Source organism: Coffea arabica, chromosome 8c, assembly GCF_036785885.1.
Source record: "Coffea arabica cultivar ET-39 chromosome 8c, Coffea Arabica ET-39 HiFi, whole genome shotgun sequence".
In the NCBI taxonomy this organism is placed as follows: domain Eukaryota; kingdom Viridiplantae; phylum Streptophyta; class Magnoliopsida; order Gentianales; family Rubiaceae; genus Coffea; species Coffea arabica.
The window spans coordinates 39,985,881-40,104,872 of record NC_092325.1 but is presented as its reverse complement, the minus strand read 5'-3'; the positions used below and the strand labels follow the sequence as shown (position 1 = coordinate 40,104,872).

The 118,992-nt window shown below is 36.1% G+C and overlaps 13 protein-coding genes across 16 annotated transcripts; 6 read left to right on the top strand and 7 right to left on the bottom strand.

Annotated features, from left to right (window-relative positions):
• Positions 1–10,231: 10,231 nt before the first annotated feature.
• Positions 10,232–14,368, top strand: LOC113705464 (uncharacterized). Of its 2 annotated transcripts, none has more exons than XM_072063728.1 (3): positions 10,232–10,401; positions 10,663–13,275; positions 13,780–14,368. In XM_072063728.1, the coding sequence occupies exons 2-3, from the start codon at positions 10,725–10,727 to the stop codon at positions 14,133–14,135; spliced, it is 2,907 nt and encodes a 968-aa protein (XP_071919829.1). In that variant the 5' UTR covers positions 10,232–10,401; positions 10,663–10,724; the 3' UTR covers positions 14,136–14,368. The 2 variants fall into 2 exon arrangements, with proteins under 2 accessions (XP_071919829.1, XP_071919828.1); XM_072063727.1 differs by having other exon boundaries at positions 10,653–13,275.
• Positions 14,369–21,232: 6,864 nt separating this feature from the next.
• Positions 21,233–29,993, bottom strand: LOC113706841 (homeobox-leucine zipper protein ATHB-15). The gene is made up of 19 exons (XM_027228867.2): positions 29,595–29,993; positions 28,653–28,885; positions 28,383–28,542; positions 27,986–28,086; positions 27,787–27,877; positions 27,122–27,217; positions 26,925–27,038; positions 26,751–26,834; positions 26,506–26,661; positions 26,356–26,430; positions 26,078–26,184; positions 25,801–25,993; positions 24,758–24,943; positions 24,562–24,642; positions 24,234–24,368; positions 23,823–24,148; positions 22,901–23,006; positions 21,933–22,082; positions 21,233–21,520 (listed from the first exon to the last, which is right to left on the bottom strand). Exons 2-19 carry the CDS (start codon positions 28,871–28,873, stop codon positions 21,374–21,376), a joined length of 2,529 nt encoding a protein of 842 aa, XP_027084668.1. The 5' UTR covers positions 28,874–28,885; positions 29,595–29,993; the 3' UTR covers positions 21,233–21,373.
• Positions 29,994–44,409: 14,416 nt separating this feature from the next.
• On the bottom strand, positions 44,410–50,722 carry LOC113705552 (uncharacterized). Of its 2 annotated transcripts, none has more exons than XM_027227445.2 (10): positions 50,467–50,722; positions 50,316–50,360; positions 49,465–49,521; positions 48,140–48,209; positions 47,742–47,783; positions 47,502–47,575; positions 46,636–46,706; positions 46,181–46,263; positions 45,966–46,075; positions 44,410–44,733 (listed from the first exon to the last, which is right to left on the bottom strand). In XM_027227445.2, the coding sequence occupies exons 1-10, from the start codon at positions 50,665–50,667 to the stop codon at positions 44,671–44,673; spliced, it is 816 nt and encodes a 271-aa protein (XP_027083246.1). In that variant the 5' UTR covers positions 50,668–50,722; the 3' UTR covers positions 44,410–44,670. The 2 variants fall into 2 exon arrangements, 1 of the variants encoding a protein (XP_027083246.1); XR_003451904.2 differs by having other exon boundaries at positions 44,674–44,733; positions 47,506–47,575.
• Positions 50,723–57,608: 6,886 nt separating this feature from the next.
• Positions 57,609–59,825, top strand: LOC113706527 (GATA transcription factor 9). Its single transcript, XM_027228450.2, has 2 exons — positions 57,609–58,154; positions 58,686–59,825. The coding sequence occupies exons 1-2, from the start codon at positions 57,840–57,842 to the stop codon at positions 59,451–59,453; spliced, it is 1,083 nt and encodes a 360-aa protein (XP_027084251.1). The 5' UTR covers positions 57,609–57,839; the 3' UTR covers positions 59,454–59,825.
• A 10,099-nt stretch (positions 59,826–69,924) lies between these two features.
• On the bottom strand, positions 69,925–73,294 carry LOC113705668 (uncharacterized). 2 transcript variants are annotated; one of them, XM_027227587.2, is made up of 8 exons: positions 73,141–73,294; positions 72,806–73,015; positions 71,909–71,969; positions 71,762–71,798; positions 71,309–71,386; positions 71,140–71,212; positions 70,294–70,333; positions 69,925–70,199 (listed from the first exon to the last, which is right to left on the bottom strand). In XM_027227587.2, exons 1-8 carry the CDS (start codon positions 73,180–73,182, stop codon positions 70,150–70,152), a joined length of 591 nt encoding a protein of 196 aa, XP_027083388.1. In that variant the 5' UTR covers positions 73,183–73,294; the 3' UTR covers positions 69,925–70,149. The 2 variants fall into 2 exon arrangements, with proteins under 2 accessions (XP_027083388.1, XP_027083387.1); XM_027227586.2 differs by having other exon boundaries at positions 72,806–73,018; positions 73,141–73,293.
• Positions 73,295–77,136: 3,842 nt separating this feature from the next.
• Positions 77,137–78,492, top strand: LOC113706671 (uncharacterized). Its single transcript, XM_027228611.2, has one exon. The coding sequence runs from the start codon at positions 77,347–77,349 to the stop codon at positions 78,085–78,087; it is 741 nt and encodes a 246-aa protein (XP_027084412.1). The 5' UTR covers positions 77,137–77,346; the 3' UTR covers positions 78,088–78,492.
• A 4,450-nt stretch (positions 78,493–82,942) lies between these two features.
• LOC113706998 (uncharacterized) lies at positions 82,943–85,582 on the top strand. The gene is made up of 5 exons (XM_027229140.2): positions 82,943–83,199; positions 83,304–83,465; positions 83,635–83,670; positions 83,823–83,947; positions 84,014–85,582. The coding sequence occupies exons 1-5, from the start codon at positions 83,094–83,096 to the stop codon at positions 85,313–85,315; spliced, it is 1,731 nt and encodes a 576-aa protein (XP_027084941.1). The 5' UTR covers positions 82,943–83,093; the 3' UTR covers positions 85,316–85,582.
• Positions 85,583–86,634: 1,052 nt separating this feature from the next.
• On the bottom strand, positions 86,635–88,854 carry LOC113706135 (uncharacterized). Its single transcript, XM_027228026.2, has 2 exons — positions 87,784–88,854; positions 86,635–87,567 (listed from the first exon to the last, which is right to left on the bottom strand). Exons 1-2 carry the CDS (start codon positions 88,415–88,417, stop codon positions 86,795–86,797), a joined length of 1,407 nt encoding a protein of 468 aa, XP_027083827.1. The 5' UTR covers positions 88,418–88,854; the 3' UTR covers positions 86,635–86,794.
• A 272-nt stretch (positions 88,855–89,126) lies between these two features.
• Positions 89,127–91,068, top strand: LOC140013270 (uncharacterized). Its single transcript, XM_072062475.1, has 2 exons — positions 89,127–90,319; positions 90,622–91,068. The coding sequence occupies exons 1-2, from the start codon at positions 89,281–89,283 to the stop codon at positions 90,657–90,659; spliced, it is 1,077 nt and encodes a 358-aa protein (XP_071918576.1). The 5' UTR covers positions 89,127–89,280; the 3' UTR covers positions 90,660–91,068.
• A 7,493-nt stretch (positions 91,069–98,561) lies between these two features.
• Positions 98,562–101,179, bottom strand: LOC113706132 (uncharacterized). The gene is made up of 2 exons (XM_027228022.2): positions 100,542–101,179; positions 98,562–99,449 (listed from the first exon to the last, which is right to left on the bottom strand). The coding sequence occupies exons 1-2, from the start codon at positions 101,134–101,136 to the stop codon at positions 98,674–98,676; spliced, it is 1,371 nt and encodes a 456-aa protein (XP_027083823.1). The 5' UTR covers positions 101,137–101,179; the 3' UTR covers positions 98,562–98,673.
• Positions 101,180–102,746: 1,567 nt separating this feature from the next.
• LOC140013574 (O-acetylstemmadenine oxidase-like) lies at positions 102,747–104,005 on the top strand. The gene is made up of 3 exons (XM_072062908.1): positions 102,747–102,825; positions 103,221–103,297; positions 103,508–104,005. Exons 1-3 carry the CDS (start codon positions 102,747–102,749, stop codon positions 104,003–104,005), a joined length of 654 nt encoding a protein of 217 aa, XP_071919009.1.
• A 1,471-nt stretch (positions 104,006–105,476) lies between these two features.
• On the bottom strand, positions 105,477–106,982 carry LOC113705466 (lignin-forming anionic peroxidase-like). The gene is made up of 4 exons (XM_072063932.1): positions 106,717–106,982; positions 106,418–106,609; positions 106,118–106,283; positions 105,477–106,017 (listed from the first exon to the last, which is right to left on the bottom strand). Exons 1-4 carry the CDS (start codon positions 106,933–106,935, stop codon positions 105,617–105,619), a joined length of 978 nt encoding a protein of 325 aa, XP_071920033.1. The 5' UTR covers positions 106,936–106,982; the 3' UTR covers positions 105,477–105,616.
• An 8,918-nt stretch (positions 106,983–115,900) lies between these two features.
• LOC140013573 (uncharacterized) lies at positions 115,901–118,691 on the bottom strand. The gene is made up of 4 exons (XM_072062907.1): positions 118,610–118,691; positions 118,423–118,494; positions 116,943–117,959; positions 115,901–116,655 (listed from the first exon to the last, which is right to left on the bottom strand). The coding sequence occupies exons 1-4, from the start codon at positions 118,689–118,691 to the stop codon at positions 115,901–115,903; spliced, it is 1,926 nt and encodes a 641-aa protein (XP_071919008.1).
• Positions 118,692–118,992: the final 301 nt, after the last annotated feature.

Here is a 118,992-nt window from a genome sequence, read left to right as displayed (position 1 = left end):
GTTGAAGGAAAAAAATGTAGTAATCTGGTAAAAAAAGAAGACAAGTCTGATTTGGTATGCAAAGAAAAAGAAATTATTATTGAAAAAATCATTGGTTTGGATTCTTCTCAACATTATCGAAAGATATTTGATTTTGATAGATACGGATTTCATTGGAATTCAAAAAAATTTTGTACCAAAAGAGTTGATTGACAGTATGAAATTTTTGGATAATTATGGTAGTAGATATTTTGAATTATTTGGTGATGATAATTTTGGTAAGAAAGCAATCTATGATTTTGTAGTTTTGGGCACTTACATTGGTGGTAAATATCTATATCTATATGTATTCAGGAAGAGATTTTTAGCAGAAACCCTCTCAATGGCTTTTAAACTTTTCATTCTTTTTTCTAGAATTTTGTATTTATTTTAATACATAAATAGTAGTGGGTAACCAACCCTATTACCAATCAAATTGAAATTTAAAATATTCCCACTATCTCTTAACTCATTCTACAACCACTCCTACAAATCCTCTCATCATCATCCCACGTTTATCAAATTGAAATTTAAAATATGCCTACTATCTCTTAACTCATCCTATAACCACTCCTACAAATCCTCTAATCATCATCCCACGTTTCCCTCCATATTTCCTCTTACATTTCCCACTCCAATTAAGAGTCTATTCCAATTTAAGAATTGCACCCCAATTAAAACTCCTTCATCCAAACATAGAATTCTCATTCAATTTTCTTGCATGTTCATTCGTATTTTTTGGTTATCCAAAACAAGAACCTATTATCTCTTTCATCTTTCTTATGGTGTTAATCTTAGTCTTTAACTTAGTTTCATCATGGAATATGCCCGCCTATAAGCATTTCAACAACAACTAAATTTCAAACTCGCAAGATTGCAAATGAGAAAACATTTGCTTAAAAAACGAAACGTACACCACAAGGATTCAACACACCAGTTAGAAAAGTTTCAACAATTTTGCGTTGACGAAAGAGAAATTTCAAATCAAATTCGAAGGACAAAATTCAGGCTACACCGATTAAAACGTCGTTCACATCAAATTAAAAATTTCGGTACTGTGTATTCTTTAAATATTGGCATTTTCATTGTAATTTTGGTATTTCAAATATTATTCCCAATACTGTAATATTTTTTATTATTTTTTATTATTTCCAATACTATAATATGTCTATAATTTTTTTCAACTTTTTTATTGATCGAGTGGATTCCCCCCACTCTCTCTCACTTTCTTCTTTGTTTTTGGTTCTCTATTGATTTTACTTTTTTTTTAGCAATTATGGAAGAGATTATGTGCAGAGATTTCAACGGAAATCAACCTTCTTGCAGAGAACTGGAAGTATATTCTTGCCAGCTTAATTTTTCGAGTTGGTCCCCTCTGCCCCTCCTTTTTGTCATGTTTTGCTTTTCTTTTAAGGTGATTTGATCTTTATTTTCTTTATTTTTTCTCCTTCATGTTTTACTTTCTTTTTGTCATGTTTTACTTTCTTTATTTTCTGGGTGGTGTTTGCTGCAGAAGTTTATTGAAAATTTTTCAAGATTTCTCAGCACAACGATTTCGAATATCTGCAAAAGTTATCATCATGATATTAAATATCTGAAATGTGCTCCACTGAGGTCAATATCATCTTAGTACATTCACGTGTTAAAGATCCATTCTTATACCACAACATAACCATGTAGCCACTTGCATCCACTGGATTAGGAAAAACGTGTCCTTCTAAGCTTGGATTATGTTCAGCATTGATGTCAAAGACCTAACGATAAATACATGAAAAAAAAAACCCAAGGGTCATAATTATATCGAATATCAGAGATCAGGAAACTAACTGCATAAAAGAAATAATCCTGACTCATATTTCGGCGCTTTACTGTTTGTTAGGCTATGTTTTGATTTTTGTCTCATTCTTTCTTTTCAGTGCACAATATTTCATGCCTTTTGGCTCTCTGAAAAGATGTCCTTAATGCAAACAAGATCTTCTCCCTTAATTCTGTAACAAAGGCAGAATTTTGATTTTAAGGCTTTACCAATAATTGTGGTTTAGAAAAAAATTGTTCACCATTTGCGCAGTAGAATTATTCGCCATCTGTTCCTGACTCAGGTTTTCCAAATTGAGAGGATTTTCTTTGTCTAGATACGATGAGTGCAGATAGGATAGAAAATGCTCCAATGTTAGTGAGTCTAAAATTGCTTTCGAGTATAACAGGAGATAATTCCAAAGTTTTCACAACATTAATCGCAACTACTCTTGATCATGTTGAAGTTCGGAATCAGAGTATGATTTAATAAGCAGATGAACACCGATAGGTTCATTAACTTAAATACTGTCAGAGGAAGATAGCTTTTTAACTAAATGAATGCATAACTTTTTTTTTGCCAAACAAGCGATATAAAGTAAAATTTTCTGGAAAAGCAACAGCAAGATCCGTAATAATTCCCACGCAAAACCTTAATTCCTTTCAAAACCTACTGAATGATTGACATCATGAAAATGCATTTTATAAAACCAAGCAACCTGAGAGGGAAGTAAAACTGAAGTTTTCCATGCCACTCATAGAAGAACATTTACGTATGAAACTGACCTGAAAGGCCATTAACAGTTTTTGATGTTACGATCAATAATTCACAAAAGTCCATCAAGTTTTGTAGCTGAATGATTTCAGCCAACAAGGATCTTCAATAGATTAGCATAACCAATTAATACCATTTGAAAAATGAATGAGCACAATATATTCAGCACCGCCATCTCAAGCTAAGTGGAATTAGATTTCAACCTGAAGCGGAAGTTCAAAGGACTTTGTGCTGCTTCTCAAAAAGTCTACGCATATAGATAACGAAAAAATGAACAAGGACTAAACAGTGGAAATTGAAATGAAATCATGTGCTGGAAGAGTGTGCATGCGGAAGCCCGGTAGGTAGGTCAAACACCCATCGACTACTTGCATGCTAAGGACCATTTAAGGTTGTTGTACTTTATTAAAAAGTATTTATTTAATTCAAATTTCATCACAGTATTTATTAATTATCTATCATATTGTTTGGGTGTACACTTATATGAGTATTTTCTATTTGATAAATTATAAATTTCAATTTTTATTTATTGCAACACAAAAGTTGCTCTAAAAACACCAATCTTGAGTTTATTCTATAAATTTTTCATTGGCTAAAAACTCTACTCCTAATAAATTCAATAAATTCTGTTCACCAAACACATTAGATTGGCTTTGTCCTCCTTTAGTAAAATCACTGTACGTAGGCCGAAAATAGGACCTAAAACATCTTACGGTACATTTGTTTTTGGTATGCATAATGCCCGTTCTAATCAACTTACTATATTATCTTTTCCTAATTAAACCGGAAGCCTAAAGCCTAATGTCATGTACTCTCAAACGAATAAGTACAAATATAGGGCTTACTACATTTTATTTATAGTGAAAGTGCCCCGAAATATAGGACAAATGTATTTGTTCATCATTTTATTTTTTTTTCAATAATGTCAGCACCATGCTGATAGGGTGTTAATTGTTGGTTATTTTATTGTTAATTTTCCCCTTTATCCTTGCCAAATATTGTTTTAATTATTAATATTTACTTATATTTGGTATTGGACTCAATTTCAGGAAGTGAAACAGAAAATTACCTAAAAGGAGGGACTTGTATGGAAAAATGCAGACTTCTAAGGGCTTCAACCTTTGGGTCCTTGAATTGGTGGGGACCACAAGCTAGTGCAAGGCATTTAGTCATTTGGGCTTTTCAAAGAAAGCAACGTAGAGAGACTTGGAACAACAAGTACTTTAGAGGCTTTGTCCACATGTGCGGGGACCACGGATAAGAAGCATGAGTCATTTGGACTCTAGGAAAAGAAACGTACAAGACTTTGAATTTGGTGTGGGGACCACTAGAGATAGCATTAGACTTCCTTTTGGCTTTAAAAAGGGAGACAAACGTACTGAGAACGGGAATCAATCTCTAGTTTTAGTTTAGTTTTAGTTTCTTTTCTTTCTTTCCTTAGACTGGCTTCTGACACACGCCAGGTGTTCGACAATATTCTCCAACGGGGAGATTTTCTCGTGAGGCGTGGTTAAGCTTTTCTAGTCAAGGGGACAACTGACGATTTGGTTCGACAATTACTGTGAGATCGAATCTGTTTTAATTATTTTCTTCATTTATTGGTATTTATATGTTCCTTGATTTTAATTGCTATGGCCTTGTGTATGATTGATTAGTGCGCAATAATTAATTATTCATATAGGCTATTTTTGCTAAATAGGGGTAATTGAATCCGTAATTGTTCGTTATCTCTACCTCAGTAGCAACTGGCGTAATTGGGTTTATGTCAGGGGAGCATATGATCTAATTTAAACAAACCCTCGTAGCGTGTTTGTTGGTTAGGATTGGGCCTTTCTAATTATTAATGCAATCTAGAAATTAAATCCTACGGTCGTACCTAGGGTTATTTTTGGGTTAGAGAAATAGCTAACGGTCGTACATTAGCTATCGAGAAATTAAGGAAGGGTTGGTTGTTTATCGCGTGCATGACAACTATAACTAATCTACTGCTAAATGTTGGAATTATTTCTGCATCAATGATCAGTGCATGAACCATTTCTGATGTGTACCCTTGGCTAGAGTTTCCCCAATCATTTCTTTTAATTAATTATTTTCTGCAGTTAATTTATTTAGTTAGCATTTAATCCAAAACCCCCCATACTTTGGACTCTAGAAGAAACGAATTATCCCCAGTCCCTGTGGATTCGACCCTACTCACCGCTATATACAAAATCTGTATTTTTCTCGAGTAGGTATTTATTATTGCACAGGTTCGGCACCTGTCACATGCGTAGCATGGGTATTCCCACTAGTGGTGATTCTAATGATGAATGGATTTGTATGAATGAGGACTTTGATCACAAAGAAATTGTTGAAATATTATTTACAAAATACAAAGTGCGTCCATTGCCACGTGTAAAGATAAAGTTAATAACCAGCAACAAGATGGAGTTGCATGTCACCTATACAGTGACAGAAATTTGCATAAAAATTGTTACTCGAAATGGTGTTGGGCTTATTTCAATGGAGAGTCTGATTTAAGAGAGGCAATGTTGGCAGATTAAATCAAGTTTAGAAGTATTTATTTATTTATTTATTAGTTTTATTGGAATCAAGTTTTTAGTACTTGTATGATTTGTTTTATTAGATAATTTCTTATGCAAATGATTTCTTTTCCAACAAATCTGGTAGTTTATAAATAGGATATTAGTTTAGACTATTTTCTTCAAAGAGTCTCGAAGAATTTGTGAAGTTTTCTATTGTGGTATGACTTTCTTCATTACTTGAGATTTCAATAATATTGTGAGTTCAATTTATTATTTTCTTCTCCCCCACATATATTTTAAGTGTTTGCTTTATCCCTTTAATTCTGTAATCCTACACGCATTGATTATTATTAGAACCCTAAAATTTGAGTTCGACATAGGCTTTGTGTATCGCAAGCGATGTAATTCTGCGCACATTGATTTTTATTAGAACCCTAAAAATTTGGGTTCGACATAAGCTTTGTGTATCGCAATTGATAGAATGAAGTATGCTGCACGAGAAAGGCAGTTGTTAAGTCAAAATGGACCAAACATGGAACAACCTGCAATAAGAATGGGCTAAGCAGGGCTAATGCCAAACAACAAGGCTGGCCCTGGCCAAGAGAATTTATTAGTGTTTTAATTGCTCGAAAAGGTAAAGTGAAAATTATATTGAGGTTGTCAACTATACTAGTCCTGAGATTTTTACTTTGTTTGAAATTTTATAAAACTCAAATATATGAACAACGATAATTTATTTACCTTCTTCGTATGACGGACGATAATTATGGTTGTTCACGTCCGTTGTGTATATGTATGGTTTTGCAGAACAATATTAGACCATTTCTCTAAACAATTTAACTCAATTATATCTGTGTTCTTCTTTTTTTTTTTTAATCCGCGTTAATGCATTTCAGTGGACATTTATAAAGTTAAAATATACCATGGAGGTATTAGATTCTTAAAAACCCCATGTAGATGCAAAAAGAAATAAGTGATTGACACTTTCAAATTTTAAGATAATCCCAAGGCAAGAAATTCAACTGTTAGTTTTAAAGGTAACGAGTAAAAATTTTAGATTTAAATAGTAATTTGTTAGCATGACTATAGAATTTGATTTATGACCAATTAATTAGATGGCCTTATTACACAATACAATAAATGAATTATTACCAAAATAGAAAAGGTTACAAATATTAAACAGATTCACATGGTGAAATCATATATATATATATATATATATATATATATATATATATATATATATATGAGTTTAAAACAAATTTGTTAGATTTAAACTCATATATATATAGCATATGTACAACTACAATTACTCTATTTAGATAAAATCAAATAGAGATATATTACATGATATTCGTACTGTTCAGGTAAAATCAAATATTTATATATACATGGATTTAAAACAAAACTATTCGTACACATGGTCAATGAGGAATGAAAAAATTTATTTTGTGAAAGAGGGACAAAACAATTCATTTTGTGAAATGTAAGAAACTATGGATGAATTATATAAATTTTGATTTGACAATTTTACCCCTAAAAATGATCACATACAAGGCATGTGATGAATTCCGGTAAAAAACTAGTTGGAAACTTATGTAGGAGCCAAATTTGACCAATGTAAAGGATATAAAATTACACTTTTAAAAGTGAGGGATGAAAAAAATTATTTTACAAAATTTGAGGGACGTTTTGAATGATTTTCTCCAATGAATAATCCCATATTGAATTAGCCATTCAAGTCTTTTAATTTGGTGTAATTGCGAATTAATTAGACATACATTGAACTCTTGAAACTGAAAAAGAACGATGCTGGCACAATTTGGTGGACCCTTAATCCCGACATTGACATATCAAAGTGGGTTGTTCTTCGTCACCTTTATAAACAGACAATTGCCACTCTATCGTCTATCTCTTTCTCTCCCACCTAAGACTATAATGTTTCTTGATTGAATAAAGTTAACGTTATTATTTTGTTAAGTGATGAGATTGGACCACAGCTAAGAAGAACATCAATGAAGGCCTAAGAATGATTTTAAAGAGATTGCGACCCTTATTCAGTGGAAATGGGTCGGCTTCACGTCATGTATACATCACTCTCAAAACTAATTAATTAATTAATTAATTAAGGTTGTACTGAATTATTCAAAAGGGATATTAAAAAACAACGTACAAAACTGATGATTAATAATTCTCTTTTACAGGGCATGGAACAAAAAGCTACAACTCAATTAGTTTTTTAAGTACAATTAAGACATTAATTTAGTTGCACCACCATGCTTCTCTTTTCAGAAAATGGCGCATATCCACTTTTTCCACTATTATCCACAAAGGGGATGAATTGAATCAGCAGCAATCATCATGCTACCTAATATTATATTGAAGGCTACCTTAATTTATTAAACACAGTTGAGATATATACACTATAGATTCATATTTGTGTCAGCAATGTCTGTATTGTAGGATGTAGCTTAATTAGAACAAACACCCTTAAGGTCAATTCTTCTTTTTTTTTTCGATCAATATTTCTACTGAAGTTTTATAGAAAAATATATTGTAACGATTTAATGCATATGAGGTAAAAAAGTGATTGAAAAATGTATTCATTAAAAACGTAAAATTTTTTAAAAAAAAACGGCAATACAGTAACAAAAAAGAGATTATCTGTCGGCAAAAGATATTCATCTAAACAATGCCAAAACAAATGCATGGGAATGGAAAAGTTCAAGAAGTTGTTAAATACTAACCTATTTTCAAGAAGCTACAACGGGATGGCTTCCCGACATTTAATTTTGTGAAGTTGACTTTCAATTCAAGAAGCCCTTCCTTCCAAGTCTCTCGCCCGGCTTCCAGACACGTCGAACTTTTTTCTCCAGCTTTATGTGTTTCTACAAGTGTTTAGCCGGTGGAGAGTAGGTAGAAATAAGCGGTAAGAGGAATGATAGATTGGAGACGGTAAAAGCTAAACCCTTTCGATCTTCAGTCATATAGTTGTACCCCCACAAAAAAAAAAAAATTCGAATAATTCGTATTGCAGAAAATATTTCAAATTGATGTCAAAAACCCTTGTTATTATTTTGAAATCTTAGTAGGAAATGATCTAGTATCTATCTAAAACTTGTCCAATTTCAAAATGAAGCCAAATTGATGACTTGCGCATTTCCAGCTAAACAATAAGCAACTAGCCGGCCTACTAAAGACCTGAAGTCAAGAACTCCCAAGTTTATAGCTGACCACAGTGGAGGAAAAATATTCCCACCAACACAAACAGCACATAGAAAGATTATCATATGAATGGATAAACAAAACGTACAGACGCATGCCTGAGGTCCACATTGATCCTCGCAGGCCTCTCAGCTTGGTTGGGGACAAAGTTTCTAGTTTATCCTATACGGCAATGCAAAAACATGTAAACCCAAAATTTGTACTGTGTGTAAGCATAAAAAAAGGGAAATTGAACATGCAAAAGGCTAAAGGAATTGGAGAGATTGGATGGCTGGGCGGGGCGTGGGGTGAAGGTAATGGAAAAAAGAAAGGCTAGCGAAAAACCCTAGAAAATGGAGATGAGAAAAAAGCATGCTGGGTTGACAACGACCACACACTGTATATTCCTTCGAGAAAGACATTCAGGGCCCCATTCAAGATAGAGAGAGGGGCGCACGAGCTAGCATTAGTGTAAATGTAAAGACATTCCACTTTTTCCATCCCCACAAAAAAAAAAAAAATGGGTTGAGGTAGAAGGGGTTTCCAAACAAACAGTCACAAAGCTGCTTGCCTAGCCTGCAACTCCCACTTCGCGTACGTAGTTGCGTAAGAGATGGAGATGGGGAGAAAACTCAGGGGGCAGAAGACAAAAGAGAAAAAGAGAATCCATAAATTGCGAAACGTCCAAACAAAAGGGGTTGAAGAACGTTGCTTTTTACATGCCTGAAGTTTCCTTCTTTTTTTCTCCTAAATAGTCCTCAATTCTGCATCCAAATTCTACTGCGTCTCAACAGTGGACTGGCTCTGTTTAATTATCATTGCATTATATGGAACGTTGAGAAAAAGTAGCATGCAGTTAGTATAATATTCATTCTGAATCAATAAGCTGCCATAATTTGGCCTGACAAATTTTATGCACAATTGAGAAGACAACTCATGGCAAGAATATTTAGATCCAGCTTGGACTGAGGATTCAATCATTTAGCACACTTCTTGCTTTTTCATCTTTCTTTCTTATAAAAGTTTAAAATATATAGCAGATGAGAAGAAATATATGTGTGCTTGTGAATTTTCAACTTTTTATTTGGCTTTTCTTTCGAGGTGATGATATGGTTGAGGACGTACGTACGATGCATGTGTTTTGTTGGCAATCAAAAACATTGCTCCTTCAATCTCTTTGATTATTGATCTTACAAGTCTTTTTAGATAATTGTATCCATTATGTGTGGTAGTTAATCGTGTATACCACATTATTTTGCCAAATATCTTTCACAAGCCCACTGGAGATTTGGTGGTAGAAATGCATAATGCTTTTCCACATCAAGGTTCAATTCCCAAATTTTTTCTCTAGGGTAAGCAGGATTGCAAATTTCTAGATTCAGCACAATATATACATACAAGGTTTTACCATAACACTACTTAACTAACTACAGCATTCTTTTGACTTAATTGCCAGTGTTTCAAGTATCCAGTTTGTTTGAATGCAAGATTATTGTAAAATCTCAATTGAAACAAATTTGCATTTTCTGAAATTCTGATTGATACATATTCTTTCTAGGATCTAGGTTAATACTGCATCTCTTATTTTTAGCTTTTCATCATTCTTGAAAACAAGGACAAGAGAGGAGAAGCAATGGCTATCCCACAAGACTCAAAAAGAAAAAAAGAACGTTCAAACTTTTCAACCGTTGCAGAAATCCTTGTCACCTTTCAAAGCCAGTCAAAAGAACATTTTGGTAAATATCCGACAAAATCAGAGGCTTTGCCAACATCTGTCCCTGCCTTCTTCCTTCCTTTCAGCCATTCGTGTTCAAACATCAGTCAAGGTGCAGCCTCGTAATTACTTCAAACCCCACGCCCCAATACATATCCTCTATTTTGTTCACCCTCTATTTATACACTCGGATTCTTACCCTCAAATCTATAGCCACTTGTACACTTCACTTCATCATTTGTTGTTACCAAACAAATAAATTCATGGCTCGATCTTCTCTTTCACTCTAAGCTATATCGATCATACCAATTACAACGTCGATCCATCCTTAGCAATTATATCCTCGAAAGGCCCGAATCATTGCATTTTTGGTACGTCAATTCAACTATGCATATGCTTTGAGCCATTGATTTTCTTCTTCAATGAGATGCTTTTGTCCATGTCAAAACATCAAATTTAATTGAAACTGGCAACATGAGAGATAGTAATTATGTATTCTAGGACTAATTGTATATATCCCTTTACTTTTTTGTACTTGTATAAATAATGTCTAAAGTTGTTTCTCGTCATGACTTTTACAAGCATCAGATCCAAGGTTTCATTCTTACTTTGATTTTCTTAGTTGATGACAGAAAAATGTTCGATCATGCAATTTAGCTGAAAGTTGCTGAGGCTATAGGGGTTGTGGCAAAACATGGCCAAGAAAGTTCTGAGAGCCCAAGAAGCATTTTTTGCCTTCATTTTCATGTTTATATTCTTGAACTCATGGAGGACATGCCAAAGTTCGGAGCTTCAGCTGCTTCAGACTATCAAAGCATCGTTCAAGGATCCGCTAAGGTCTCTCTCCAATTGGAATTCTTCTCTATCTTTTTGTCAATGGCACGGTGTTTCTTGCGATAGCTTGTCTCGCGTCAACAAAATAGAGCTCTCAGCGAAGAATTTGACTGGAAGGGTTCCAGAGACCATATTCCAGTTGCAACATGTTGAAACCATCAATCTTTCGAATAATCAGTTGTCTGGTTCAATTCCAGACAATTTGTCTTCTTGTTTGTCGCTTAAACATCTCAATTTAAGCAACAATAATATTACAGGTCCACTTCCCAAAGGCTCAATTCCGTTTCTCGAGACCTATGATCTATCAAACAATATGCTTTCAGGGGCAATCCCAGAAAATATTGGACTTCTGTCAGGCCTAAGAGTACTTGATTTTGGTGGGAATGTTTTGGAAGGAAGAATTCCAAAGTCCATCACAAATTTGACAAGCCTTCAAGTCTTGACCTTGGCCTCTAACCAATTGGTTGGGGAAATTCCACCAGAATTAGGCCTCATGAAGAATTTGACATGGATGTATTTGGGGTACAACAATTTCTCTGGTGGAATTCCAACAGAAATTGGTGAATTAACCTCTTTACATCATCTTGATCTTGTCAACAACAATCTCACAGGTGAAATTCCATCATCTTTGGGTAACCTCATCAATCTTCAACACCTCTTTCTCTACCTCAATAAACTCACTGGACCAATTCCGAAATCCATTTTCGGGCTAAAGAGTTTAATATCACTTGATCTAAGTGATAACTTTTTGTCAGGAGAAATCCCTGAAGATATATTTAAATTGCAGAACTTGGAAGTCCTACAATTGTTTTCGAACAATTTTTCGGGTTCAATTCCAAGGGCTTTATCATCTTTGCCTCATCTCAAAGTTCTTCAATTATGGTCCAACAAATTATCAGGTACTCTTCCAGAAGACCTTGGGAGGTATAACAATCTCACCATCTTGGACCTATCCACCAACAATCTCACTGGAAAAATTCCTGAAATGCTCTGCGAATCGGGCAGCCTGTTCAAGCTTATTCTCTTCTCAAATTTCATTGAAGGCGAAATCCCACAAAGCTTGTGTCGTTGCAAAAGCTTGCAACGAGTTCGCCTTCAGAACAACAAACTCTCCGGTGAATTACCACCTGAATTCACGAGACTTCCGCTTGTTTACTTCCTTGATATTTCAGGTAACAATCTCGGTGGCACAATCAAGGAGCCGAAATGGAATATGCCAGCAATCCAAATGCTGAACATGGCAAGAAACCAGTTTTCAGGCGAGATACCTGAGTCCTTTGGCAGCAATAAGCTCGAAAACTTGGACTTGTCTGATAATGATTTCTCCGGTAGCGTCCCTCAGAGCATTGGAACCTTTTCAGAGCTTGCAGAGCTCAAACTCGGCCAGAACAAACTCTCAGGTAAAATCCCTGATGAATTGTCTTCGTGTAAGAAGCTTGTTGCTCTTGATCTCAGCCATAACCAGCTAAGTGGAGAAATTCCCATTAGTCTTTCTGAAATGCCAGTTCTTGGCCTGCTTGATTTGTCGGTAAATCAGTTATCGGGCGAAATCCCCGGAAAACTGGGGACAGTTGGATCACTTGTCCAAATAAATATCTCTCATAACCATTTGCATGGGAGTTTGCCATCAACTGGCGCATTCCTTGCCATCAACTCTAGTTCAGTTGAAGGCAACGATCTATGCGGTGGCGATGAAACGACCGGTTTACCACCATGCAAACGGAGGAAGAATCCAGCCTGGTGGCTTTTTCCGACCTGCCTTCTCGCAGTATTGGTGGCCTTTGCTCTTGCTGCTTTTATTGTCACTATAGGAAAACGTAGAAAGAAGATGGAGTCAAAGAGAACGGACAGTGAAGATGGGACTTGGGAAGTTCAATTTTTTAGTTCCAAGGCCTTGAAGTCAATGACTACCAAGGATATTTTCTCATCTATGAAAGATGAAAATCTGATCGCCAGGGGAAGAAAAGGGACTATATACAAAGGAAACTGCAGCATTGGTGGCAGTCGATTCGTCACAACAGTATTTGGCGACGTGAACTCTGTTAGTCCAGCAAGTTACTGGACGGAAGCGGAAGAATTTGGTAGACTTCATCATCCCAATATTGTTAAACTCATTGCTGCATGCAGGTCTGGGAAGGGAGGGATTTTGATTCATGAATACATTGAAGGGAAAATCTTGAGTGAAGCTCTTGGAGGGCTGAGCTGGGATCGACGACAAAAAGTTGCTGTTGGGATTGCAAGAGCTCTTAAATATTTGCACTGTTATTGTTCACCAGGCATACAAGTCGGTGACCTTTCACCGGACAAAGTTATAGTTGATCTCAAAGATGAAGCTCGCCTGAGATTGAGTCTTCCGGGAATGACTTGGGCAGAAAACAAAAGTTCCATCTTTTCAGCCTACGTTGCTCCAGGTACCTTACCATCATTCTCCAATAATTAGGGTATCCTTCATTATCACTTTTCAACTTCTACATTTACTTGTCAACTTGCATTTTCATAAGTCAAAGACTTAAGATTACTTCATTCAATCCTTAGGTTTTGGAAAGTGTACAAAAGATGTGCATATTTTCATTGCTACTTAGGCTCATAGCCTCATACTTGTTTTGAAACAGTCGAGATATTTCGAATTAGTGTTTCCTGATGGACCCATAGCTCACCAAAAAATCCAAAATTACCTTTTATTATCCAGCCATGGACATGTAAGATTCCTGGTTCTTTTTTTTTTTTTTTAAATGAATATTAGGTGGTTCAATTATGAGATTTTAGTCTCCGGTTGAAAAGATACAATGGTTATCTACGTAGACCACACTTTCACGTTCCAATCAAACAAAAGTTTGATAATCATACCATGTAGGAAAATTTCCATCTTCCTTTCTCGTCCATGCACGTATTACTAACTGTATGCTTGATTGCAGAAACTTCAGAATCCAAACTAATCACTGAGAAGAGTGACATTTACGGATTTGGGCTCATAATGATTGAGCTCTTGACCGGAAAAAGTCCCACCGACGCTGAGTTTGCTGTGCATGAAAGCATTGTCGAATGGGCTCGTTATTGCTACTCAGATTGTCATCTTGAAATATGGGTCGATCCAATCATCAAGGCAAATGCATTGAATAATCAGAATCAGATAGTTGAGATTATGAATTTAGCTCTACAATGCACTGCTAGAGATCCGGCAGCAAGACCTTGTGCAAGTGACGTAGCTAAAGCTCTAGAACTGGTCGTCAGATTGAGCCCTTGTACTCTAGGCTTCAAGTGGTTTTCTTAATAATCTAGTTTTGGATGTCTAACTCCATGGTGATTTTCTTTTATCAGTATTTTTTTTGTTGGATCTTTTTAATTGATTTTGGTTTTTTTTTTTTTTTATTATGGAGTCTAATTGAGTGTGTTACTCAATGTTTTGTTTGATGTTAAGATGACAAACTACTCGGTGCAAAATGTAGATAATATTGAAAGCCAGTATAGAGGTTACAGCTATATATTCTAAATATCTTCAAGTAATTTCTTTGTATCAATCTTCCATGCAAGCTCTTAGTGACTACCCCAATTTGATGTTCTTTCAAATACCCTGCTTTTTCCCTTTAATATATTAGTTCTGGTAAAATCAATTATTTCAATCACAGTATGAATTAAAACATTAAGTTAAACGGAGGGTGAATGTGAATCCTTGTAATAGTCCAAGGGGCAATACGATTTTTTTTTTTTTTGGTAGTTTCATATTTCTTTGCATAGCCAAGATAACTGATTAATTAAGGTTGAATTGGGAAGAGAGCAATGAGCAACCTTTTTCCATCTTGGGTCTTAAAAGAAACTACATTTAGTTCAAACTCAATAGATATTTCCATTGGATCCATTGCTGATGATTCAAATCCTTCCATGGTTTCTCAATGGAACCATTTTAGGCCTTACATAACACTCACTAACTGTTTCTTCCATTTATCTCATCGTGTATAGATGAGACTGAGTCTCTAATTACATCTCTAATAATGAATTAGGAAATCCTTTTATGCATGGGCTCCAATATTTGTCCTAGAGCATCATATCTTCATCATGCGATAAGATCACTGACAAGCCATGATGCCGTATACCTATATGAACCATTGAACTGAATCTTTAACTGTGAGAATATGATAGGAAATGGTCCAGCAGATAGAAAAAATTTAACATTACCAACATTCCGCATTGTTCATTTCCTTTGTTTTATGATGAAAAACGCTTTCCAAGACAAATGTCCCCCGTCCATAAACTATCAAAGCAGGGCTAGAATGATCCAGTGACAGCTTTTGCTTTTCTATGCAGTAATGTTTAAGTAACAGCAAACCAAAGCAGCTTGAGTGGTCCTCATCACCAATGAGTAATTAGGTCAACAGCTAGGACAAAAATTCTCATTGTTGATGGGACCATTAATTTGCACTGATGGTTCGATGAAATCTTCTGTGACTCTGTCCGGTGGTCTCAAAGGTTCGCACAAAAGCTGCATGTAAAGCTTAGCTGCATGGTTAAAAATATACCTTTACAAGTTAAAATCAAATTTTCTACCACAAACGAAAAAGTAAATAACATTTTAGGTTTCTACTTTAACTGCAAGTACAGTCAAAGGGTATCTTCAAGCATTCAAATGTGTTCTAATGTGAATGGTCCAGAAACGAGAAATTAGCCTACTTTACGAAAAAAAAGTAAAGAGATGGGGTGAAAATGTAACATCAACCAAATTACTATATTGAATTGTTTAATGTAGATTAACTATGGTTCACATATTGCAAAGATGGTATATAGTAGAAAAGGCTGGAGAGAGAGGTCTACTTCAAGAAATTATTGTTAGGCATGCAAATTGTCCAATAACTGATGCTTTCATTTTCCCCATCTTAAATCATCTGACATACAGCCATAAGCAACATGATCCAACAGCGCAGCTGCAATTGGATAAACAATTCCTCTCTAGTTGTTATGATGGTGTGACTCTTTATTAACTCCCAATTATGTTCCTTAAACTTGAATACATGCTTTAGAACGATTGCATGTGTACAATGTTATAATGACTCAAAACGTCTTAGTTGTACTTGCAACAAACTGTTGAATGTTGCTTCTTGGTTGTGATTCCATGAATGGGCCATAGTGACATTAGCGTCAGATTAACTTCTCATAGAAAATTAGATGGTGTGGAAAAAGTTGTGCAGATTTACGTCTACTAGGCCTTGCAGGATGGTTCTAATGTGGGTTGAGGTGAGGAGAAGTTCCATACGCGCAACAAACCTTAAACAACCATAGCTTTTCACTCAGGGAGGAATTTTTGAGACTTGTAATATACTGTTAGAACTTTATAGCGCCACGATCAATTGAAGTTTATTGCGCCCAGTTTTATTGCCAAACTAACACCATGTTTCCACCACTTCTGCTTTTGTATCCGTAAAGAATTTTCTGTGGCAGTTCTTGTTTTGATCTGTGTCTCACTTTATTATATGATTATTTTCTTCACAAACATCCTATTTTAATGATGTTGCATCCCATTCTCCCAGTTTCCTCGTTGCATGCATTTTCTTACTAATGACGTTAGGGTTTGTTTTCGGCATTAATTAATGAAATTTCATTCTTCAGTGTGTTCAAGTTCTCTTAGTTTCTTTGAGACTCTGCCCAAAAAAAAAAAAAAATTTTGTTTGTCCTTTATCTTTTGGTTGCTTGTGAGTCATTAATTAGATCGAAGTCATCAAAAGACAGTAGGTGAAATTGCTTGCCTGAAATTACACAGAAAATCCGAGTAATAGACAAACATTTCTTATTCCAACTTTCATGTCTAGCAACTTTTGGAGGGCATGATGATGGTCAGCTACCGTTCGAGCATAGGTTTCGAACTAAATCTATTTTTTTTTTGACTCAGCTTGATGGACAAAATGAACAGAGATTGGATTGTTTTCTTCTTTTCTTTCGAATAAACATGATTCTAGCTGTTTGACATTTTTACGTTGTATTATTATTGTCTCGTAGCATTGCTGCTTATGACTCGTGAGTATCAAAACTAAATATTGATGGTGGGAAACATGTGGAGTCAAAATAAGTCTGTTTTGACTCTAATCCTAAGTATGAAATTGGGCATTTGATCAAGCACTAATTAAGTCAAGCGCACTCCACGTTTGGTCAAAAGAAGCAGAATTTGGAATAGGGACTCTCTTTCCAACCAGGCCTGCCCCCCATCAACTTTGAAGTGACAACTTTTATTCTTTGTTCTAATGATGATGCTTCACAAATTTTCTCCTTTTCTTTTTCTATCATCCCATTGTTTTCTTTTTTCTGCCATGAATCTATATTCCCCTGTGAACTCTTTTCCTTTTTGCTTCAATGAGAACTGAGATCAGTCATGGATTGATTGAGGGTTTACATTGTTAGAAGATTCCTACCCTAAACATAAAAAATGGTGCACAATTAAGTACCAGCTGACATCAATTGCAGTAAGAAGCAAGAAGCAAACAGCTAAGATTGGCTGGCAGGGATTTGATGATATCTTTACTTTCTTTTGTTATTTTTTTTTTCCCATCATAAAAGCTTCAAGATTTTAATCATGGTTTTTCTTGGAGACCATGCAAAAGGGGCTCTTTGCCTTCCCTTCTTTCCGTTGGTAAAGCTCCTTTCTTTTTTCTTTCCCCTTTCAATAGTTTGAACAACACAACAAGTTCTTCGGATCAAGGAGAGTACACTAAAGAAAAGTGAATGTCATGAGTGCATCTGTCAAATCTTCCTTCTAATTTTTCACCTTCTTTTTATGTTCACTTTGCAGATCATGCAACTAACAATTTTCATCACTGTTTCTGTAGTTTAGGACAGCCAGTTCGGTTTTTGAGATCCATAGCAATCATTATTCTTGATAACACGTGCAATAGATAGGAATGTGCAACACCAACCCACTTAATTAACTGGTGCACCTAAGTAGGCTTTTGTTTGATACATTAGCGAGAATTAAGGAAAGTCGTCTGTGAGAATGGAATTTTGACATTTGCTGCAAACTGCAAAAGGTTGGCATCCATTCAGAATTCAACCATTGAAGACATAATTAGCAATTATGCCTTAATAGCTGTACTTTTGTTTGTTTTTTTTTTTCAAAAAGAATCGATGGTGATTTCTTATACGACTGCATACGAGTTGAGCTGCTTGCGAATCAATCACAAGTAGTTCGCATCAAAGTTCAAAAATTCGAGTTAAAAAATATTCAACTCGTTATATTTATATATATAGTGAAATTATATATATATTCTTAATATTTTATTATTTATTAAAAAGTATTATTTATTCATTTTTTAAAATATAAATAATTATTTTTTTATTTTTTAAGCTCGAACTCAAGTTTTACATTGAGAGTTTGTTGAACTCGAGTTTGATAAAATCAAGTCAAAACTCAACTCAATTAAGTTAAAACTCGGTTGGATTCAATACGTTTGCAATCGTATAGTTTCTTACTTACCCCTTGATTACTCGAACTTGTGACCTATCTGTTACAGGTGAAACGTCTTGTCAACTAGATTGCTATCGATCACAGGTGAAACATCTTGTCAACTAGGTTGCTTGTTGTCAGCTAATCGCTATACTTAAACAACGAAAAAACAGAAAAAGAACTAACAATAATGGATCAGGAGCCAACTCCTTAGTGGTGGGAATAGACTCATTTTGCGAATTTGCTTTGTAGATGGGCGTACTACTTCATGTGTAATTAGTGAATCGTATCCATTTTTCTTTCCTTTCTTATGCAAGTTTTATGTTCCAAACGAATACATTGATGCAAGTTATTGAAGGAGTAAAATTTGCAGAAAAGAACGAAAATCGCCTGTTCATGATTCCGTTGCTAGAAGCGCTAAAATGGAGTACGAGGAAACCACGCCTTCAAGGCCCACTGGAAAACTTTTTGTGTACGTTTCATGTCATGCAATACGTGACCAAATATATGCATGAGAGGTAACGCTTAAGCCGGAAAATGAATGGTATGTCAGGTTAGAACCTCTTTTTGGTATATATAAAGAGCAAATATATTATTGTAATTATGTAGGTCAAAATTACACTATATATTGAGACCATATATATGTGTATATATATATATACACACACACACACACACACATCAAATAGGAAAAGTGCAAGATTAAGAGACAATAAATCCTTTTTTAATACACTTAAAATGTGCCTTAAATAAGCATATATAAACTTTTAGAATTTAGGACATAATTAATGAAGGGTGTCAACCTTTCAAATGGAGACCAAATCCAACTGCAAACCAATTCTATACAAAAAATATATATATTTTTTTTTATGGTCCAAGAACTCCAAACTGACATCTAAATTCGATCCAAAACCAACCATTCCTACACAATTGTTGCCACCTCAACATAAGAACAAGAGAAAGAAGAAAGAAAGAAATGACATAAGACTGTTGTGATGGTATAAGTCTAATCGATGCCACAAGGAACTTATAATTTGCGGCCGGGATTTGATCCAACAAAATTATGTGTGGATACATTAATTTCAACTGATAAAAGTAGATTCATGTAATTATCAGCAGAAGGTTGGCCAAGAGGGATGGATTACTCTATGATTGAAATCTAAGTGCACCAAATGAAAGAACAATTTGAATGGAAAGTGACATGCATTTTGATTCAGAACCAATGAGATCGAAGAAAGATCCAAGTAGTGCTTGGGATATTTCAATTGCAAGTCATTTTTGAGGACACAATAATTCACTATGATGACTTGTATGTATACAGACCAAAGTGCATCCTACCATGCACCCAATGAAGTTGGGTACAAAAGATTATTTCACATGCTCAAGATGATTCTTCATTTATTTTCTTCTTTTTCAATGCACAAATTCTCTAATTAATACTACTACTAATTGTGGTTAAAGGGTAATTAATTACTTATTGCAAAAGGATGCCAACACCAGGAAAAAGTGATTTGAGCTAATGAAGTGAAGCAATCAAAACTGGACAGATACACTGAACAAAGCTTAGTGCTGTACTCCTTATCTTGAAGAAGATCGATCCATCTGATAACGAACACTTGCCTGCCTATTTTACCCATTCGGGTACGTTTGAAAATCAACTTTCATGTTTGAAAAGATGGCAATAGGAACTCCACATCCTCGAAAGAAATGGGGGTTTCGCACAACAGGACGAAGTTAATCATAAGATTCCCAATCCTGAAGGGGGTTGTTGGTGAAAACCCTGTTATCAGGCTGAGGTAAAAACTTTAGTGTTTGTAATCTACCAAAATTTTTCTTAGTCCTGACAGGCTTTACTTTTTCTTCTTCGTTCAGGTTTCAAGCATAATACAGACAAATGCATGGAAACAAATGATTCCTGCAGCAAGAAAATCTAAAAGTAGATTGACAAAGATTCTGAGGAATATGATATTTGGTCCAACTCAGGTAAATACAAACACCATTTGTCCAGCGATGGTGGCTCGTCCTACTTGGCTCACTGGCTAAAATAAAAGTGCCCTTTTAAGGCACTGTAACGTACTGGCATCATATCAAATCTAAATTTCATTGATTTGTCTATGCTCTAACTTGAGTCCAAGCTCATCATTACATTCTACAATTTCTATGCTTGAGAATGAAATCCTTAAACTCCCCTCATTGGCCTTTTACTGTGGGGCTGTAATCTTAAAACTTCATTTGAGCTTTTATTGTCTCAAGGCATGAAATCGTCTCTCTAAACATCTAGCTCAGATTGATTTTTTTTTTCCCACTTTATTTTTATCAACACCTTCGATGTTTAGCAGACAAATTAGCTCCATCAGAGCTAAAAATTGCAATCCTTACTGGCTGATGTCTTGGTGGAATCGTTTCTCGCCCTCCTTTGGTTCCCCAACTTTCGGCAAAAAGTTATGGTATTTGATTACATTTAACATTCACAGTTCTAGGATATATGTTTCATTTTTCATGTAAATGTTCATTTCCTCAGATTGTTGTTAGGTCCAGGAGCACTCACACGCATGACTAAGATCCTAGCCATTTTCAACCCTCATCCCCATTTCCCCTAAAGAACCAAGTAATCTGCGGATGATCAACAGCAGCCCCAAAATACAAGGAACAAGCTTGCATATAAACATGTCCTGGCAGCTCTTAAGTTTTTCAAAGGTAGGCACGGAGCTCACCAGCAGATATTGAGACCGGTAACACAAGGAACGACCAATAACACAAAGTTCATATCGAGACCGATAATTTTTCTGCCAGAACGGTCATCATATCTTGTTACCAGATTAAAAATATGACATGCAGCAATTTTTTTCGCAATAATCACAATTCTATGCAGCTTACTGTGGACTATTAAAGCACACTATTCGGAAGAAAGGACTTGGAGAAGGAAATAGATCGACAATTAAGCATGGCACAGAAGAATCCATATATAGTATAACAAGACAAAATAACTTGATGGACTAGTTAAACAGTATACAGTTAAAAGGGTAACGACATAGATGGAAGCCAGAATGTGATGTTTTTTGCCTACTGTGACTGATTTTACAAAATCAAACGAAAGACCAGTTAACAAACATGAAGCATATGCAGTGAGCGTTCTCTTCTTCATTCAACACCTTCCAAGCAACGGCTCTCTCATAAGAGACCGGCCTACCCATACTTGACAAGCAGATGCCACCTTGAAGACAGGCAAAACCCTGCAAAGAAAGTAGAAATGATGAATTCCATTAGGAAAAGCTTCAGCTACGTAAGAAATTTAGGAATATTTGATGGCTTCCCAGTACCCAAGTATCATCCACAATTCGATGCGTCTAACAATTGGACTAAAAGACAAACATCACAATTACCAGGGACTCAAGCTTAGATTATTGTTACCCTTCTCATTGCGCACCATTATTCAACATTTCAGATGAGGAGTCTTCAAAATGTCCAAACGACATCAAAATTATTAACCGGGCTAAGCCATCCTCCTAAAGTTCATTGCGGCAGGAGAAGATGATTCTTCTGTTCTGTTCTTTGTTTGGTTGTTATAAATTCTACACCAGGGGACAGTAGGGAAAATACCTAGTCTTTTTTTTTTTTTTGATCCACAAATCAAATTAACTGTACCTGTTGCATAATCTGTGGAAGCTCGGAGAAGAGTGTCTTTCTTCCATTGTCATCAAAAATCTTCTCAAGAGTAATATCTTGGAGTGCAACTAAAGTGGTTTCAAGCATATCAAGTCCAGCCTGATTAGCAAAGGTGAAAACTGGCAATGGCTGCAGCAGTCAAAAAACAAAACAAAGAATCAAAAAATCATGGATTGTACATACAAGTAAGATGAATAGCTCAAGCATAAACTTTGTCTCAACTAGCGTTTGAGCCCTGTATTACAGAAAACATGTGGTGCCACCTCATTACTCCATACTTCCACTAGACATTTTTTTTACCTCAGACACAATTAAACTCGATGCCACATGTAAAAACGAAAACATTAATGATTTCTGTATCAACTTTCATTTGCAACATAAAAACTCATAAGACATGCTAATTTCCACTAAGACGACAAAAATAAAGGCCAATGGAATGATTTCAAGCCACATTCTTGTTAATCTTCCCTTGGACTATTTTTAAAAGCCATCATTGGTCTTACCAAGGACTACATCAACTTCCTCTCCAGAGATACCTAGTGCGTCCTATACGGACATATTATAGCATGTCTTCAGGAGCAAACACATTCATCATCTGGCTGATATCATAATCATTCTTATTTTTGTACCAATAGTCAATTCTCTATTTTGGATATTAACAATTCACTTTTTCTTCTGCCATTTTTCCTCTATTGGCTTTTATTTTACTGGTGCAAGTGAGATTTCCTAGATGACCCTCTTCATGATAACATATTACGCAATTTAAGAACCTAGCTTCCTCCTCCAGCAGGTAAAAAACTTCAAGAAATGTATTAACCCATGCAACAAGTCAAAAACGCCATGGTACATTGAATTTCCAAAAACAGACTGAAGCAAAAAAAAAAACAAGAAATGCTATTATTATATTAGTTAATTATAGGAATAAAAAATGATGAATGAAAAAGCACCTTCAAAGAGCAACACATGAGAGCATCTGAGTGATGCCAAAGAGTTTTGAGGATGGATTCACTTCCTTCACTAACAGGTTTAAGTAACTCCACACCTAGAAAGAACCTGCAATTAAACAGAAAAAAACCTTAAATACAAAGCCAAACAAATAATTTTGGGCAGCCCAAGATCAAAATACTACCCATCTCTGATTACTGATATCAGTCCCAAATGATTCCACTCTTTTATTTTCCCTTTTTCCCGTAGAAGGGAAAAAGATGTATGGAAGGATTTCATAAAATTTCACTCGCACACAGAATAGAAGAGTTGAATGTTTTAACCATATGCTTTCTCAGTACAAGTATTTATAAATGTAATTCTTCCCCATCGTGTAAAAGTAGAACCAATGATCGGAAGCACCATTTATGCAATTCACCACCTGGACAGGAGTGGCCTATGTAGTGCGTTTTTTGATAGTCGCATAGATAATATAATAAACAATAATTGTTAGTTCATCTGAGAATACATTTCATTTAAAACACTCAATGTTTTGTTGACTACAGAAAATCTCCTATTGTAAAGTTGAAAGAAATCTCAATGTGATCAATGGGGCACTATTTCCTGTCCTGTGCTATCCAATCTTCTTTGACATGTTATTTCAATGATGTTAAAGATCCTAATCTAAAACAGCCCTAAAGGGATATCCTGCATGATGCTTGAAATGTTATAAATGTCAGACTAAAAGTAGTTCTTTATTTGAAGAGGGTGGGGCTTCGAATAATATATTTTGTAGAAAAATAAAGCCAGTTATAACTATAAAAAATTTTGCATAGGAGACTTTCTTTAGAGTAGACAAATGTCAACTGTTAAACATGTAAGCAATTCCGTGATGATAAAAAAGGAAATTAAGTACTAATGAAGTAGAAAAATCAATCAAAGTACCTATAGCTTTGGCAGATCCAACGAGCTAGCGTCTGTGCTTCAGGTGTCCCTGGTGGTGGCCGTAAACCTGGATGAGAACCAAGATGAGAAGGTGAAAGAGCCAAGGCCACCCTCTGAACAGATGATATTATGCTGCGAACATATTGCCGAGCCATAGCTGCTACATTTTCTTGAAGATGCATCTCAAATGCAAATTGAAATGCTATTGTCATAACTGACTTGGCACTACCAGAGTGCCTGGAACATTCACCGGCTATCCTGTTTCCTGATGGTCCAACTTCAAGTGTCGATGCAAGGTCAAGTGTTCGATTAGGACTTGAGGAATCCTGCACAATCACAAGATTATACCAGTAAACAAATGAAAGAAGTGACAAGAACTCTGACAACACAGCATATAATATAGAAATCTACCACTTTGGAATCGAGGGGAATGATGCGAAAACCAGATGGAAGAAGAGGGGCATCATCAGAGAAAGAGGCATCTATTGGGGCAAAGATGAGTTCTGCACAAGTACCAATGGCATTCTCATCCACTCCACTACAAAGCTGCAAGATAAGAAAATCAAAACACAGGTAAAGATATCATATAATTGCTAAGTTTGTAATTAACTGAGAGAAATAATAATAGAGGGCAAGAAATCTGCTATCCAGAAAGAAAAAATGATAGAAAATAAGTGAAAGAAGGATAAGTTACTAGTATTAATTTGCCTCACATGAAACAGAGAACAAAAACACCTACTTGTAAGAGGAATATATCAGCAGGCATAATCATGTCTTCTCGATAATGGCCAATATTTTCCAGCCTGATGACTTCCATGAACTGTTTCAAAGAAGCAAATCAATGATTTACACGGTAAAGCATATGATAATAGCACAAGTTAACAGCTGAAAGGATATGTATTTTAACTTGAATATTAGAAAGTACAAGCATCAACCTCTTCATGTTCGATGGTGTGAGCAAGTGGAAGGATGACCTGCCCACCAAAGTTCCCCGCTCGAGACACAGGTACACTACAAGGGCTAGCTTTAATAGCTGCTGCTGAGTATGCATCAATACCGCTGTCAGCCCACTCTGATCGGTGTTCCCGGAGGAACCTGAGAAGTATAGCAGGAGGGACATTCTGCCAGAATAACAGGAAAATTGGGTAAACATGACCACCTATTGACATATGAAGAAGGAAGATGAAAGCTGATAGGCAAAAAAATAGGACAAGGAACATAATCAAGACTATGGAATTTAATAATTTCACAAATCCATGTCAACTTTTAAATTAACATTAACAACTTCACAAATGCATGTCAACTGTTAAATTAACTTGCTCTTGCTAAAATATGGTTGTTAGTGCAGTGAATTATTGACTGTCTTAAAAACGCATAAGCACTGCAAATTATAAATCATGGCTATCTCAGAAAAGAAAAAAGACAGAGATAGAAAAAATGATGGCTTTGCTAACATCATCACCAAACAAGCGTATGATGAAAATGACAAGAAATTTAAGTTTAGGCACTCCAAAAAAAAAACAAAAAAAGTGTTTAGGCACTTGACTACAAACAAGAGTTTAATACAACTTTTTTCTTAAGAGATTTGATGTAATTACCCATAGAACTACTATGCATGTATGGAACCCGAAGATTCAGTGGGAAAGGAAATTATGTTTTAACATTCGTATCATGTTTTTGGTTTTCAAGGATTGTGACCTACAGTATTAAACACAAAGGTAATGGTTACTTGGTCTTGCCATCAAACCTCTTGGGATCATCTTAAGTTTCAACTCCTGATCTTATTATCTTATTTTACAAAACAAAAAAAGCAAAAACACTTTTTTGCTATACTGTGGTATATACAGTTGTAGTTTGAGGCAATATGTACCACAACTTAACTTTCACCCATTTATCAATTCCTTTTGTTTTTCAGAGAAAATCTAAAGATCCAAGTGGAGCCTCATAATGTTTCTTACTATGCATCTAATCTCCTTACCTGTAAAAGCATGGAGGCCTTGGCACATAGCACTGCATTGCTGACGGATGAAAATCCATTAGTATAATGAAAATTTACTCCCGTCAATTTGCTGGGAGAAGAGTTCACAAGAACAGTAACATCATCAATGCCATCACTGTCAAGCATAGACCATCCCTCATCGGTGAAACCATTTACAGCCTCATTGAAACCCCTAGAGAAAAAATAAAGTAAATTTTAGTTTCACATGAAAAATTAGAAGCCATCAGAACATAATGACAATAGCTCAGAAACCTACTTGCTCAATCTTTGGCTAAGTGCTCGTAATGCTGCAGGTCTTCTTCCCCATCCTGTGACGGTAGGCTGAGAAACTTCATGTGAAATCTGTCTTAATTGGCGTAAAGCCTGCAAGATATTAGAGGCTCAAATTAGAGAACAAAATTGTACATTCATCTCTCTTTGGATACTTTAGTACATTCATAAAATACACTCCAGAAACTGAGATTACTATCTGAAACCAATACAATGGCATGACTGGTGCAAAGGAGAGAACTGCATAGAATCTAAATATCATACCGCCATTGTTGTCTTCTGAGCAAGCAATGTTGACGACTCATATAGCGGACGGATCACTTCAGGCACACTCCATGGCTGTTGGCAAGCAATATGGTTATTATAGCATGGGTAGCCTACTCTATGATGAAACTTGTATGTTAAGTAGAATACCTCTAAGTCTATGTGGTCAACTATATGGATTATTGAGCCACCTCCCTCACAAGGTCTGATCAAGTATCCGCTCGGCAGCATTTCAGCTCTTACAAAATGCTGAACAGGTGGCATACTGGGACCATTCTGAGTGTTGTTCAGCGATCTTTCACAGACCTAAAGTTTTTCAAGAATTTAATAAATCAACCTAAATTAGCTAAGATGAGATCATTTTGCATTCCACCAGTTTACTATGAGGTACATACCACGAGACTACCATCTTCCATCACAGACGTATAGCGTAATAGCCAGAAGTCACGAGCTGGTGCCAAAGTAGTAGGGGCATAGAGCTGAACAAGGAAGTCAGAACTACATTTGTCAAACGACTTTACTTAACAGTGGATGACAACCACAGAATTCAACATATGAAAAATTTTGACCTGCATATAAAGAAGTTCAATGGTTCCACCATTTCCAGTAGACATCGCATTGAGGATATCCACAGCTCGGCAATCACGAAACCATGAGGGCCGATCTTTTAAGATTTCAGCAACCTACATACACATTAATAATTGGTACAATCTGTTATTCATGAGCAGTGGCCCATATCTACCAAACATCATCCTTGAAGACTTACCCTTGTAGGTTCCAAACCCACAAGACCACATGCACGTGATGCTATACCAGTGCAACCATGAGAAATAGCAATGATTCCAATGGAATCCGGACCAGGCTGCAAATTCAGAAAGCAACTCTTTAATACAACAAATTAAAGTGATTGAACACGTCAAGGCAAAATTAATAGACTAAAAATAAAATAAAACCCAAAAGCAATTAACATGACAGTACATGATTTGGATTCAACTTTATCTAGATACTAGTTGAAAAGCTCAAATTAAGCCGGGGCAAGTATAAGAAACATCAGAATGACTTTACACTTATTGATTCCTGTCAAATTGGATTTGACCAAACTTAAGTTTAGGTTTTAGTACAAATAATAGAGCTGCTCTGAAGAGAGGAATGACAAATTGAAATCATAACATGATGCACAAGTGACAAGAAGAAAAGGGAATTTAAAAATAGACTCCCATAACCTGCCAACTGAACTAACAGAAGGAAAACTTGATGAAGGAAATGGAGAAGCAAAAATACCACTACTTGCACAAGTGCCAAAAATTGACAAAGGCGACGCATAAGGCAAGAAGCATTCAGGATAGAACATTTTCAACTTTCAATAACTTCTTAAAAGATCAATAAAGTGCAGATTAACACCATTAAATATTATAATAAGAAGTCAGTAACCTTCATCCCAGGCATTTGGACCCACTCAACAGCAGTTCCAGTGGCCTTTGATAGAAACTCTGTTAAAGTCTCCTCTGCAATGGACAAAAGTCTAGAAGAAATACAAGCATGACACACATCAGCCATGGCACAAAGCAACACAAAGAATAAATATCTCAAAATCAAGGGGCACAAAGAACAAGAAGCATTCCCCACTAACCCTGCAGGACTAGCATCTCTTGGTGGACGCTGAGGAGTCAAGTGGGGCTGACCACTTGTAACCACTGATTCACAACTATTATCAGTGGTCGCAAGAGTTGCCTGAAAACATTGAAAATCAGAATACATGAATGACTTTCCATTAATCAAAATAAAATATTCTATAGAAGATAGTTACAAAACGTCACTCATAGAAAGATTTATAGCCCAATCACTATCGTAATTTAAAAAGTACATATTTGAGATTCACTTTATTGCCCTTTCCCCCTCATTTTACAAGAAAAAGGATTGACAACAAGCATTTAGCCATTAAGTCAGAGCTACCAACGAAAGTGCAAAAAGGATCCAAGAATAGGTGAAAAACCACAAGAAATAAGATAAGCTGATAATAGATTTACATTTTGAGACTGTTGGCGGAAAAAACTATTCTCATACACCAACTGCGAAACCTGCTTCTGCAACCTATCATTTTCCTCCATCAACAGCTTGTTCATTGCTGTCAATTTTCTGTTCACAGCTTGAAGGCGGGATGCCTCTTTACGCTGCTTCTCCCTACATCTGCAAACAAAATTGAAAATTTTCAATATTGTTAACAACAAATTCATAAATCCAGAAACACATAAATCTACCTGAACTCAGCACAAATTACATTAAGCCTTAGTAAATACCTTCTGTTCTGAAACCAAACTTTGATCTGCTTAGGCTCAATGTTTGAAAGAATCGGGCATTCTCGAATCAGCTGTTGTCGACGAAGGGAGCTAGGCTTTGGACATTCATGATACAACCTCTCCAAAGCCTCGACCTGCTCAGGCGTATAACGGACATACTTCCCATTGTCCAATTGAACTTTACTGCCACCATCTTTGCAGGCCGAAGTCACCGCCATCATCACTACCAAAATCTGAACCAAGAAAGAAAGAAGAAGAAAAACTCAATTGCAAAACAAACAGATCAACAAACCCCTCTAGGTCGGGGAAGTCCATCAGTATTAATTATCTCCCAACCACAATAAAAGAAAGAAAGCAAAATCGCCACAATCATATCGTTCAATTTAGAAAAGGAAAAAAAATCATTTCCAAAATCCTAAAAAAAAGGGGGTCTCAAATCTATCATACTAAGCAAGAAATTTTATCCCTTTTCTCTTACCACCAAGATTAGCCAAAGAAATGATCTTTCCTCTTCAAGAATTCAAGATAAGTTCAAAGTACAGTGAACAGACAAATAAAAGCAAACACTCTTTCAAGACGGTAAAGTTAGCAACTTTAACTCTGAGATCACTATATCAGTTGTGTATATGTGATTATTTGTACTCTCTCATACAAACAACCACATGGATTATGGTACCATATTAAAAAATTAAGCCATCACCAAAGCTGCTATTTTTATTATGCATAGAAATTTGGACAAGAGTTTGCATGAGTAATGAAAGTTTGTGTCTGAAGCTTTGGATCTTCCAGAATTCTTCAAAATCAAGAAATCTAAACAAAACCCACATGGAAAAATGCGACACAAACAAAAACGCCATATCTTAAACAAGAAAACTCACACATGCAGTCAGAAAACACAGAGTAGACCGTGTGTTAGTGTGAAAGCAGGAGACACGATTTTACCTAGTGCTTTACAGTTAAACTCCAGAAATAAAAGCAGCCGTTACACCTCCTCCTCCCCCCCTATGATCTTAATACTTGATAATCACGCAGCATCAAGCACAAAACCCAGATCTTCCATCATCGGATCCCTCACCTTCTTTTTTCTTTTTTTTTTTGCCTTACCTTCCTCCCAAAATCCCAAAACCCTGTCAATTAGAGACGCTCACTCAGCCCACCACCACCCACCACCCACCTAATACTAACATGCAACCAAATATACTCTCTCAGTATTCAGTACAACACAAATATGTGTCTTTTGCGCGTGTTTTGAGTGAAAGACTATAACGGGGTAGGCTTCGTATTATTAGTGGAGACCGAGAGGAATGGAGGAAAAGGAGAGGAGAGGAGAAGAAGGGTAGTGGAGGAGAGTGGAGACCATTTTCAAGGTTTATTATTGTGAGTCGTTGCTGTCTATTATGCTGTTGCTTCTGCTGCTATTCTTTTTTCTTTTTCTTTTTTTGTTTGTCTTTTTTTTTTCCTGTCTTTTGGTTTTCTTGTTGGCTTTTGCTTTCTCACTCTGCTTCTGTAGTCTGTAGTCTGTAGTCTGTACTGTTACAGTGTGTGTGTGCGTGTGCGCGTGTCTGAGCGCGTGTTGTGTTGGTTGGGGGCAGAGAAGCTTTTGGGACTTTTTAGAGTGATGAAAACTGGAAGCAAGAAAAGTGACATTGCCTGGGATTGGGTTGGGTTTGTCCCACATCGGGGTTGGGGTTGGATTTGGGTTGGGATATAAGTCCCTGGGATTGCCTCAAGAGTTGCCGGCTTTTGAGGTTAATTCTGGGATTAGGTTTATAAAACAACAAAAGTCTGATTCAGGCTGTTGAAAAAAAAAGAAAAGTGACATTGCAGCAGCAGCTGCAGGGAGATTAGTGATACCTCTGCAGAGCTGTAATGAGTAGTGTAGTATCCTACTGTCTTCACATTCTGTCTGCTTCTCACAGAAACTCACGCCTACTTTTCTTCTACTGTCCTTCGGGTTTGCTAAATTACTATCATTCAATCACAATTCTTGAAAATTTGGCATTTTGACCCTTTTCTTGAAAATTTGGCATTTTGACAATACTCCATTTTTTAGCTAAAGAAGTTTATGTTACTAATCTACATCAATATTAGTCATGCCATTGTGCACTATAAACATCTCATTCATGCAGCATATATAACGAAGTTTACGACGTGTTAATTTGATAATATTTCATGATGCGTGATCGTATTATTTAATTATTTATTTTAGGCATTTAAGGACTATCTTAAGTACTTTACATAATATTTTATGTTATATATGCATTAGGATGGTGGCAGAATTAACTTAACGTTGGCTTTTTTAAGCTTTTGGAACAACAAAATGATACTAAAGTTTATTCAGGAAAGTAACTGCATTGAAAATAACTTGGTTGGGAAGTTTGTAGGGCATCTTGCAAGTTTTGTTGCTCATGTCTTTAGCCTTTTAGGTCGAGAAATATCAATAGAGCTCTATTGTTTTCACCTCCTTCTTTTTTTTTGGTTTTTGTTCTTTATAGCATATTGTCATAAGAAAACAAAAGGTTTATCCACTTTCCTACACATTCCAGGCTAATGGAGACAAATCTGAAAGCGAACACCAATTTGTGATTCTTGCATGTCACTCTTCTCATGGAATGATGATAATTTGATCTTCTCGAATGGACCTATCCATGACATTGAAATAAGATAAAGGGCCAAAAGTGAAAACATTGAAATGTGGGGGCAATGGGACAGGGCAGAGGAGACAATTGTCATGCGTATGTTGAAGTTGGGAAAAAATCCGAAACAACCAAAAGGCCCATAGTTATAAAAAAAGGTAAGAGATTGCTTGGGGTGAAATATAACGTACGAGGACAGGATAATGAAGATGTTCTGCATGCGCTTTCCCCCTCCATACCATATGCTTTATCATGCTGTATTCCTTTCGCTATGCCATCTTTCTTCTCTCTTCATCATCATCAACAACAATATGAAATCCTTTGAATGTTATGCATGCAAGCCATGACTATATAAATATATATATATATATATATTAATGTATCGCATCTGTTAGTGTAAAAAAGATCAAGGTTATGTTTGGACTGCATTTTCCGTCATTTTTCATGAAAAAATTACTGTAGCGATTTGATATATGTGAGGGAAAAGGTGATAGGGAAATGTGATCACGGAAAACGATAATATTTTCCGACGGAAACAAGCAATCTAAGCATGGCCCAATATTTTCGCGAATGAATGATGTATGTAATAAGTAATTCAAATATGTACATAGCCATGATAGCAAGATTTCTTTTGCTAATCTTATATATTGTAGAGGTTATATATATATATATATATTCCCACAACCCAATATGACTATTGGTTTAGCTTATGAGATGTGAAAATGGCTCGAAGAATTCTTATTTGGTTCAAGGCAACGAGATGCATGGCTAGGAATTCAAATAATTAAAGTTCAAGTTGGATACGAAATCCTTCAATTTTCAATCCTTGTCACGTTCATGAAGGAAAATGGCATGGATATATTTGACACTAGATTTTCGTCCGTCCAATTTTTGGCCTCCTATACTATAGCATGAGATGAAATGTTACCCAAGTTGGGAAAGGAGACTTTCATTGTCTTTGAAGTACCGAGATTCCAAGAAACCCTCCGCCACTTCTCCTCGATTCAATCAAAAGAATTTGTAGATAATTTTTATAAGAAAATACTAAAGATGTGCAAAATAGTCCCAAGTAATGAAATATGAACTTTTTTATGACAACGAAATACAAACTTAAAATGCAACCAATTTGAATGATTATAAGATATAGATTATAATTACGCCAATATGAGCAGCAATTTGACGTGGTGGACCTAATTTAAGTAGGTCAATAACTTTTTTTACCTCCTTTCTTGTGTTTGTAGAAAGATAAACTTCAATTCTAGTGCCGACATATTCCCGACATTTTCCAAGAGATAGAAGTAGTAGCTAGGGAACTCCATCAACCCTCTCTTGACAAGGGCATTATCTGGATCCAAGATTAGGAAATGCATGTAATACATGTTTAGTACACTGATGAAAACAAAAATGGAAATCAACAATTTAGTAGGAAACTTCTTCACGAGAACTGTAAATTGATCATTAGGATTGCAATTTTTCATCAAAAAAGTTTTACGTTTTCTGTGAATATATTTTTCAATCACCTTTTTTTACCACACATGTATCAAATCATAACAATATATTTTTTGACAAAAACTCCTAAAAATAACAATCCAAGCAGGTTACAGTATATATATATATATATATATATATATATATATATATATATATATATATTACCATAACTTGACTGATCGAACTGAAAATGCAAGTTTTTAATTTTGCAAACGTTAGTCTAAAGAAAGAGTAAACTTTTCCTTGTGATAAGATTTATCTAAAACTTTTTCTTGGCAAGTGAGTTTTTTGGGTGTAACTTTACTGTAACTTACTGTAGAAGTTTTTTAAAAAATTTTTGAAGTGTGTTTTTTTATGCATATTTTGAAGTGTATAGTTTAAAACCTTTGAAAAGTTTTTTTAGGTTACTATAGGTAAAGTTTTTAAAAAACTTGTAGCAAACAAACTTGACAAAAACCTTGTTTGCCAAACAAGGCCTTAGCACTACAACAAACTTGAAAAGCAAAACTGCAAAAGTATCCGTTGACATTTCAGGGAAGAGTGGGAATTAAGGATTCAAAGGTAGAGGGTTCGTGGGTATACAAAATATTTAATTAAGCTTGCTTTTATCAGAGATAAGGTTTGCATTACCACTTAATCAAGCAAAAGAGGTCGGCTAATGGAATTTACAGCTGCACAACATAATAGAACGAAGAGCATATCATCAAATTTGTAAAGTAGATTAATCTGAAAATGAAAGTTAACCTCACTTTGACCAAAGAATCTGGCAGGATTATTTCATGTATTTAGGGGTAGACCTTGCTAATCTTTCAACAGATTGGTTCCAGAATAAATCTGTTCATCTGTAACTAAAGTTTTGCATGGCCATCATGAACTTATAGTTATTGCTTTATTTTTTTTCCATTGGAGTATTAGAATTCAGATTAATCGAATAAATATACAATAGAAATCTAGTCCGTTGAAATCAAAATGTTATTAACAGGCAATGACGAAAGCATAATTTTGAATTGGGATAATTTCATAAATCTCCCCTGAGGTCCGTCATAATATCATTCAACTCCTTTGAAAATTTTAAAATCTCACTTACCGCCCTTGTTAACTTGGCAAGACTAAATATTCCTATTAAAAGTCACAAATTGATAATATTGCCCTTGCTCTTAATAAATATTTAACCACAAAACCAAAACAAAATAAAATTTAAAACCAAAAAATGTAAATTAAAAAAAATAAATTGCTAGTTAATAATGGTCCATATTATTTATATTGAGGTTGTGGTGGAATAGCAAAGGACGTAGATGAATTAAATTTAATCAAGGTCAACCACTTAGGAGGATTTTTGTGAGTAATTGATACCTTAAAATTTTCGTGCATAGTTAAGTTACAATTAAGGAAGTCCAGATATATTCTGGGGAAATATGTTTTAATTCATGGTGTAGTTGAAGTTGTATTGAAAACTAAAATAATCCCTTAATATGTGTGAATTTTGCTTTTGTTCCAATATAACTAAAATAAATAGTTTCCGTTAAGAAATTTACACCTTATTTTATTTTTTATTATTGTTATAAATTTCATAAGTAAGATAACAGAAGAGTAGTATTAGAACAAAAGTGTTATCTTTTTTGCATTTTCTCCAAAGGGGGTTAAAATGGTATAAGAAATGTCAACTCAAAGGAGGTAAGTGAGACGTTAAAAATCTCAGGGGAGATCATTGATATTATGAGAAACCTCAGGAAAGATTTCTGAAATTATCCCTTTTGAATTTGGGGAGGAAACATGGAATGTCTGACATCAATAATGTTTTTGACAAAACATATAATTCGAAGGTTTGGAGGGTAAAAACTTAAGGATTAATTTTTTTTCTACATTCATAACGTATACACTGTCAGTTTTCAATGAATGACAATTATACAAAATTTAAATTTGAAATTAAACTTTTACAAATATGTCATGGATCTAACGGTGATAGTGTATATATATATACTATTAGTGTATTTCTTGAGTTAAAAATTTATACTTGTAAATAAAATTTTGAAATTTGTGGAGGCAAAAATAAAATGTATGACAATAACGTCTAATATTGTTCTCTAATATTTTGGGTGGGCGGCAAATGTTCGATTAAAATAAATTTTTAAGGTAAAATTCTTAGCCCAAATAAGAATTATAAAAATCTAAGCGGGGGCACAATGAAATTTTGGAACTATTGTGGTTCTGTCCCCGTTAACAGGAGAACTGACAGATAGACCAATAATATAAACTTGAGGAGATCAATACATAATACTTATAAAAAAATTTATTAGTTTATGTTGAAAATTTTGCTATAGCCAATAAATTAGTTGAAACTTTTTAAATCAAGTTTTAAAAACTTTTTAAATTTCGTAGTTTGGTAGGTGTACAAATTGACTAGGGCTTGTATATCTCTTAGACCACAATAGCATTCCATTACTGAGTCAATGCCTGGTTGTACAAGTGATTGCCTGATAATTCCAAATTATGCACTAACTCTTTTTTTTTTTTTTTTTTTTCTCCGGTCTTCCTTCAGAAGTTTTGACGTTAGAAATTGATTCTTGCTTGGAATTGATTGGTGAAAACTCAATGGTGGCAGACCATTTTAAGTGGGTTTTGATTTTATCACTTTCTTTCAACTTCCAAGGCCTCAATTATGGACTTCCTTTCAACTTCCAAAGCCTTAACAGGTTTTGAATCCACAATTTTTCAATTCTAAAGATCCAAATTTCTTTGAATTGTAAAACAAGGCAAAAGTGCAAATACATGTGTCATCTTGTGGCCTCCCCTATACATGGAAGTCAATTCAAGGTAAGGATGAGTCTTCCAATCTGTAGACTTCGCAATGGAGGACTTCCTCGCTGTCAACCAAATCCAGAATGTGTTATTTGAGGACTCCGAGGAATGTGATTCTGCTCTTTGTGATAGGTTCAGTAGTACAAAGTCATTTGTCAGAACTCAGAACAGAACGTGCATTACATTAGCCGACACAAGAAATTGGAACAAGTGAGGAATTACTATTGGTTACAATGAAAGCCTTTGATCAGTACATAAGAAGCTCGCTTAGATACATGCATAATCTCTTGTTGCATCACATTTTATTAGTAAAAAAAAGAATGGGGCGAATTGCACCGGTGATCATGCATTGAACTTTTATAGATGTCTCATTTTCTTCATTGAACCTTTTTTTGTCCGCACAAGTTGGCTCACTTGATAAAAATTAGTGATTTTTTTTTTTTTTATAAAAAATTGTGTGTTTGAATTTCACTGTTGATGTGAGAGTTATATTGGTGAACGATCTATAAAAATCCTGATAAGCGACATATGTTTCTAGGATTATACCCTGACCTATAATGTTGCCGATGCCAAATCTATCAAACCTTTTTCTAACCAGCAAAAGAAACAAAATAAACTTTTCTCATCTCGAATTGATTATTCAACAATCACAATTGTCACATTTTGCTCGCTCTTTCCAAATTCATCTGTTAATACCACCAATTGAGGGCTCCATATATGATTTAATTGTTGCGTTTGATGTTAATTTTTGTTTATTTGCTTCACTGGGTACCTATTTGTGAAGAAAAATATTGCATGGTGATGGGAGGTGTGCAATTCAGCAACGCAAAAGGGCAAAAATTGCCCTAAAATTGGACTCAATGGACAAAATACGGTCTCTAAGATAGTTTGTTCATCAATTTCAAGCGAAAATTGTTCATTGGCTAAAATGAATTATTTTACAAAAGTTCAATGACCTAATTATAAAGTATCTCATGGGTATCAAAAATGTTGAGTTTTCTTAATCACTTATTTATATCAAAAACAATATCATGCTTCAAGACTAACCTTAGAAGATAATTAGTGAAAAAATAATTAATACCATATGCTTTAAAAAGTTAGGCCAGCTGCCACTAATAAGTCTCCTTTAACAAAAGACTACCCCATTATCCTGAAAACACACTTCCAAGTTTTATAAGACTATTTCAGAGTATAGAAAAAGCAAAAAGGAAGCTTCTTCAACTTTTAACGGGGTCCAAAGGAATTAACTCAAACTTTAAGGTTTACGTCCATTAATAAAAAAAAAAAAATCATGGTCAAATATTAAATTCTTCAAACCTTTACTTCCTGGCACGTGTCCCATGAGCTTGTCTGGCGTGTGACTGACGCCAGCAGGGCCGTATCCGTGTTTCGGTGGTCCAATATAATAATGGGCCCGATTTGTTGGATGTGGGCCGCACGCGTGAAGACTGGCGCAACTTTATAACGTGCTTTGCTAACTGGTGCACCAATTTTTTATGTTACCTCCTACCTTTTTCTCAGGAGAAATAGGTATCTTTTGCCACGTGCCCTCTTCTAATGGGTCTGATTTGAAGCCCTGGGTCAACCGCCTGTTGATTTAAACTAAACTGTAGCTTCGAGCTCCCCAACTTATCATTCCTAGCTCCTTAAAATACTGGTAACTCACAATTCTTAATACCGAAAGGTGGTTTTTGAACCAACTCTTTCTCTCAACATAATCTATAAGTTAACGAAAGAGGTTGCTTGTTTTTCCCTTCCTTTTTGTTTTAATGCGATAGTAAAAATAAAGAAAAGGATTTCGTTTAACGAGTGAAAATTTATTAAGATGAATTTTAAGTGTTAATTCTTTGCAAAAATTAGGCTAAATTGTGCATGTAAGATGAATACATTAGAGGGTAAGTGGTAGAAGTGAGTGTGATTGACAAGTTAGGTGTGAATTAAATGTACTAACGAGTGATTAGCGATCACGTGTTAGACAACTGAAAAGAAAACATATTATGTGTATAATATAAGCATACAACTAGCTAATGTAATTACTAAATTGCATGGCTCAAAGTCAATTCTATAAGCCTTAACCAATTATTATTACCTCAAGAATTAGTAATTAGCAATCCTACGAAGATACTAACTCTAAAAATTGCATAATATACTCCTCGTTATAATTTGTCCCCCTCTCCATTTTCCTCCTTGTTTTTTTTTTTTTAATTGGTCAAGGAAAACTAGGCAGTTTATGGAATCTAATATTTTAGCTTTGCATGGTAAGATTGGACAGAAAAACTTTTGGGCCAAGGAAGTATATCTTTTCGAGCTTCCATTTAAAAGCTGATATGAAGACTTAAAATTTCACAAACTTCAGTTGACAACCAAGAAAAATATATTGGTAATTTCAAAGCTCGGATGCATAACCTAGCTCAGCTCAAATATTTTCCCCAAGTTCCTATCAGCACAATAATGATCCATCCTGATCATGATGCAGATTAGAAGATAACATACAACATACATCATCCATTCCGAGATATTAAAGATTGAGATTATAACATATTGAGCACCTCATACATTATTTTTTGTTGGATTTTTCTAACGGGGTACTTACTTCCATTAACACGCCTAAATCACATCGAATCTATCATGTGAATATATACACTAATAATTATTATTCTTCCTTACATTTATACACTTGACTTGATTAACTGTATTTTTCCAAAAATTTAATACTTGAACTACATTACTGGGCACTAAGGGTGGATACCGAGTCGAGTTGAATTCGAGTATCGTCGTACTCGAACTCGAGATCGATGCCTAGTAGCAGTTATTGAACTCAAACTCGAGCGAGTTGCTTGAACAAAACTCGACTTGACATAATATTCAGAAGGCTCAAACTTGACTCATTAGAGCTTGAGAAGTTAGCGAACTCAATATTGAGTTCGAGAGCTCGACAAACGGTTAGGGTCGTAAAATATTGCAAATAATCAATCTAACAGAGTAATTTACTTATTTATAATATATTAATTAAATATTACATCGAGTACTTGATAGAATTTGACAAACTCTCGAATATATGATATACATACTTGAGCTTGACTCAAAAACTCAATATGAGTAGCTCAACCTTGGCATTGGTCAAGCTCGATTCGAGAAGTTGATTGAATTACTCGCAAGTTTGAATCAAACTGCTCGATTGAGTAGCACTCCTATTGGGCATTCATTAAACAAATCATTTTCTATTTATTCCAATTATACGATTGTTATATCATTAGGTGGAAAAAATTACCATAATGAAAGTTGTGTGGAAAACAAGTATGGGAAAGTAAAACAAAAGTTATTCTTTTTCCCCTTATGTATGTTTTGTTCACAAGAAAGTTGAAAATTTTTCTTATATATTTCGTATCGAGCAAAATTTACCTAATTGCAAATGAAAATAGCTAGTTAAATGCAAAACTCACAATAACTATCACTAATGATCATTAATTTTTTCATCTTTTCTCAAAATTTTTTTTGGTAATTGATTGAAAATAGAACAATATTTTTTTATTTCTTCTACTTCATTTTCCACACAATTTTCTTTCTACTCAAATAGAGTTATATGTATTGAAAAATTTTTGGGATTTATAATATACGAGTCTTCAATACATCAAAATTCAAAGGAAATTTGCACCAATTGCTCCTCACATGTTATTGATGTAAAATTTTAATTCCTCATATTCAAAATGAATGATTTTAGTCCGTAACAAATAAAAGAAAAAACATTCATTTATGTCTTGATCACCTTTCCAGTTGAATTTTGGTTGGAATATATTACGAACACATCACATGGTCAAAATTTTAATGGCAAATATGACAATTTCCTTAATATTGACCCAATTTTTCACTTAATCTACCAATATTTCTAATTCTTTCCATTTAAACCCTAATTTCCTAAATCCAAAAAGACATACACCCATTTTGCTCTTCCACTACTGCCATATTGCTCTACCATTCCCACGTCACCACCATCCTCGACCTTTTTTTTTACTTCTCCGCTGTCACCTTTTCTCCTTTGTACTTTCTCCTCTACTTCTTTCCCTACATTCTTTTTCTCCTTCCCATTTTTTTGCTCGCCACCACTCTTTTCCTTCCCTCTCATTCTTTCTCATTTACCCACCCACCACTTGTTCCCTTCTTCTTTCTTGTTTTCCATTTCCTCAACTTTTCTCCATCCCTTTCTTTATCACCCAAGTTTTTTATCCTCTCTGTTCCTTTCACTCATCAATTTGGTCATGAGACCAGATCTAATCTAGTTTTATGACTAGATCAATAGGTGAGAGGAGACCGGGGGTAGGGAAGAAGAGAAAATGTAGGGAGAAAAGTTGGGAGAAATGGTGAAGGTGAAGACATAGGGAAGGGAAAGAGGAAAAGAGGGTGATCAAATGAGCAATGATAGGAGAAAGAGAAGGAAGAAGGAGGAGGAGAAAGCGTTGGGAGAGGGAGGGAGAAAGAAAAGAGGTCGTGGAAGTGATAATGGAAGTCAAAATGGTGGAATAGAGTGATAACATAAGAGTCAAGAATGATAATGGAAATCAGAATAGTGGAATAGAGTGACAATAGAAGAGAGAAAAACATATGTTTTTGGATTTTAGAAAAAAGAAGAATCAAGTGAAATGGTGAATGGTGAAATTTTTTTTTTTTTTTTTGTCAATTGTAAGGGAGGTGATCTAACAGAATCACGGAACCAACGGAGATTGAAACACTATCGAATCATATGAGTGCATTACGTGGTTTGAACCCTTCATCTCCTACCGTATAGAACATGTGGTGCCAACTAGGGGTGGGCACGGGTCGGGTACCCGCCCCTAACATGATTTGGCTGACCCGACCCTAATATATCGGATCAGCCATTTTGCGACCCTAACTCGCTCCTAATATTTTCGGGTACCCGAATAGCGGGTACCCGAAAAAAAGGGGCGGGTCATAGGGTACCCGCCCCTAAAAAAAACTATTTTTCAATAAAAAAAATTTATTTTCTACTTAATATCAACATGTTTTTCAATAAAAAAAACATGCTTTTCCAATTAATATTGGTAGAGATATTGTAATTAAAGTCCATACATCACCATTTTCACACATTTCATCCAATAATCAAATCGATCTCATAAATTTAGTACATATTAGAATATCTAATGGACAAAACGAAGTTTCATAATAATTTTGAGTACATCACCATTTTCACACATTTCATACCTCTACAACACAACAAACACAAGGATAATAAGTATTTGGTAACTTCCCCAAGGATATTATGGTACAAGACCGCATCTCAAATAAGTCAATTGTGAAATCAAGTTCGGAAAAGAATTGAATAGAACTAATTATTTTTGAAAAAAATATAACCAAAATAATGTTAAAAATCTTCCCCAACTTTTTTACATCTTTGGAATAGACCTTATGGTATTAAGGTGATGAAAAAGAAAAATAAATTTCTTACACTAAATAAAAGAGACAAATTTAAGAGATATAATTGCAAATGAATGACACAAATATTTTAATTATCTAGCTAACAGAAAATTGAGACTCCAAACAAAAATCTTTGATTGAATTGATGCAAGATTTGCAGGAAAGATCGATGGAGATAGAATAAAAATAAAAAAGATGAAAGGGATGAACAATTTTTATAACAGAGTTTCACAAATTTTTTTTTTCATTTTGTTCATGTTTCACCGAGAATATTCACTTTCTTCAAAAAAAATGAGAAGAGTAGATCATATAGGATTAGAATATGAGGCTGCGAGCCACTTCACTTGCACTTAGGATTAAAAATTACAAAATTATAAAATGATCCCTACTTTTTAAATATTTATAAAATATACCCTGCGGGTCGGGTACCCGCGGGTTTTTATTTTTCTGATCCGTATCCGTACCCGATTTTTCGGGTACCCGACCCTCATCTGCCCCGCTAAGAAAAATCGGATCGGATATCCTATTTTTCGGATCGGATCGGATCGGGTTCATCGGGTTTTCGGATCGGCGGGTTTTTTTGCCCACCCCTAGTGCCAACACTATTCTAGAGGTAATTGATTAACAAATGAATTAAATATGGAATTGAGTTAACAAACGAAGTAAGTTGCAAGAACTGTTTTTTAAATCTGATCAAGTGATGTGTATGTGACTTACTCCGATCAAAATTTGATCCAAAAGGTGATCAAGTGCCAAAAATTATGAAAAAAAAGTAGAAAAAATGAGAGTTTTTTATTTGTTATAGTAGTAGAAACCAATTCTTCATACACAATTTTCTAAAATTCAGAAATAGAAATTTGAAATTAATTTGGTACGAACTACGAAGTAGAAACCAACCCTAGCCGAAGTAGAAACTGTTCATCGATACTATGCTGTACCACATACGAGACCATAGCGTTGGATGGTGTGACGCGTAGGGATGAAAATGGGAAGTGGGAACAAGAAAAGAACGTTGTCAGTGGGCCGGTTAGGGCGTGAGGCGACAGGGATTGGCATGGGGCCGTGATAGCGGCGCAAAAGCAGAGGATGAAAGAGAGAGATTAGGGCTTTTGGGGCCAGAAATAGTACCAGGTGGCAAATCGTTGTGTTAAAATATAGCAGGAGGAATATTCGGCGGCGGCTCCTTACCTGAAGGGTAGTAATCTCACAATTAATTTTTGGAACGCAAATCTCGGTTTCTTTGTGGGAATGTTTACGATGTTGATCTTGGTTGGTCCCATTTCTGGATCTCACAGTTCATTTCGTTGAGATGCTTTCCCTTTTTTTTCAATCCTTTATTCTTCTTTATTACTCGAAAAAAAAAGAGAGGATAAAACCTTCCTTTCATTTTTTTTTTAATAAAGCAAGAACCGAGACCGTCGAGTCTTGAATATTGTAGGTGCAAGTAAAAATGATTACTGATTCCATATGAGACTAATAGCTCAGATTAATTATATAGAATGTGTCTAATTAAAATTTTTTTTTTTGTAAGTGTGAGATTTTAAATTTAGAACATTCTATTTACCAGTCGTCTCATCGTATCACTTAATTCAACCCACCTACTAATTATTTAAAATTTGAGTATTAGAGTTAGAGTGAATGGTTATTTTGTCATAAACATACGGTGTGACTATAATCGATGGTCGTAAACACCCCTAACCCTATACCAAAATTTCCCATCTTCATTGTGATACATTCTTTCTTTTTAACCTTTTCTTCGTTTCTATTGTATGAGTTTAATTGAAATAACTTTCTTTTTTATTTTTTTTGGGGGGTTCAATTGATGTAGATTTAATCTTACAGATGGTACGTGAATTGTTGGAATAGCTAATGGTTAAACAAATTACTACAATCCTATCTTTGAATGGAGCGATTTGGTTTTTAGCCTAAACAAAAATCAGGAAATAAACTGATACCAATCGTTTTCAGATCTAATTACAATAATGAACTCCACTTTGGATTTAATCCAGGGCAAAATTATTAATGGTGGTCTTGTTTCAAAAGCGAATGAAGAAATGAAGTCAATGAAATTGTTAGGCAGTATTATCAGTGGTTGATTTCAGAAAGCCTATGAATTGATTGTTTCCAAGTCCACCGAACACCAAATTCACCTCTCTTCCAATACTACTACTGTTAGTCCATACATGAGGTGAGCAGGACAGCTATATATGTTAAATAAAATGAAAGAAGGTACAGAAAACAGACTGTGGGATATATGATTCTGAGAGCTGATGATCCAATTGGCTCATTATGGGATAAGAGTGAGCTTTTCTGGTAAAGTTTAAGGATGGTGTTTGGCGGAACAAATATCTTTCTTTTGTGCTAAAAGCCTACAATCATTCTTTGGAATAATTACTATTGTCCTTCCTTATATCCAATCTAACTTTAATTGATTATATCTATTCGACTTGACAATGGTTACTCCATCCATCCATCTAACAATAGAAATTGGTAATTTCAACAACGTGATGAAATATGCACGTTAGTGAGTTTCACAGTGTGACAAAAACCAGACAAGTTGCCAGGTTTTATCACTTTACCATTTCCTTACACAAAAGTGCCAAAACATCATAATATTGAATAGTACCAGCTATAAAGTTATATCACTTTACCACAGTTGAAGACAAAGAGCCGAGCAAAACAGGCAAATCTTGCGTAATATGACCTGAATCATGAGAGAGTTTTTTTTTTTTCTTTTGAATACAGTCTGCCTTCTGGACACGGGCAGAGTTTGTAGTGTAGCCAGTTGAGGAACATTTTATGTGTAAATATTCTCTAAGATAAAACCCCTGTCAAAGCCCATTTTGACAATAAGAATTCCTCATTTCAGATTTCCACGTTAAGAGCAAGATTTCTATGTATTCAGTCAAATGTACAAAGACCACTTGAAAGAGGGGCAAGTGTTCAATTTCACGCCATACCAGACTTTCTTTGGTCAGAATTAGATGTAAGAAAAGAAAAGTGCCGGGCTTTGGTGGTTGGTACATGAGGAGATCACATACCGAGAAGACTTTCAGGGCGGCGAATTAACGCAGTTGTTGAAAAGCGAGCAAAAGAAAGAAATTAAGTTTTTCTTTCTTTCTTTCTTTTTTTTCGCTTTCTACTTGATTTACGCAGGAATCCTGCGTATCCTACCTAACTTCCTACATGTGCAACAGTGCAAGTTTAGTACAAAATGGCAGTGCTCAAGTTAGTAATTTGACCAAATCACCGTTCAAATCAAAGACCTCCTTTTGCCGACTAAAATCCATATAGTAACTGGCTTGAGAGCCTTTTATTTAATACCGGCCAACCAAGCAGTGATTTAAGTGTTACTTCCTGCTTGATCAATTTGTCAAGAAAGCATGTTATACATACCACGATTGAAAAGCACCTGTACCATATAAAAGTTTGACGTTTTTGTCCCAGAGAGGACAGCTCATGCGGATGAAGTCCCGCATTATTAACAATAACAATGAGGTTTCATACCTCAAGCTTAACAAGGTACGTTTGAAGAACTGGAAGTTACTGTTTAAAGTAATCAAGGGGCTTACAGTATGAACTCAACAATTTAATTACTAGTAAATATGAGCACATCACTGTTAAAACCCTTTTACAATGTGAGTAGTGTTCCAAGTTTTTACCTATTTGCCGTTCACGTAATCCAGGAGAAGCTTGTCAAGCTCAAAATGCCGGCAAAGATGTTTCTGCATTTTATTAACAACAAAATTATCACAATCACAAGTTAAAGAATTAAAAAGTCCAAAAAACATCTACATTTGTGTTGCACAAAATCATGTTGTAGCAAAAAGGAGGTAGAGACCAGGTTAATCGTATGTTTGAATAGCACAAAGTAGCCAATTCAAGCAGTGATTCTGTTTTCTAACCAATATATATTATGACAGGACAAAAACAAATTTAAAACTGGCGGTTTTCGAGGATTTTAGCAGTTCACCAATTCCACAAAGTGGTGCAATGTTAGGAGACTTGGGAAGCTCAGAGTCCAAATAGGCCTTGGCAGCTTTTGACAGCTGTTTGCCGGAGTTCAAAGTTATAAGTAATTTAGCGATGGGAATCATTCTATAATGCCACAGTTTCCTCTCGACGGAGAGAGATAAGGATCGTTATACTGTTGATGAGGTAATATAAATCTTTTCAGACATACATCTCACTCCAGCGACTAGTATCAACCTAAACACTAAGACGGGGTCTTAAATGTTTGCTATCAACAGCTTCATCTCCCAGTTAATTTATTGTAGTTATCTAGCAACTGAGTGTCCCTTTGTATGGTTCATCAGAAACAAAATCCAGACTAACCATGAAACCACACACAAGTTCAAAATCTGTTATGAAACACGGAAAAACTGCAGGCAGCAGAACATCATTACAGATTACGCAGTCCAGTACTTCTTATGATGTTCTTCAGCTGTCTCCAGCACACATATTGATAAGAAAGATTTGGAGAAGCATCCATGCACAGCAAAAGAATAGAGGCTAATTAAGAGACCTTATACCCCGTCTACTTATTATGGTAAACAAAGACAACCACACAGGCTAATCCTACATTGATTGTTTAAAGAACTAAAATAATATCTACACTCTCTTGTCTCTACATCTTTATTTTTTGTAATTGCTGTTCCTTTGTTTCTCCCTTTTTGTGCTGCTTGATTCAGAGAAAATGGGGAAATATCAAAAGAGGCTGCTGGGGCAAGATTAATTCCTATAATTGGTGCTACTGCAACAATGAACTTCCACTTGTTTTCATTTTTTTTCATCTGAGCAATGACTCATAAAGCAAAAAACCTTAGAATGATTTACACATATGCTTGATTATTACCTAAATAATCATCTAGATGCATGCTGCAAATAAAAAAGCTATTGTCAAATATCCTAAGTTTGTACAGTCAACAACAAATTACAGGCAACCAAGAAAGATTACCTTAGTCAGAGAAGGACTTAAAATATACGTCTCAAAATCCACCTCTGAAAGGCTTGAGACCTCTGTCCCATTGTCAAATAATTTGTAGATTGGAAGTTGGTTTAGGCTATCTGTTTCAATTATCCAATAACTCTTTTAATCAACAGGAAAACATCAATTTTAGGAAAACTATTTACGCCAGAAGTTCTTTAGAAGAAGAAATGAAAAGTTCCTACCAAGAGAAATTCCAAACTTTTCAGCAGCATTTGGAAAAAGCCCCAGATCAACTGTCCCAAATGACAGCCTTTTATTTGAATATCTGTTCAGGAAAACATAGACATTATTTGCAAAACGAGATGAATTTCAAACAGACGAGGCTTGAAATCCAATGTCTAGAGAGCATAAAAATGGACATTTCATACAAACATGAAATCAGCAACCTTTATCGATGGTGCAAGACTTAATATCACTACTCCATGAGCCAAAAACCGGAGACTGGTCTACAGTTTTATTGTTTTAAAGTCTGTATGTTTTCTTAAAAGAGATCCACAAGGCAGGTCGAAATAGCGGACATAATTGTGAGAGCACGTACTAGTGTCTAAGGCACTCCATAACACAAATTAACATTCCACTGTCTTAGCCCAAACAGCCCTGTTTTTGCTCCCATCTTATCAAAAGGAATAGCACTCACATAATTGAGAGTTCTGGGAAGAATGAACTGGTTCGTATACACGAAGATACGGATGAAGCACGGAATTCGACCTGCCAAAGTGGATGCCAGAGGTAAACAAGAGCAAAGCAATGAGAATTGGGTTAGGTACATGCAAAACATATAAGCCGAACCAATCATTTTGCATGATGTCTAGTTTGGTAGCCATTCATGTTCATAGTTACAAACAAAAACCTAAAAGGTAAATCTGTCCCTACTCATACTACTAAACTTGCTTGAGCTACGTATATCATAAAACAGAACCAGAGAATTTGCACTACCCCTCAGCATCCCAAATGATTGAACAGATTTGGGATGAACAAAAGAAAAGAACAAATAAAGCAACCAGTTTGGGTGAAATATCAACAGTCTGATTTTGACAGCATTGGCCATGCATCATCAGGCAGCAGTACCATGCAATTGGGAATACATAGCAAAAGGACCTACAGATTTTCAAAATCACGAAAAGCATGTAAAAAGAAATGAATAGACAATAACTGGCACCAAAACGAAAAGTTTTTTTTTTCCAAAATATGTTGACAAAAGGTTCATTTCAAGCTAAAATCAAATATCATGTTCTGTTGGAAACAGATTTTCAAATTTGAAATAGCAAAATGTCCAAATGTTAGCATTTCTTACAGATCAAAGAATGCATAAATTTCTCATAGACATGCAGATACCATATACGGATGACACATTGATACGGACACACCTCTCCTAGACTGATCTTTATATGTAAATTTTCTATAAGGTTCAGCCAGTAGAATAGTTATGTGGGCAAACCATAGCACAAAGCAATTTATCAAAAAATCCAAAATTTAGATGGAATAAGGAGAATGGTCACCAACCAACCAGAATCTTGATGTGTTTCCTTCAGTGAGTAAAGTTTCCAACTGCAATGGTGTTAAATGGTTTAAATCACCTAGACAAGTCAGGCATAAAAATCAACCAAAGAAGGAGCACAAAGAAAAGTTATGTTCATCAGAAAAATATGACCTATCACTCCAAAAAGAAAGCTTGCCAAATGCTTGTGGATAAAATGTAAAGAAACACATGTATGAGAACACCAGAAATATGGATCATCATACCTAATCCTTCATGAGGAGGCTGTTGTGCTGAGAGGTAAATAACTGTGATAAAAAGAAGACAGATTCAGTTAACATCAGTTTATAAGCCTCCTGAGATACATTATCATGTAAGTTGGCAACTTCGCTGTCACAATATTTGTAATATGGGACTGACAATTAAAAAATAAGATTGCTACAATATGAATACCAAATGAGCAACTTAACAAATGCACTGATTTTCTTACAATACAGTCACAATAAAGACACCTAAAGGCAGGTTCAGAAAAGGCTATAAAGCCCTAACACTAGACAAAAGAACAATTAAAATGTATACAACTATCCCACTATATTGCAGATAGACATGGAAATTCTTCAGCTTAAATTTTTACCATCTTTACAAACATATAAAGAAGTCCTACCTAAGAAAGCCAATGTATACCAGAGTGCCACGTGATAATCCATGACAAAAGCAATGGCAGCAAGGAAAATCTGAAAACAGGAAATACGGACTCATATTAGAGGTTTCCCTTTTTGTTTCCCAAAAGGGTACTGAGAGGACATATTTATTTGTCTCATCTTAAATTTAGAGAAGTGACACTTGAGCTATCATGAAGCTTTGAAACCACATGGTTATGAAAGCATCGTGGGATGCTCCTTAAAAGGTTAGTACATCAACTTTTTACATGTCATCCTTAAAAGGTTTCATTCACCTCTCTCGCAAAGTCTTAGTCAAGATTACAATTATGCAGATCGATTCCAATATTAATTAATTTGGCAAAAATTTCCCATTAGGTACCTGCCAACTGGATAAGAAATTCATGTAAAAGGAACACATAATGACAAAAGGTTTTCTGAATTACAAAATTCAAAAAGCTACTTATTACTGTACATCGCATGTTATGAACTTATCATGTGAATATAATACCCAAATTCAATATGTATGAGTAATAAGACTCCATTGATACAGAACCAAGAAAGAATAGATGCATATTCACCACTGTATAAATACATAGGCAACCATTTTCCATCGGGTAGATTATCAAATTGGCTTGAAATTCATGGAAAAGAAACATGACATGAGTTTTAAGAAACGAATTTTAGGTTTATTATCAATCATGTTCTTTGGTTTTTTTTTTTAATTAACTAACTTTAAAGTAAATGAGAACAGATGCTGTCAAGTATAGCTATTTTAATTGTCGTTATAAAGATGGTAAGTGGATTTGAAAGGCAAGCTTTTAGCATCCTGCTTGGCAGTTGCCTTATTCAATTGAGATAACATTTAACAGTCCTAATGTGGCAAGCAGAGATATTCAGCAAAAGATTTACAATCTACAGAGTTAAACAAAACAACAACTTCTCAGGGATGAGAGATGACAATGATTTAGATAATCATAGTAAATTTACTTGGTCCATCCAAGAAGTTACTTTTTCTGGGAAATGGGGTAGAAGCCAATAATTTTAGCATATCTACCAAGCTCCCCTGAGCTTTGTTGGGAATATAAGGATCTTCCCGCAATTCACTGAACTTACAGAGAAACCTCTCTTTACTTTCATTTAAATTTAGATAGAATTCCTCTACTTTTAACATCAAGTTTCCAGAATCCTTCAGGTCATTTGGAAAATACTCAGAAGGGTAAAATAATTATTAAAAAAAAAAAGGAAAGGAGCCGGCATTGTTCCATGTACAGTCAGACTGCATCATACCAAATATGATAAACAAAAAAAAAAGCCAGAATGGAGCCACCTTAGCAAAGAAGAACGTGTTGGCAATGAAGGTCTCCCATGTTTCTTCTCTCACCAACTGCCAAATTTGAATAAAAGACAAGAAAGCTGAATTAACAACATATAGTAATTCAATCCAACGATCTTTCATCACTCAAATCACCCACCAAATCTCTAATCATGAATGAAAAAACTTCAGTTATTACACTTCTATCAATTTCACTTTCAACCACATGGCAAGCATGACTCAGAAAATTAACAGAGAAGAAATAATAAATTCTACAATACATTTTACCATCAGCAATGTGGTTCCATCACGTACTTTCAGCAAAGTTATTGATAGCAAAAAATAAAAATTAGTCAAAATTTGAACCAAGTTGCTACAGTTTTTGGCCTTTTGTCCACTTGGAAGCTCTGATCAGGTCTCAAGCGAGTCCTAAATTCCAGAATCAAATAAATATGCTTTCCAGAATGGCCGTGTTCTACATGTAAGAATCAACTCCATGTCCATCTTTGAAATCGTCAACACCATATAAGCCTAATTATCTCTTTGACTACAATAATATAATTGAATCATGAAAATGTTCTGAGTTTTAGTACTGATATTTATACAGTAAATAGAAACTAACACACTTTTAGGTAACTCAAGTCCACCAATGGTAACAATAATAATTCTTCACAAATCTATTAAACAATGAAAAAAAAATACTAAAGTCAGAATTTCATCCACATTCCCCTGTCTCTCTCTCTTGCAACTAGAACATTCAACTAATTACAAATGCACAAAGTAAATGATCAATAAAAGTACACAATTAAATAATTACACTACAATTCAAGAAAAAACACACAAAAATTATATGATAAAGAATTTACCTTTATAACAGTCAATATACAAAACGCAACCACGGCCTGAATTTCCTGTTCCAAAAAAAAAAAAAAATCACGATTACTAAGCAGATTACAATTTCATTACTTAATGATCAATAAAGAAAGAGAACGAAAAATGAATAAAAGGAATTAATACACGGATGAGAAGAGTGCCGGAGCGAGAAGGAGAGAGGACACCGGCGGCGGAGAAGCGTATGGGGATATAAGAGAAGAGAACTAAGAAATGTAACAAATAGTACGGCTCCGACGCCGTTTTGTTCCAAATTCGCGTTACAAAGTCGATCAAATCTCCATCTCTCTCGACGCTACTGCTGCTTCTACTACTCTTCCTCGACATTTCTACTTAGCTTATTCTTCGTTTTAGGCGATCCCAGATTACGGAGCTTCGAATGCTAGTATATACTCTCTCGTCCCATTTTGGTAATTTTAATTTTTTTTTCACATAGTTTTAAAAAATATAATTAATTTTGTTGATTAAATTATTATTTTCCTAAAATATTCTTACATTAAATAAAATATAATTTTATATTAATTATTCATGAAAACTTGAATTGATAATTTATAAAAATTTAAATTGATGAAAAAAAAGAATCAATTTTTATTTTACATTATTTCGCATTTTAGCTTGAAAAAATAATAAAGCTAACTTTTCATATATATAAATATGTTTTAAAAAATCTAAATGTATTAAATAAGGAAGATTAATAATTTATATTAAATAAGATAATTTATACTAATAACAATTTATATTGAATAAGAATATTTTTAAAAAAATTATATTTTTTAATTCGGAAGTGAATTATAATTTAAAACAGACGAAAAAAAAAATATGACTATTAAAATAAGACATGACCATATAACAAAGATGACATGGGCCAGTAATAGGCCCACTGTGTAAAGCGCTGATTTTGTATTGGGCCAAGAAAGGTGGTTTTTGAGTGACATTGGGCCAACATAGTTGGTTTGGGTCCAATGTCTGGAAGTAACCAAATTCCGAACAAATTTGTAATTAGCACAAGCTTAGGTAACACCAACGTAGATACAAATATGAGAATCCCGATAATTGAGAAGATGGGGCATTTTTTATTTTATTTTTGCCATCTAAATTGTACATCGTTTAATACAGGTCCTCCACCCTAAAATAGTAACCACATGAAAATAATGGAGGACATTGTTCACTCATTGTTGTACAACAAGATATGTTAAATTTTGTTTTATAAGTTCAAAAATGTGATCCATAGAAACCATGGGTCTAGGGCTAATTTTGACGATACATAGGGTTGTCTGACAAGTTTTCTGCTAGATTTGGGGCTTTAAGGAATATGAGGATAATATAAATCCACATTGTAGTGAAATCTTCGAGACTTTTCTTTGGAATACAAAGGACTAAATTCACTCCATTAAGACTAGTGCTTTTAATGATTTGAGCATGTAATGTTTTAAGTCTATATTTCTGATAATTGAAATTTGTTGGTATATAAATAGTGTTGGATTTTGGCAACTTGTCCACATGAATATAGACTTAAAAACAAGTTGGTATATAAATAGTGTTGGATTTTGACATAGAGCTCGGCTCATTAAATTGCTCGAGTTTGAAATTTGAAAATGAAGAGTACACACGGACATATTGACCTCAAAAATTTCTAAAAATCACAGGGTGAAAATTTCTAAAGCAGACAAGGGATAATATACTATAGATGTGAAAGAAGTAGTGATTAATCGTGGCAAAAGTTACAGCATTTATGAACATTTAAGTCTTGATATTTCAATTTCTCCTCCAAAGTAATTTATTGTGAATTTGGTCCACTCAATAGAAATGGACCTAAGACCAATCAATAATCCAAAATTGTAAAGTAAAGAAATTCTAGTTTTATTTAAGGAAGACATGAAACATAATCTGGAGGGGAGAAATAACTATAGCAAACTCATTGCTAGTACGCTACTTAATCCTAATCTACGGAGAAATATTCTAACATCACCGTTAGAATAAAAGTAAATCTTATATACATTGACAGTGTACGTACTATCACCATCAAATAAGTAATATATGTACGAAAGTTGAATTTTAAATTCAAATTTTATATGCTTGTCATTCATCCAATAAAGATTTTTTAGGACGACAAATTCGCCATGACGTGCATTTACTTTTTCTCTCTCTCTTTTCTTTCTTTTGAATTCTATCATCTATATTTGCTTTTGGTAAATTCACGAATTCAAAGCCTGTACGATTCTAGCTTGTAGAAAACTTTAAACTCGTATATTTTTAAAAAAGTCATGATGTGGAGCGAAATTTGTGGGCAAGCGATTGGAATTGGATCGAGGAGCAAAAGGAAGAAATAATATGCTCAAATCCACATTTTCAAAGGATCTCCGCGCGAATCCTTTCCCTAGCGGATCCGACTCAATAGTCGAGTAAACTTCTGGGCTCTGTTTTAAAACTCGGACCGGACCGGCCGGTCGAACCGGGAACCGGTCAGGTAACCGGTCCGAGTCATATTAAAAAATCGAAAATTTAAAATCCGGTCAAAGCCGGTCAAAAATCGGGTTTGATCGGAAAAAAATCGGTTTTTCCGGTTCAACAGTAATTTTTTTAAAAAAAAATTCAAACTTTTTAATATTATGTTTTGACCCCCTAAATTGTTAAAACTTATTGATATACCTCAAATATTTGATACTTTATAAATATTGTCCTAAAATTTGATGTTATTTTTCAATTAAATTCATAAATTTAATTCTAAACTTGTTAATATTTATTAAATAATATAAATTGCTACTTGATTGTTCTAATTTCTTTGTATTTTCTTGTTAAATATATTTGAAACATCAAATATATATGAATATACCTTTATTAATATCAATATATTATTAGATATTATATATATAATATTTTAATTTTTAAATAATTTTTATTTATGACGTCATCCGGTTCGACCCCTATTGACCCCCGGTCGAACCCATTGACCCCTGACCCCTGACCTCGGCCGAGTCACTATCCGGTCCGGTTCTGAAAACATAGCTTCTGGGCACAAATCACAATCCGATTCACGAATTCGCTTTACCTTTTCTATTTCTCCTTCCCTATGTTCCTTCAAATTTGGTTACAAGGACCTTGGTTGGGATGGAACTCGAAGGGTCATGAAATGGCACGGAAGCGTGTTCGCAGTTGATTCATCACAACTATATAATTCCTGATAAAAACAAATGTTCAAAGAAATTGGCAAAGTAAAATAACGACATAGGTTTTTTTTGATAACTCAATTCAACACTTAAATTTAAATAGATTTACATCTTAACATATTCAAATCGTTTGATAATCAAAAATTAAATATTTTAATTAATTAAGTGACACTGAATTTTTTAGACAAAACTTGTTTCGAAAATTAAGTGATAAACTATTCACTTATAACTGAATGTAATATGTACTCAAATGCAGTACATTTAATACTTAACAATTTAATGGATTCAGACTTAAAATTTCACATTTTAGATTTTAATTTTATCAAATACACTCATAATGAGGTTGAAGACATTGTGATCATTAAAAGCTTTACATTATCATTATTATTATTATTATTATTTAATTGACGTGATGGGGCTGCATTTCTTAATCCAAGTCTAATAAGGTGTTGATGACAAAGCAAAACATGAGCAAAAGTAAAATAGGGCATCCATGGCACGTGACAGGTCACAAGAAGAACCACATCAGGTGCGTTGCATTATTGCGCGTACAAACTATACAGAGTACCCAGCATTAGACTCACGTGGATTGACGGCACGTGCACTCACGTTATTAGTCGACCAATGATTCCGCGACGGACGGAGGGGCAAAATCTAAAATGAAGAAAAACAGCCCACTCAGATGCCTGCCACGTGGTATTTGACCACCGTCACTGGTGGCCTTTGACGCCAGCCGAGCACTCGCACATGCTCAGCTGACACAGCATCAACCTCCATCACGTGCAATTTGGATTTTGGACCCCAACTATTCGTATTTTTAAGAATAAGAATTCTTTTGAGATAAAAAGTGAAATATATATATATGTATTAGGAAGAAAAAGCAACAAAAAAAAAAAAAGGCCAAACTCTGCGAGTTCTTGTACTGGTAAAACCTCCCATCCAAGCAACGACTTGGGTTCCTTTTCTTTTTCAGTGTTTCCTTTATTTCAAATTCAGGCATAAAAGTGTGCTGCAAGAAAAAGAAGAACGAGTTGATATAAATCGTTCATAACTAAAGCTGTAAAATTACCTTTACCCCCAATTTTCGATACCAAATACAAAATTGTGAAAACCCTTAAAAAAATGGCACTAGTGGATAACATGTGGTTTTAGATTTAGAATGATGCGTTTGTTAAATATTAATCTGATACATTTGAGCGCGTATCACATTTGAGTTATCATTTATTTTTTTTTTGGAGTAAGTTTTATTTAAAAAATTCAGCGCCACTTAATTAATTCAAATATTATATTTTTTTACTATCAAACTCGTTCAAACATATTTAAGATATAGGTCTAATAAATTTAAGTGTTGAATTGGATTATTAAACAGGGTCTTAGAATTACTAATAAATTTGTGCGATCCATGACTCATCTGCCATATAAGGATATAATTATGGCATAATTCTGATGATTCGATCGAGTTGAAAAGATTTTATGGAACAATATCTTTACGGAAAATAATAAAAGCTACAGAAAATGGTGCTACATATTCAACATCGATTGTGGCTTTGAAATGTCGCAGTCTATATATGATTGCAAATTGCAAATAATAATAATAATGTCAAGGCTGAAATGTAAGGTAAAAATAAAAGCAAATGTTAAATATTCACAGAATCAAGTTTACAAGAAGAGTACATCCAGTAGTAAGCCATTGACCAATGGGGACAAAGATCACATGTAAATGCGTAGGGTTCAATCATATTCATCTATATGGACTTCTACGCCGAAATTAGATGGACTTACAGAATTCGAATATTAATTAACCAATGTTGAAAATTGAGCAAGATATTTGGTGTTTTCAAAAATCAGTCTTGCATGTTAGATGGGGTTTGGTATTTTCTTTCATACTTTCTTTGTCAGCAAAAATGGGATAGATTTTTGGCTAAAAGAATTGGATAAATTTTGATTTTATAAATTACAACAAAAAAAAAAAAAGTGGAAAATGAATGTGAGATCACACATACAAAACAAAAGACTCCGAAGAGCAAAAAAAAAAAATCAAAAAAATCTCGGGCTTAGCCCGACTCGCTCCACATTTCTAGATTAGTTATTTTGTTGGTCTTAACGGATAGAATAAATATCTAAAAATTTTACTGCTACTTTTTCTGCAGTTGAATTGATCACGTCAATAAATGACAGCAGTGGACACCTTATCTGGTCTCTCTTACATAGGGATTGCTAACGTGGGACCCACTTCAACTAAATCATACCTAGACAACATGACACGTGTTCGCCTCCCAGGTATTTACCATGGGATTGCTCAGCATCCTATGTGGCAATGACGGCTGTAAAAAAGAAAAGTGAAATAAAAAACTTGAGAACCCATTTCGATTGCTATTTTTTGAAATTCTTATAAAAAAATGTACTGCAATAATTTGATACTACGCGTGAAATAAAAAGATAATTACAAAATTTAATTACAAAAAAAATTTTGAAAAAAAAATACAAAGCCAAACAAGGTCTAAATTCGTGAATTAAGTTCCTCTCCGGTGAAGTCTCACGGGGTAATTCGAGAAATCCGTTCCCCCTCTTTAGGGTATGGCGATCTTCCTGACAATCAGGATTCGAATCCCGCTGTTAATGCGTTCCGGGGATGGGGCCTCTCCACCCGAATCGAAGTAGGATTAGTCGGGCACCGTAAGAATTGACTTGGATACCCACTCCGTCAGAAAAAAAAAATTCCTCTCCGGTGGATTCTCTCTCTATTTTCTGCAGTGCACGTCTTAGTTAAATTTAAAATGATCAGATCTCTTCTTAATAAATGAAAGCACATATCATGCATTTATGCGTGTTGCAAACAAATGGAGAGAAAATTCATTGGGAAGAAACTAAATCCTTAACCGGTGGCAAGCTTAGGGTCCGTTGCCGGTAGACACGTTGAGAGAATCACGACCGTCCGATCATGGCAAGCCTAGCTGTATCTGTCGTGCTTACTGGTGGGAAGGTCAGAATTTAATAATTAGAGCAGGAGTGGGAAAAAAAAATTGTTAAATAAGATAAAATAAAGATGAAAAATCAGAGTTTATTATATTTTCTATGGCAGAAAAGTAAAATAAATTAAGCGCGAGTCCCGATGATAAAATATAAAAGCTGAGGAATCGGGCTGTTAACTTGGACACTAATGCACGAGTCGCAGCGACAAACCTGCTAGATCGGTTCCAAAGGGGGTTGAATAATCAACGCTTAATTTTGCTTAATCTACTAATTAATCACTTTTTTTTTTCTTTCTCCTAGATCGATTTACTTCTTTAACCCCCTAAGACAAGGGTTAAGTTGTCTTGCCAATTTACCAACATGTCCTCAAGAAAAGCATTGGATTTCAAGCAATCTCTGCATGACTTGCAATTTCAGTACATGAGCTGCATTATTGTCCCACAACTAGTCATGAATCATCCATCATTGGGATGATTAGCCAATTTCTTCTTGATTCTCAACCTAATTAGCTAAGAAGAAAGTGTTTCTTTCAATCCTAGGAGCTTAATTTAAAGACCAAGAATTGCAAATTAATACATCTAATTGTGAAATGATTCAAAACCTTTAGCCCTACTCTATCATGGTCCCATGAGCACTTTTTGCAGAGAATTCTCTCTTATCTTATAAAGCTTGGGAGTTTTTGTGGGGGGGGGGGGGGGGGGGGGGGGGAGGGGGGAAGGGGAGGTGGGATGACCTAGTTCTCAAGTAAAGGCCATTCCTACACATTGATTTTCATTCATTCTAGCAACAAACACTCACGTGTGGTCCATCATCCAATTGAAGGTCTTGATCATAACACCCCATGACCATTTACCTCATTTTTTTTGTCTCCAAATTCAATGAGCTAGAAAAATGGAAAGCCACACACACATGCAATATTAAGGTCTTGAAAACCAAGGACACTATGGTAAATTCATAATGCTAATAAGGCCATTTTTGTATGTAATTAGCAATTTAAAGACGCTTTATCGGTTGTTTTAAAAAAAAAAAAATCTTTTTCCGTTTCAAAGTGACCAAATATCGACCTTTTTTTTAAAGCCATAATTTCTCCTCGTCAAAATCCAATTTTTTAGCTGTCTGCCTGTCCCCTTCAAGCGCAAATAAACCCTCTCCCACCTCTCTCCTCCAAGAAAACTTCACTTCCCTCAAACACATTCACACGCACAACACACACTTTCTCCATCTCTTTCACCTCCCACCCCACCAAGAACACACACAAATTACACACACTCGAACACTCTTTTCATCTCTTCACCAGCTACTGGTATACACACTCGCTTGTAACATTGGCCTTGTCTTTAAAATTTTTTTTGGTTTTGAATGGAGACCCCGGAATTCTTTCAAGGAGGCTACTACAATACACATATGGCACCAGAAAAACGTCTCTCCGACGCTAAAAATAGCGACCATTTTATCATCGATGACCTCCTGGACTACCCTAATGATGATGGCATGGTGGCTGACGGCACTTTTGACACTACCATCACGGCGGGCACCTCCACTGATTCTTCCACGGTCGTTGACACTTCATGCAACTCTTCGTTCTCCGGTAGCACCGAACCCCATTTGCCCGGCGGCGATATGGGGTGCCGGAATTTCACTGATGGCCAATTCTCCAGTGAACTTTGCGTGCCGGTAAATATAAAGCATACTTGCAATTTCAAGAAATTATGCACTAATTTATTGAAAGTGCGTCATGCGACTAAAGCCTATGGAGACTACTAGACGTGTGACTTTTACACTTTTGTACGTTAATATGCTCAGAGAATTTTGTTTTCATGGCTTTTGTTTTCTTCTAAAAAGAGCAACTCGTACCTTTTTCTTTTTTTTTTTTAGGCGGAATAATTACTATTTGGTTGCTTGAAATATAAAAGAAAGAAAAAGATAGTAACATTAATTATAATTATTCAAATTCTTGAACCTTATGTATGGTCGAGCTTGCATACTTGATTTTTTCTTTCTTTTTCCAAATCAAAGTTGCTTAAAATTGAGTTTTTCTGGCTAGTTGTTATGTCTAAGGGGATGCACTGATCATCCAATTTCAAATACAAATTTTGCACGTACAATTTGGTAGTTGGAACATTTATATGAGCAAATGAAATTAGATTGTCTTCCTAAAAATTTCACTCTTCTTTTCTTTTTCTTTTCTTCCCTTGGACTTGACAGTATGATGATTTGGCTGAGCTGGAATGGCTATCGAATTTTGTGGAAGAATCCTTTTCCAGTGAGGACCTGCAGAAGCTGCAGATAATATCGGGTATGAAGGCCCGTACCAATGAGGTATCAGAAACTCATGACGACCAGCCCGAACCCAATCGAGAAACTGCCACGCCCATGCTTCGGCCCGAAATGTCGGTCCCTGCGAAGGCACGTAGCAAGCGCTCACGCGCCGCTCCGTGCAATTGGACGTCTCGCCTACTCATGGTCTCACCCTCCACTACTACCTTGACCGCGGCCACGACCACCACCATTATGGCGGCGGCAATGTCATCATCCTCGGACTCGGAAATTACCCCGAGCACTGGCAAGAAGGCGGTGAAGGCGCCGTCGAAGAAGAAGGAAGTTTATGATCAAAACGCTAGCATGGCCAATGGTGAAGGTAGGAAATGCCTTCATTGTGCTACAGATAAGACACCACAGTGGAGGACTGGTCCTATGGGCCCCAAAACGCTTTGTAACGCTTGTGGGGTTCGGTACAAGTCGGGCAGGCTGGTGCCAGAGTACAGGCCCGCTGCAAGCCCGACTTTTGTCCTCACCAAGCATTCCAATTCACATAGAAAAGTGCTAGAGCTGAGGAGGCAAAAAGAGATGTTGAGGGCTCAACAGCAGCAGCACCAATTTCTTCATCAAAATATGATGTTTGATGTATCATCCAACGGTGATGATTACTTGATTCATCAACATATTGGGCCCGATTTTCGGCAGCTGATTTAGCTATCATTCGAGTCCTAATCATAGTTTAGTGAAGTATGGGAGGAAGAAGGAATGAAGCTTAACCAGAGAAACTTCTCTATAATTTTAATTTTTATCTAATTGATGATTTCTCCAGCTAGACTTGAGGTTTCCTGACTTAAATGAATTTTGTAGTACTCCTTTTTTGTTGCACATGAATTTTGGATCATTGGATTGGAGAAAGAGGGCAACAGAGAGAAAGAGTAGATGATATAGGCTCTAGTCTAGTGCCCCTTTTCAGTTTCATCTGCCTCAACTTCTGGCAAAATATTGGACCAAAATTTCATTCCATCTCCTTTTGTTTAATTTTCGTTACAATTTCTGGCTTACTGGAGTTTCATTCAACCAGTTAAACTACTTCCAACTTACAACATCATGTTTATTTACTCAACAGCTAAGCTCTTGTTATCAATTTTAACATTCAAAGCCAGGGCTCTAGCTCTACTCACATTTTAATGGAAATCATATATATATATATATATTGATGATATATAAATGTACAATTATGTAGATTATTTGATCCAAAACTAATATCCATAAATGTACGTGAATCGTTTCAGACAAATAAATACAGTACTAGGCCATCTGAAGAACTGAAGAGTTTATTTATTGCCATATGTGCTAGAACTAGACGCTTAAAACCATACATCAAAATGTCCAAGAATTGAAAGTTTACTCATAATTGCAAGTGTATGCAATGTGTCCCAAAAATTTGTCCAGATACCTACAATAAATATGGAAATGCGGCAGGGACGGTCATCAATATGACCGTCTCTGAACGGTTAATGGCCATGATTTGATTTAAAAAATTTGTGTGGCTGAGATTACAAGTTGTAACTCGATTTCCACGCCATGTGTGGATCCCACAAAAATTTGCTCTAAAGTTACGCGATGTGCAAAAAAAGTTACGTGATATACAAAGAAAGTTACGCGCAGTTGAAAATGGCCAACCGTCTGGACGGTTGCAGGTCGTGCCCCTTGTCCAATAAATATACATTGGCCTGCACCATTTAACTACTGGTTTAGACAGGGAACTCACAGTGTCTGTGCATGTTTGGGTGATTGATTGATAAATTGGTTCATGTCAGTGTAAAGAAGCATGGATGTTGATGGGGTTTTTTTTTTCTCCCAACAAGAAGAAAACCAATCTGGCTCTTGCTGTATTTCCAGCTTGCAGTCCTGTAGATACGTGCAATTTTGCAAGAATATGTCCTGCTGTTATTTTCAGTAGCCAGTCAAGTACGAGCTGCATATATTACTTACAAAAAAATATATTGACCCTGGCTTGTACTTTGTACTGATTAAGATAGCAATCATAACATGTCTAGACATCACGATAGAACCTTTTTTTTTTTTTTGTGTGTGTGTGTGTTTCCTATGGTAGGATATTCTAAGAAAAAGAAGAGATAAAATTCCTTGGACTAGTTTGCAGAATTCCTAGTACATTTAACCAGTCATAAAAAATACATGCATAGCACTACCAACGCACTGGGATTAGATTAAAAGAAGAAGAGACTAAGTTGATGACACTTTCCATTTGTAACTCTTTCACAATAAAGGGATCAATATCTACAACGCCAGCTACAAATGTTTGACCGATCTAAGTCAAACCCTTGTAGTATATCTCTCTCCTTGTCCAAATTAACAGACAATGAAAAGAAATGGACAAAAATGAAAATGAAAGCCAAAAAAAGGTTCCAATTTCTTGAATTTCGGTTGTCTAAAAGGCATGAATTTCAGTGAAGATGGAACAGATGAATCTGGCGGTGGTGAAATTCATCCATTAACGTAATACAGAGAATGTTAGAAGCAGCACCATGGGATTTTACATCGTTTTCTGCGACGTATATCTTCGCACAGAACTCAATTCCACCACCACCACCCACCCCTTGGTCCTCGAGAAAGAGGCTCACATATTATATGTAAGACTTAAGGTCAGTCCTTGGACGTGCCTACTTTTATGCACACCATGTGATAATCCACAATTCAAACTCTATTCACTTTCCCCCAAAATTCTTAAAGAAAAATCATGCCTCAACTTAACCAACACACTAGACTTGGATTGTACTCGCAATATTTTATTTAATTCGTTTCCCCCAATTTGGCATTTAAACTCTTACTTCAATGATAAATATATGAATTGACGACGGTAATGATTGTAAACATTTTGTTATTTGTGTTTGATTTTGCCCTAATACGTTTCCAAACACATGAAGAGCAAAGATATAAATAGAGATGACGTATAAATACAACTGGGTAATTATGTAAGATCGCTTCTTTTTTTTCATAATCAAAACAAGTTTGAACACTGAACTCTATTTAATATGTAAATCGTCTTCTATTCTTTCCTCAAATGCACAAAAGGTATTCGTTAACTGATCAGCTAGTTAGCTACTTGCAATGGCTCCATCATTTTTCTCGATATATTATATGTTTTGTGAAAATTTATGGCCCCTATATGATCACAAAATTAGATCTATATTGTAATTTAATATGCATAGATGGTTGGATAGACACAGATTATACGCATTATGCATATGTATATATACCAATTCACTACAATACAAGAATTAGAAATGTGTAGGAAGAGAAAGAGGGATAATTAAGACTTCAATTTGTACTATTTTTTACATATGTGCGATCCTAGGCGTTGGTGATCCATAGACTGCACGTAGAATCTTAATAGATGGATGCCAATATGTGATCTGATTCTCTTAACTCTGATCACTAGATGAAATTTGAGAATCTTTAAACTAAAAAAAATAAAATTATATACCATACCAGCGTGTCTACTGCAGCTACAAGGTGCCCTCGATGCATCTTTAATTAATCTTCTGTACTTCTTTGTCATGCAAAGTAAAAAATATTTCGTTAAACAAATTTAGGTACTCAGTAGAAGCTGCAAAAAACTGTGGCGGGCAGGTGAATGAAGTATTAATCTGTGTGTTTCCAGCAGCTATTTTAGCAGTGTTCACATGCGTCCTTTTTTACCTTTTTTTTTTTTTTTTTTGGTCCCCCCTCATGTAAGCAAGTTTTAGTGCTTGTTTTTAGCTAAATTTCCATCTTTATTCTTCTCTTTCATATACGTAGGCACATGCATGAATCTTTGATAGCAAACTGCAAGAAAAGGACCAAAGTTTGCAAGGGCTAGAAATTGGTGTAATTTTTATAAGAGTAAATCTTATGTATGCTGATAGTGTATACACTATATCACCGTTTGATATATTCATGATACGTGTGCAAAAGTTGAATTTCAAATTCAAATTTTGCATAATTGCCATTCATCACCTGTTCGCCAAACTTTCTTAATATCACCGTTTTAATATCTGTGACCTTTCTTAACAAGTACAGATTAAACACCTGCTCGCCAAACCCTTATTTATTTTATGAATAAGGATAATAAGTTGATAACTATCTAAGCTTTTTGTTCTTCCTTTTCCTTTTTTTTTTTTTTTTTTTGGGTGCTAACTGCTAAGTGTTTGGCTTTGTTTTTGAGGCAAAAGGCCTTCCGCCGGCCAAAATGCAAGATCACAACGATGCCATTGCATGCATGTGTGTAGCGCAATCCATGGGAGACATTATTGTGAGCACTCTTCTCTCACAAAATTGTAGCAAATGTTGCTTATTCAAGAATCATTACAATTGATTACTTAGAAACATATGTGAATTCAAGAGTCCTTTATGCCTTGTAGAGGTATATGGCTCTATCTTCAACGCTACTCATTCCAATGAAATAGATAAAAAGTACAACCCTCAAGAACCACTTAGTGCACTGAAAGTGCCTAAGAAATTATAAAAATTATGTAACAAGAAGATGGTTGTATTCATCCCAAAAATATTTTATTGTGAAATGGTTACATGGGCTCCCATGCATGAGGATGTTTCCACGTTCACTTGTATGGTGTCTGTCCCCCTTTTGCCTTTCACTACCACCTCTTCTGACTACAAACAATTACATTTTTTTGCTTTCCTCTTTTACGTTTGATTCTGCTAATTACAGTAATCTACATGGTGACTATGGCTCCAAGCATGTATTCTCAAGTGATAATTAAAGGTTTATTTAATGTTTTTGAGGATTTTTTTTTTTCCCTCTTAGAATCTTATCACCTGGCAATGTCTCTTGTGACTTAGATCTAAAACAGCTTATTAGTAGTTTAATATTCTACAGTAAGAAAAACACAAAGATAATTCCTAATTTTGAACTCTCAAATTCAAGCCCTTAATAAACTGCTGCAAGAACAAAGAATCTACTGTGAAAAACAAGAACTTTAATGATGAGACTTGAAACCCTTCAAGACTTCAATTTGATTACCGTTTATTGACTATCATATCCAAAATCGTACTTCATCTTCACATAAGAAGATTTACCCTTTTTTTTTTTTCTTTCTTTTAAAGCAAAATTTTTTCAGCTTGATAAGAAGACTGGAAGGAGGATGGGTTCATTAATAATAGCTGGGACAAGTGATAAGAAATGTACCATGAATGATTGATGGAAGCTAGGACAAGTTATAATCAAGAAATTAAGAAGATAATGAAAGATGTGAAGCTTTTTATTATTTTCTGAGGAGCAAAAATGTTAAAAAGTGGTATCCTTGGAAAATTGGCCATTTGGGGCAATCAATTTGAACTAAGAACAAAGCTCGTATTGAGCCAACTCAGGGTCAGCTTGAAAGTGAGACTACACCATGCTTTGACCTCATTTATTTCAAGCTGTTCAGTGGATTAATGAACAAAACTGCAGTCTGATCCAATCAGATAAATTCTCTGAATCCAAGCCCTAATTGCCTTCTTAACAATCTAAACTCCCAAGCATTTGAACTTGACTGAGGGTTCATTTGTATCCAAACTCAACCAAAAAGTTGTGTCAAACTTCAACTTGTAATCCAAACTTATTTGATGATTGACGGACCATTGAAACTCAAATGAAAGAGCAAACATGAATGATGCGATGCATAAACTTGTCTGTCGAGCAGGAAATTTAGTACACAATATCCCAATGGTAACAGGAAGAGGTACATCTTTATGCCTTATGCCAGTCCATCCAGCCCATCATCATTTAGATACCCTGAGCAAAAGAATTGGTAAAATACTAAAATTGAACTCTTTCAAGAAGTTCCCTCTAGACCCTAAGAATTCTTCACTGCAGCAAACAAGACTGTAGCTGCGCATGGCTGATTGTACAAGCTAGAAAGGAACTATAAAATACGGACTGTAACATGACATGAGTGGGAGAAAGAGGGAGAGGCCGACATGGAAATGTATTGATATATCAAGGGAGACAAGGCTGCAGGGGCCAAGGATCCCTTTTGAAGGGGCAGGAGACACATTAATGATATGCATCATCAACCTTCACACTTCCTCACGTGACATGCACGTTCCCCACACAATCCTACTTAAATATAGGCAAAAGCCAGAATCAATGGTCTGTAAGTAACAAGCAGCAAGAACATTAACATGTGCTAACCTAATTTGTGCATTTTTCAATTCTGCCAAATGTAATCTGATCATCACTACATTGTTTCCAAAATAAATTTCAAGTTAAAAAAGGCAAATCGCTTGAGAATGTTCAGAAATAATCTGCCATAATCTATACCAACGTATTTATTATACAAAATTGTTTCAAAGAAACTGATGATAGAGATGAATGAGCATTCTTCCCAAGAAGTCATCACTTTGATGGTGCAAATCAGTCCTCCACCTTCAAAATTTGTCTCTTATCGGGGAACGCAGAGACCCAATTCTGGAGATAAGGCGAAAATATGTAAGCAGACAACGAGCCAATAAAATGAGGAACAACTTCTATTTCTCAAAGAAAAATCCAGCAATACTTGCCTCCGCAAACTTTTGCAAAATCAGTTGACTTGAAAACAAATGTAGATAAGAAGAACGGCAATTTAACACGTTTAATCATGAAAATAGCATTCCTGCTGGTAGACACCATAATAAAAACTAGGCAGTATGGATGCTACTATCCCATAGCACATAAACGGAACACGCAGCTACGGATGCAATTGCCCATCAGTGAATTGATTGCAACCCCAAACATCTATTGACATGGCAATGGAGCATGACAGAACTCCATCGAGGTCGACATGCCCATGAATATAAGTTTCTTGAATGTTGGATCACACAAATATCTATTTTGGTCTACCTTTAACGGTCAACACTTTAATCACTTGTTCTGCTGCCTCATCATATTACTGCCAGGCCCCAATTCCTAGCTTGCAGAAAGAAAATGGAAACAACCCAAAAATTGTAGTAAGATCCAATCATGTCACATCTCACAACTTAATTCATAGGTAGTAAGCGCCTTTGCAAATAATACTAGTCTTGAGCGAAACACCATAATTTCCCTCATACATCTTCTGTTCCAATATGAAGTAGATAAAGAAAAGTTTCTGCACTTCCTTACCATGCAGAAAAGTAGCAGCAGACGTCCACTACATTTAACATGTGCTTGAAGTAACAAGCAAGAATGAATACTTAACAAAGGAGAACATCAACATTGGCAGACCAGAGCAAGATTCCATTCCTGACAATCACCTAATGAAGAGCCTCCCTTGCTTTTCCATCTTTTGTTCTTAATGGTGCATAGCAATCCTAGTGACAATTTTCTCTTCTGTTGGATTACTTTCCCTTGCTTTTCAGGGGTAAAACGTAGATATTACACTTCAAAATAAACTGTAACTTTCCCAATTTTAATCTGTAAGGGAACTCTCGTTGACTGAAAGCTTTATCCATGAGGAAGCAAATGAAAACCATTAGATCATAGTGCAAAAACACTCAACTCCTTAAGAATATACATAACCATGTGGTCATAGCCCTACATGCCCCATGTGAAACGAGGTGTTGGAGCAAAACATTATGTATTCTCTTTATCCATAGGCAGGCCTTATCACTAAACAGGAAGTAACCCTCAATTAAAATGATATGAGATGCCCAAATATTATGAAGAAGTGCAAGACAAGCAACGAACTTCTCTGTCTGCATATTCCCGCAAAAAAACTTTTAAAGCAGCCAAAAATCCTTGATGTGTGCGGTGAAGAGAAAGTAATTAGAAAATGCTGGATCTCCAGTAAAATGACAGCAAAACTTATCACACCCTCAACAACATTGATGATACACAGCTCATTGTTGATATAAACCAAAAAAGGAGTTTGTTAGCCCCATTACCTTATTTTTCAGGCAAATCTTGAGTTTTCTCTATGGGTTAATAACATATTCGTCTATGAGAGAATGTAGTGGTAACAATGACCACTACATTCTCTCAGTAATAAACATAACCTAGTTCAGTTCTTCAACGAACATGCTATGAACAGTTCTCCAATTGTAGCCAAGTTTCCAGAATTGAAATTTTAACTGATGCAGGAGCATCTTAGTCATATAATTGTATGTTGTTCTAAAGTAATCATTGAGTAGGGTTTTGCTTGAGTGCTGCCAAGTACTGTAAATACAATTGTTTTAGTAAATACTCGTATGCTACGCATGCACTTCGTTGAGGGTCCTGCATCATTTGCCATTATTAAGGAAAAAATTTTGTTTTGCAGTCCTAACATGATTCATCAACTCGTACAACTTAGTCATCAATGTGGTTATTCTAAAACCTTACATTAGTCATCAATTCCTACTACCTTTGTATTCTCATAGGTAGATTAGCCATTGCCTCTTTCAACATCAAGTTCCATGCCTATAAATACCTGCTCATATGCTCTATAAGCTTTTAATCTCAGGATGGCTGCAATTTGTTCAAAGGCATAACGAAAAGAACTTCAAACAGCACTCAATACTTGAAGTTTACAGCATGTATGTGCGCTATTTAAGAACTAGTAAAATAATAAACTTAATGACTAAGTTGTAGGAGTTCATGAGTCATCCTCCAGTGCTATAAGTATTCCTGTTGTCCACTGCAAAAATAACTTTCCTCATTTTATCACCCAGTTCTGTAGGTAGTAGAAGTTGATAAGTAAGAACTAGTAAAACTTAATGACTAAGTTGTATGACTAAGTTGTAGGAGTTGATGAGTTGTCCTCCAGTTCTATAGGTATTCGTATTGTGCACCGCAAAGAAAATTTTCCTCATTTTATCACTTAAAAATCCAATTCAGCTCTCTTGGGCAGTAATTATTCCCAGAAGCTATTCTTCTACAAAACTATTATGCCTTCTCTTCACCAATCTAATATCTCATGTGCACTGTACTTTTACGTAAACTCTTGTATGGATTGCTGCACTTTATTCAAATCTAAGTCTCAATACCATAGACTGGAGGACAACTCAAACTATATAACTATGCAAAATTTCTTCCTCCTACCTTCACATATGTCCCAGGGAGTGTGGTTGCCTTGGGAAATTTCATACAGGCAGCAGCAGAGCAGCTTCTTATTACCAGATTATGGACTGTCCTTGAATAAATGTCTAATAACAAAATTGGTTAAAAAAAGGACGTCATCTTGCATTGTTTCCATTTCTATTCCTCCTGGGATAACATAATCCAACCACTCCCCAGGCTTTTTGTGCTTTTTTTTTGTTTGCTGTGTTTTTGTGGGGGGGGGGGGGGGCACCACCGGTGGTGAAAGAAAGTAGGAAATTCAGCAGACAAGGCAATCGTGCGATTGGAACTTGTAAAATAACAAACATAACTGGCTGCAAATTCTCACTTATCTCCACTGTGTCCTTTTGCGGGCCCAAAGTCTTTTACTTGTAAAACAAATATGCCTCGAAACAGAACCACTTGTCTTGACCAGATACATTCTTGTAATCAAATTCTTCAATTGTTGTTTTCAGCACTTAATCAAAAACCATAAATCACCCAACATAGTGTAGCTTAGGTGGAACAAATATGGTACATTTTGTGTAACACTATATACAAAATGCCACTAACGTTTTACCATTAATAGACTGAAAGCTGCCAGAACACGCATAGAAAGAACATGTATTAAAAATATTAAAAAAAAATGAAAAAAAAATTTGCAGAAAATGCGGAGGAAGATGAAAAGCTAACTAGAAGCGCACTGAGATATGATCAATCCAGTTGATGGAGTTTGCTTACAGATACATTAGAAAATAGTATCAAACTCCTGGATTGGCACTGCAGAGCATACCCTGAGACAACGACCTGGAGCCCTTCGAGTCCAAACCAAGGCACGATGTCAGCCGAGCGGAAGATACTGCTGTGTGGAGTGGCAAGAGAGATTGGAGACAGCCCATTTGAGCTAACGGCCTGAAAATTCCCGAAAACTAAAGATTTAAAAAATTGAATCTTGATAGAGACAATCTTGAACCAAATAGCAAGTTTTATCCAGAGTAACAATTCAAAATCAAATCTTTGAAAGTAAATAAGAACAACCACAGAAGAAAAATGGCTCAAATTCACATTAGACGGTCAAAAATCAAATCTTTATGGAACATTTGGAAAACCCCCATTTGAGAAAAATCATATTTTGAGGAAAGAAATGAATAGAAATAAGAGGGCTTTGTCTGTTTAGGGTTGAAGGGGATTGCCTTGAGAGTGTTGTTGTGGTGGGAGAAGAGCGGATAGGGATGCCAAGTACTGAAGATGAAGGTGAAGTGGGTCTCCTGATTGATGAGGGCTGTGACATGGTGGATTTGAAAAGGGAAAATGCTGGTCTTGAAAGGGTGCGACAGCGAGTTGCCATTGGAGAGGAAGCGATCAGTTTTTTAGCTGGGCACTAACGGGTTTAGGGTTTAGGGGTATTTGAAGCAGTAGAGTGAAACTGTGAGAGATTAGAATTAGGACTTGGGATTTTCACTGTTTTTTTCCAGTAAAACCCAGAAAAAAGTGTGGTTAAAAAAGAAAAGCAAAGAAAAGAAAAAAGTTGATTTCTCAAGAATCATTTGTCAGGAATCAGACTTTACTTTGGTTAAATAACCTTTTCTCCTCAAATTTATTTCATCCTATTGACAACTTGATGAATCTATTTTAAATGCGAGACTATAATGACAGTATAGATCCCAGTAAATGTTACAAATGTTCTAATCTTTCTTTTATCTGAAATGTACGTAGTCATACATTAGTAGTAAATTTTTTTTTGGTTTTGGTCCTCAGGTAGAAAAGTGCTAAAAGCAACGTGACCCTTTGCTTGTTTCTTCTTCAACTAGCTGCATATCTAGAAGACGTGAAGCTACTGCTGCCTTGCTCCTTTCCTGGTGGCAATTCAGTCGATTAAATGAGATTCTTACAGCCAATTTTTATCAACTCCATATCTTCCCTGAGACGTTGCAGAAGCAAAAGAGTCTCCCTCCAAGAAATTGATGGTTCAGCACAGATGTACAGCTGAGCTAATCAAGTATTTGGTTTTAGCTGAGATCATTATCAAAAAGGGATATGTACTCTCCAATTACACAAAGATTAGCAGGACGAAGGAAACAGAGGCAAAAGAGCCTTGTGCGGATTTGGCATATTGGTATCAATAACAAGGGCAAATAAAACAGCATATCAAGAATAAGAATCTGTATCTAATTTTGCTTAATAAAACATAGATACAATGTTAAGAAGAATGCTATGTTGGAGTTCTATCTTGTAAACAATGCACACATCCAAAAACTTGAAAGCAAGGACACTTGTGCAAAGGCCGTCCTTTCCCAAGATCTGCAATAAAGAACTCTAACGTTCAAGAACTCCAGCTGTTGTAGTAAGCTCTCACTCGAAAAGTTATCATCATCATAGGAGGCGTAGTTTCCCAGTAACTGAATCTACAGTTGATCTACTTCCTGCATAACAATAACAAGTAATTGACCAGACTAGACGAGAATTTTCACAAATAAAGCTAGCGGGAATTCAAGGTATAATTGAACAGAAGCAAACCAGGCCCAATGGCAAGTACAGTCTTCGACCCAGAAGAGACCTGCATAAAGAAATAGGTCTGAGCATTGTATATGTTTCCAAAGAGTCTATTACTTGTAAGGAGAGCAAATAGTATGGTCCTGAAGAACATATGACCCCCCTGAATGTGAGCATTACTTTGAGTCCTAATTCAACGCTAGACTAGTTCTGCACTCTATTAATCGGACTCTTTGTTTTGCCCTACCATACCCATGCTTAACTCTTCATTTTGCAATATAGTAGCCATGTCGGGTGGGACTCCATAACTCCAAAATTACTTTGACTCTTCGTTTACGCAGAACTGAAGCTATCTGTTGCAGCTTATGACCAAATCTTGTACCGTGTTGCTTTATTCTTTACATAGTGATTAATTCTTAGCAAATAGAGTTCATAATATGAGGTTTCATTCTCTGCTTTTTTAGCTAGAATGACCCACATCGAACAATATGCTTGTGTTCTATGCGGGCCTATAACTTCCCTCATCCCCACATAATATCTGAAAATACAAAATAAAAAAAGCAGCTTTTATAATTCAGAACCCTAAATAAAATTCACGGTGGAATTTGTATACTCATTAGTTTCTACGTTGTTACTTCTTGTACATTGTGAGTTTCAAGAGATGAGTAAAGGATATGCAAGACAGCAAGCATTGCCAGAATGATAGCAATAAAGAACAACTGTTAATCACGGTATTGAAAAGCATATATCAATTCATCCTAATCATCATCTCCTTAGTTGGTTAGTTCAACAGTTTGCACTTTAGGTTGTCCGTTGCACTATATTTCCAGCTGGATACAAACAAATATTTCAATAAGTCGAAGTGGACACCTGGGTCCGTCCTGCATCAGCCACAACAAAAGTTGGAAGACCAATGGACTCAGCTGCTTCCTTCAGCTTATTCCTGATAAAAACCCAAAAATTACCTATTGTGCCAGCAAAGATGTTCCTTGAATACATCTAAGTGAAGAAAAAGAACAAGTTAAGATCACCTGCTTACATTTCTTGCAGATTCTTGCAGGTAACAACTATTTTGGCTTGACCACAGAGTTCCCATTGTCTCAACAGAGACCGGTGGCTGCATTCAATACTCATGTAGTCAACAGAAACGCAGTATATGTAAATTTCATGGGATAATCTGATGAATAATTTAACATCTTGCCATAATCCAAAACTCTTCTGGCAAAGTGACAACATTCTCTAATACCTATTCAATGCATTAAATCTGGATTGGATGTTCCTTTATGCCAGCACAGATAAGAAACATAATAACACTTTTGTGTACAAACGTAGGTGAGCATGTTAATATGCATGTACAAAGAGATTGTCTAGGTGCTATATAAATAAGTTTTTTCAGGAAATATCTGTAATAAAACGAAAACCTTTTAATCTTTGATAAAACATACAAAATTGCAGCAAATTGGACACTTTAAAACGGTGATTATAAACATACCTTTGAATGAGTTCTGAGTAAATGCCGGTTGCAGCATCTGCAGGTACATCAATCAAAGAAACAAGCAATGCAGCAATAGCAATAAAATAGCAAAATGGAAAGAGGAAACCCTGAAAACGTATCAAACCAAGAATACTAAAATCTTACGAGCACATTGAGATGCAATTTTTCCTTGCCCCATCTTCAGGTCTTGTCTAACTACCAAAACCTGCAAATCAACATGCCCATTTTCAAAATAAGATGGCCTACAAAAAATATTCAGATTGCCTCTGCAACAAAGATGAAGCAATACCTCACCATCTCTATTTTATGAGATTATGTAGTTTGCAGCAACCCACAACCAAGACAAACCTTTCCTAAATAACTAAACCCCATTTGCACAATAACTCAAAAAGGGCAGCTGAAAAGGTATCCATCAAACAGGAAGACTCTATTGAATAGCCATCCCATAAAAGAATGGTGCACTTCTATATTGTAGAAAGTTCCAATCCAATAAAGGAGACGTAATCCCTCGAAGTACTGATTGTCAGCAAATAACAATCGAATTTAGCAGAGTAATAGAGACTCAGATATAGACAAAATCCAGCATAAGCTTATATCCAAAAGCATTCAAATGAAGCATATTTCTACATGGTATAACAGTCAATAGCAACTCAATATATGACAAAATAGTGATTACAACCAATGGTCTATTTGCATGTTCCAGAACCAAAAATTTTCTCAATGGAATACTGCACAATTCTCTCAAACCAAGGTTCTACACTACTGCCTCTCCTTCCAATTTTTTTATATGACCTGCATGTATTAGTATCCACTGCTATTCAGCTTCAAGATTACATGAGGGATTAAAGCAACCAACAAGAACTGCATCACAGTCTCCATAGGATACCTTCATCCTAAAGCCAAAAGAAGCTAAAAATTTACTAGTAACTCGGTATTTCAAATGAAACAATAAAAATCAGAAGGTACCAAAATACTATCAGCTTTTTAAAATAGGACAAAGTATGCAATAAAAAGGAATTAAAAAATGCAGTGAAAAGTCACCATTTTTAGCTCCTCATCAGCAGCATCAGCTACTGATGTCAATCTTTGATTTTTGCTGGATAACAAATTGCTCCTTTTAGTAGCACTAGTAGAAGCTTTATTGGGCTTGGACAAATCCAAGAACAACCCAAAAATAAAGCCAATTATCAACCCTGGAATGAAGTTTTCTGGCTTGAAACTTACTCCCAACCATTCTTTCTTCTCTTCTTTCTGCTGAATTATCATTAAAACATCAGAAAAGCTTAGTAATTAAATGAATAAAAAAACAACCAAGAAACAAAATAATGACATGCGTTTTTTGCTTTTTCTGTTTTCTTTCTTGAATGTAATATCACCTTTTTTGATGGCTGGGAAGTGTTCCTATAAGAACCCAGCATTGGGTTTTTAGCTGTTGCAAACTTTCTGTTCTGAACTTCTGATACGGTGGGCGAGAGAATAGAGATGGTTGGCCGCAGTTAAATTTGCAGAGCGAAGCAAGGTACGACGTCGTTATAATTGGAGCATTGACTGCATTTGATCTTTCACCCTCACGGGCCTTAAAACGTTTTAGGTGGGCATGTCAAGACAAGAACAAAGCCAATGGAATTAAGATGGGCAGCCCAATCCAGCAGCTCAACAGCCCCCCGAGCAAGGTCCAAAAGACTATTTCACAAACCTCCCTAGAGATTTTTGACAATTTCAAACAGTACCCCCTCAAGTTTTAATAATTACACATACCTCGCATATATAAAAGAAGATACTGACCATCCTCACATCATCACATTTAAAGTCTAAACTGAAAATTTTTTCCAAAAAAAAAATATAGAAAAAAAAAAGAACTCAAAGTTAGATTTTAATTCGTCTTTAATTCCTACAAACCAACGACCCCCCAAAAATGGACATTCTAAATGTCAATTTCATTTTTATTTGCTAGATGTCAAATTTATTGGAACAACTATTTTGGTAGCTGGTCTCAATAATACTTAGCCACTAAATACAACTATGTATATGTGGATTGAATCCTTATTGGGAGAGGGTTTGGATTTGAACTTCAGAGTTTGACCAGTGAATGAGTTTTGGGCATTAAGTGGTGCCCTCTTCTTGCTTGTAGATTGAAAAAATAAATAAATTTTGAGAGGGTTGGGAAACTTGACCAGATAACAACATTTGGCCAATGCTGCGAGATTGGACATTTTTTGTATACTAGTAGACTTATATATATATATATATATATATATATATATATATATATATATATATATTTTGTTTTTAAACAATATATAATGATCAATTTGTGTACAGTATATTTGAGATAAATTTCATGAGGGCAATGACTTGAAACTTTGTTCTGCACACTACAGATTCACAGTGTTCTTCTTGATAATTGTAGTAACAAAATTCCAATTGTGTAATGATTGTGAGTGTGACTAGAATTTTCAATTTTGACCAATTAAAAAGTTTGAGGCGATAAATTGAAAATCGCCAAAAAGTTTAGAGTGGTAAGATAATATAAATTTCAAGAGATTCCAAATTTAAGGCGTTTGCAGATCCAAGATATTACAATAGACCTTACAAAAAATTTCCTCATGCGCCAGAAAATGTATCCACTTTTTCTCTTTTTTTTTTTTTTAAAAAAAAAAAATTTCAAGCAAAAACTCTTCGGATTTTGTCCCTCCATTTATTTGATTGATGATAGCAACTCATGGCACATAGAAATCAATTATTAGCCTTCAACTAAATTATGGGAATACGAACCAGTCATATGACTCTTCATGGAACCTCTTAGATTTCTGCTCTTTTGAGGTCCCAACCAATTGTTCTCTTTATTGGAACTCTAAAGGTATAGTTCATTATTTATAGCTCTAAGATAACACTGTCCCAGAATTCAAATAGGCAGATGTAACGATACATGAACTTTTCTCCACCATAAATATGATCTTTTGCAGCTTCAATTGATGTCATAAACTCAAAACTTTTCACAATGCCAAAAGGTTCAAAGAAGAGGAGAGCTGCCAAGAGAAAGAAGGAGGAAGAGCTCCAAAAAATCTTGGATTCAAGGGTTGCAACGATATCTGAAGGTAATATCATGTAATTATTCTTTTTCTTTTCTTTTCTTCTTAAATGAACCATTTCACCTACATTACCCTTTTGAATATTGTGCAGTATTCAGACTATAAGGTTATGTAAACATGACATTCTTATTGACTGTATTTTTTATAGATGCGATTGATAACAGCAACTTCTCAAAAGATGCTAATCTAGGAGATCATCCAGTCGTAGCAGCAAGCACTATTGTTGATTCGACGGAACCAGAAGATAAATCTGTAAATGATGATGGCGAAGCTATTTCAGACGAACTAAATGTGCTGCCCTCAGTCGGTACAAAGACTTCTTCTTCAGTTTTTCTAGATTTGAAGAAGGAAGAAACCCAAGGCTACCTGGTTGCTAATGACGATGATCCCATGATCTATCATGCAGCCGAAGGTGAAAATTGTGCGAAGGAATCCGAAGTTGGCTTGACATCCAACCAGGATTCTGCAAACGTTTTCTCTAAGAATTCATCTGAAGATGCAGTTCATGATGTTGATGCTCCAGTTGACATTTTGCATGAATCAGTTGAAAAAGGAAATGGAGACACTTATGTCGAAATGAATGATGATGCACCTTTCGATTCACAGACAACAGCGATATCAAGGTCTGATAAAGGAAGCCCAGTTCAGGAGAAAGGTGATGCAACTTTGACTGATCATATGGCTTCTGAAGCCAGGGAGGACAGTCTTTGGCAAGATGATGGGGCATTACAGGCTTCTCACAATCGCCTGGTAAGTGATCATAATTCATAAATAATCCGACTTTCTTGATCTTAATACAGAATTTATTAGACATAGAAGGTGATGTGATTAACGAAACATATGAGATTCAGTCAAGCATTGTGATTTTTTTTCTGTTTGTTTTCCATGAACAGGTTGGGATTCTTTCTCACAAAGAAATTGGTGTTGAGGATAAAAATATTGGGCATGACAGGAAGACTTTGGCTGTTTCGGAACAGGATGACATTTTAAAGACTGCTATTGAAGAAGTATTGGATACAACAAATAAATTAAGGGAACTTCTGATAAAATTACTTCATGGCCTTGATACTATTCAGCCTATGGAAGTTGCATAATGGAGTCAGTTGTGTCTCATTTAATATTGTTTGGTTCAGTAAAGCTGAGTGGAAATTTTTTTTTTGTCATGGTTAAATAGTAGTAAGAAGATTGGAATCATTTCTTTGATAGATTTGATTACGGAATTATCAAGAAGGCTATGGATTTTCTTTTCCATTTTATCATGTCTTCAGTAACTAGTTGTTCATTTTTGTTCCTTTTCTTTTTTTTCTGTTTGATTCTTTTCTGAAGCCATTGCAAGTATGCCAGACAAGAAAATACATTTTGCAGAATCGAATTTCAGGTGGACGAGTCTTGCTGCAAAAAAAAAAAAAAAAAAAAAATTAGAGGACGTAGAATGCAATTATAAGAAACGGGTGCCGTAATTTTGAAGTAATCGGAATCTTTCACTTTTCGTCTGTATTCTTTTGGATTACTGAAGAAGTGTAACACTAATTAGTGGTTAAAGATAATTTGTAGGCCTAAATGGCTTTAAAAGAAAAATTATCCACAGCCATTTTGCGTATGGTGCAATGCAAATATGCAATCCATCTGATATATTATGATTGCTAAATAATAATTGACGATATTTTTTGGGAATGTAATTGAGTTTTAATTGAAGATTAGGGGACTCAAATTCCTAATTCGCATCCATTATTTATATTTGCTGTCATTAGAGTGGAATTATCTTATTGCTTATCAAAAAAAACCCTCAATTTGCATCCTTTTTACCAAACCTAACCTCTCAATTTGCATCCTTTTTTAAGTTTGGGAAGTCATATTGTACAGGCATATCCATACATGTTATGTGTTGCACATCTCCTCCTACCCTTTCATACTCCAAGTATGAGTAATCTAAGGAATAAAATCTACACATCCCATAATTTGTAGTATTTGATATACACTTTTTTGTTAACAGAAACTATTATTAACGGTTAACTCAATAACAAGACTGATGATCACCTCTCATCGTTTGGATTATTATTTTTAAAATATTTTGTAAAAAAAAAATTACTCTGTCAATTTGATGTTATATATATAAAGGAAAAAAAAATAATTAAAAAATATGTTCACAAAAATTTTTTAGTAAAATAAATTACAGTACAAATAACTTGGCAAAGTATTAAGTAGCATGGAGAAGTTGGATAACATATGACGTGCCTTGAGGGCAACCATTGGAGGGGTGACCAAGTCAAGTCAAGACTTTCCATTTCTTCACCTCACACAATCACCTCACGTGTCCCTCAAAACTGTCCAAAGAATCCCATCCACAATATTCCTCCCTCTACAAAACAACGCCACTTCCTTTCACATTTCTAGCAGCATATGATCCTTTTATCCTGTCCTATCCTATGACAAAATAAAAAACATCTTCCCCTCCAAACTGCAAATAACTACCTTTCTATTTCCCCGCATATGGAATCCATCGCATCCAGTTCATCCCCTCCTCACGACCAGCAGCACCACCGTTTCGAGCCGACGCAACCTCTCGCCGAGCGCATTTTCCGAGCCCTTCGCCACCGCCTCCGCCTCCTCCACAGGTTTGATTCCTCCTTCTTTGTGTTAGGCGCCACAGGAAATGTTTACACTGTCAACTTATCCGCCACCCCATCATGCACCTGCCCTGATCGCACCGCCCCTTGCAAGCACATTCTCTTCGTGTTTATACGCGTTCTAGGCGTCCCCCTCGATGATTCCTGCCTCTGGAGGAGGAGTCTGAGGCCGTGCCAGCTCAACCGCCTTCTCGCTTCGCCTACGTCGACGGATGCCTTAGCCGGGGCTACCGTTCGAGAGATGTTCCACCAGCTGTTTTTTCAGGCTGGGCCGAGTACTTCAGGCGGCCCTCGTGTTGACGTGGAAGATGGCACGGCTTGCCCGATATGTCTCGAGGAAATGGGGAAAGGAGAGAAAATCGTAGCTTGTGGGACCTGTAGAAATCCAATTCATGAAGAATGTTTAATGGCGTGGAAGAAAAGCAGCAGAAGAAGATCAACCAGCTGTGTACTTTGTCGCGCTAGGTGGAGAAATACGGCTGATCAAGACAAGTACTTGAACTTATCAGCTTATATTAGCGAGGATGACATGGTTGAAGATGAAGGCCATTGCAGCTATCAACTCTTCAGGCCTCCAAGAATCCTCTGTGGGGATGATAGATAGGGCTGAAGGAGTGGAAATTAGGGAAAGAAGACTATAACTGTATATACATGCTAAACAAAACAAGTTGGTTGTTTTGGAAAAGAAAAGAAAAGAAAAGAAAGAAAAGAAAAAGTTGGAAAAGAAAAGAAAGAAGAAAGAAAGAAAAGAAAAAGTTGGAAAAGAAAAGAAAGAAAAAGTTGATTGTTTAAGAGTCAATTTTGTTGGAAACGGAATTAATATTCCAACCCTCGTGCTCTTCGAATTATGTTTTTCTTGCAATCACAAAATTAAAAGTTTTAGGGCCTTGTATGTGTGTATGTGTATATATATATATATATCACATTGCTTAGGGCTTTCAATAATATATAGTTTGCATCTTGTATTTATGAATTTTAATTAATTAACATGTAGACCGCCTTTTATCTATATATTTCCATCAAAGTAGTACTTATTATAAGTCTTCTCTTCTTGAAAAGAATTTCGTGCTAGAAAGGAAGGGAGGGATCATTCGATCGATTGCATTTTGGTCTAGATTGGAAGCGCTATAAAATTGAAATCAATTCTTCTAACAAATTTGACTTGGAGCTTGGATAAAATCAATTGGTGCCAAAGGCTCCCAAAAGGACAAAAGCACTTCGTAATTCGATATGAATTACAATTCCAAACGCAAGCCATTCAGCACCGGAGCGGAAATGTATGAAATTTCTTGAAAGCAGCGGCATCTATAGTAATATGTCAAAATCAACAATAACTTATCGTGTCATTTCCGCTAGAAAACTTTCTTCACTTTCATAAATTAATTTGGTTTCATGTTCCCTCTCTAGCCAATAACCTGAAACATCCTTAGTTTGATTTATCATATCATCTAAATTTAAAGGGAAAAAAATCTTTTTTTTTTGGGCAAATTCCACTTTACCCCCTTGTGATTTAGCGTTTTTTCACATAACCCCCTATGATTTCAAAATCTATACATAACCCCCTTATGGTTTAGATTAAAGTGTCAAAGTAACGGAAATAGTCACTCGTAACGGCGTCACCTAAAATGTCAAAAATACCCTTATGTAAGGTTGAAATTTATGTATTAACCAAGGGGGATTATGTGTATATTTTGAAAATCATAAGGGGGTTATATGGTAAATTATTAAACCATAAGGGGGTTATATGGTAAAATATAAAAATCATAGGGGGTTAATGTGTCATGTATTTATAAGGGTAATTTCGACATTTTTAGAAGTTCCGTTACGAGTGACTATTTCCGTTACTTTGACACTTTAATACAAACCATGAGAGAGTTATGTATAGCTTTTGAAACCATAGGGGGTTATGTAAAAAAAAAAGGGTAAACCACAGGGGGGTAAAATGTAATTTACCCTTTTCTTTTAAGCCTCTTACATATTCAATTTGTACTTTTTTTTAAGTCCCCCATGCTTAAAATTCAACTTTATCATAATAAATAATGCATGCCAGGTGCCCTACGATAATGCGACAAAACATGAAGAGTTATCACCATCCACCGGATAGCAACAAGCAAGCATGCGCCACATAATATGTGTCAAAATCTAATGGACTAAGCAAATCAAATCTTAACACATCGACCCGACAAACGGCAATTTGATTTGTGCCTGATCAATTAAAAGTCTCATGAGGATATATAAGAAGAAATTGATTAGTCATCATGTTTTTGGAGTTTCTTACCAGGATAATAAGAACAAATGATGGGCCTGATCAATTGAATTCTCCAATAATATAGCAGCTGTCTTTGGATTCTTCAAACTTCATCGTTGCTTCTCTTCCTTTTTAATTGATTTCAGTTCATACCAGCGCAATACGATCTCACGGTTAAGTGTTTCTGGCAGAAAAAAAAAAAAGAGTTTCTGGCTCAATTTGAAGGATAAAAGGCAACGTATGGGAAATTTTTAATGCTCTAAGTCTTTTTGATGTATAAATTTTGTTATTCTTTTGCTGATAACGAATGCAGTATTCATTTCTGTTGTTGTTGTTGTTGAACTTCAAGGAGGTCTTAACTTGTGCTCATATTTTGGTCTCCAATCAATTGATGGATTTTGAGCAGGAAGCTGTACAAGTTACACTTTCATATATGAAGCATTTTTGGTACTCTACGTATGGGTTTTAGATGTCAATTTTCAAAAATTTACATGATATGAAATTCAACAAAGGTGGATATGTATTCAAAGATAGAGGGGTAAGAACCATAGGGCAATTGAAAAAAAAAAAAAAGGAGAGACAAGTGATCATCTAAATTAATTTTCACAAACATCATCGATAATGAATTTCTATAATATTCATGTGATATTGTCAATCTTTTTATTTTTTTTTGCTTCTATAAGTACGTAGAAATTCAATCCTTTGACTAAACGAACATTTTTTTTATGCCACCTGAGTTCGAAACCTTTCACTTACACTATTTACTTATATTTATTGTCTCGTCATGTATATAAAATTTAACTTTGCACGTACATATTTTTAGTCTTCTAGACATATTTGTTCGACTTTTGATCCTTAGTTTTTTCCATTTACCAAAGATTCAGAGTGTCTCTTAAACCACAAAAATGGGTTTCATACCAAAAAATAGGTTTCAAAGTTAATCATGGTGATACTTTAACACGGACTTATAGTAGCATTTATTCATTGCTATCTGCACAAGTTGGAGCAACGGTAACAACGATTACTTTCTCATAAAAGATCATGTGACTCGTAACAGTGATGATTCATGATGGTGATTGGAGTCAAATCCATCCAAATATATATATATATATATATATATATATATATATATATATATATATTTTACAAAATGAAAAAAATTTATTCATTGCCTACTAGCAGATGGTTTGCAAGATTCCAACTTCAAATGTTACATCCACCATATCCGCCAGGAGGTTTTACTTGGATTAGATATCACACGCGGCACCGCCCTGAGACTGCTTTCTTCTAAATCAACCAGTCCAAGTGCAGAAGTTTTCTATTGGAATGTTTGTTTGAGAGATCAAATTATGTGGCTTACTACAATTATAGGTTGAGCAGGGGATGAAATCTCAGTAGTATCTGACGCCAGCGCCGCCCTTCACCTGTCACTGGCAAACGCTGGCCAACAGCAAGGTGGAACGCTGGAACAGCCATTCTTCTCCAAGTTTAAACTTAGCTTCTGCCTTTTGATTTCCACATTTGTGTGCCTCCCTTTGAAGAAATCAGATTTTGAATCCATTATTGAATTTGTTTGGCTTGTGTGAAGTTGGAGTAGTTATGTTTGGACAAATAATAATAATGTATTACATTATTTTCTACTTTTACAGTGTCTTAATTTACCGCAGATTTGGATTTGAATTGTTTTACGAGAGACTTGATCATTTGATTGCATAATTGGTCTTGAACGAAGTTGGAGCATATAATTGGAGCTAAGTTTCCTGTTATGTCTGGATTTCAACCCGATTCACTAATTCATTAGTGACCTAATTGCCACTCCTAGTTCAAGGTGGCTTAGTCCTCCTTGATTCCTCTAGATCTACTCCGCCTTTGATAGTGTAAAAGTTGGAATAGGTTAATCTTATTATGAGTGTGTTTGGATTGTAAGTTATTTGCTCAAATATATTTGCTTACATCATCATTACAATTTCCAATACATATTTTTATCTTCTCAATTACCTTTTTATCTCGCATACATCATATCACAAAAAGTACTATAGTAAAAATATCTCAAATAACTTACAATCCAAACACACTCGTCAACCAAAAAAGAAAAGAAAAAAAACAACTTAATCTTTACTAAAAAAAAATGTAATTATCTGTAAAAGTTGCTTGTCCATATATTGATTTGTAAATAAAAACACACAATTATATGACACTCCTAATCCATTTATTCAACAGGGGGTTAAAAAAAAAAAAAAAAAAACAGGGGGTTGTTTAGAACTGAGAAATTTTCTACTAATAGACCAATGGCAAATGTAAAGGTTTATTAAAGGATATGGCAAATTGTCAAGTGCCACATCCCATCACTGTTCTAGCAACTTTTCAAAGAACTTTGCCCAACTCAAAATACAAACCGAGAAGTCTTGTCGGTCCAACGATAGATAAAATAAAGGGAAAATGATGGATTTCATCCTTCACATTTTACAAAAAATATTCTTTTCGTCCCTCACTTTTAAAACGAAATAATTTCATTTTTGACATTTAAAAACTAAAATTCTTACATCCCTGAACCCAAATTTCAATCTAAATCAAACCACCAATCAACCTGATTACAAATTTTGGGGGTGTAATTGGTAGATTACTTGATTACCTCAACTTGATATTCATGTAAAATTTAATGAACCCAAAAATAAAAAATAAAAAATTATAACATAAAAAAGAAAGATTAATATTTCCTACATTATCATTGTATACACTGACGGTTTTATGTACCGCCATATCATTTCAATTTAAATTTAAACACCAAAATTTATATTTATGATACACATATAGATTCGCAAGCGGATATACTAACGGTGCATGAAAAAATTTACTCAAAAAAAAAAAAACTCTACTATTCCAAGACAAAGAATGGCCTTTATGCTATAATTTTTATTTTTTGGTTTAATAAATGTCATGTGAATATGATGAAATTGACCGAGTGATCTATCAATTTTATTTCCGAAATTTATTACTGAGTTATTGAAGGATTTGATTCAGATTAAAAATTAAGTTCAGGGATGTAATAGTTTTAATTTTTAAATGCCAGGGATAAATTTACTTCATTATAAAAATGAGGGATGAAAAGAATATTTTTGTGAAATGTGAAGGATGAAACAGGTCATTTTCCCTAAAATAAAAATAGATGAACAGTTGACCACGTTGCACCTGCAGGCTTATATAGAAATCGAATTTGGTAGAATAGATAAATGTAACACCTGCAGTCTTTGCAACGGCAAGTCCACCTCTGTTTTTTACTACTACTATTTTATCTTCTCTCAGAAGCAACCGGACGACTACTATTGACTTTGAATCCTGAATTCGTATCTTCTGAGCTGAACATGGATAAACCCACAACCTCCAACTTCCTAGACTCGGGCAGCAACAACATGGCTCTCAAAGTCATTGCAATTGCCACCGGTGAATCTCACACTCTGGCTCTCACCGGTAATTCGAAATTAATTGACATGTGTTTCTGTAATCTTGTTGAATTTTTGGATATAACTCAGTAGTGCAGTTTTTGTAATGCATCTTTTTTCTTGGTGAAACAGGGGATGGAAATGTGTATTCTTGGGGCAGAGGAACCTTCGGTCGTCTGGGCTCAGGTTCAGAATCTGACCTACTTTTGCCGACCAGAATCAGATTCTTTGAAGAAAACAAGCTTAAAATTGTTGGGATTGCCGCTGGGGCTTATCATAGTCTTGCGCTTGCAGGTTCTTTTATTTTCAAGATTGATTATACAAGCTTTATTATTTATCTTCGGTTGCTTTGCTTTATTTCCTATTAGATGATTTGTTCATAAAGAAATTTTGGGTATGCCAATTATTTTACTACTATATTTTAACTTGAATTATGATTGAATTTATGATATGGCGGTGGCAGATGATGGATCAGTCTGGGGCTGGGGACATAATGTATGTATCCTTTTGCAGTTATTTTTGCCTGTAACCTGTTTGATTTAGTGATCAAGATTGAATATTGAAAATTCAGTTTATTTCTTTTTGTGGGTTTGCCATTTTTTTTTTCTTTTTTGGTGGTGGAAATCTTGTCTATCCTTGACTCTTACATGGATGGCCAAATTGGTAGCCATGAAGAGAATTCTTCATTGCCTTGCTTGTTAGAAGGGTTTCTCGGATTGGGATCACCGAATTTGGTAACTGATGATTTGGAGACTGTGACGAAGACACCCTTTAAGGTATTGAATAGCTTGCATTTCTGGGTCATCTTGAGGTTTTTCTGGGTTTTGACATTGAATTTTTAGGTCTCTTCTGTCAAAGCTGGAGGAATGATGTCTCTAGCAATTGATGATCTTGGTGGTCTCTGGATATGGGGCAACTGCCCTCATCCTCAGCAAAGCATGTCACCCCAGGGGGAATTCTCTCTTGTTAGCTGTTCTGCCCCAATTCCCCTCTGGAGTCTTCATGGTCAGACTGTGGTTAAAGTGGCATGTGGGAATGAGCATGTTGTAGCGTTAGTGAGTGCTGAAGAAACTTATAATGGCAATGACCTTTTATGCTATTCCTGGGGTTCTAATAGCCATGGCCAGTTAGGCTTGGGAGATAAAGAGAGCAGGTTATACCCTGAAGTTATTCAAACATTTAATTTGGAATCTCCATGGGCAGTGTATGAGGTAGCATGCGGTGCTTTCCATACAGCAGTTCTGACTAACAAAAAGGAACCGAGTGACACATTAGAGAGCTTTTGCTGGACTTTTGGCCTTGGGGACAATGGGCAGCTTGGTCATGGAACAACAAAAAGTGTCCTATCCCCTGAACCTGTGTTGGAGTTGCCACAAAACACATTCCTTATATCTGTTGATTGTGGGTTATTTCACACCAGTGTTGTTTCATCAGCTGGAGACGTTTGGTCATGGGGAATGGAAAAGGGGCTTGGTCTGTGCCCTGATGCTAGTTTCACTGGAACTGATTCCGGAGATGCTATTTCTCCCCTGTTGATTACATCCAGTAGCCTCTATGGGCCTAGAAATCCTGAACCTGTTCAAGTTGCTTGTGGTGCAGCCCACACTGTTCTTGTTGGAGATAAAGGGTATAAGCTCTGGTCTTGGGGAAGGGGACGAAGTGGAGTCCTTGGAAATGGTAAATCAGATGATTATTTTGCTCCTACCCTTGTATTGTGGCCACCGCTGGTAGAGGACTTCAGGAAAGAGGTATCAGGAAATGGTGGTGGTGGTGGTATGAAAAATGAAGCAAAGAATCCAGAAGCAATTGCAGAGACGGAGAAGATGTTGTCTGCCGCAATGGAGGAGATGAAGCTCCTTGCTTCCAAACTTTCCGTAATGGAAAGGTATGCAAGCATCCTTCATGGTTCAGTCTTTGGGAAGGCTTTTGAAGAGCAAGATATCCCAATGTCGCTGCAGAGATCAGGTACATTTGACATTGCTAAAGAGTGGGAGAACATGTTGGAGTCATTGAATCATGGCAACCTTGTCCGACTGGAGAAGTTTTATCGTAACATGCTTGCAGGCGTTAAAGACAAGCTGATGAAGAGGAGGATACAGGAATTAATTAAAGAATGCCTCAATTCAACAAGTAATGGAAACTAAAGGATAGGAAGTAATAGCATGGTCATGAAGATTTGAACTTTGTTACGAATTTGTGCAGGATGGAGTGCTAAATTAAAGTTTTTCTTTGATCAGGAAGCTTGTATACCTATGATATATTTTTTTTGGTTGTGAAATTTAGTTTGGAATAATTTTGTATTTATGGTTAATAATACGAATATCAATGGTCCTGGGATAGTTACTTATGAACAATTGATTACTGGTCCTATGTTGGATCTTGTCAAAGGATGGGAATCAGTTTCTTTTGAATATGTTAGAACACATGATCTGGAGATGCTTGGCATATTCAGTTTTATATATCAGTTCCTGCATATAAGATAGCGCTTTGGAAGACATTTTTCATTCATCAGGCCATTCCCTGCTTAAAAATGTACATGCTATACCGTGTCCAAACACATGACGAAGTGGCAGACAGAAGACATCACGGAGTGACTGCAACCTATCTTTGCCATCTTGTAGAGAAGGAGTGTGATATAATTACAGCCAAGGTAGATAGTCGCTAAATAGAACAAGGCCGTAGATAGCTGCAACCTCAAATTTTGAAACCATTGAATGATCCAAGGTACACTGTACAAAGAGAAAGTTGTAATCCTCGAAAGTTTTGTTGTTTTTTGGAATTAAAGGTCAAAGGACTTTTAACTGATCCTTACTCGAAGTTGCTTTTCAAATTATCTCTAGGATTTAGATTGAGAATAATTCCAGCAACGGGTTGACTAAAACCCTGTAGAGTGATTTGAACAATTCATTGGTCATTGTAGATTCACCCTTCCATCATATTTCCTCATGACCAACAATGATGAATAATGTAACAGAAGTAAATTACACTAAGAAGATAGATGTGCAGGATTCTGCCCCAGAAAGCAGTTACCTCCCTGTGAAATAGAAACGGAGAGCTCCTTGAGTTGCTAGTTTAAGAAATTTCCTGCCTTCGTTTGGATTGCATTTTTTGGATTTTTTTGTAGAAAAATTATTGTAACGATTTGATATATATGAGATAAAAAAGTGATTGGAGAATGTGTTTATGGAAAACGTAGCAATTTTTCAAAAAATTGCTTTCCAAACAAAGCCATTCATGGCTGCTGGTAGTATCAATCCTTACTTTTTTCTTTCTATAATCTGCTGTTTAATCAACTGTATAAGAACATTGCTTCCTTTTAGGCACCCGGTAACTAACCTGGACACTCATGGTATTAAAGCTTAACATGGATAACAGACGTCAATAGTTTGCTAAAAGTAATTTAGCATCTCAATTATGCTTGTTTATAAACCTTTATTAGTAAAAACCGGATATTTTGATATTCATCTCGGAGAAACAAAGATGTTATTGGAATAATTATTATGATAAATCAAGATTTACTATATAAGAATCTTATTATGAGATCTGGCCTTATTTTCTTATAGTACATAACATGAAACCAATGTCTTCACCATATGCTTAGTCAAAGAGTGAAGAGAGATTGATCATCTCTTGCATACCACACCACGGCCATCAAATCCACTTGCACAATTCATGTTAGAGTATTCCACATTATTTGTAGTGCTGATTGGAGGAGTTCCGCTGAATTGAGCAACAGAACAGTCTGTGGAGAAGAGGCTTGAAGAAGCAAACTCCTTCTGTCCTCCCAAAACTGGCATGTCCACCCCCATCTTGGCCCTACTGACATAATTGCTGCTATATGTCTGACCCAAGACTCCATTTACTGCACCGCTCAATGAGTAGAACTTAAAGCTCAAATCAAGATGGGCAAAGCAGTCTTCATCAGTTACGCCATACTTGTGTATCCTTGATTCCTTCTCTGTGATTGGAACCACAGTTGCTTTTATCTGGAAGTTCCCTTCCACTTCTATAACTGCAGCATTGACGTCAAAAGACCTGGTGATGGAAACGCCAGGTGCTGTAGCTGGTAGCCATTTGGAACCTGCACCTTCGGATAGGAGTATTTGTTGTCCATCAAAATCTAGGTCTAGGCGATCAACTGCATTGTCCCATGTTGCTGTCCTCTTAGCACCAACAAATATTTGATGGTTGTCAAATAGAATACCAAGGGACTGGACCCAAGTAAAGTCCCTTGTCATGTTCTCGCTTTTCTTTCCAATGAAGTGAGCATTGATGTGTAAATTAGAATCGGAAACTATACAGAAGTCTTGATCCTTTTTGCCATGGAAGTAGAAGGTAATTCCATCAGCCCCAATAAATCGTGGATCCTGGCAGACAGCCCCTGGCTTGTTGCAGTCTGGACATGAAGAATAGGATGTTTTGATTAGCCTATAATGTTTTTTGTTACAGTAGAATTTGGAAAGAAACAAAGACATCAATACATGAAATCACCCTAGTTTCAGACAACCATTTTAAGTTCTACGAATCCTAACAAAACGAAGTGTGATTTTTCTTTTTCTTTCCTTGATTGACCAGAAAAGTAGATAATAAAACTAGAAGAAACGGGACTTACTACAAACAGGACTGCAGGTGACGCAGTCAACCTCACATTGGTCTGGACAAGAACTTGGGCAACGTTGTTCCATGCGGTAGCACTTGGTGTAATTTTTGTTCTTGCAGTGGACTCTTTTTCCAGATACTTCTGGTGGTGGACTAGGTGTAGATGACGCTGGAGGGGGGCTCAAAGGTGGTGGAGTCGCTAGTGGAGGAGGACTCGAAGTTGGTGGTGTCAGTGGAGGTGGGGTGGAATTCGAAGTAGGGGGTGATGGTGGAGCATTGAAAGGAGGAGGTGGGGAATGATGGTAATGAGGTGGTGGTGGTGGAGAACGAGGTGGAGGCGGTGACCGTCTTCGTCTTGGTGGTGGTGGAGGACGAGGTGGATGCGGTGACCGTCTTTGTCTTGGTGGTGGTGGTGGACCTGGAGGTGGCTTTGGAACACAAACAGGTAGGCATCTAAAACAGTCAACTGCACAGTAATTTGGGCATTCAGCGGGGCAGTACTGTGCCGGCTGACTGTAACATGCACTGAATTTCCTGTCAGCACATCTAGCCGTCCGATGTTTGGAGCCCGTGGGTTGCCCGTTTGCCATGACCGCCATAAGGAGAACAACGCTTGCAAGAAGATGGCGAATCATGGCTGGAGCCATTGATTCTCGTTCTTGATTCTTAATGCAGTTTTCAGCTATATATGTTGGAGAGTTGTGCTTCGATAACGTTTATTAGCTTAGCTCCTTGTATATAGGTTGCAAAAGGTGAACGCACAATTGCTTATTAAGCCATGTACCCTTGAAATGGCACCAATGACCGACTGGCCAAACTATGCCTGATGGAGTTGAAAATGGGAGTGTTCCTTACTCCATGCCTGTTAGATTTAGGTTCATTTACGTTCCACATGGCCTTAGCTTCAAAAATGATCAAAAAACCACCGAAATCTATCAGAAAGCTTCAACTTCTAGTGTACCTTTTCTTGGCTCTTGCAAGTTGTCAAACTCAAGGAATTAAGGGTATGTATTAGAGACAAATCTATCTTCCATTCAGGTTTTCTTTCTACCACTTAGATTGCAGCTTTATCTGGCAGCGACTGACTGGCATTCACTTTGAGTTGAGTAGAATCTATATATTTATATATATATTTTTCACTTTCATCATCCACTATTAGATGTGAAGGACAAATCTGTTGGATTGAATTGTAATTGGTATCAGATAAGATTCGTGAATATTCTTAATGTTTGAATGTATATCAATTAGAGATATGATAGGAATGATTGTTATCTATTAGTGGTTGATAGATATCTGTTAGTGGTTGATAGGTGAGAGGATAATCAATGACCTTCTTGTGTAAAGCCTATAAATAGGCATCGGTACCATCATTAGTCTGCATCAGAGAAATAAAGAAAATCTTCCCAAAACTCTCTCTCTAAATTTCGTTCCTTCAAACATGGTATCAGAGCAGGGATTCTAGGATCTCTGCTCCAAAGTGTTACTCTGATAATTTCTTCAACAACCAGCCATGGCCGAATCGTCTACGCTCACGGACGGTGGGAAAGGACAAGCTGACGTAGTTCTAGAGGATTTTGCCACTTGGATGATGGAAGTCCTGAATAGCTGCCAGAAGTCTACACCGAGCATGGATTCGTCTTCGGCTCAGATCGGCATCAAGTTGGATGATACCAACTATGCCTTATGGTCCCAAATTGTCGAGATGTATATCTCAGGGAAGGACAAATTGGGGTATATTAATGGTGAACTCCCTCAGCCGTCACCAACAGATCCAGCGTATCGACGGTGGCGAACTGAAGACTCTATCGTGAAAGGGTGGTTGATAAATAATATGGCTCCATCCTTGATCGGTACCTTTGTTCGTTTTCCCACAGCAAAAGCGGTATGGGATGCTATTGCTACCACATACTTTGATGGAACCGATACATCCCAACTGTATGATCTGAGGCGGAAGGTGACTAGACTGAGACAAGCTGGTGGGCTGATCGAAAAGTACTACAACGATTTGCAAGGTTTGTGGAGGGAGATCGATTTTCGTCGGCCGAACCCGATGGAATGTGCTGCCGATATCAGCAGGTATAATTCTCTCATACAGGAAGAGAGAGTCTACACTTTCCTCGATGGGTTAGATGACCGACTGGACCAGATTCGCAGTGATGTTCTGCGGATGAAACCATTTCCAACAGTAGAAGAGGCATATGCCTATGTCCGACGAGAAGACAGCAGACAATCGGTGATGATAACAGGGGGAGACCACTCAATCGGCTCTGTCATGGCTTCCAAGGGAAGGAAGAATGAGCCGATTTTAGTACCCCGAGCCGAGATGCCAACTGAGGAAGTTAATTGTGCCCACTGCAATAAGAAAGGGCACACACAAGATACGTGCTTCAAGTTGCACGGATATCCAACCTGGTGGAAAGAGCGCAAAGGGCGAAATTGGCCCGCTGATCGACTGAATGTTGCTGGTCAGAATGGAAAGGTGGCCGTTGCAGTTGCTGATATCAATATTGCCCAGGTGCACTCTACGTCTTCTACCAATCAGCATCAAGGTATGAACTCCTCACATCGACGCGATAGTAATTGGATTGTCGATTCAGGAGCCACTGATCATATGACCTATGATCCAACTGACTTCTCATCCGTAACTCAACCACGACGGTCGAAAATTTCCAATGCTAATGGTGTGCAGTATCCAGTTACAGGAGCTGGAACTGTTACTTTATCTCCGTCTTTATCTCTACCGAATACTTTATTGATTCCCTCACTGTCAAATAAGTTACTATCAGTAAGTCAAATAACTACTGATCTTAACTGTATGGTACTGATGTATCCAACCTTCTGTCTTCTTCAGGAAATTCTCACAAAGGAGATAATCGGTCGTGGTACTAGGAGGGGGGATCTATATTACATTGATGATTTCAGTATCGGTAGAGCCAATCAGACAAGGAGTACCGATAACACCAAAGAACGAGAGATTCGATTGTGGCATCAGCGACTAGGACATCCTTCTTTTGGGTATATGAAGCACCTTTTTCCAGCACTTTTTTCGAGTATCAAAACTGCCGATTTAAAATGTGAGACCTGTGTATTAGCCAAAAGTCATAGGGCCTCATATCCTGTCAGTTTGAATAAGTCGAATACACCTTTTGCTTTAGTACATTCTGATGTTTGGGGACCATCCCCGATCACTTCATCTACTGGAGTCCGTTGGTTTGTAACTTTCGTAGATGACTGTACTCGAATGACTTGGTTGTATTTGTTAAAACATAAGAATGAAGTTCTTGATATTTTCAAGTCATTTTGTTCCATGATTCATACACAGTTTTCAGCAACAGTCAAGATTCTTCGATCTGATAATGGTGGTGAGTATGTTAATCGGCCACTACAAGAGTTCTTTAATATCAATGGTCTTATACATGAAACATCATGCACCCAAACTCCACAGCAAAATGGAGTAGCTGAAAGAAAGAATCGACATATCCTTGAAATAGCAAGAGCATTACTGATTGGTGCCCATGTTCCTCGCCGATATTGGAATGATGCAGTCACAACAGCAGTCTATTTATTGAATAGACTGCCTTCAAAAGTTATCAACTTCCAGACACCGCTGCAAGCACTGTCTCAACATTTCACTCTACCATCGGTTCTAATGCTTCCGGCACGGGCGTTTGGTTGTGTAGCATTTGTTCATCGGCACAAGAATCAACGAAGTAAGCTTGATCCCTGTGCTGTTCGTTGTGTCTTCGTGGGGTATGCAGTGCACAAGAAGGGCTATCGGTGCTATGATCCAACCACTAGCAAGATGTATGAAACCATGGATGTTACATTCTTGGAGTCGGACACATTTTTCTCCTCGGCATCCAATTCTTCCCTTCAGGGGGAGACAAGGGATACAGAAGAAAAGAATTGGCCAGGATTAGCGTGGCCGTGCTGTCCCACTGATTCTGTCGGTGAAGCTACTGTTTCTCCCATTGCCGAGCCCACGGAGCCCCCTGTCGATGGAACCGATAAAGCTGCTGATGAAAGTATGGTTGCTAGCTGTCCTATTGATTTTGTCCATGGAGCCGTCGATGGAGGAGCTGCCGATGGAAATGCTGATGCTACTGATGAAATTGTTGATATAATCCCTCCCTCTTCAGTACCTAACTGCATGTCTCCTGAGAATGTTCCTGAGGTAAGTACTCCTGCTGATTCTAATGTTATGTTAGATACTACTGCAAGATATGTATTACCTGACAGATCCAATCGGGGTAAGCCACCGACTCGGTACTCTCCAGAAAGTCATGCAAAGCGATCAAAGTATTCCATTGCCAATTATATGTCCACTCACAGGCTATCTGAACCTCTTGAAGCCTTTGTGAATAATGTGTCGTCAACTGACATTCCAAAAGATGTGCATGCTGCTTTCAAAGATCCAAACTGGACTCAAGCAATTAAGGATGAGATGTTGGCATTGCAAAAAAATGACACGTGGACTTTGGTCCCATTACCAGATGGGAAGAGGACGGTGGGATGCAAATGGGTTTTCACAATCAAGTATAAGGCTGATGGATCAATCGATAGATATAAAGCTCGTCTCGTGGCTAAAGGATACACTCAGACCTATGGCATCGATTACCAGGAAACTTTTTCACCAGTGGCTAAATTGGATACGGTTAGAGTACTGATATCTCTTGCGGCAAATTTGGATTGGCCATTGCATCAGTTTGATGTGAAGAACACTTTCCTGCATGGGAATCTGGAGGAGGAAGTCTACATGGATATCCCACCAGGGTGTTCTACAGTATCGAAAACAACTACTGTGTGCCGATTACAGAAAGCATTGTATGGACTCAAACAGTCACCACGTGCTTGGTTCGGCCGTTTTACGCTAGCTATGAAGAAGTATGGTTTTCAGCAGAGTAATGCTGACCATACTCTTTTCCTAAAACATCAGCATGGAAAGGTAACTACCTTAATAATTTATGTCGATGATATGATTATCACAGGCAATGATGAAAAGGAAATCTCCAAACTACAAAATCAGCTGGCGGCTGAATTTGAAATGAAGAGTTTGGGGAATCTCAAGTATTTCCTGGGAATTGAAGTGGCGAGATCGGCACAAGGCATCGTCCTATCCCAGAGGAAGTATGTACTTGATCTGTTGGCAGAGGTTGGGCTCCTGTGTGACAGCCCCACTTTCCCCTAAGGCGAACCAAAGGGGTTGGCGGACTGCCTGCCCAGCTCTCGCCAGGACTACGGATCAGATTAGCGCGATCTAATACTTTTCGGGTCATACAACCGCGTGAAAACCAGTCGAATCCACAAAATAAGGAAAAAACAAAGTCGGAGTCGGCCATGAAGAGGAACCGACACGTCAAAACCCAACCAAACGTCAAGCAAATATTTACATCTCACAAGTTAGCATATACTTCCCAAAAGGGGCATACCAAAGTGATTCAAAAGTGGATACATGTACGGTTTGCCAAATCCAAAAGAGAAACGGACCAATAGTACATTTAGGGTTTTAATACATGAGCTATACAAAAGATATGTCCAACTAGCTCAAGTCGGCAACCGATTATCAAATCCAGTCCAAAAGTATTTATTTTTCCTGTAAGGAAAACAAAAGGAACAGAACGGGGTGAGCTTGCGCTCAATGAGGTACCAAACAGATAGCAATAAAGTCATGGCATTTCACATTTTACAAATCAGATACACATGTCAGATGTAAAGCAAAGGAACTAATGAGTCAAATCAGAAGGATACGGGTGGCTCTCAGGAGCCAAATTTCCAGTGCAGTACTTGATCCAAACCGGTTGACTCTCCGTCAACGCATATAGAACCAACGCGTCCGTAGACCCCTCTTTACACCGAATTCCGTCCACCAAACACCCCTTTACCGGGCCCGCTCACCGTAACCGAACAGAAATGGTAATACTCGAGTATACCGGAATCAAGGGTCTCAATACCCAAAAATCCCCGAACAGACTACCGTGGTTCGTTATCTAATCGTCCAGGCCCTTGCCGGCCCGACTCGAATAACTTAGCCACAGGATTGAGCTCATAAGTCATAGAAATCCGAACAGATGCAGATACAGATAACAGATTCAGATACAGATACAGAATAGCAGATTCAGATAGCAGATTCAGACGGCAGATTCAGATAGGCACTCAAAATTGGCATATGAACAGATAAAAGAACGAGTGTGATAAAGTACACCCTCGTCTCAAACAAATTTAACAAATTACAGAGCAGAAATCAAGTTAAACAGCAATGAAGGGGAGTGGTACATTCACCAATTCAACTTCAAAAAGTTTCACTTCAGATTGGCCTTAATCGCCAAGAAACCCTAAAATAATCAAAATAAACCAATTGAAGGTTTCATATCTAAAATCGAATAAACGGAATGCACAAGTGAGACATACTAATGCAAGGGTACAAAAACATGATTTTCTTGAAAACGAAAAGTTAGTATGAAGACTTAGGCACAAACAACCCAAAAGCCTTTCATTTCCACAAAAAGGCCAATCCAACTTAAAGAAACCAAACGGCCTAGAAAATTGGGCAGCACTTCCCCTAAATTTCTTACTTTTCCAGCCATTAAGGCTTCATTATATCCTCAAATCAGTCCCAACATTTCACACAAAAGTCATCTCATTTCCCAAAAGCCGTTCACTAGGCTCAAAGTAGTACAAGTACAAAACTTAGCTAGGAAACAACCGAAATGAAAGCAAGCCCCAAAAGAGACTCGATAACGAGTCATATAGCCATGCCAACCACAACCCCAGTAAGGTTTCATATGCATAAATAAGCATTAAAGCAAACCAGAAAATCAGGAAATGTAACTCATTTGTTCCAACAATAAAAACAGTTTTGACCTCCTAATGCGGTAATGGCGTCAATTTCACTACGATTATCGGATGGGGGTGTAAGACCCACCGTTTCGAAGCTATGAAACAGGGCCACAACAATGTAGAAGGTCACTCAATCCAGTTCCTGGCCCAACTAGGTCAAAAATACGAAATACTATACCAGAATTCCCAAAACAGGTTTGCAAAACACAGAAAACTGTAATCGGTATATCTCAGTCCATACTAGTCCAAATGCCGAAATTCCAAAGGCATATGTTAGCTAAGACATTCAGCTACATTTCATCAGAAGACACCAACTTCAAAATCCAAACCAATTCCAGTCAAAATGGCCAACTACAAACGCAGTTTTCGCATTCTGTCCAAAGCAGAATAGCTACAGTAATTTCGTCATAACTCACTCTACACTAATCCAAATGCCCTGAAATTTTACAGGCACCTCAAACACATCAATACCTACAACTTTCATGTTTTGAGCAAAGTCTAATTCGGCCTTTAACCCAGTGATCTAAAACCGGACAGAATTGGGAATAATAAGAACCCTAACTTTCCATTTTCCATCCAAATCCAAAATTGATTGCAAATACTTATCAAACATACCTACTAGAGCCATTATAGTCCATTGCCAATCATCAAAGATGGCCACAACATTCATTTCATATTACACCAGAAAATTCATCACAAAATGGAAAACTTCACCAAAACTCTTCAAATCAAGAAATAAATCATATATTCCAACACTTATGCCACCCTTAAGCACAAAATAACCATCATTAAGTATAAGGAAGTAGTAAAACATCACTTACCTAAGAACAAGAGGTGTAGAGAGGTTGGCCACCTTAGAGCTTCAAACAAATTTCACTACAACCCTTACTAGCACTAGAAGATAGGATTTTATGGAGTGAAATCTAGTCTAAGCTTTTGTTTATGGAAGATTGAACCAAATGGAAGCTTGCAAAATGATGAAGTTCTCTTCCTTCTTGAGGTAAGAGGGCCGGCCATCCAAGGTGAGAAAATGGGGATTTTTTGTGAAATTTTTAGATATTTAACCAATTTTGGTCAAAAGTCAAAAAAAAATGAATAGTGTTCCATAAGCTTCAACCCATAAGATGGTGACACTTGTCACACCATTAATGCAATCCTATCCTTTCTTTTCTCTCTCACCTCAACCATTTCACACACTCTACTTATCTCTTAACACCCGATAAATTTTACACAGTATCCGGAATTTAACCTAATTGGCCGAATTTTTCCGAACTTTTCGCACTAGTGGGTCCCACGCCTGATATACGTTCTTAATTTCTCAAAATCTATTCGTTACAAGAAAAATCATCTAAAAACTATATTTACTCGTAAAATCCACTAAGAAAATATTTCTAAGCCAGAAAATGCAGAAATCATGCCATTAAAGGAAATAAACCCTAAGAAAATTATTAGGGATTTACGGGTTCTCACATCCTGGATTGCAAACCTGCTGACACGCCAATTATGCTAAACCACAAGTTAGGAGAATATCCATATCAGAAACCAACTGACAAAGAGAGATATCAAAGATTGGTCGGTAAGCTGATCTACTTGTCACATACTCGGCCCGATATTGCCTATTCTGTTAGTGTGGTCAGCCGATTTATGCATTCACCCAGTAATCGGCACATGGAAGCTGTGATGAGAATTCTTCGGTACTTAAAGGGTTCTCCTGGGAAGGGTCTCTTATTTTCCAAAAATGGTCATCTTAATATTGATGGTTACACTGATGCCGATTGGGCAGGAGATGCTACCAATCGAAAGTCAACCTCAGGTTACTTTACATTCGTCGGTGGTAATCTAGTTACTTGGAGAAGCAAGAGACAAAAGGTGGTAGCATTATCGAGTGCAGAAGCTGAATTTAGAGGCATGGCTAAAGGTATGTGTGAGCTTCTGTGGCTCAAACGGTTGATGGCCGATATCGGTTTTTCTCCTAGATTTGAGATGAACTTATTTTGTGACAACAAAGCTGCTATCGATATCAGCCATAACCCAGTTCAACATGATCGTACTAAGCATGTTGAGGTCGATCGGCACTTTATCAAGCAGAATCTTGAAGAAAAAATAATACGGCTTCCGTTTGTGAGATCTGAAGATCAACTAGCTGATATACTCACAAAAGCCGTGCCGACTAAGGACTTTTACAACTCACTCGGCAAGTTGGGCATGCATGACATCTATGCACCAACTTGAGGGGGAGTGTTGGATTGAATTGTAATTGGTATCAGATAAGATTCGTGAATATTCTTAATGTTTGAATGTATATCAATTAGAGATATGATAGGAATGATTGTTATCTATTAGTGGTTGATAGATATCTGTTAGTGGTTGATAGGTGAGAGGATAATCAATGACCTTCTTGTGTAAAGCCTATAAATAGGCATCGGTACCATCATTAGTCTGCATCAGAGAAATAAAGAAAATCTTCCCAAAACTCTCTCTCTAAATTTCGTTCCTTCAAACAAAATCTATATATAACTTGCTCGTGCTCAAGCCCTGGATGAAAGAACAATAGACCACTTTCGAGGAAAAAGGGTTCATTGTGTATCCTCTTGCCATGAAATATTCTTATAGATATAGAACTCCTATTGTAAGATTTTTTTTTTATTTTTTTATATATAAAGTTAAAAGTCTTTTGGATCTAGTTTCTATCCCCACAAGCAAAACGATACTCAATTTTGAGTTTCATACGAAAAGATATGCCTTCGGATTTACTAAAAGTGCGATGGTACTGCAATCGGGATCCCACCCGAAGTATTTTCAGCCTCAACTTTAGGTCTTAGCCCAATGCATTCTACAGGGAGGTGCCATTTTGAGCCCTTTCTCAGCAGTTCACGTTCAAACTAGGGTGTTCACGAATCTGACTCGCCAGCGGCTTGTGTACGAGCTCGATCAATATCGAGTTCGAGTCGAGTTCGAGCTAATTAAGTCGAACTCGGGTTCAAAAACATTAAACTCGTCGCTCGCAAGCTCAATTATATATATTTTTTATTTTTTTTATTTTTTATTTTAATAGTAAAATTACACATATATTCTTAATATTTTATTATTTATTAAAAAATTATTATTTTATTCATTTTTAAAAATATTTATTTATTTTTTATTTTTAAAAAATAAATTTATTACTATTATTTTTTATTTTTTAAGCTCGAGCATGACATTTTGACTATGTCGAGCTGAGCTCGAGTTTCACAAAATTAACTGGAGACTCTGCTCGATTAGGCCAAAGGTCGGCTCGACTCGGCTCGTTTGCACCCCTAACGAACCAAATCAATCACTTTCCTTCTCAAACCCATTTTAACTCCAATATCATCATTTTTGCAGCCTAAATCAAGCCGAAACGACAACAATTACTCGATAATAAAGTTCTAAAGAGCAAATGGACAAAATGGTCACTAAACTTTTTTTATGTCCAAAACGAATATTCATCCAAGTGAGAGGCCCACTCAACTAGTTGATTTATCGGTAGAAGGCGATTAAATTAACCATCCGATGTGAATATGTAAGGGACATAAAATTACACTTTTAAAAGTGAGGGACAAAAAAAGTTATTTTACAAAATATGATGATAAATATGAATAGTTAATTTTACTACAAAGATAAGTGTACAGCTTATGTTTGGTCAAGACTAGAGAATCTATCTCTAAATCAGACCGGTGCACCATTTTAGATACCTTTGGCCTGCTCTAAACCTGTGAAAAATTGTAAACTTGATAAGTGGGCTACTTGACCGACTCAGATTGGATTTGAATGTAGATAGCTGTTTTACCTTTTAACGGTGAGTAAAGATTGACAGACTAACAGCATGTTCACCCAAAGAAGTAAAAGCTTGTTATTTGCTTGAAGTAAACCAAAAAGATGCCAGTCAAATGCATTTTATTTATAATTTAAATTTATATAAACTTCGAACACGTTACAATCTTATGGTCTGGACTTATTTCTCTCATCTATCAAGAGAAGAATTAATGTTAACTTATTTCTTGACCACTTACAAGTTAACTCGAACGAACAATCAAAAGAGAGATAATTATTTCTTGCACACCACACCACGGCCATCAAGCCCACTTGCACATTTCAAATCAGAATACCGATCAACACTCTTTGAAGAGGTAATTGAAGGACTTCCGTGGAATCTTGCACCTGCACAATCCGTTGAAAAGAGATTTGAAGAAGCAAATTCCTTTTCTCCACCCAAAACTGGCATGTCAACTCCCATCTTCACCCTGCTAACATAGTTACTAGCATAAGTTTGACCCAAAACTCCAGTGACTGCACCACTCAGCGAGTAAAACTTGAAGCCCAGATCAAGATGTGCGAAGCAATCTTCATCAGTGATCCCATACTTGTGAATCCATGAATCCTTCTTGGTGATATGCACGACAGTTGCCGTGATCTGGAAGTTCCCTTCAACTTCAATGATCACAGAATTCGTGTCGTGAGACCTTGTGATGGAAACGCCAGGTGTTGTAATTGGTTGCCATTTAGCACCTTCACCGTCGGTTAAGTATATTGGTTGTCCATCAAAGGCCAAGCCTAGATGATCGACTGCATTATCCCAAGTTGCTGTCTTTTTGGCACCGACATAGATTTGATGATTGTCAAAAAGAATACCAAGAGATTGTACCCATGTGAAGTCCCTCTTCATATTTTGATTCCTCCTTCCAATGAAGTGAGCATTGACGTGCAGATTAGAATCGGTAACTATGCAGAAATCATGGTCCTTCTTGCCATGGAAGTAGAAGGTAAGCCCATCAGCACCAATAAATCGCGGATCTTGGCATACAGCTCCTGGCCTATTGCAGTCTGCTCATGTATTTTAGCAAATGCGGTATGTTATAAATCTATCAAGAACTTAATATGCAGTTTTTCTGGAGGCATCAATATCAAATTACCCTGAATATAAGATTAACCAAAAAGTTGTACTAGTTGCCAGTAATTATATTACTTGACTCAATTTTCAGTGAATACCAAGTCTTTTAGGTCTCAAATAAAAGGTTGTAATTGTTATGCATGAACTTTCTCCTCCCTCTTATTCTTTTTGGTAAATTACCAATGTATTGATTTAATATTATTATTTTCACTTCGGTGATTAGTAGCTCCATTGTGACAGAGAAAAATTAGTATTTTCAGTTGTTTTTGTCACTCTTACATTGTCAGAATTTGCTCTTCTTGCTTAATCGGAAATTCTCATAAATATTAACCCCTCTTGGCACACTCTGCTCAAAGACTTGGCTACTAAAAAGAATAAAAGTAACATGAAATATCTGTACCTCTACTCTTCTTATTTAGTGATGTAAAGTGTAAACTTTTACTATGTATGATTAACTGTTGTGGTAATAGCTCCATAGGCCAAAGCTTCTGGTTCTGCATGTCAACATGTGCAATCTACGACTTTTTTTCTTTCTTTTTTTTTTTTTTACGTAATCCAGATATTGTTATAGCCGAGATCAACGTTTCTTCTTGTAAATCCACCATTTACATGAGAAGAAAAACATGTAAATGCAATAAAATTCTGTGCAGAATAAGCCAAACACATACAATTGCATGAACTCAACTCCCTTTTTGAGGGTTGTAGGCTCTGAAGTGAAAAATTACTCACATGATTTATCCTCCTCTTCCTCCTATACTTTCTAGGGAAACTAATATTTGGATGGCAAACAATCTTTTTTTTTTATTTTATTCACTAATAATTCATGTGTACAATGGGGAAACTCAATAGTTATAATAAGTCAAATGGCTTCGAGTTCAACTAATTAATATGGCAAATGGCTGACAGGTCAATTATAAGTAAGTTGGTAAGAATGTAAGAAATTAAATGTTTTGGCAGAGTATAAAATAAGGAAAAGGAACAGAAAGGGAGGGAAGAGAGGGGGGGGGGGGTGGGGGAAGACTTACTGCAAACAGGGCTGCAGGTGACACAGTCAACCTCACATTGGTCTGGGCAAGAGCTAGGACAGCGTTGCTCCATGCGGTAGCATCGGGTGTAGTTTCTGTTCTTGCAGTATACTCTTTTTCCAGATACTTCTGGTGGAGGAGTAGGTGTAGATGGAGGAGGGCTCCCAGTTGGAGTTGGTGGAGGAGAAGAGCTCGGAGTTGGTGTTGGTGGAGGAGGTGGGATGGAAGTTGGAGGAGGAGGTGGTGCAGAAGAGCTCGGAGTTGGTGTTGGTGGAGGAGGTGGGATGGAAGTTGGAGGAGGAGGTGGTGCAGAAGTTGGAGTGGGAGGAGGAGGTGGAGTGGGAGGATGTATTATCTCCGGCGGTGGAGGAGGCAGCAGAGACGGAACATCACAAACAGGTTGACATGAAGCACAGTCAACATGACAGTCTCGAGGGCAAACATCAGGGCAATGCATATGGTCATGGAAACAAGGGGAAGCTCTATCTTGACATTGCACCATCTTATTCTTGGGACCATTAGGTTGAGCCTCGGCCACAACCACCACAAGGACGAGGACAACACATGCAAGAAGGCGAATCATGGCCTGAGCCATTCTGGTTTTGATCGAATTACTAGCTAATTATTACAACGTAGGATCAATGTAATAGGATTTTGGTATATGCAAGTTCGAACCTGGTTTCTTTTATAGGCTTCAATAAGGGAACTACAAAATTGAGTATGAAGTTGTGTGACCTTTAATCTTGCATGCATGGCTAAATAATAATACCTTCTTGCCTTGAGAAGTAAAGTGCTCCTCACTTCAAGCTGCTTCTATGGTTCCACATGGGCTCATAGTCATGTATGTCAACCAAATGATCACGAATTTCCGGAGTGAAAACTTGAGATATTACTTCTTTTTATTGTGGTACAAAGTGCAAACCTCTGCATAAAAAGGTGACAGCTTAGCACTAATTAGAAGTCAATTCGGAATCAAAGCAATCAATTAATTCATTGTACAGGACAGAGTCTTTCGTCGCAGGTTTCGGACCTTTAAGCTGTTGATTCTTCAAGTAGCATCAACATTTCCGAGAACCCTTTTGACCCTTCTAAAATAGTGGTTTGTAAAATACTAAGCCGACACTATAGCTGGGCTAAGTAGTTTTGTGGGAAAATATCCATGCAGAATTGGCATTGCAGACCAAAAGCTTAAGAAACTACAACTAGTAAATAGTAATGCGCATGGCCTAAAGATTGGATCTATTAGATGTAATAAATTTGTAGGTTTTCTATATAAAAAAATTTCTCTTTTTTTTTATACGATACACCTATACTTATCTATACTAGGGGAGAGGGACCTAAATAGGTCTAAGGAAAAATCGGGGGTTGAACCATCACCAAACCAAATAGATGCATAGCACCCATCTAAAAAGACACTTAAAGTAGTAGACCATATATAGTGACAATCGATAGGAAATAAGATTTGAATTTTTAATTTTCCATCCCACCAAACCTTACAGGCTATGGTGGTGAAAAAACTTCTCATCTCCTTACTTTAAGAACTTTGACTCAGTCCTGCACTTCCTCACTACGGCTGCCAAGCACGTACGCACATACACCCAAGACAGGAAGAAAGAACAAATGATATACGTATGAATCAGTTAGCAAAATATCTATTCATCAACATCGCAATTAATCTCTAGCTTGACACTGTTAACTCGGATTCTAAGAAGTAAAACTTCTGATTTCAATTTAATTAAGCTTAGCAAAAATTTTGATCCTTCAAGGGATGGAGGATTTTCGAAAATTGGTTCTTGCTTTCAAAGCTTTCGAAGACAAAGCCCTTTTAGTTTTAAGTTTTTGAACCTGCAGTAATTAAAACAAATTTGCACATTTTTTAAATTCAAATCATGAACACGTGACATATATCCAAAATTATTAATAGAAAGAAACCATTATATTGTCACAGTATAAAAGGTTAATTTTTTCAAATAACTATATAAAGTGTCTAATTATCCGCCCTCCACCCCCAAAAAATAATAAAAAAGAAAAAAGAAAATATCCGGTGCAATATAAGATGGGTGATTAGTCATATTGGACTTCTACAAAGCTGAGCACATTTGGACTTTCTCAGCCAGTCGATGGTTCTTGTACTATGAGTAGAGCACGTTAGATCAGCAGGAAGAGAGTCTCCATATCATAACATGGTTTACCAGATCAGAAAGTATGTCAACAGGGACTGGGAATGGCAGCGACAGCATGCATGGAGGGAGGCCAATTGATGTGCAGATTGGCTATCAAAACGGTGGATTAATCAGGAGCCAGGATTGCAAATCATCACAGAACCACCTAGGGAGCTTAGAATGTTGTTAGGAGCAGAAATGATTGGGGCTGCAGCCCCACGTTTAATCACTGTTTAAGAGGCTTGGCCTTATCCCTTGTACACGAAAAAAAAAAAAAAGAAATACTTTGATGGGTGAGTTCCGATAAAACCGATTATTCAGAGTAATGAAACCGATTTCTGGCACCAAGCGCTTCAGATAACATGAAGCCCGAATAAGGTTGTACAAGGTGACATGGTCAGCCGAAAAAGATAGATTCGGATGAAATATATGTTTATATACCATCTGATACGGTCATGCCAAGAACAAGGAACAAAATACCAAATTGTCTTTAGTCAAGTAGTTCCAAATTCTCCAGAGTATCCTGTTATTATCTTCCGGACAGTAGCAATCCCAGAAAACAGAATAGCCATTGTTAGAAGTCAGGATTCTCGGGTAAGATCCCGCATTTCTACAACTGGCCGGCACAATCTCTGCAGATTTACTCTAGAGTCTGCATTGCTCTATAAATAAAGGGCTACTTTTTTCATAATGAACATTGTGAAGTGAGGGGGAAAACATAGTCGAAGATAACTTAGACATGGGGTATAGAACTTTGTAATTCATTTTTCTTGCTTCTATTCTAAATTTATCATCAAATTCAAGTTGAATTCAAGTTCCATTCATGGCTTCCCAGCTGGGGTCTATCTGGGCTTAGGAATTGGTGGACACTTTAGTGGTGGCGGAGTCGGTAACCTGATCAGAAAGTACGGGCTAGCTGCTGATAATGTCATTGATGCTTGCATCATTGACGCTAATGGTCAAATTCTCGATAGTCGATCGATGGGAGCTGATCTTTTTTGGGCCATCAGAGGAGCTGGAGGAGCATGTTTTGGAGTCATAGTAGCATGGAAAATCAAGCTTGTGCATGTTCCACCTGTTGTTAGTGTTTTTACAATATCTAAGGCTTTAGAGCAAGCAGCCATAGACCTTATTCACAAATGGCAATATTTAGGACACAAGCTAAGTGAAGACTTGCTCCTGAGCATAGTTAAAACATCAGGAAATGATGGAACAATCCAAGCCACATTCAATTCTCTGCTCCTTGGAAAAGCTGATCATCTCCTTAACATGATTGACGACAGCTTTTCCGAAATTCATTAGAAAAAAGAAGATTGCTTAGAGATGAGTTGGATTGAGTCAGTCTTCCATTTTTCTGAGTACCCAGGAGAGGAAACTATAGATGCAACTAAAGAATTGAGTAGCTCCTGCACCTCATATGCATTTCAAGAGCAACTCAGACCTGGTTCACAACACTCTACCTTATGAAGCTGTAGAAGAGTTCTGGAAATGGTGTTCAGATATCAACTCCTCCGGGCTAGTCATACATTTACATCCTTATGGAGGAAGAATGAATGAGATACCAGAATCAGAAACCCCATTTCCACACAGGAAAGGCGTTCTATATGAGCTACCACTTGTAGTGATGTGGATGGAGGATAAAGATGGTGAATCTTTAGAGAATTACTACAACAAATGGATAAGAGGGTTGTACGAGTTTATGGCTCCTTGTGTGTCAAAACGGCCAAGAGGTCCAGAGACCTTGATTTGGGTTCCAATAATGTCATTGGCAATAGCTATTCTATAGCTCGGGTATGGGGATCCAAATACTTCAAGAATAATTTTAAGAGCTGGCACTTATTGAAGGTATAGTCGATCCTGATAACTTTTTCTATCATAAGCAAAGCATTCCACCACTTGCTTCCCCTGCAGAAAGAAGTGGAATGCGATAATTCTGATCTACCATATCAATGCTCTTCTGAAGTGTCTTGTTGTTTCTTTTTTTTTTTAATTCTTTTATTGTAGGATGTTTGTGGTAAATTATTTGCCCCTTCACCTGTAGTTGACATATGTCAAAATAAATGTTTCGTATCTTTCCAGCTCTTTTCCAAAGATTGCTGGTACGAAATTCTTGCAGCAATTATCTTTATATTATTCCACACGAAAGCCAAAATATTGCAGCAATTTCTGGTTCAAGAAAAATATTTATTGGAAAATTTCTGGTTCAAAAAATCGGTGCTCTATAACAATAATTCAATCAAATGAAAAAAATAAATAAATAAAAATGAAAAAAAGAAACAAATGCAAGACCTAGGTCTGACAGTTAGGGATGGAAAGGGTGTCGGAGGTTTTAAAAAATGCAAGACATTAGTTCATTGTAATACTCAGCTGACAAGGCTACCATTTCCATTCCATTAAGACCCTTTGCTGCAAATTTCGAAATTAGATCACTAAGACTTGCAGAAGGACTTAGATGATTTCAATTTGGCTGGAAGTTGCATACGTCAAAAGAAAAGTTTTGTATCCGTCAAGCTCTTTGATTCGAAGCCTTGCTGGTAAGAGTTTCTTGCAACAATTAGATTCTAATAAACACGTATTGGTATACCAAATTTGAGTGTCGGAATAATAGAGAAATTAGGGTGGTCAAAAGTCAAAACCAATTCAATTTCTAATTCTGTGATGATAATGATATTGAGTATATTATTAGCAGACAAGACAGTGAGAATAACAAATGATTGTATTGTCTGAGTTGAAAAAAAAAATAATACAAGAAAAATTCACTTGTACACGGGAATAGAGCGAAGATGTACACTTGCAAGTTACAAGAAGAACAAATGAATGAAAAACTAATTATATTTGGACGGACAAGATAAGTTTATTGGACGTAATTATTCTTCCATGTGGACTCCGAAGGGAAAGCCATTCAAATCAGAATTATTTATAGTTCACAGCACTGCATATTTTCCTTATGATACCATTCTGGCCGGTAAGGGGTTCAATATCTCCCATCTTCACCATGGCAGAAGCGAAATCGGACAGAAAAGTCCTAGGATTTTTGCTGTATTCGGAGACAATGCTGTCGGTTGATCCCCCACTGAAAAGGACTTGGTCTGATATAAGAAGGCCTTTCTTCCGCATCAAATTCTTGAAGTAATTATTGTCAAATGAATTTGGTGTAACCAAATCAAGTGGTGCCAGCTTGCTATCTCCCACTCCATTGGCTGCTGGGCATTGGCGCCTACGGGTGCTTGCAAATCCAGCATCAATATCTGTTCCATTGCTATATATTCTGTTGCGAAATACAAAGCATTGAGCCTGGCCTATGGTGTGTGATCCTGCATTTTGTTTTTTGATTGGAGATTTAGATACTTCGAAAATGTATTAATTTTCTGTAAACATATTCAATGCAATTTTAACCATTGTGTGTATCCTCACCTGACAAGGCAACCATTTCCCTTGCACTAAGACCCTTCGCTGCAAATTTGGAAATTAGATCACTAAGACTTGCAAATGGACTTGGAAGATCTGTTTGTGCCAGAGAAAAGCTTGCAGTGGTCGAATCTCTTCTTCCAAGCTTTACTTGCCATGTTGGACCGCCAACCTATAATCATGCAGGAAATCAATTTTAGACGATAACTAACTGTTGATCTAAGCCTTCAAAAGCTAGCTAGCTGCCAATTATCATGAAGAATGTTTACTTGAACAAGCATGAATTTTGTCAGTGTTAATACTTACAGCAACTGATGCATCTCTTGCTGCGACTGAAAGTATGTCTGCACAAGAAACAACTCCGGGGCATATTTTTTCTACCTCGCGTTTCGCGGCTTCTATGACTTCAAAACCTCTAACTGAATTCCTGTTTGCCGGTGCCGTTTTCTCGCTTTGAAATGAAGAGGTGGCATCAAGTAAAACTGATCCATCACAGCCCTGTAAATAATAAATTCTCTTAATCTTGCTTAGCATTGAATCAAAAATTTTTTTTTTTTAAAAAAAAGAGTATAATAATAGCGGTAAATTTTGCATTTTATTCTAACCTGAACAAAGCAGTCGTGAAAATGGAGGCGAATGAGAGATGCTGCCATGCGCCGCTCACGTGACACTGCTCGACGAATAGAATTTCGGATAGTACTCAGTGCCTTTGGACATGTACCATCGTAAAATTTTGGAGATAAATATGCTTCACATTGTATGTTAGCTAGCAGCAAGAGTACAAGTACAGAAAATATGACACCCTTTGCAGCAAAAGAATCCATAATCTTTGTTTCGAAATATTGAAGATGCTTGAAAATGCCTCCAGAGAGAAGATCTTTGTTGTTAGAAACTTAGAATTGAAGATGTTTGTGAAGGCCTAGGACAAGAATATTTATAGGGATTCAAGGTCGATGCTGCTCCCTTTCTTGGTTTTTTGATGGTCACTGTTTTCTGCTACGCGTTACTTGCCAGTTTTCCTTGTGCCAGTATGCCAGCCAACAATCGAGACAATTTTTTTTTCTTGTAAGCCTGACTTGTTCTTCTGCAGTAGTTATAATTTGAATGCACTGGATACAGCCACGCAGAAAAGTAATATAGGGTAACTCAGAGGTTCATTTTGGACTAATTAAACAGCTCCCCTTTTTTCATACTACAGCTACTATAAAAATCCAGAATTTTCTTTCTTGACAATTGTTACTCGATCAGGGAAGCTTTTTGTTTTGATTTCTGCATTCTTTCTATATATTTCCCACTAAAGTTTTCCCCATAATGCAATGTTCAAGAAAAAGTTATTTGAAATTCATTCGGAATTAAAAAAACTGTTCAGTAGCTGTGATTCTATGTTGATTTTGCTAATGTTACTACTTCACAAAGGACAGTCTCCCTGTTTTCTAATGTCAACTTTTAGTTTTCAAAACTTCTAAAAAAGATATAGCTAATTTTCTTGGACCTTGTCTTTTGGGGCTTGCCAAGACAGTCAATCGCCAAAAATCAATCATGGGTACCTAGCATAGCAACTTGCTTACCTAATACCATCACATCAGAAATCTTATTCAATGCATGAAGATTTATAATAGTAGTACGTGTTGGGAGAGGGGGGCTATAGCTGTTGGGATCTGGTAGGATCAATCTGATTATTATACATTTTACGTTAATTGGCGGTGTATAATTATAATTATGTTACATTCTTACGTTCGAGGTAAAATTGATGTACATAGATAAATAAAATATTTGATATATATTCAATACAATATTACGATATAATTGTACACTAAAATTTTAAACATGTACAACGATCGAATGGAGTCGCACGAAGCACAATTGTACTCAGATCCTTATCCGGTAAGTGTTGGCTATATTGGCTGATGATTTAGTCACAATTGACATTAGACAAATTTTTTACACTTGTTGACAAATCTAAAATATGCAGAGTCAATTGTACACCGAGACACGTAAGTTTGTAATCAAATGAACTTTAGGAAATTTCAAGGATGGAAGGGCGTCTGCGGTCGAAGGTAGTAAAGTAACCACCATTAATTTTTTTTTTTTTTTTTTTGCTTTGCTATCATTTTCAGACGGTTCTTTGCTAACAGGAATGGATTAGGTAATGAGTACTTGAGAAATTTCGACTCTAGTCGCTTTGTGGAAGTTTCCCATTTAAAGAAAGATTTTTCTTTAAAGCATGAAAAAGGTGTAGAGATTTAGAGCACGTTGATCGGAGAGACCAAACGTACCTTAAGTACGGCCGTTGAAATGTAGGCTCGTTGACATTGATGGCGGAGTTAGGGATGGTCAGATCGAGGACCGCACCCAAGTTTAGAAAATTTGATTTTTTTTTTTAGTTAATTTTATATATATTGACAGCGACGGTATATGAACGGTTGGAATTGGATGGTGTCAAGATGCATCTAAATTTCAAATTCAAGTTCAAATTATGTGTTTATGTGTCATGCATCTAATAGTATAGCGGTGAAAATGTATATGTAGGGGTCAAATTTGAAATCTTTCATTTAGATCCTAATCCAATTCAACACTTGGAATTAATGGATTCAGATCTTAATATATTCAGAAGCTTTTGATAATCAAAATTAAAACATCTAAATTCATTAAAGTGGTATTGAATTTTCTAGACAAAATTTGCTTCAAAAAATAAGTGATGAATTATGCACTTATCACTTACTGTAATGTATACGCTCAAATGTATTAAAATTAGTACTTAATAATTCGCTAATTTTCAAAATTTAATTTTATCAAACGCACCCTTGCACTCTTTCCCCTCGAATCGTCCAATCCATCCTCTCATTCAAACCTTTACTATTGCGAATATAAGAAATTAGTTCATGCAATATACTTATATTTAGACATCTTAAAATTTGCTCAATCAACGTAAATTTTCTTATTTCATCTATGATTGACATATTTCCGAATCTTGTTTTTGGCATCAGTATATCGAGAATTTTATGCTTTATTCTAAAATGCGGCCTCAACATTTCGATAAGATCAGGATGTAGAATCCGACGGTGCAGTACAATCCGGCCTCGCGGGGTTTGTCAAATCATCAATTGTTTTAGCTTGATCAATTGTCACGTGTTTGGCATTGAAACCTCAATCTATTTCTTGGCCCGCAACGGAACCAAAATTATGCCCCATAGGTGATAAGGGGTTTTGGCTATAATAGTTATTAAATGCTTAGTCATACTTGCGTACGAACTTTTTTGTTTTATAATGTGTAAGTTTGAATTTTTAAAACATATTATCTCTTCATTTAATTCAAACTTTATAATAAAATGGTTAAAATTAATTTTTTAATTTTTAAGATACAAAAAATTATTCTAAAAGCGCCAATTTTGAATTTATTCAAAAAGTGCTCTATGACCAAAATTTCGACTGCTAAATTCAAAGAACGATACTAATCAAATATGTTAAAAGTGTTTTTGTCTTCCAAAAACACTTTTTTTTTTTTTTTTAACAAAAATAGGATAGCTCTAAACGGTCCATAGTGTCACTAGGAAGATAAGGGCTGATAGGGGCAGCTAAATCTTATCATCTAGACTAAATTTGAGTCTTCAAATTACTTGGAGATTATAGATTATGTGTACATAACCTTTGTTATTAACTTTGTATTGTGTATAGCAAGCTTTAGGTAAGAATTGCACATTTTTAAGACTCAATTTAACCGGTAGGACATTAGTTTTGGAGACTCAAAGTCTTCAATCTCTGTCTTTCTCCCTTGTAAGTTTTGGAATTTCTATTAATCTGAAACCCAAAAAAAAAAAAAAAAAAGAAAGAACGCCCCCGGGGGGAATTGATCTCATTAATTTTTTGAGCAATGATATACTAACCAATACCTATTGAGCATCCATTTAGAAAATCTATATATTTGTTAAACTGGGGCAATAATATTGGTTATTGGAATGAATTACCTTTCAGCAACAACAGTGGCTAAGTTAAAACCAACTAAATGTTGGAGTCCTTTATTGTTGATATAAGTATTAATTAAAGTTCATCAAAATAATAATGACACAGATTTTGGCCAGTTAATCAATTGTAATTATAACTGGCGTTTATTTTTCAAGATACCATGAGAACATTATGTAGGAAAGGAGCATCCGTTTGTCTCTTGCACACCACTCCACGGCCGTCAAGCCCGCTAGCGCAGTTCAAATTGGCAAACTCAAACTTCTTGGAAGAGGCCAAAGCAATTCCACTGAATTTAGCGCAGTGCACCCGTTTTGTCCGGTTGTGGTCCAGTCCCCACCTGTCCCCCATAGGTCCAGTTGGACTTTCTTTTAAAGTAGGATATCTATATCTATATAAATTTGAGAAGGGATTTTTAGGAACAAGCTTCCACAACCTTTCCCACTCTCAACTCTATTTTCCTAGCATTTTACATTTATCTTATTTCGTCAATAATATCATGGTCACATTACATCCCCACGTTTAACTCCAACTAACACTCCCACGTTCTCTCAAACAATAATGTAACTTCCACTTACATTAAAACTCTAACACTCCCACGTTCCCTCACCCAAAAAAATAACTTCCATTTACATTAAAACCCTTTCCACTTACCCGCACGTCATATGGTTGTGGGACCACTACCGATTCCCATTTTCCATAGCGCATGATCTTTTCCATTTTCCACGGAGCAACAATACACTTGATACTTAGCCCCTAATCCAACGGAATTGAGGATAGCACCTGATATCTTCCCAACTTCCACGGAGCAACAATATTCTTGGCACTACTTTTGGGAATTACTCTTACAATTTCACTCCACACCCACCTTTCCACTTCAATTAAAATCCTTCCAATCAACTTCCTTCTCGAACCTCTCAAATTAGCTTCACAATGGAACATGGCCGTTTACAGGCATGTCAACAACGTCTGAATTTCAAACTCGCAAGATTGCAAAGGAGGAAACATCTGCTAACAAAACGAAAAGGACGCCACCACGGTCCCGCACAAGAATTACAAAAGTTCCAACAACTTTGCGTCGATGAAAGAGAAATCTCACATCAACTACGATGGATAAAATCTCGACAACATCGACTCAAACGCCGCGCCAATCAAATTAGAAGTTTCGGTACTATTTATTCATTTAATATTGATATTTATTCTTTTAATATTGATATTCTTTTAATATTGAAAACCTATTAATACTAGTGTGAATACCCGTGCTACGCACGGTGTTTACATTATTAAAAAAATTACAATCTATGAAAGAATTTGAGAATAGTAAAATATTATAATCACGGGCACATGAAAGTATATTTAAAAAAATGAAACTTTGTAACAATAGTTCAATATTGATAAAAAAACATCTTCATTATTTATAAACGATGATTTTGATGAAGGTTGGATCCTGAAAAAAATAGAAATCTATATCATAAATTGAGCGACATAAGGGTCCAATTAAATATAATTGAATATTTAATTTGATTAGTGAATGAAATACTTACAGACATTTTGCCTTTGATTTGATAATCTTCTACGAAGGTGTGAACATTCTTCACACCAATCAATTCTGAGTACAAGCGCCAGTATTGGGGTTTTAATTAATTCTGCATTATTTTGTGGAGTTCGCACTATAAATGAGAATGCACGATTTTTGCATGAATTAATGTGTTGGTCGAACAATGCACCTCCATTTTTCTGACAATTAAAAGCATACATAGTTCAAAATTAACTTTTGTTTTACACAGTTTGTAAATAATATTGTGTAAAAAAATATACATCTAAATAATGTATACCTTTGTTTTGAAATCTCTAAGATAAGAAGCATCACAACGAAACATGAATCGTGCATGCCTGTCTTGAAGAGCGAGGTATAAGGTACCACTGGAATCTCTAACTTCTATGTTAACATTGTATCTGTTAAGAAGAAATTGTGATGTACGATGCAACAAATTATATTAAAAATCCAAATATATGAAAATAATTACCTGACAATAGTGTCGACTACGTCATTACAATGGATACACACCATTTTTCCAAAATGAGATTGACATGGTTGGCCACAATTTTTGCATAACTCATGGAACATATTGTCTAGATTGATACTTTGAATGTAAGCAAGTATCCGAAAATATTTAACCTAAAACCATCCAAACAATGTATAGATTACAATTATTAATTCGAAACTACTTGTAGATACTTGTTCATTACTTAATTAATTGAGAGGAATTGTACCGTAGCTATAACTGCATATTCGGATATCCATATTCTCTTAGCATTTGATATCAACAATGCTTGGGACATTGTAAAATTGCATGATCGCAACCACGTCACTAATTTCTGAGCACATTTATCATTCTCAAACCCGCAAATTTTTCAAATACATATTCGTAAGGGTATGAAATATTATTAATAATTTAATATTTTGGCATTTGTAAAACTTACCAACTGTGTAGGTATTGAACAAAATCCAAGTAGTGGTTGATATACAATTTGCTTGGTCGAATAGTATAGAGTGACGGTCCTGCACAATGTGCTTTATTTATTAATAAACTATAAATTTTAAATAAAATAAAATGAGAATAAATTGAATTACCTTTATAATTTCTCACACAAATACCACAGGCTAGCAAAACATTATTTTTTGTAACAGTTTGACGCAAGTGTTCACCATCATCGGTTGCAAATTTATCACATAAAGTCAACCGAACTACTGTCAAACTTCATTTAGACAATTTTGGTAAGTATAAATCAAAATTTGTAGAATATAAAATACTTTACAGGATATTGAATCTAGTGACTAACCTTTTGTCAAGTAAAAGTATGTCACACTTAGTTTTGTCATTGATAGATGTTTGATAGTGTGAACCAACGGATACAACTAAACCAATTACATCTGCAAAAGATTAAAAAATATAAGTAATACCACTTCAAATATACAACTCAAATAGAAGTATGATTAATTATGAATGAAATACCTATCAATTGCACATCATTGCCCATGTGTTGTTCTGTATCTCTTAGTTTGACCAGATTAAACTTGAAACGGGGTATGGTTCCACAATCATCCAAAATATTCACTATCTTTGTATCGTTTCCAAACGATAATTGGTACTGATGTGGTGCAAGCCGATATTTAAGATCTGCCGGAATTACATATATATTTTGAAACCAATATACCTTGCCTTCATGGAGATGATCTGCGAAAATGTTTATCATATTACTGCCTCTTATAACTCCCTGCATAACAAATTTCTGATAGTTTTCAACAGATTAGTAAATATTCACTATTCAATATAATAATTAACATACACTCTTAATTATTACCTGATCATCTATAAAAAGCATCTTGATACATCCCGAACGTTGAAGCACTCCATATATGGTCATATCTATTAATCGAAACAATCTAACATTTACATTCCATCCGTATCCGCAAGGATCCAGATAGAGTAAAGGTGTATATCGAATATCTGTAAATTATTATAATATAGCATGAAGGTTAATTATTTAAGCGCTATATTTGATACAGCAAGTAACACAAATTCAAAGAAATACCAAAAAAATGCCAAAGTATGAAGCATATATAGTACATATGGTCTGATGTAAATATACTATTTTTGTAAACAAAGCGATGTCCAGAATTTATCAAAGGGAGTCAAAAATCTCACGATACACAATATTTTTTGTGTAATCCCATGGATCATCATCTCTATTAACAATGAGTATTTTCAATCCATCTGGCGAAGTAGCACGGGACAGAGCAACATAAAGTTGACCATGTGAAAACACAGGTTCAGGAAGGTAAACGCCAACATTTTTCAAGGTTTGGCCTTGACTTTTGTTGATAGTCATTGCAAATGCCAATTTCACAGGAAATTGTCTCCTTTTAATTGGAAAAGGAGTCCGTGTACTCTGTGGTGTTAAAGAGATCCGAGGTATGAGTACTAAATCTCCAATATTAGATCCTGTTATGACTTCTGCCTCGAGAACTTTATCCCCCATTCTGGTAACGACAAGCCGTGTTCCATTGCAAAGACCTTCTGACTGATTGAGATTTCTCAAAAAAATTATGGGAGTTCCTTCTTTAAGTTCCAAAAAATGATTTGGAAGTCCAGAAAAATTCAAAGGGTGCAACATTTCAGGAGAATTCATATTTTCAACAATGTCACCTTCAGTATTGCAAAAAGTATCAGCACTCATATAGGTACGTGATTGACCAGGAAGCATTGATAACATCTTATCATTCAACTTGTCAACATCACCATTTTTTGGAGCCAAAATAGCACGTTCCTTGAGATATGTGCTATTTCTGTATGAATCTCTCAAATTTGGATAGACAGAATCTATTAACTGCATCAAAGATTGACTATCATTTTTTATGAGAAATTGCGACGGCATCCGAATCCAATTTGATTCTCCGAATTCAGTAAGTGAAATTGCTGAAACCTTTCCTTCACCAACAGACAGCAGCCAATTTGCAAAATCCATCAATTGCTGACGCGTATTTTCAGGAAGACGTAAATTCACTACACGCATATTTATTTTAAGATGCAGTACTCTACAGTGATCCCAAATCGTTGACTCTTTTATTGTAGCTGATACTGTTGCTTCTCTCCTACCTTTAGAAACAATCGGTAATATTTATCGAAAATCACCGCCCAAAACAACCAATTTTCCTCCGAAAATACGATCCTCAGTAGCATTTTCACTCAACTTTAAGATATCCTTTAAAGTTTTATCCACCGCTTCAAAACCATGCCGATGTGCTATTGGAGCTTTGTCCCAAATTATCAAAGATGTCTCCCTAATTAATTTAGCTAAGTCAGAATTTTTATTGATTGAACAACTTGATGACTCATCCAAATTAATAGGAATTTTGAAACGTGAATGCGCCGTTCTTCCACCCGGTAAGAGTAATGCCTGATGATGCAACTGAAAGAACAATTTTTCTCTGCGATCTGACTCAAGCAATCAATGTTCTCCATAAATAAGTTTTACCCGTCCCACCACTTCCATACACAAAAAATAGTCCTCCGTGATTATGTGTGTATGATTCCATAATAAGATCATATGCTTTCAATTGATTCTCATTCAAACCAGCATATAAATTATCAAATAATTGCTGCTCTGATGTAAAATCGTAATCGAGCTCTTCTCTTATAAGTCTGTTCATGGAAAACTGAGCATTTTCAAATGACGGCAATGGCATTGGTGGAAAATCTCATAAAGATCGACCATTTTTGTTCAAAATGAGTTCGAGTTCAATTAATCCCAAATTTTGTAACTCACCATCATCAATGCGTATCTGAGAGTTTCCCATATCCCTTCTGATCTGATATTGCAAATCATCTGTCATACTTTTCCAGTGACGCTGCCATATAGCATAAGGGTTAGTTACCTCAGAATGCATAAGTATTGTACAATACATGCTTCGTAATTTTCTGGCAGATGCCCATGTAGATGCTTCAGCCAAAGCTTCGTTCCACTCATTATCATCATCCAGAAGACCAAGTGCTGCACATGCAGCTTTGAATGTTGGATGCACAACTCCATCAATAGTTCTCAAATGTTCAAAACTTTGTGCACCACGAATTTTATTCAGTAACATTCTCAAATAGTATTGCTCACCGGAATGAGGATGTGCATATGGTAGCCTTCCGATACACCTACCTTGCAATCTGGACTCCCATTGACGTTTATTTTGCTTCCAAGTCCACTTACTCGGAAACTCCACAAACGTCAAGTTTCTAGCTGGAACATGGCTCTGATTTATTTCAAACCATTTCGTCAGCATCGTGTCATGTATGTGATCACGATGAGAACATCATAAAGATGATTATCATCATTAAATATCACAAATTGATGATCAGGAAGATGATACTGCAATCTAATCACGGATGGATACTGTCTCTGCATTTCGAAATCAAATATCTTCCAACATGACTCAATTGGCGATAAATATCGACAATCTAAGTACTGTTTAATCTCATCAACGTTTCTGTAACGATGATGACCACTTTCATTTGCAAGTACAACGTTATTCTCAATATGAATATTTGCTCTATCAACCCCCTTACTCATGTGCTTGTACAGATATTTAGTGATTTCTGGACGTGCAACTTTGGTCACATTGATATGATCATCAAACATTACAATCAAATATCGATTGTAAGAAACAACCCACCTGTTGTCAAATATAAAACCATTAATAGTTACCCTCTTACTTGGATCATCTCTACGTCTGTATGATACAAATCCATCTTCATCAATAGTGGTTTCACTACAAAATTTCTTTGGATAGTGTTTAGGGCACTTTCCGTTCACCATACACGGAGCATTTGGATAAGCATTACCACAGGGTCCGTGTAACATGCACCTGATGACCGTATCATAAGCTAGTGGATCAGCATTTTTGTCAGGTATTTCAGCACAAATGATTTCATCAATATGCTCTGTAGTAAGGGGCTTATCTTTCGGAGCTAATGTCAGAGTGATATGAGTATGTGGTAAACCACGTTTTTGGAATTCAATGACAGAGATGTCTGCATATTATGGAAGTAATCTTAGTGTGTGGCAGAATAGGGAATCAAAAAAGAAAATAGTGATTTAAATAAAGTAAAATTTTTACTTGTAAGCACTTTTCCAAATAGTTGGGTATTTTTTAAAACATCCATCAACTTTTTTTGTCTTATCCGAAAAACTCGAGCCGTAATATCGGGTCTGTCCTCAACTTTCTGTCCCGATATTCTTGTCAACTCTTGTTTAATTTCTGGCCAACTGGGATTGCAAGTAAACGTAATGAAAAGATCTGGATTTTCAATTGTCCTACAGATTGCTATTGCGTCCTGAAAATGTTGTACCATATTTCGGGATCCACCCGAAAATGAAGATGGTAGAACAAATCTCCTTCCAACAGCTGATGCATCTGTATCTCCAGCAAGTACAGCATCTTCTAAACCTTGATATACATCAGCACGTAATAGAGATTGATGGGTTTTCATAAAATTCAATCTGTAGTGTTCAATAGCTGTATAACAATCAACAATGAATTGTTGAAATAGTTTGGCACCTTTCAAAAGTGTATGGCCTTTATTTCGTCGAAATTGTATACGATACGCATAGAATTCACGCATCAACACAAATTCTCTCTTCCTAACGGCAAAAGGTGAAAATCTTATTGCGCAATGCCATCCGTCTGTTCCATATGAAAATAGTAAAGGGTATTGAAGTGGCATGTATGATGGATGTGTCTCACTGATTCTTTTCAAATTTCCATCTCGAGTGACAAGCACAATATCGCGGTGTGTGACATGACCAGTATCTTCACCGACAATCAAAGCAGCAACTTCATTTGCAGTTGGTTGGATATATTGTCTGTCACCTCGAGCACTAATTATTTGTACTTGCAGATTGGCAACATTTTGATTTCGAAGCATGTCTATTGCACTTCGAAAAACTTGTACGTATGGATTTATTTCATCTAGCATATTTTTCAATCCTTCAACTATTGATGCATCAATTCCAATTGGATTGCCATCATGACTGTTCAGAAGATTCATACGATTTTGCAACTCATTATCGGTGTCATGGATGTATAATTGTATGAATCTACCTAATTCTCCAAAAGGTGGCAAAAGCGATCCGATTAGATGATAATTTTCTCCACTAATTCGAAATGAATATGGTCCAGCAGAATTGACTATAGAATGATATACTTTGCCTCCCATGGATGTAAACCCGAATAGTGCATTTAGCAATCGAATCTTCTCTTTCAATGTTGGAGTGGTAAATACATGTTGTAAAACTTGGGGAGTTTGAGGCAATAATGGCAAAACAACATCCCCATCTTGACAACATAAATTGAATCTTGGATTTTGTTTTGTACTATTTTGAATTCTTTCTTCCACCCACATTAGAGATTGATATTTCTGACAAATTACTGTTCTTGGACCAAATGTCCATCTTCTTCTAATTTGATGTCGCCGTCGCCTTCGGCCTATTTGATCTAATTGATTGATGAAATAAGTATAATAAGGTACATACCTAAAACTGTCACTATATGAAAGGTATAAAGCACATAATATTTGTATGCCCAAGAACATATAGCAAGAAATATTAATTATGAAAAATTAAGAAAAGTATAAAGCACATAATATTTGTATGCCCAAGAACATGTAGCAAGAAATATTAATTATGGTATTAATTATGGTAACATGAGAAAAGTATAAAGCACATAATAATTGTATGCCCAAGAACATATAGCAAGAAATATTAATTATGGTAACATGAGAAAAATATTAGTAGATTACCGATTTGTTCTGCTCCAGCTGCGTTAATAGGCACAATGTCTTGTGTAGCAGGAACAAATTCTTCAGATGAGCCTGTTTGTATAATGGATTTTTAGAAGACAAATGGAAAAAATGAATTCGAAGAAATTGAATTGCATAAATAATAATTGATTACTTAGTCAAGATACATGAGAAAACTTGGACTTACTATCATCGGGACCATTAGCTGATGACGTAGGTGTAATAGGAACTTCAGTAGTTGGTGAGTCATTATGCAAGTCATCTATCATTATGTAATATAGAAAGTTAATATAATAATATAGCACGTTAAAAAAATTAATGATTAAGCATGAATTTTAAATTGTGCATAAATTTGGAGTTACCATGATCATGGAGAATTGGGGCTGCGGTCGATGGATGTTGAAGTTGAAAAAATGTTGAATAATCATTTGTTTGATCTAAAAGTATATTAAAATAACTGTATTAAAAGACGTATTAAATTAAGTTACAATTATTAATGTAATACTCATAAAAAATGTAATAATCTAATATATTGCATGAATATTATGAATGAGCATGAGTGGTCTGATG

Coding starts and splice junctions, on each gene's coding strand:
- LOC113705464 (XM_072063728.1), top strand. CDS start 10,725: ATGGCCAAGAAAGTTCTGAGAGCCCAAGAAGCATTTTTTGCCTTCATT. Junction 13,276..13,779: donor TTCAGCCTACGTTGCTCCAG/GTACCTTACCAT, acceptor GCTTGATTGCAG/AAACTTCAGAATCCAAACTA.
- LOC113706841 (XM_027228867.2), bottom strand. CDS start 28,873: ATGATGGCGGTGACTTCGGCCTGCAAAGATGGTGGCAGTAAAGTTCAA. Junction 27,878..27,985: donor AGAGATGCTAGTCCTGCAGG/GTTAGTGGGGAA, acceptor TATTTCTTCTAG/ACTTTTGTCCATTGCAGAGG. Junction 26,185..26,355: donor CTCAGAAGACAACAATGGCG/GTATGATATTTA, acceptor AATATCTTGCAG/GCTTTACGCCAATTAAGACA.
- LOC113705552 (XM_027227445.2), bottom strand. CDS start 50,667: ATGTCGAGGAAGAGTAGTAGAAGCAGCAGTAGCGTCGAGAGAGATGGA. Junction 50,361..50,466: donor CCGGCACTCTTCTCATCCGT/GTATTAATTCCT, acceptor TTTTTGGAACAG/GAAATTCAGGCCGTGGTTGC. Junction 44,734..45,965: donor TAAGTCCTTCTCTGACTAAG/GTAATCTTTCTT, acceptor AATAAAATGCAG/AAACATCTTTGCCGGCATTT.
- LOC113706527 (XM_027228450.2), top strand. CDS start 57,840: ATGGAGACCCCGGAATTCTTTCAAGGAGGCTACTACAATACACATATG. Junction 58,155..58,685: donor CCAGTGAACTTTGCGTGCCG/GTAAATATAAAG, acceptor TGGACTTGACAG/TATGATGATTTGGCTGAGCT.
- LOC113705668 (XM_027227586.2), bottom strand. CDS start 73,182: ATGCTGGGTTCTTATAGGAACACTTCCCAGCCATCAAAAAAG. Junction 71,970..72,805: donor CTGATGAGGAGCTAAAAATG/GTGACTTTTCAC, acceptor GTTGATTTGCAG/GTTTTGGTAGTTAGACAAGA. Junction 71,799..71,908: donor AATTGCATCTCAATGTGCTC/GTAAGATTTTAG, acceptor ATGTACCTGCAG/ATGCTGCAACCGGCATTTAC.
- LOC113706671 (XM_027228611.2), top strand. CDS start 77,347: ATGGAATCCATCGCATCCAGTTCATCCCCTCCTCACGACCAGCAGCAC.
- LOC113706998 (XM_027229140.2), top strand. CDS start 83,094: ATGGATAAACCCACAACCTCCAACTTCCTAGACTCGGGCAGCAACAAC. Junction 83,671..83,822: donor GGGCTGGGGACATAATGTAT/GTATCCTTTTGC, acceptor ACTCTTACATGG/ATGGCCAAATTGGTAGCCAT. Junction 83,948..84,013: donor TGACGAAGACACCCTTTAAG/GTATTGAATAGC, acceptor TTGAATTTTTAG/GTCTCTTCTGTCAAAGCTGG.
- LOC113706135 (XM_027228026.2), bottom strand. CDS start 88,417: ATGGCTCCAGCCATGATTCGCCATCTTCTTGCAAGCGTTGTTCTCCTT. Junction 87,568..87,783: donor CACCTGCAGTCCTGTTTGTA/GTAAGTCCCGTT, acceptor CTTCATGTCCAG/ACTGCAACAAGCCAGGGGCT.
- LOC140013270 (XM_072062475.1), top strand. CDS start 89,281: ATGGCCGAATCGTCTACGCTCACGGACGGTGGGAAAGGACAAGCTGAC. Junction 90,320..90,621: donor TTCTACCAATCAGCATCAAG/GTATGAACTCCT, acceptor TGTCTTCTTCAG/GAAATTCTCACAAAGGAGAT.
- LOC113706132 (XM_027228022.2), bottom strand. CDS start 101,136: ATGGCTCAGGCCATGATTCGCCTTCTTGCATGTGTTGTCCTCGTCCTT. Junction 99,450..100,541: donor CACCTGCAGCCCTGTTTGCA/GTAAGTCTTCCC, acceptor ATACATGAGCAG/ACTGCAATAGGCCAGGAGCT.
- LOC140013574 (XM_072062908.1), top strand. CDS start 102,747: ATGTCAACAGGGACTGGGAATGGCAGCGACAGCATGCATGGAGGGAGG. Junction 102,826..103,220: donor GCAGATTGGCTATCAAAACG/GTGGATTAATCA, acceptor CAAATTCTCCAG/AGTATCCTGTTATTATCTTC. Junction 103,298..103,507: donor TTAGAAGTCAGGATTCTCGG/GTAAGATCCCGC, acceptor ATCAAATTCAAG/TTGAATTCAAGTTCCATTCA.
- LOC113705466 (XM_072063932.1), bottom strand. CDS start 106,935: ATGGATTCTTTTGCTGCAAAGGGTGTCATATTTTCTGTACTTGTACTC. Junction 106,610..106,716: donor TTCACGACTGCTTTGTTCAG/GTTAGAATAAAA, acceptor TATTATTTACAG/GGCTGTGATGGATCAGTTTT. Junction 106,284..106,417: donor CAAGAGATGCATCAGTTGCT/GTAAGTATTAAC, acceptor GCATGATTATAG/GTTGGCGGTCCAACATGGCA.
- LOC140013573 (XM_072062907.1), bottom strand. CDS start 118,691: ATGATAGATGACTTGCATAATGACTCACCAACTACTGAAGTTCCTATT. Junction 117,960..118,422: donor AGCTGGAGCAGAACAAATCG/GTAATCTACTAA, acceptor TATGTTGTCAAG/ATGGGGATGTTGTTTTGCCA. Junction 116,656..116,942: donor TCAGGACGCAATAGCAATCT/GTAGGACAATTG, acceptor CATAATATGCAG/ACATCTCTGTCATTGAATTC.